The sequence below is a fragment of the Schistocerca serialis genome, chromosome 10 (assembly GCF_023864345.2).
Source record: "Schistocerca serialis cubense isolate TAMUIC-IGC-003099 chromosome 10, iqSchSeri2.2, whole genome shotgun sequence".
NCBI classification, from domain to species: domain Eukaryota; kingdom Metazoa; phylum Arthropoda; class Insecta; order Orthoptera; family Acrididae; genus Schistocerca; species Schistocerca serialis.
In genome coordinates this window covers 72250225-72394403 of record NC_064647.1, presented here as the reverse complement: position 1 = coordinate 72394403, position 144179 = coordinate 72250225, and the positions used below count along the sequence as shown (strand labels likewise).

The 144179-nt window shown below is 43.6% G+C and overlaps 1 protein-coding gene across 1 annotated transcript; it reads left to right on the top strand.

Moving 5' to 3' along the window:
• The first annotated feature begins 28948 nt into the window (after positions 1–28948).
• On the top strand, positions 28949–140450 carry LOC126424779 (uncharacterized). The gene is made up of 7 exons (XM_050087543.1): positions 28949–29016; positions 95190–95240; positions 97902–98895; positions 110700–112616; positions 122727–122813; positions 135004–135239; positions 137477–140450. Exons 2-7 carry the CDS (start codon positions 95191–95193, stop codon positions 138084–138086), a joined length of 3894 nt encoding a protein of 1297 aa, XP_049943500.1. The 5' UTR covers positions 28949–29016; position 95190; the 3' UTR covers positions 138087–140450.
• The last annotated feature ends 3729 nt before the right edge of the window (positions 140451–144179 follow it).

Sequence of the window (144179 nt, the reverse complement as noted above, 5' to 3'; positions counted from 1 at the left end):
AATGCTCTACCAACTGAGCTACCCAAGCACGTTTCACGACGCGTCCTCACACAAGGTTCGCAGAAGAGCTTCTGTGAAGTTTGGAAGGCAGGAGACGAGGTACTAGCGGAATTAAAGCTTTGAGGATGGGTCGTGAGTCGTTCTTGGGTGGCTCAGGTAATAGAGAACTTGCCTGCGAAAGGCAAAGGTCCCGAGTCCGGCACACAGTTTTAATCTGCCAGGGAGTTTCATACGTGCGCACACTCCGCTGCAGAGTGAAAATTTCATTCAGAGTTGTTGAATGTCCTCCTGAGGAACATCGTGTCAATCTAAGTCCAACTGGCGCGTTAGATAGTTAAAATTCCAAGATAGTTGGAAGTCCCTGCCCTGGATACCTCAAACATTCTCAGTTGGCGAGAAATGTGGCGACCTCATTGGCCAAGGTAGGATTTAGGAAAGCGCGTAGATAAGCAGTATAAACTCTCACCGTGTGTCGGCAGGCACTATCTTGCTGGAGTGAAAACCCAGGATGGTCTGCCATGAAAAACGACAAAATGGGAACAGAATATCGTCGACGTACCAGTGGGCTGTCGGTCACCAAACGCATGCTGCCATGAAATGAAATGGCAGTCCATATCATCACTCCTGTTTGTCAAGCTGCATGGCGGGACCGATTGAGATGGCACAGTGGTTACAAAATGGACTCACATTTGGGAGGGTGACAGTTCAAATCTCTGTCCGGCGATCCAGATTTAGGTTTTCCGTGATCTCTAATGCCCTTAATGTCAACCAGACGTTAATATCAGCCTCGCTTCTGTATAGCGGGCGACATCACCCTTATGTCGACGATATCCTACACGGCTCTTTGTTGCCCTTCGTGGTAAGCCATGCATGTCTTACATTTCAGTGAGGTAATCGTCGCTCGCACACGGTGAGAGTTTCTACTGCTTGTCTTTGTGTTTTCCAAACCATACCTTGGCCAGAGAGGTCACCGGATCTCTTACCAACTGAGAATGTTTGGAGCATTAAGGACGTGGCCATCCAACTGTGTCAGGACTTTAACGATCCGACGCTTCAGTTGGACAGAATTAGGCACAATGTCCCTCAGGGGGACATCCAACAAGTCTGCCAATCAATGCTAAGCCGAATAACCTCTTGCACAATGGTCAGAGGTGGACCAACGTGTTACTGACTTGTTCAATTTGTGAAGCTTTTTCTCTTGGATAAATAGTCCAATTTTTCTGAAATTATCATTTGCTTCTCTGTGCATGATCTTCGTCCTACTCGGATAATTCCTCCGTGGCGTGCCATTCTTTTTGTCTTAGAGTGTACATCGTGAACGCACGGTTACGTCTGGGGCCAAGCTGGAAATCAGTACGCCGTATGGCATCGAAAGCATGAGTCTATTTAAACACACAGCCACGAAGTATCAAAGTGGTCTGAAATAGTAACTCGCTTCCTGCTGTAGGCGGTCCCTGCAAATCATAAAACCTCTATTGCTACTGTTCCGTACGTCACATGGCTCACATGGCCCCTATACCTCGTTGGGCCCAGCATTCTATAGAGGCGACGTATGGAACTCTTGAGGGTGTGTCTAAGCCGGTGTCTCTCGTTCGTCATTGCATCTGGCAGCGATTGTACTTACTTGTCGTCGCGTGGCGAGGCACCAGGTTTGTCACGGGACATCGTTCTTCGGACGTTTGTGAAGGGCACAGTTTTACATTTCTGAAAATGTGCATCACATCTAAATTTTAGCAATACCTCAATGAATAATTAGGCAGCTTCTTTCAGGCAGTACTTCATTACAGATACCAGCACCATCTGCAAAAATGATATTACTATAAATATATTGTTGGTAAGGTAACAAAAACAAACATGAACAGGGTCTCGAAACACTACCTGGGATACACCCGAATTAACGTCAACATCTCTTGATGATTCTCCATCCAAGACAGCTTGCTGCATCTCCGCTAGCAAAAACTCCTCAGTCCAGTCACAAATTTCACTTGATATCCCATACGATCATAATGGTTCAAATGGCTCTGAGCACTATGAAGCTCAACTTCTGAGGTCATCAGTACCCTAGAACTTAGAACTACTTAAAACTAACTAACCTAAGGACAACACACACATTCATACCCGAGGCAGGATTCGAACCTGCGACCGTAGCGGTCTCGCGGTTCCAGACTGTAGCGCCTAGAACCGCACGGCCACTCCGCCCGGACCATACGACCATACTTTTGATAATAAGCGTAGGTGTGGTACTGAGTCAAATGCTAATCGGAAATCGAGAAATACTACACCTACCTGACTGCTTTATTTTTGGCTTTCAGTATGTCATTTCAGAAAAGTGTGAGTTAGGTTTCACATGATCGAAATCCGTGCTTGTTGGCAAGGAGAAGGTCATTCTCTTCCCGATACCTCTTTGTGTTTGAGCTCAGAACGTGTTCCATGACACAACAAATTCACGTGAAGAATATTAGTTACTAGCTTTGAGGCTGACTTCTCCTAACCTTCTTGTGGATGGATGTGACCTTATGCTTCCTTCCAATTACTGGGCACGGTTTTTTGTTAGAGGAATCTACGACAGATTACATTTAAAAGGGGGGTAATTATACTGCAATATAAAATCTGATGGTTTCTATCGGGTCCTGGGGCTTTGTTCAATTTTAAAGAGTAGATAAACTCTTTACTGACTACATACGTTAAGTATACAATTTCTCGTAGGACAGGAGCCATTGCTTTAAATTGTACGAGGGTCATTCAATAATTAAAGAGACAAATTGGTATGTGGAAAAAACCGTTAGTACGGCAAGTTTGGTACTTATATGGCTTTCAGTTGGCATCACTGGGATGAGCCCTGATCAGCTGATGTGTCAACAGTGTTTTGTTTATAACCTCAAAAATACATTTCAAGATGGCGAGTCTGCTTCAAACGTCCACATTACTTGAACAACGTTCTGTTATTCTGTTTTTACTTGCTGAAGACGAGAAACCAGTGAATATATACTGTGGAATGTCTAAAAATGGTTCAACTGGCTCTAAGCACTATGGGACTTAACATCTGAGGTCATCAGTCCCCTAGACAGAACTAGTTAAACCTAACTAACCTCAGGACATCACACACATCCATGCCCGAGGCAGGATTCGAACCTGCGACCGTAGCGGCAGCGCGGTTCCAGACTGAAACGGCTAGAACCGTTCGGCCACAGCGGCCGGCTTTTTCTTACATGGAGTTCGATTTTCTAAGTAGTGCTTTCAGTTTTGATCACATGGTTGCTTGCATGCTAGCCGTAATATCTTTCAGATGCTTTAAGATGTAATATAACTATATAACTTCCAGTACGTAACACTATACTGTACCTCATTTTGTGTAACTGACTGCATGTGTGAATTAACCTGTTTGCAAAAATATTTGCCATTTTGAACCAGTTTATCAGTCATATTCCTCCTAGCATTGGCCTTCAGAATTCTCTTGTAATCTGCATCCCCTGTACCGTAGAAGAAAGTGTACTTCCTCGCCTGTTCGATAAGTTTGTTTGCATCATTTCCACACGCTCACTGATAGCACGGATCTGCCTGCAACCGCTGCGGTCTCGGCCGCACCCGTCGGTGTGTGAACACGGCAAAAATTGCGTCTGCGGGCGCTCACAGCCGCCATCCGTGGCGGCGAATTTGTATTTTGAGACAGACGCGCTCGCGCCTTCGGCTGGCCGGTCCCCGCGGCAGCAAGACAGCCCTCTGTGTGTAATAGACACGATGCACCGACGCGCATTTCAACGACGCAGGTCACAGATCTCGCGGGCAGACCGCGTTCTGTGTGGCAAAGCCTTAAGCCGTCGGCACACGGACCGCGCATCCGAACGTTGAGCGTTGAGCGTGCCGAGTTTCTGACGTCACAGCGTGGAATAGCACGGTCGGGAGTCTTTCCGAACGTGCAGAGCAATATCTGGCATGTCAGATATTCTGAGCGTGCGTCTGAGCGTTGACCAATGAGATGGCACGTCACACGCACGCCGTCTTCCTTCAGTACAGAGTTGTGAGGCGCCATATTGGCATTCATTTCAAGCCTATATGTATATATGCCGTTCCGAGCACCAGCAAATTGAGAATCACTGCAAAACCCGTTGTTAACTGTGTTATTCAGTCTAATAAAATAATGAGAAACATCATATTTGTGGAAAAAGAATTTTTTGTAACTTGCGTATAATGAGAGTAGGCTATTTGAAGGCAGCTACACACTCAAGATCCATCCAAAACGCATTGTTCTTGGTACAATTTCTTATAATTAAATTTCAGTTAGCAACATATCTACGATTAACGGTTTTAGCAAGCGGTAAGATACAATGATTAGATACGAGAGGTGTTTATGTTCGTTTAGCGTAACAGCCGGCACGGTAGCTCAGTGTGTAACGGAGTTAATCGATCAACAACGAACTTAAACGGATGTCTTACGACGTCCGCCCCAAGCAGATGCAACGAACAAAATCCAACAAAATGAGATTAAAAAAAAAAGCGTAATGAATAGCGTCCCTGTCCCATTGTGAGTTCTTTTGTTGGGGCGGTGGTTCGCGTCCTGACACAACCAATTTTTTTTCCTAACATTCCCGTTTTTATTACGTTCTGATACTTTATTATTAGTTTAATATAAGTATAGACTATAATATTTCATGTTATGTAAATACAATTTCACCTTTTTTGGAGGGGTGACTGTTCGATTGGCTTAATCTAAAGGACAGCTTGAGCTACTTGTATAAGATGTTTTGCTCCTTCTTCTTTTACGCTTCGTAATTGACATGTTGCAAAGAGTCTGCTACTGGTTAGGAACAGTGATCAAGTAAGACTGACCTTGGGGTGTTACTAAAATGTGGGATGATGAAATAATTTTTATCTTATGCGGAGAAGTATTCCATATTTGTAACGCACTGTTTGTAATGGAACTTTTATAAGCCTGTGTCGTTATTGATTGGACATGGTACTTTACTTTTCGTGGACGATGGAAGAAATGTGCCTTTTAATAGAGCTAACGTGGGAATTTTACGCGCGCCCGTTGAGTTAACAGTGTGATTTACGAACTAGAAATATCCCTCAACTGCCGCTGGAGTGCGTTGCGGTCGCGTATACCACGTAGGGGCCCACGTACCGTATGCTCAAGTCGCATCGTTCCTGAGCGTTCAGCAGCACGTTGAGCTGGGCACGCTCAACGTTAACGTTCGACAGCGCGGTCCGTGTGCCGACGGCTTTAAGACCGGTTCCCTGTAGGCTTGCCGCACAACGCGCACTACAGCCTCGGTTTCCATGGAAACGGCATCAGCGGCGCTGCGTCGCGGTTTTCCCATCTCGAACCGCTGTAGCTGCCACGTGCCGCTCTGCAGGTCCGCGCCACCAATCACAGAACGCGCTAAGCGTGACGTCAGGTACGCAACCCCTCGCTACACGAACTTTTGCCGAAGCGCTGGTGCGGACGCAGCAGCAGCTATGAAATACGTACACTATGTGATCAAAATTATCCGAACACCCCAAAAAATACAAGTTTTTCGTTATTAGGTGCATTGTGCTGCCACCTACTGCCAGGTACTCCAAATGAGCGACCTCAGTAATCATGAGACATCTTGAGAGAGCATAATGGGTTGCTCCGGCTTAGAACGTGGTCAGGTGATCGTGTGTCACTTGTGTCATACATCTGAATGCGAGACTTACACGCTCCTAAACATCCCTAGGTCCACTTTTCCCGTTATGAAAAAAATGTTTCAAAAGGCTCTGAGCACTATGGGACTTAACATCTGAGGTCATTAGTCCCCTAGAACTTAGAAATACTTCAACCTAACTAACAACGCGCGACCGTTACGGTCGCAGGTTCGAATCCTGCCTCGGGCATGGACGTGTGTGATGTCCTTAGGTTAGTTAGGTTTAAGTAGTTCTAAGTTCTAAGGGACTGATGACCTCAGAAGTTAAGTCCCATAGTGCTCAGAGCCATTTGAACCAACCTAACTAACCTAAGGACATCGCACACATCCATGCCCAAGGCAGGATTCGAACCTGCGACCGTAGCGGTCGCGCGGTTTCAGACTGATGCTCCTAGAACCGCTCACCCACACCGGCCGGCTCCCTATATGATAGTGAAGTGGAAACGTGAAGGGAGACGTACAGCACAAAAGCGTGCAGGCGAACCTCGTCTGTTGACTGACAGAGGCCGCTGATAGTTGAAGAGGGTCATAATGTGTAATAGACAGACATCTAACCAGACCATCACACGGGAATTCCAGAGTGAATCAGGATCCACTGCAAGTACTATGACAGTTAGGCGGGAGGTGAGAAAACTTGCATTTCATGGTCGAGCGGCTGCTCATAAGCCACACATCACGCCGGTAAATGCCTAACGATGCATCGCTTGATGTAAGGTGCGTGAACAATGGACGATTGAACAGTGGAAAAACGTTGTGTGGAGAGACGAATCACGGTGCACAATGTGGCGATCCGATGGCAGGGTGTGGGTATGGCGAATGCCCGGTGAACGTCATCTGCCAGCGGGTGTAGTTCCAACAGTAAAATTCGGAGGCGGTGGTGTTATGTTGTGGTCGTGTTTTCCATGGAGGCGGCCTGCACTCCTTGTTGTTTTGTGTCGCACTATCACAGCACAGGCCTACACTGATATGTTAAGCATCTTTTTGCTTCCCACTGTCGAAAAGCAATTCGAGGATGACGGTTGCATCTTTCAACACGATCGAGAAACTGTTCATTATGCACGGCCTGTGGCGGAGTGGGTACACGACAGTAACATGCCTGTAATGGATTGGCCTGCACAGAGTCCTGACCTGGATCCTATAGAACACCTTTGGGGTGTTTTGGAACACCGAATTCGTACCCGGCCTCACCGACCGACATCGATACCTCTCCTTAGTGCAGCACTATGTGAAGAATGGGCTGCCATTCCCCAAGAAACCTTCCAGCACCTGATCAACGGATGCCTGCGGGAATGGAAGCTGTCATCAAGGCTGAGGGTGGGCCAACACAATATTGAATTCCGGCATTACTGATGGAGGGCGCCACGAACCTGTAAATCATTTTCAGGCAGGTGTCCGGATACTTTTGATCACATAGTGTACCATCCCATTTCAAGCAAACTATTTCGTGAAAAAAATTGATTTTTCAGCATCATACAGCCTGACATTTTCGCTCGACAAAGGACTGAATTTGTTTTGCTTATTCGTCGTTACTTGCTGCATCACTTTTATGTAAACCACTAGACGAAATTTTATTCAGTGTGCAGAGGTAAAAACACATTACGTCCACTTGCGTATAGTTCATTTTAGGTGGTATATTACTGCGTATGAAATTTAGTCAACATAGCGAAATCGTGTTTAAATTTGAGAACAGATCGATAGCTATCACCCTTATGGAGATATTGGATGACATATCGGCGGACGCACCGCGCGGGGCGCTCGCGATACGACCGATACTTCGCCCTGCACGTCGTATATCACGTGGCTGTATCGGCCCCAAATTTCTTAAACGGTACCAGATATAGAAAACTTTTTTTTTTCAAATGATAGCTCGTAAAGAGTCACGTATTTTTTCGCATTGTAAGTATGCAAAATCTATTCATCTATCGAGACTTGAAAATAACTATAGTTTTTCTCAATGGATCGATGAACTTTTTTAAAGCGGCATTTAATAGCATATGAAATGATTACAGTGACATGGACCACATCAATATTTACAATATACTATGTAGGTCTACAGAAGTTAACCCGAAACTAATTTGCTGGTGAGTCATAACAGGTAATTTGCTAAGTATCTACAACTATTGATTATTTCGTTTTGTAAGTAACAAACGCAACTTACTTGCTGCAATCTATTTTCTTCGTTTCGCCTTTTGCTTTACGACATATTCAGTGCAATCTACACTGTTTCAATTTTGCTTTGATATGCGATAGTTGTAGATCATAAAGCAGTTCGCATCTTCTTTTTTTATGTAAATAAGTGATTACTTACAGTTAATCGAGTTTTTGGCTGACCTCTGTGTTTCTCTCATCTGGTCACATGCTGGAGGTCGCACAAAAACTTAACTTACACTATGTGATTAAAACAGGGTGTATACGTGGACAAGGAAAAAAAATTCCCGGATTCCTCCCGAATTTCCCGGTTAAAAATACACTTTATTCCGGGTGGAAACAGTTTTTCCCTGTTAATTGACTGTATATTTTCTCTTGAAACTGTATAATTTATCAATCCTTTGAATGGTTATGGTTTTATACATGGGCGTAGAATTTCCCGGTGCTTTAGAAAACGGAACACCTTTTGGAAAGATGTTTTATGTGCAGTAACATATTCGCTCCATATTTTTGTATTACGAAAGTATAAATTCGAATTCCACCAAACACCGCATTTTACTTTCTGAAGCATTGAAATCGTGATTGTGATGCGTATTTGTAAGCCAGTCATAGCTCATGTCACGTGATCTCGCCAGCCGATGACAGCGGATATTCAGAGCTTCAGACACGTGGTGTAGTGAGCCAATAGCAACATCACTGTTAAGTAGCGCGGACACATGAACAGGAAAAGTTAATGGTTTAATTTAATATGTATAATGTTGCTACAAGAAAAACAAAGCTTTCACATATAATATTGGTCTCTAAGGCCAATACGCTGCAAGACAAGCTAATGTTTCACATATAATGTTAGTCGTTCATGCACATATTACATTTTACGATATATCACTCAAATATGCCAGTAATTTTTTTAATAACTACATAAAAGTGTGATCTTCTGGGCTATAAATTCTTCTACATGGCTCGTCATCAAAGAGCTGATTTTTAAATGAGTCCCAGATTCCCAGTGAAGTAGGCATCAACCTGATATTTAACTCTTCAATGTGGTTTCGGGATGTTAATTTCCTCGGGTACCAGTACTTTGTTATCTCATGTCTGGTTCTTTGTTATGGCATTATGGCATACGTGCTAGAAGATGAAAACGTACACTTGAAATGCAGTGAACAGTTGAAACTAGCCAATAGTTTGAAATTAAACCCTTTGTTTCAAATGTATTGACTGCCTCAGCGGAAAAGATTAATAAAAGAAAATTTCTTCAGCAAACCGATAAAAATAACTTCTTTGTTCTGCATGGCAATTAATACTTGACTGTCAGAAAGGTGGAAATAAAATGAAATCTGAAACTAATAACGTATTTTAGCATTCCGTAATTATGTGAATGTATTTTAATTCACATGATAGCTCCCGGCCAAAGAAATCAAATTTGTTTTCATTTGACTTGAGTGCAGTAGACAAACAGGAAACAGCAAAATCACTAAACATAAACACGGGTCACGTGGAGACTACTCGCTTCCCTATTATAACTCTGACTGCTCTGTGCATCAGACCCGTATCAACGATATTTCCGAACCGGGGCAATAGTAGATAGTGGCGTCCGTCGAACGTTTGAAAAAGGATGTCAAAAATTTTAAAAAAAATCGAATTTTCAAAAATACGTTCATTTTGTAGCGTACATCTTTATGAAGACTGATACATAAAACATATGTGTCCAAGAAATTGTAAGACATGTTATTTGATCTTAAGTGTGCCAAAGGTCTGCGCCACTTCTCTTCACACAGCATTCTTCTATCGCACGACACTGTATTTCGGTCTGTGGAATTGAAACGTGTATATTTTGTACTGGAAGCCATCAAACTATACGAGGTTTGTCCGGAAAATACGTATAAAAGTTAGATAACGTCTTTATGTTACAGGTTGCAGTCACCGCTAGGTGGGACTACTGCTGTGATCAATCCCATCAACGCTCAGTTCGATCAGAGCACTCTGCGTGAAGGTGGGAGTGTGCGGCAGCTTGTTGACAGTTACCCTTTTTCACCTGCCGTCAGCATGGAGCTCTCTCTGATTGAGGAACAGCCCGGCAACATCAAGTTTCTTGCAGAGCTAGGCAAGAATGGCCGTGAGATTTTTTAGTGTTTGAAACAGGTTTACGGAGACAATTCTCTGAAGGAACCAACCGTGAACAAGTGGTTAAAAAGGTTCCGGGATGGCCGAGAAGAAGTGAACGATGACCCTCGCCCAGGACGCCCGTCGACATCGAGTTCCGATGCAAATGTTGAACGAATTCGGGCTTGTGTTCTTAATGACCGTAGATTGACAGTCAGAATGATTGCTGACGAGCTGTCAATCCCCAAAACAATCGTTCACGAAATCCTGACACAAAAATTTGAAATGAAGAAATTGGGTGCGAAAATCGTACCGAAGCTCTTGACGCCAGAACAGAAAGCAAAGAGGGTTGAGTGCTGTGAGGATTGGTTGGAAGCAGAGGAACGAGGGGACTTTCTCGACCGAGTCATCACTGGAGACGAGTCCTGGTTTTAAGAATTCGATCTGGAGCTCAAATCTCAAAGCAGGGAATGGAAACTAGCAGGAGAACCGAGAACAAAAAAGTCGCGAAAATCAAGGTCCAATGGGAAGACAATGTTGATTGTTTTCTTTGATTCTAGGGGCATTGTTCACAAGGAATTTGTCCCTCCCGGCCAGAGAGTGAACGGAAATTTTTACGTTGAAGTTCTGACACGTCTCAGAGCTTTTGTGGCCCGAGTTCGACCGGAGTTCGCAAAAGGGGGCAGGTGGATACTTCATCACGACAATGCGCCTGCTCACACGTCGCTCATTGTGCGCGAGTTTTTGGCCCGAAGCTCAATCGCCGTGACAGACCACCCGCCTTATTCACCCGATTTAGCCCCGTGTGACTTCTTCATGTTCCCGAAATGCAAAATAGTGCTTCGGGGGCGGCACTTGGGAGATGTGGAAGCCATCAAGGCGGAAACGACACGGTAACTGAACAACATCACAACTGGACACTTTCAGCAATGTTATCAACAGTGGAAACGGCGTTTGCAGAAGTGTATCGCGTCTCAGGGCGATTACTTTGAAGGAGACCATATTGTGACACCTGAATATTTGTAAAATAAACTTATTATTCAACTTTTATACGTATTTTACGGACAAATGTCCTATGGTGCCTCTCCTGCTTCCAGTCGGCCGGTTTAATATCCTGCCTCTTTTCTTTTTTCTTTTTTTTTTTTAAAAAAAACACTCTTCAGACAATTTGCACTCTTTATTCCCTATTAGCTACCAACTTGCTGCTTTGTGTGACATAAAATTAAGTATATGATACATTAAACCAGTAAAGAGAAGAGACAAGCAAGACAGTACACATTTCTTCAATCCTTAGCTCCTAGAATTTTTCTCTGTCTAATCTTGCTACAGCTTTACATGGCATGCTTTTCTTCCTGCGAAAGGATCTGTTACCTCATCAAAGTTCGTCAGACATTTTGCTACATGAAAAATCGAAATGTCGCTGTCTAATATTGAAATACATACATAATTACAAATAGGTCCAAGATTGGTGTGGTTTCTCGACCTGATTACCTATATTTTGTCACCGTCTGCGAGATAAAACAAAATAGGTCTTTATAATACTGCAGCAACTGTAACACACGCCAACTAAACGAGTCTGTTTTGGCAGAAATGGTCATTTTTATAACAAGGCAGAATATAATTCACAAAGTACCAATATCAAATGCCTATTAGGCCTACTACAAGCAAAAAGCTTTACGTTAGGAAACAGTTTTACACTTTATTCATACGCTACAGTTTCTCAAGCATGAGAGCAAAAAGTAGTAGCGCGAAATTTTTATGTTGTTGTTGTTGTGGTCTTCAGTCCTGAGACTGGTTTGATGCAGCTCTCCATGCTACTCTATCCTGTGCAAGCTTTTTCATCTCCCAGTACCTACTGCAACCTACATCCTTCTGAATCTGCTTAGTGTATTCATCTCTTGGTCTCCCTCTACGATTTTTACCCTCCACGCTGCCCTCCAATACTAAATTGGTGATCCCTTGATGCCTCAGAACATGTCCTACCAACCGATCCCTTCTTCTGGTCAAGTTGTGCCACAAACTTCTCTTCTCCCCAATCCTATTCAATACTTCCTCATTAGTTATGTGATCTACCCATCTAATCTTCAGCATTCTTCTGTAGCACCACATTTCGAAAGCTTCTATTCTCTTCTTGTCCAAACTATTTATCGTCCATGTTTCACTTTCATACATGGCTACACTCCATACAAATACTTTCAGAAATGACTTCCTGACACTTAAATCAATACTGGATGTTAACAAATTTCTCTTCTTCAGAAACGCTTTCCTTGCCATTGCCAGCCTACATTTTATATCCTCTCTACTTCGACCATCATCAGTTATTTTGCTCCCCAAATAGCAAAACTCCTTTACTACTTTAAGTGCCTCATTTCCTAATCTAATTCCCTCAGCATCACCCGACTTAATTAGACTACATTCCATTATCCTTGTTTTGGTTTTGTTGATGTTCATCTTATATCCTCCTTTCAAGACACTGTCCATTCCATTCAACTGCTCTTGCAAGTCCTTTGCTGTCTCTGACAGAATTACAATGTCATCGGCGAACCTCAAAGTTTTTATTTCTTCTCCATGAATTTTAATACTTACTCCGAATTTTTCTTTTGTTTCCTTTACTGCTTGCTTAATATACAGATTGAACAACATCGGGGAGAGGCCACAACCCTATCTCACTCCTTTCCCAACCACTGCTTCCCTTTCATGTCCCTCGACTCTTATAACTGCCATCTGGTTTCTGTACAAATTGTAAATAGCCTTTCGCTCCCTGTATTTTACCCCTGTCACCTTTAGAATTTGAAAGAGAGTATTCCAGTCAACATTGTCAAAAGCTTTCTCTAAGTCTACAAATGCTAGAAACGTAGGTTTGCCTTTCCTTAATCTTTCTTCTAAGATAAGTCGTAAGGTGAGTATTGCCTCACGTGTTCCAGTGTTTCTACGGAATCCAAACTGAGAAATTTTTATATAAACTTGGAATCGTCGTATACTTCCATAATTTAAGTTTCTTCTCCTTCCTCGTTCTAACAAACATTGTTGTCATCAATAATTCTGTATCTATTCCTGCCAGTGTCAAAGCTTATTCGCCGGTTAACTTGACTAACTCTGCCAGAATCACCAGTTTAGTTATCCCGCACTTATTCTCGGGTTAGGCGTTTTCCGCGCTACTTCCAGAATAGACCTGCACGCATTCACAAATCAACTAATGATTCATTCAGAAATCAACTTAGAATGTGTTCAACATTGTTCAATGAAATCATGATCGCGTGATCCCACTCGTAACTGCTAAAACAAATCTAATGTTAACAGTTGTGACGTCTTGCTCGTCGGAGGCAGTTTGTTATTACGAAGCATTACATAGTCTTCCTAAAGCCTGTGACACATTTTGCTGTTGGCAGACGCTTGTATGAGCACTGTGTTTAGTTGCTGTATATGGCGCATTTCCTTTGCAATTTAAGTTCTATTTCAGTTTTTTCTCTCGTTCATATTTTATTGCTGTAGTATTATTCTGCAGTAGCAGGATACAGTAATATCCTTTGTCAGAGTACTGGTTCTTACCAGTCAAAATTACAAAAATTTAACTAAGAGCAAAAATAATGAAAAATTATCCGGAATTTAAAAAAATCCCAGGTTTTTCCCGGTTTTCTCCCGGATGAAAAAATTACCGGGTTTTTCCCGGATCCCCCGGTTGTCCCGGGTCGTAGACACCCTGCAAAAGTATCCGGACACCTGGCTGAAAATGACTTACAAGTTCGTGGCGCCCTCCATCGGTAATGCTGGAAGTCAGTATGGTGTTGGCCCACCTTTAAGCTTCATGACAGCTTCCACTTTCGTAGTCATACGTTCAATCAGGTGCTGGAAGGTTTCTGGGGGAATAACAGCCCGTTCTTCACTGAGTGCTGCACTGAGGAGAGGTATCGATGTCGGTCTGTGAGGCCTGGTACGAAGTCGGCGTTCCAAAACATCGCAAAGATGTTCTATAGTATTCAGGTCAGAACTCTGTGCAGGCCAGTCCATTACAGGGATGTTACTGTCGTGTAACCACTCCGCTACCGTGCTCGATCGTGTTGAAAGATGCAGTCGCCATCCATGAATTGCTCTTTAACTGTGGGAAGCAAGAAGGTGCTTCAAACATCAATGTAGGACTGTGCTGTGATAGTGCTACGCAAAACAACAAGGAGTGTGAGCCCAATGAAAAACACGACCACACCATAACACCACCGCCTCCGAATTTTACTGTTGACACTACACACGCTTGCAGATGACTTTCAACGGGCACTAGGCATACCCACACCCTGCCATCGGATCGTCACGTTGTGTACCATGATTCGTCACTCCACAAAACGTTTTTCCACTGTTCAATCGTCCAATGTTTACACTCCTTACAGCAAGCGAGGTGTCGTTTGGTATTTACCGGCGTGATGTGTGGCGTATGAGCAGCCGCTCGACGACGAAATCCAAGTTTTCTCACCTCCCGCGTAACTATCGTAGTACTTGCGGTGGATCCTGATGCAGTTTAGACGTCTGCCTATTACACATTACGACCCTCTCAACTGACGACGGTCTCTGTCAGTCAACAAACGAGGTCGCCCTGTAAGCTTTTGTGCTGTACGTGTCCCTTCACGCTTCCACTTATCATATCGGGAACAGTGGACTTAGAGATGTTTAGGTGTGTGGAAATCTCGCGTACAGACGTATGACGCAAGTAACACCCAATCACCTGACCACGTTCGAAGTCCGCGAGTTCCCATTCTGCTCCCTCACGATGCCTCATGATTACTGTGGTCGCCGACATGGATTACCTGGCAGTAGGTGGCAGCACAATGTACCTAATATGAAAAACGTATGTTTTTGGGGGTGTTGATAACATAGTGTACGAAACGAAATCACGTTTTTACGTTCGAAATTTTTTCTTCTCCTTTTTCATGTTCTTTGCGCTAATTGGTGTGGAGCGCTATTACTCGTCTGTCACTAGCTATATAGCGGTGTACTCAGCTTCGTGATGGCAATTGAGGAGCTACTCGATCGAATAGTAGCGGCTCCGGTCAAAGAAAACCATCATAACGACCGGGAGAGCGGTGTGCTGACCACACGCCCCTCCTATCCGCATCCTCAACTGAGCATCACACGGTGGTCGGATGGTCCCGATGGGCCACTTGTGGCCTGAAGACGGAGTGCTTGCTTTACTAGCTATCTACATTTTACAGAAAACTGTGATTTTAAGTTGTAACCACAGTGTGTAGACTTTATATCTCTTACTATTTGGCTTGTTTTATTACATGTTGCCAACCTACAACCTAACGAATTACATGCTGAAAAGTAACATCTGTTCATTTCTGTTCTCCTCATATCTGTAAGTGTGTGTGGATAGTCAGTGAGAGATGTAGAAAGTTGGATGTGACAGCAAGTTTTGGTTTTCATCTGACTTGAGTTATGGTTTATATATATATTTTTTTGTGGGTGGGGGGTTCATGTAAGAGTAAACACATTAATAAATAAAATGATAGAATATCGCTTCAACAGATGATTATTATCAGAACATTAGTATCCAACCCCTTTCTCCTCAATTTTACATGAACCCCTCCACAAAACATTTAAACCAAAACTCAGATCAGCTGAACGCGAAAACTTTCAACCACTATCTGAGAGCTATTACGTTCACATTCAACTTTCTTCAACTCTCCCTAACTACACACACACACACACACACACACACACACACACACACACACACACACACACACACAGAGATGTAGAGACGAGAACGGAAATGAACTTCAGCATATTCTTCCTTAGGTTGGCATAGGTTGGCAATGTGTACATAAACAAACCAAATAAGAAGAGACATAAATCGAAGGCACAGTAGCTATGACTTAAAATCAGTTTTTGGTAAAATACCCTCAGCTAGTGACAGAAGAATAACAGTGTTCCACACCAATTAGAGGAGAGAACATGAAAAACGGGGAGAAAAATGTTTGTAACGTGAGCTTGTGCTTATGTCCCGTACTCCAGCCTGCGACCAGATGAGAGGAAACGCAGATGCCAGCCATACTCACGTAGTCACTTATTCACGTACAAAAATAAGACGTGAACTGTTTTACAATCCGCAAATATCGCAAAGATTCCACTGAAAATGGCTTAAAGTAAAAGGCAAAAGCGTCTGGAGCAAATAAAATATATTACAGCAAGAAAGAAGCGCCTGTTATTTAAAAAGCGAATATTTCTGTGTGTTGCTGCGGACTATGGCCACGCAAACAAACTTGTTATTAATTATTTCGTTTTGCCTTAAGACATTTTGTTTATTTGCAGCGTTTAGAATACTTCATAATTAGATGTAGTAACTCCAGATTGCCAATTAATCTTTCCAGCATGGCTGAAATAGTCTTCACAGACAGAATATATTGCCTCTGATTTGTTGATTTCTTTTCCCGAACGATTTTAAATCCCTAATCGAATCTTTGTGTCAAACATCTTGGTATAAAGTACCAAATATAATATTCTGTGCGTCATCTTCAGTATCCTTAAAGTCTCAGATTCCGGTCCTGCAAGTAGTTACGAAGGATCAGTCATAATAACTGGTTTCATAGTTACTACTTTAGATGTTATGATCAAATTTCCGATTCGATATTTGGTTACCAAAATGCTGTATTCATTTTTTGATTAACTTGCTTTACCAACGCAAACAGCAATTAAAAATAATTTTATACGACGTTAATGCATCCTTTAATATGCCTGAGAAAGGTCACATGATATTTGAAGTCAGCGGAAAAGTTTCCACTTCACAAAAAACGTATGGCGGCATATGCAGTACTGCATTACGATAAATTTTTCATCGATGACTTCTACACAGTTCGAGAACTGCCCGTGGATTCGAAAATCATGGATAATACGTAACCGATCATTGGCTGTTGGTCAGAGAGGCCAAAACAGTAATTCAACTTTATCATTTGCTGACAGTCCCATAAGAAAATTGCGTTCAAGATGTAACTTTTCGCGGTAGCGTTCTCGCTTCCCGCGCCCGGGTTCCCGGGTTCGATTCCCGGTGGGGTCAGGGATTTTCTCTGCCTCCTGATGACTGGGTGTTGTGTGATGTCCTTAGGTTAGTTAGGTTTCAGTAGTTCTAAGTTCTAGGGGACTGATGACCATAGATGTTAAGTCCCATAGTTTTCAGAGCCATTTGCACCATTTTTTTTTTTTTTGTAACTTTTCCCTGACAAAGCTGTTTGTAATGGGGAATAGAGGTGCATACATAAATACATCACAAGTGATATGTGCTAGGGGCTATATTAAAGAAATATTCTGACAATAAATACTGCTACTGGGTTGCATTAACAAGAAATACAATTCGTCTCACTGTTTCGTGAGGTTCAGCCTTAAGACTGTGTTGATACAGTGCCCCCACGACACTCTCTTGTGTAGGCCTCTTCGTCTCTACGTTAACTACTGCATCCTGCAGCCAATCGAATCTGCTTGCCGTTGGCCAGCCTTGGTCTCTCTCTCTCTCTGCAATTTAACGACCAAACTGGTGATCCCTTTATGCCCCAGAATATGGCCTGTCAATAATTCCCTCTTTTAGACAAGTTGTGCCACAATTTTCTTTTCCTCCGCAGTTTAATTCAGTACCTATTTAGTTATACAATCTACATCCCTAATATTCAACATTATTCTTTATCACCACGTTTTGAATGCGTCCATTGTCTTCTTGACAGCACTGTTCATTGGCCAAATTTCACTTACACACAAGGCTACACTCCACACAAATACCTTCATAAACTACTCCCCAACCATTTAAATATCTATACGATGTCAAAAAATTTTCTTTTTCAGACACGCTCTTTTTGCTGTTGGCAGTCTGCATTTTATATCCCCCCTACTTCTGTCTTCTCAATTACTGTATCCCTTTAAAGTCATTGAAGTTTTACAACTGCAGTGTGATTTCTGTACAAGTTGCAGATATCTTGTGTCTCTGTGTTTTACAGCTGATACCTCCAGAGTTTCGAAGAGTGTCTTTCAGTTAAGACTGTCATAACCTTTCTCTGAACATAAAAATGCCATTAACACAAGCTTCCCTTTGTTTAGTCTGTTTAATAAGCTAAGTGGCAGTATTAGTATTGCCTCGCGTGTTCAGACATTTCGCAGGAATCTAACATTGTGCTAATGTTAGCTTGTATAATCCCTCTCCCTCCCCTCTCTAAATACGAGTACTCCTTCCACCTTCCAGCCTTCTCTTCTTTGCTTAGGTAGGGCTTGGCAAATGACCTCTTGACAGTTCTCTCTTGAACAAAGTTTTGTTCCCTCTTGATCTTATTTAATTTCAGCATATATATTTTCCAAGCGCAAAATCACAGTTGCGATTTTGGACTCTCGATCAATGCCATGTTTTAGACATTTCTGTTCCATATGGCGTACTTTATTTGCTGAATTTTTATGTTTTCCCCTGTTGACAATTAAATTCAATATATCGCGTTTTATCCAAGGATTTCTATTGTAACTTCTTCCCATTTACATTCTCTGCTGCCTTCACCACTTCCTCTCTCAAAGATATTCAACTGTACTGTAGTGAATTCCTTCCACTGTTTCAGTTAGTCGATGCCTAATGGTCCCTTTAAGATTATCGAAAAACGCTGGGTCTTAAATTATTCAGGTTCCATATCCTCAATTTGCTATCGTTTACGGTCTCTTTAATTGTAACTGCATTTCATAGCCAATAAAATATCCTCGGTAAGCGTCTGCAATGGGAAATGGATTACAATTTAAAATCGAGTTTCGAAAATTCTGCTCCAAATATGCATCCTTCTTTCATCATTCTTAAGCGAAGTGTTGGCGATGATAAAATTGTGCTCTGCACAGAATTCAATCAGGAGGCTGCCCCTTTCATCCATTCCCCAAGCTCTACCCTTTCCTACAATTTTCTCTTTCCACATCTGCAAACGAATTCCATTCTCTCATCACATTTTAAACTTTTGTCTCGCTTAACTATCTGAATAATCTCTTTTATCGTACATTGCTCCAATCAGTTCATCATCTGTGGTGTAGGTAGGCATGTAAACCTGTATCACCGTGCCGGTCGGAGTGGCCGTGCGGTTCTAGGCGCTACAGTCTGGAGTCGAGCGACCGCTACGGTCGCAGGTTCGAATCCTGCCTCGGGCATCGATGTGTGTGATGTCGTTAGGTTAGTTAGGTTTAATTAGTTCCAAGTTCTCGGCGACTGATGACCTCAGAAGTTAAGTCGCATAGTGCTGAGAGCCATTTGAACCATTTGTATCACCGTGGTGTTGTGATATTATTGGATTTCAGACATTTTGCGTATGAGAAAATGACAGCCATCGAGCTGTAGTTTTTAATGATACTAAGCATGACAACATGAGAGTAAAGAACCGAAATTGTTTATAACGTGCGCCTATACCAAGACGCACGGCCAGCGTTTAAAAGGTACTTTTAAACACTATGACTCGCTGGGCGCAGATATTTAAAATCATTGCCGCAGCGCTTGATAGCAAGAAGCTGCGAAACAGAAGAAAGAACAGTTTATCATTTGTTAGGAAAATTCTAGAGTCTTTATAGTTAGTTGTACTTCCTGTCGCCGATATGTTAACATGTACTTCATTACCTTTGATGTTTGGTTGCCGACTTGTTAAGACGTGTTATGTAGCACCGCTACAAGTTATATTTCATTTAGTGTGAAAAACCACGTTATCATCAAGAAAGAAAACGCTTTTGTAAACCTTGTGACGATAAAAAATACTTACGCGAACGCCAGGACATTTAATTTTTACAAAATATCACACATACAAAAGCAGCGATTGTTGGACTGTTCCACGTATGAGAAAAACGTAAAAGTGTAAGTTTTGTATTCATTGTAAATTTGTTAATGTTTGTTCTTTGAGAATATATTGATGCTTCACTGTACAGAAAATCTATGCTTATTCTTTTCTTTAAATTAACCACAAATAATGTTTATATTTAAATGAACTTTGTTACAAAAATAATGGTTCAAATGGCTCTGAGCACTATGGGACTTAACATCTATGGTCATCAGTCCCCTAGAACTTAGAACTACTTAAACCTAACTAATCTAAGGACATCACACACATCCATGCCCGAGGCAGGATTCGAACCTGCGACCGTAGCAGCAACGCGGCTCCGGACTGGAGCGCCTAGAACCGCACGGCCACCGCGGCCGGCGAACTGTGTTACAGCTTCGCTCTTTATCGCGGTGTCTCGATTGTATTTGGGAGACCATTAATGTGTTCAATTTCCGATCTGACAACTTTTTTTCTACAAAAATTCTCGGTTTTGCATTTTTTTCATTATTCAAATAGGTCCCTTAGGTAATTTCATTGAAGAGTCTGACAGCGTGAAAGCAATCCGGGTTAAGAGGTCATTTGAGAAACTATTTTCGCGCAATCAATCTGTACGTCTCCTGAACACAATCGAGAACCGACGCATCAGCGATCATTCATTAATTTTTCTCTCTTTCCAAGTCGTACCAAAAAACGGCCAAGGAGAACTGCCGTGAGTACGCAATCTAGTGTTAAAGGTTGCATTCTTTATCTTGTCGGCAAACATTGCCATAAATTATCATCATCAATGTTATATTTGGTTAAATGAGAAAAGCAAAAAACCTTTTAACGCTAGATGTGGCGCCCGAACGGGGACTTGACTAAAAAACTAATTTGTTCTTTTTATTTTCATGCTACCATCTGGAGAAAATTGGAAGCCAAAACCAGTGATTAAAAAAAAAAAAAAAGGACGCATATGCAGAAAATCGCAGTAAGAATCCACAACAGCAATAAATAGCAGCGCGCAAGACAACTAATGTGAGTACGATTTTTCATTACGTTTGAAGCTTTGCGTACCGAGCATTCAGTCGGCTCGTGACATTCACTCGCTACGCTTTTTTCCTTTTCCTCAAGCAATTTAATTTCCAAATTTCTGTTTCTTTTTGCTATTAGATCCGCCTCTATCTCATCATTTCGCTTACAATAGTTAGAAATAGTTAGCAAGAATTTCCATTGTTGTGCATTTTAGTAAATCACAATGGCCGCTATCTGTGCCAGTTTCAGTGCTCTATAAGTGTTTTTCATTTATTTTATCACTCCCGTTGCCATATTGCCATTTTCGTGTGTCAGAGTTTCAATTGTTCATAACGCGCAAGCAATATCTGTGAAATCAGGACGCGAAATCCTTGGCGCACCTGACAAGTGAAAATCATAAATTTTTTAAAAAAATTATCTTTTTTAGCTCGTGCAGTGTAGCTATTTTAAATTTACGATGGCTGATGAGCAGCCAAGGCAACTTAGAGCGCGCGCGGGTGTAAACAAACTTGAATCTCATTGTGAGGGAACAACAGACGACGAAGCGACACGTGAGCTGTCGGCGCCACAGACCGCGTCGCAGTCACGTGAATGCTCGCTGTCAGATATACTAAAAGTGTTTGCTGATATGAAAACCAGTTTTGAAGCAAACATGGCACAGCTTACAAACCAAAGTGACAATATTGAAGCGCAAATCAGCCTGTTAACAAACCAAAGTGACAATACTGAAACGCAGATCAGTCAGTTAGCAAATCAAAGTGACAGCAGGTTCAACAGTTTAGAATCAAGGATAGAGGGCACTCAAGTGCGAATGAACAATATAAATTCTGTTATTACCGACATCCAAGCACAAATCAAAAATTCGAATGACACCATGGAGGAAAAAATTAAAGCCACTACCACTGCTTACGCAAGCGAGCTAAACGCAAGCGTACACGCAAAAATTGATAGTGTTCTTTCGATGGTGGAATCCGCCGAGACCAATATTGGTAGCAAGTTCACAGATATGCAGGCCCAAATAGATGTGTGTAAATCAACTGCGAGTGACTCTTTGAAACATTACAGTGATGTTTCAAAGAGAGTAAGCCAATTGACAGAAGGTGTCAACCACGTTGGCGAGCGAGTTGAAGACCTTGCTCAGCAAATATCCGATGTCAATATTGACAAAAAGATCGCAGATGTCAACACCGGTATAAGCAATATACTTAATAGGGAATTTGAAGAGTGGATGCAATCCAAAGAACAGTACATTGTCAGCAAGGTACACGCTGAACTAAAGGGTACGGTTAAATCTGCTACAGCAGAAATCTTAACCGCTCCCGGTACTTCTGGTGACACTTCAACCAATGAATTAGGTGAAATCAGACGAGCATTTAGCCACGATCTTCCGGAATGGAAACGTCAGCTAAGCAATTATATAGATCAACTGAAACGACAAGTTACGGAATTGCAAGGTGACAATAAAAGTGAGTATTAGCTACCGCCAGAACACGATAATCGTCAATATCCAGAGTGTCTGGTACAATTCTCACCAACAGTAAATAATACACGTGACGAAACTTCTACGTCACGTAGTCATGCCGATCAACTAACACTCGAACTAATGCGAGACGAGAGTGTGCTAAAACACAGAGTTTTTCAGCCTTTTCTACCTGAAAAACGAAATATACATCCCACGGTATTTCTAAAATCATTCACAGGTGCTTTTCCAGAATCATGGAACGACAGGCAGCGGATACAGTTCATTTTAGGCTATGTACACGGTGAAGGATCAATTTGGGCTACAGAAATTATAGACAAATGCCACACCTATGCAGATTTTGAAAAGCATTTTTTGAATAAATTCTGGAGTTCAGGTATACAACAAAGACTCCGAAAGGAGGTTTACAACGCCGAACCTTTCAACACCAAAGGAGGAGGTTTGAGACGTTATTTTGAAAAATATCTACGTAAAATTCAGTATTGGGACACGCCCATTTCAACCAAAGATGTAATCATGATCTTAAAGTCAAAACTTCCTGTATCAATAAGAGAAAAACTAGTTAATGTGAGTGAAGAAGACCTAGAAGCCTTTCTGTCTGTTCTTGACAATTTGGATATGATCTATGAGGATGCGTGTGCGAGCGCGCGGAATAATTATAATAATGGACCGCCCGCTCCGCAGCATCACATAACAAATTGCGTCAATGGAATGTCGTACCAACATAACACGGGACAACCAAACACTCAGCCTTACGGTAATCATAACAGTTTCAACGGCCGTAATGGAAAACAATATAACAAACATCCACAACAGAATAGATACAATCCGATTTATCAAAACACACAGCAACAATACGGTAATTCACCGATAAATCACAACGGTAGTTACCAGTACCATCACAACAAGACGAATAATGGAAATCGTCACAAGGGAAAGAAATGGAACAATTATAACAGACCACAACAGTACAGTCAGCCGAGTCACTTCACTCCCTCTCAGCAAATAAATTTTTCACAGCCGAAAAATGCGACATTTTCTTACCAACCCAACCAACAGTTCAAGAACAATAGTCAGGACAATTCGTCGGATGCTTTTCCTGACACCGCCGGTCATAATAGCCAAGGAAATCCGACTATTTTTTACACACAGGCGAACCAAGCACCAAACGCGATGTCAAATAACACGCAATCAAGTGATGCACAAGTCGTATGGGATACGAACGCGAATTTTCGACCTGGTAGGTCGCAAAATACTAGTCAAGTAAAAATAACTGACATTTCAGCTCCATCCCAGTCGGAAAACCATTAGTAGCTTCTTTATGCCTCCACGGGGAAGCTGCAGACCGAAATTACAACACCCTGAAGTAACATTAGACGACAAGTTAAGACAAGCTCTCATATCTTTAACCACTCATGCCAACCTAAGAAAAAAGGCGCATGACAAACACATTAGCGAAGTCTTATCGTATCGTATAAATGAACGAGTGCTATTAAAGACCCACTTCAAACCATCTTTGATTCATCATAAGAATCGCAAGTGGCAGCACTTGTATGAAGGACCATATATTATATTAAGAAAGCCGCACATTGGTTGCTATCTACTAGCTGACCCTGTATCTGGACGAATAAATGGGTTGTTTCATCACGCAGACTTGAAGAAATACCGAGTCAACCACTGAAAATATCTGTTAAGCTGCTAAAATAAAATATACACACACTATAAGTTGTCATACTATGTGTGAAGTACCAACGTATGTAAGAGTAATGCACAGGACTAACACCCTGTCGACCTGCCACAACAAGATAAGTAATTTATATGAGCACCTTAAGTAAGACACATTTATTGTAGGAGAGCAAGATTTGCCTTAGATGTAAGTTAGTTTTAAGTTAATTGAGCCATGAACGGCCACAGCCGAAAGAGCTGACAAATAAATATTATAGTAGGGACGTGCTAAGTGCCACCTGCTACCATTAGTTTTAAGTATAGCGAAGCTCTCTCCTCTTAAATGAAATAAATTAAAATGGTCATTCAGACCAGAATGATTGCTCGTAGGTTAAAAAAAAATTTGATTAAGGTCGCTTACTCTAATGAGGTAGATGTTATGTTATGCTTAAGGAGTGTGTGACAACAAATTTTATGAGACCACCTATGAAACGCAGCAGGCAAAAAAGCAGCAGCTTAGCATATAAGAACCAAGTAAGTCAATAACGATCCAGGTAGCAGGAAAGAAGTGCGCAACTCAATTATTTTATTATAATACGGAGAAAACCGTATACGCACATAAGAATTTTACGGCACAGGGCAGCTGAAATACTTACAAAGATCATTTATAAATAAACTAATTTAGTACTAGAAATATCTATTTCAGGTCCTCGAGGTATGACGATTTTTTTTTTTTAGAAAACCAATTTTACGATACATGGAACAGAAGATAGTTAACAGACACAGTTCACTGCTAATGCATGGTTTAAGTAATTTTAGATATGTATAGAAAATTGTTTAGAGAGCTGGATCAGATGACACTGAAACTGCTGTATCGATTTAATTACACTATTTGTCATGAAAAACTAAGGTGATAATAATTTATGTTAAGCTCACCATATCATACGTCATTAACACTCTGCCTTCAAATCTCTTCACTTCATAAAAGTCTTTTGTGTTTTCCTCTAACCAGTATCCTTACCATCCTACCTTATCCAGTAGAGAAGTGAATTTTACGAGCTGGTTGCATGATTGATACATACAGGCTATACGAATGGATAGTCGTGACACATTGGTTGTCGACGGGCTATGATTATTCTCCGCAAATTGCGAGTTCAATTAAGATTTGTTATGTGCAATTGCACGACAGGGAACACCAAGCTTCCCAATTTCCCTAATGGTAGTTTGAACACGAACTGTTCATCACGTAAAAGAAGCCACATTGACTATGTCTTCAAACTAACGACGTAATAGAGAGAAAATAAAAGAGTTGAACTTGAGAAAAGAGTAACTATTGTAAAAAGAAAAGAATAACAAGATTTCGAACAAAGTGTAAACCTAAAGTGCCTTGGAAGCACAAACTACGAACAAGAGACACGCTTTTCGTCAGGCCTTGTAGTCACAGAGACTATATATTTCTTTGTAAATAATTTTTAGACATGATATATATACTAAATGTTAACTGTACTTTGTAGTAATAATGCAGTCAGTAATAAATGAACACGTATATGCTGCTGCGTGTGAACCGACAACAGACAAGTAATTAATGGACACGTATAAAAGTGGTGCGTGTGAACCTTAACATGACGACCAAATAAATGTGAACACGAATTAATAATAACGTGTGAACTGAAAAGGTGATAACTGCAAGGACACGTGTGAAATACCGCGTGTGAAGTAATATTATAAGTACTTGTACCACGAAACCACGATGTAGAAAGCCGAAGAGTGAAAGTGAATAAGTGTTGTACTTACCACAAACGGTACTGTACGCCTTTCCACGGACACATTCTTCGAAACAGTTGCGGGAGTCGCCGCATATGGCTGCTTCCGTAATCCAGAGTCGATGAAAAACTGTATAAAAACTCACACCACGGCTAGTAGACACCAAACGCTCTGCTTCTCGCAGAATACTGCAGCTAGCATTGTGGAACTGTCAGGTTATTATCACGTGATTGGGACCAACGGACGTAACACTGTGTACGCTGAGCTCTCAACAATCAAATTTTCTTTGCACAACGAGCGCGAATGCCAAATGTGTTTGAAATGCATTCAAAATAAAATATGATAAAGCAATGAATTAAGCACTCATGTACCTTGTGAAATTATAAAGCACTAATCGGAAGAGTCTTAAGCTCGATTTTGACAATTGCTACCGAATTTACTGACCAGGCCGAGTAATGACGAAAACGTGTCAAACCAAATAAAACCAGAAAAATAGATAAATATGAGAACTCAGCATTCCTAAGAGAATGAGACCTTATGTACATAAACAATTCTTATCCTTACCTAATCCAATTTTCTTTTAGACTAAGTTATTAGTAAGTAAGCACATACTAATGCAGATTTTTTTCTGTATTTTTCATGTACGAAAACATAAATGGAAGCACGGACATGTGTCAAGTGAAATAGAGACCGCCACCATACGGCTCAACATGTTGCAGAACCAATCTTCCAGTTCCTGACCCACGACATATTTCCAACGCAACATCACACCCCGACAACTACTCCAACCTCCACACTGAAAGTGATGCCCTACTTTTCCTCCACTGTGAAAGTGTAATCAATTTCCCCACTCAAGTGCAGTGCTATCATTTATACCCGAAGCTCTACCACTCCCAGTGCAACTCATACCTACCCAAGTGTAGTGAAACATTTGTTTTTTTTGCAGGCCATGAAAGCCACAAGTAAGTAAAGTGCTACGTATTTACTGCAAGAAATCTTCGACGAAACAACGACAAAAATATTCCTGTAATATTTAATTGTAAAACAAGAGTGTCAATTTTTTGTAACACATTTTTTCCACGAGTGCACACAGCACCCAGACTTCCTGCGAAGTCAAGCAATTTATTTCTTTGTTATTTTTTAATATTTATTATGCCATGTATAATGTATCTATGTATGAGTATCTTTATTTTAATTTCATTATCTTTTACCGAGAAATGAACATTTGTTATCCTTGTACAATACATTAGAAAGGGCACAGTTCAATTGTCATGTAGTTACCCTATGGAAAAATTACTATCAATTTCAGTCGTACGAATATACTTACCTGATACTCTGTATGTTAACCACTTTGCTGATGTAGTGTGTAAAATCTATTGTAAAGAATTTTTGCAAGTAATACCAACTTGTTTCACGAAAGCAATAATATCACGACTACGCGTGAGTCGCGATGATCCTGACGGAGTCATCGCTCCTCACGCGGAAAGCAATGTGATATTATTGGATTTCAGACATTTTGCATATGAGAAAAGGACAGCCATCGAGCTGTAGTTTTTAATGATACTAACCATGACAACGTGAGAGTAAAGAAACGAAATCTGTTTATAACATGCGCCTATACCAAGACGCACGGCCAGCGTTTAAAAGGTACTTTTAAACACTGACTCGCTGGGCGCAGATATTTAAAATCATTGCCGCAGCGCTTGATAGCAAGAAGCTGCGAAACAGAAGAAAGAACAATTTATCATTTGTTAGGAAAATTCTAGAGTCTATATAGTTAGTTGTACTTCTGGTCGCCGATATGTTAACATGTACTTCATTACCTTTGATGTTTGGTTGCCGACTTGTTAAGACGTGTTGTGTAGCACCGCTACAAGTTATATTTCATTTAGTGTGAAAAACCACGTTATCATCAAGAAAGAAAACGCTTTTGTAAACCTTGTGACGATAAAAAATACTTACGCGCACGCCAGGACATTTAATTTTTACAAAATATCACACATACAAAAGCAGCGATTGTTGGACTGTTCCACGTATGAGAAAAACATAAAAGTGTAAGTTTTTTATTCATTGTAAATTGGTAATGTTTATAGTTTAACGCCTTTGTTCTTTGAGAATATATTGATGCTTCACTGTACAGAAAATCTATGCTTATTCTTTTCTTTAAATTAACCACAAATAATGTTTATGTTTAAATGAACTTTGTTACAGGTTCGCTCTTTATCGCGGTGTCTCGATTGTATTTGGGAGACCATTAATGTGTTCAATTTCCGATCTGACAACTTTTTTTACAAAATTTCACTGTTTTGCATTTTTTTTATTATTCAAATAGGTCCCTTAGGTAATTTCATTGAAGAGTCTGATTGCGTGAAAGCAATCCGGGTTAAGAGGTCATTTGAGAAACTATTTTCGCGCAGTCAATCTGTACGTCTCCTGAACACAATCGAGAACCGACGCATCAGCGATCATTCATTAATTTTTCTCTCTTTCCAAGTCGTACCAAAAAACGGCCAAGGAGAACTGCCGTGAGTACGCAGTCTAGTGTTAAAGGTGGCATTCTTTACCTTGTCGGCAAACATTGCCATAAATTATCATCATCAATGTTATATTTGGTTAAATGTGAAAAGCAAAAAAACCTTTTAACGCTAGAGTGTGAATGTTAGCGTTATGTCTGTCTCGGTAATGATAATGTTATTGGCAGTTCAGAGATGGAGCTGAGTTTTGTAATACTACTTCATTGGCAGTTTCAATAGCTAACACTCACAGAGTGGTTGAAATACATGATCTTAACGTAGAAAATACCGAGGATCAACTGTCAGATATTTTCAGTTATAAATACCTGACTACCACATAACAGGTAACGTGCTATCGTTATAGTAAACTGCGTCTAGGCACTGCAATTTCCAATACTAAAAGCTGGTATGAAAAAAAAAAAGTTTCTGTTCTGGGGCGATCGGTTTTCTAAATGAGACAGTGAACAACCAAGAACGTTAATCATCAAATCTGTTTATGGTGAAATAAGGAAACACGAATAATGAAATGTGTGAAAGAGTACGTCGTAAAGAATCGCTGTGTCTTGACCCAACATTTTCTTTCTTCTTGTAGATTCACGGTACAGTTAATCAAATGCACGGCGCGTACCTCAGCGGCGGACCGCTATCTTCCGCCGCTTCCAGATGGGAACGCCAATTCCGCGAGCCGCTGCGTCACCGTGGAAAAACACTTGCCGCTGCTGTTGCCTCGCGCCACGCAGTAGCAGGAATCAGAATCGAAGAGGAAAACCGCACCGCGCATGCGCGGAGTGCCGATGACGAAGACTCGGGCGGGGCGGCCGTTGTGTGAGTTCGCAGTTAGTGTCACGCGGCAAGATCCGATATCTCCAAACGTAAGTTCGCTGGGTGGATTATGATTTTTCAAGTCATTCTACGTGCTTCTATGCCTGCATGTAACTATACCTGCATATAACTGTATACTACTCGCTAAGGGCAGTACAGATTCCAATATTCTGAGACTAGTCGGCTCAACCAGGAGTTCTCAAACTTTTTCCGTCGTGCTTTCCTTCTGAAACAGAACATTATTTTGCCCTGCCCCTCCTACTTTTCTATCCTCCTCAGCACTTCTCGTCCTTGGCACAAAAATAGTCCACTTACTGCGCTCTAATTTTTGCAACTAACAGTTACAACAATAACAATAATAATAAAAATTAGAGACTGCCCTTCAAACATATCAAACATTTTTTTTTAATTACCACACATTAGGGTTATTCAAAGGAGATGAAACTTAACGGTTACTTCTAATTTATAAATAACCACGACTGTGTGTGTTATTAGATCTGAACAAAGTCTTCATTTCACTGAATTTTTTTTACACATTTTTTAGCTTTTTCCGTCTACATTGCTTCTAATTGGTTTAAAACGGTTTATTATGTGAAATATTACGACGTACAAATGACGATAGAACAGTCAACATTTAAATGCCAATTAAAACTCTCTTGTATTCAAACTGATCATCCAAAAAGGAAATAAGAGCAAAAATGCACTCGATGAAAATTCAGGCTGTTTCTTTAATTTGCACGTTTACTGTGATGTGTATACGTGAATTTGTGAAGAAAGCAGAACCAGTTTTGGCGTATCTCTGAAACAGGAACTCGCAGATCCCTTTCCAGCCGCATTCGAGGCCTGTATTTCGTCTTAATACCATTGCGAAAAATGTTGACTCACACATGTAAGTTAATGCGAAGGGTAATAACGTGTCCACAGCCCTTCATCATTCCGAATCTGCATTTAGAAGTTTTTAAGAAACTTTGCTATAAATTTATTTCCAAATTTTTTATTACTTCAGAGTACTGTTAACTCCTCATGTTCTATTGTTTTAAGTGTGGTTAATGGTGTAGTATGATAGGATCTGACGGGTTGTGGATCAAGTCGTACTCAAATGAAGGTTCTGGAAATCTGTCCTTGAATCGTTGACGAAGGTTTTTGAGATAGTAAGCCAATTCTACTAATTTTGCCTAGATGGAAGCCCTTTCCTCTTGACGAATTCAGAGAAAATATCTCGCAGTTGCTATTCTCCATCTGTGTTTTCAAAAGTCCAAGTCTTCTCTTAAACGCAAGCACTTTATCGTTTAGAAATATATTAGTATTTTGATCTTGAAGTGATATGTTAAGATCATTCAGTTTCTCTTAAACGTCGGTTCAGCTGTTCAACAGGAAAAGACGAACATTATCCTTCAGATCCACAACGCGACGAAGAGTAATTCACGAGACAACCGACGTACTTCCGCGTGCGATATAAGCGATCATGGTCTCCTCACAAAGACGGAAAATGGCCTACTGTTTAAGGCTCGAGCTGCATCGTTCAGCACTTCATTAATTCCGTTCGTACTACTTTATAAGACAACGCATCCCTGTGTACCGTAAAATATGTGAATTTTACAGAAGCAGAAAGGGCGTACTCTTCCTTGAACCCCTTTTCAGTTCCAGTAAACGCTGCTACCGCATCGTTAGATGTAACAACACAATTTGTCCATCACAGATTGTTGTCAGCAAAAAGTAATTTACAGAAAAGAAACTATCTTCGCCTGCGGTCCCCCCTTTCAGAGATTTACAAAATAGACCGTCCTCGAGTATTTCGCGGTCGTAACACTAGCGTACTGAAACAAGAAGCTGGGAAAGATTTCCGGTATCAGTACTGTCATGAAGTCGCAGGGGGAATTTTGAATTACTTTTTCATGTCACGTTATAGCATTAATATGACGATCACGGTATCATCTGAGAGTGGTATCGATTTCAGACTCGCGCCAAACCTTTCTTTTGTGTTAGCAGAAGAGCCAACACCGTGTTACGAGTGGAGGCCGACATGCACGCGGTTTAGCTCACGCAGGCTGGCGTGAGGAGGGAAGAACTCTACTGGCGTGAGGTCTGGAACAGGACAAGGAATGAGAATTCAGAAAGCGGACATAATTAGTTTGATACTTAACTTTAATCCATTAATGATGAACGTCGCTCTTGACGGTACATGGTTCACAATATTATCTGTTCAGGATACATTCTTGAAGTAATTATAGTAACTGAATATGGCATCTTGCTAGGTCGTAGGAAATGACGTAGCTGAAGGCTATACTAGACTGTCGTCTCTGCAAATGAGAGCGTATATAGGCAGTGAACCATCGCTAGCAAAGTCGGCTGTACAACTGGGGCGAGTGCTAGGGAGTCTCTATAGACTAGACCTGCCGTGTGGCGACGCTCGGTCTGCAATCACCGATAGCGGCGACACGCGGGTCCGACGTATACTAACGGACCGCGGCCGATTTAAAGGCTACCACCTAGCAAGTGTGGTGTCTGGCGGTGACACCACACTTTCTCCGTGTGTTTCGACGGCTGTGGGAAGAAGTAATTTCTTACAAACAATGGGTGCTGATTTGCATATTGCAATTAAGTACGATATCGTAGAAACTAATACTTGGTTTTTGAGGAATCTGAAATTTCGTTTTAGTTATTGCTAATTACGCTGTAAAAATTCGAGGGTTTCACTCATACGATTTGGATGTTTTTTTTCCAGATGTCTCCTTAGTTAGACCCTCTACAAGCTATTGTTGGCTAAATAAAAAACACATTACAATCTTCCTCGTTATTCAAACTGGTGCTGCTAAACTGCAGTGCCAGATTATCAACTTGATGTTTAGCACTTTGCTTTAGAACTAACATCGCTGATAAGAACAGGGAAAGACACACAAGATTCGTGAATTTGATTAAATTCGAATCTTTTTCCTTATTAGAATCGCATACTTTCGAAGGAGAAGGCACTCGGTAAATCCCTACCGTGGGATCTCTTGTCCCCACTGCGAATCTTTCATTTATCCATGGCAATGGAGGAACTTGGATTACTTTATTTTAAATCCAATTGACTGCTTCCAATGAACATGCACTAGTACTCAGCTTCTAGCCTACGTACTACCTTTCGACTGGTTTCGGAAGCTTGGCTGAAATCGTGTGGACCGTCACAGTACTATGATTAACAATCTGCTATTGAAGTCAGCGCTGTAAAGAAGTGGCAGTCACATTGTCCAGTGGTTTATTGTCATTGGTGATTGGTAAATGCTTGGTAAGCAACTACACATCTGCGTGTTTGGTTTGATTCTCAGGTTTCCTGCTGACAGGAACTACTGATCAGTTGTTGCAACATAAATCAGCGAATTACTGATGCTGTCTCCGCCCCCGGTAGCTGAGTGGTCAGAGTGACAGACTGTCAATCCCAAGGGCCGCGGTTCGATTCCCGGCTGGCTCGGAGATTTTTCTTCGCTCTGGGACTGAGTGTTGTGTTGTCCTAATCATTTCATCCCCATCGAAGCGCACGTCGCCGAAGTGACGTGAAATCGAGAGACTTGCACCTGGCGAACGATCTACCCGACGGGAGGCCCTGGACACACGACATTTATTTACCGATGCGGCAGCTTCCTAACTTGGTTCATGGAAGGAGAATCTGACGCTAACAATATTTGTTCGGCGGATGTCCGTTGTAATATGAAATCCAAAGATTTCAATGAAAGCCAGCGCCCCCCTTCTATTACGCTCTGTCCCCCATCCCCCCTCCAAAGTGGGGGGGGGGGGGGACGCATACATCATTATTTAACGAAACTACTAGATGTAATGTTACAAATAACATTTGATAACAGTGTGCTATTTAACATTTGACTCCTCTCTAGGCCAGAGTAACTTTTAAGTGCTAGTCGAATAGCAAAAAACCTGTGTTTTTGTACGTTTTCGTGTTTACTTTGGTCAGCAACACAAAAAAGTTATAAAAAGCTGATAGTGCGCCTTCCCTCTTTGCCAGTGCAGTGATTTATGGCAATGAAATCGATTCTTCACCTCCAGTGCATGCAGAATGGTGATTTATTCTTTTATTTGGCTGCTAATACTGTCAAAACAGGTGACATCCACAAAAAAAAAAAGACTGTGGACTGCCGCGGTAGTATTCTATCCTTCTCTGATTAATATTAGCTCTCTGGCCAGTACCTAATGCATATTTTATCCTTTTTTGATATAATGTCTGCAAGAGTGTGACAGAAACTAACTCCAGAAGAGCATTAAGCATGGAACGGTAAACAAAAATGTGTTGCTTCTCTGGTCCCGCAATAATAAAATGCAGGTACCAGCCAACTAATACCAAGTAATTTGTATAAACCTCCGTGTTACTCACTTACTCTTATGGCCTTCTGCCTCCCCTTCAATTACCCATCTCATCAATGTGTACTCAAATAATTCCCACTGCATCATCAGTAAACATTATCATCTACATCACATAGTCTTGGCTCACCGCAGGAGCTGTTCCTATCTCAGTTGTCCTAGATAAATGAGTGGTCAGCGGAACAGAATGTCAGTCCTAAGGGCCCGGGTTCGATTGCCGGGTGGGTCGGACATTTTCTCCCGTCAGAGACTGGGTTTTGTGTTATCCTAATTTCGTCCCCATCAACGCCCAAGTCGCCAAAGTGGCGTCAAATCGAAAGACTTGCACCTGGCGAACGGTCTACCCGACGGGAGGCCCTAGTCACACGATATTTACATTTAGTTGTCCTAGAAGCCTAGAACACTGACTTAATCTGGCACCCATACTTCTTTCTCTGGTCCCGTGATTCTCTCATGTACTACACCAATCAAGCTTTTCAGCACCTTATACGCTCACCGCCGATATATGCTTAAACGAGGGGGTACCCAAAAAACCGGAATAACATTGCCGTGGGCGGAGCTTGTGTAGTACACATTCGTGTTGCGAGGCTTGCGTGGATCTGTCGTCCGATGTGTGATGGAGTTCGCAGCAGTTATTGCTTTGCCTCCCATGCATGCTGATGTAATGCGTCTTCACGTGTAGATTGTCTTCTTGGGTGTCTCCTCAGCACAGTTCTGCAGTGCTAGCTATGCAGCGAGCAGGTGTGGCCAGCGGGTGGTGATGCTGCGTGGCAGTTTGCGGTCCAGCGTCCGGATTTGATTGTTGTGTGACCGGCCTCCACATTCGTAAAAGGTGTGGGCGGTCGCCTGGAAGAGGTCACAAAGCAGAGATACTTCTGCAATGTCGTGAAGATAAGCGGTGGGGAAATCGTAAGGCAGGTGTAAGGCCAGCTGAAGGATGCGCTTCTGCAGTGTCTCCAGCTTCTTCAGGTTCGTGTCGGCGGTGTTCCCCCAGACGACAGCGGCGTATTGGAGTACAGGGCGGAGCAGCGCCTTGTACAGTGATGCCCAGCCACGGTGGTAGTTGGGAGTCTTGGTTCAGCACCGGGTACAGGATGCAGAGCCTGTTCCGCACTTTGGTCTTCACTTCGCAGATGTGCGGAACCCACGTGAGTCGGCGGTCGATGGTGACGCCGAGGTAATGCGCCGTTGGACGCCACGGGACAGGGCTGCCACCGACGGTGAGCGGTTGCAGACCTGCAGGAACTAGTCGCCTGGTGACGAGAAGGAACTGCGTCTTGACCCCATTGAATTGTAGACGCCACTTGACGGCCCAGGCTGCCAGGGTGTCAACGGCGAGCTGCAGACTGCGGCGCATGATGGCGGCATTGAGGCTCCTCGTATAGAGAGCCGTGTCACCCGCGTACAGGGCGAGCCGCACACGGTCGATCTTCGGCGCATCAGAAGTGTACAGCGAGTACAGGAGTGGCCCCAAGACCGAGCCCTGTGGCACACCGGCGTTGATGCGGCGGACGGAGGACAAGCCATGCGCGGCCTGCACATGGAAGGTCCTATTAGCAAGATAGGAACAGATGAGACGGACGTGCGATGTCGGGACCCCAAGTTCAAAAAGTTTGAATAAGAGGCCACGGTACCACACACTGTCAAAAGCATGCGACACGTCCAGGAACACCGCGCCGAAGAACTCGAGCTGCTCAAGGGCGACGTACGCATCTTCCACTAGCCGAAGGAGTTGGTGAACTGACGAGTGGCCCCTGCGAAAGCCGAAATGCTCTTTTGGCAGGAGGCCTTCCTCGTCAACGTGGCCATGCAGCCGCCTAATGTACACCCTTTCAAAGACCTTGGAGACGGCCGGCAGTAAACTAATAGGTCTGTAGTTCGCAGTCTGACGCAGATCCTTCCCCATCTTCGGAATCGCCACGATCTCTGCATGCTTCCAGGACTGAGGAAAACTGCAGGACCGGAGGATGACATTAAAGACGTCGGCGAGATGAGTGACAGCCACCGGCGGCAACTTCTGGAGTAGGGCGTTGGAGACTTCGTCTGGGCCCGCAGCTTTCCTGGGGTGCAGGGCACACAGGCTGGACGACACCTCCTCCGCCGTCGTCTCTTCAATGATGTCATCGTCGTCGCGTGTCTCCAGGTAGTGTGGGAGCCAGTCAGCAACTAGGTCATCGCGGACAGCGTTGGTCGGGTCTTCGATCAGCGTAAACGCAACCTCAAAGACGTCCGCGAGGGCATCAGCTTTCGCAGCTGGTTCGCAGACAGCCTGACCATGGACCAGCAGTGGAGGGATACGTTGCGTGCGGCGTAGGAAACGCTTCGTCGTCTGCCAGGCCATGCCATCGTCAAGACAGGGTGGCGACCTTGTTATTCCAGTCGCGGTTGTGATGGTTGTCAATGGCAGCCCGGATGTCCCGACGCATCCTGTTGAGGAGGCGCTTGGTGGCGGCAGTTCTTGTCCTCTGCCACTCCCGGTATACCCAGTTCTTCTCAGTGATGGCCGCAAGGATGTCCGGCGGCAGCTGTCGGGGCGGCAGCTGTCAGGAGTAGTCAGGCGGAGTGCAAGGTTGGAGCGGCGTTGCTATAGTGGCAGCGTCGATCGTGGTGGCCGCGAAGTGCAGAAGTGCTGTGTCCGCTCCAGCTTCCGCAGGGCATGGCGCGGTGGCGAGTGAGTCCGTCACGGCTGCTTGAAACCCGTCCCAGTCGATGCCAGCAAGGGTGATGCCTCTCCTGGGCTGTTGGAGGGCGTCTAGGTCGATATCAAAAACCACTGGGAGATGATCAGAAGACAGTGCCATCCTCGTCGTGGTGGTGATCTGATGAGGGATGCCCTTGATGACCGCGATGTCAATTATATCCGGGAGGCCATGGTCAGGGAAGATTGTCGGGTCGTACGGCCCCACCATAATCGCATGGTGCCATTCCACTACCTGAAGCAGGCAGTGGCCAGCGGCATTGGTGATCCTGGAGTTCCAGGAGACATGTTTACTATTGAAGTCCCCGGTGACGAACACCTGCCCCTTCAAGGAGAGCAGAGCATCGATGTCAGCAGGGTCCAGTGGACGAGACGGCAGTCGATAGGCAGCGACGAACGTGATGGCGCCCGCAGAGGTGTGAACGACGACACCAGTGGCCTCCAGCGTTGCCAGTGGTAGAAGTTGTATCACGTGGTGACGAATGCCATTACGGACGTAAACGGCTGTTCCACCACCCGCCGTCAGTCGATCGGTGCGATAGCTGGAGTAGTTGGCCGCCCTGACGTCGACCCCAGGCTTCAGGTGGGTTTCGTTGATAAGGCAGGTGTCGACGGCTTCATCTCGAAGAAATTGGCGAAGTTCGCCAGCTTGAGTGCGGACGCCGTTGGCATTCCACGCGACGATGTTAGCCCTCTAACACTGCCCATGGTGCAACTGCTGAGTGTTGACAGCGGTCGGGGCCGGAGAGGCCATCGGCACAGCAGCGGTGAGTTGCTGCGATAGGACTTCAATCAACTTTGTAGCACTGGTCAACAGGGCAGTGAGCTGTGCGACGAGGTTGGCCAGGTCAGCGGTGGAGGCAGACGGCGCAGCCCCATCGCTGGAAGGGGAAGGCGTGGCTGGTTCGCTGTGAGAGTCCACCTGGGGCTGCTCGACGGACGGTGCTCAGCGCTGGGCATCCATGGGGTGGCGACCCCCGTGCTGGCGGTTGGCGGGGCGCGGTCCGGCCAACATCTCGGGAGAGGCAGTACCTGGGTCCGCCACTAGCAGCTGTGGTGGAGGCGCAGGAGCCGCAGGTGTTGGCACGGCCCTGGATGCGGCAGGAGCAGGAGCAGCCAACGCAGCCGGGACGGCGGAGGGCGCCCCTGATGTTGCCTCTGCAAAAGAGACGCCAGGACGTCTCATTGCTGGCTTCTTTGGACGCGGCGCTGGCGTTTGGCCACGTTGGTGAGCGATGGCATGCTTCCACACCTCACACCCACAGTAGCTGGCCACATGAGCACCGCCACAGAGTGTACAGGTTGGCTTCTCGGTGGGCGGACGGGGACACGCACGTCCTGTGTGGGCGCCGTCGCACTTAACACATCTGTCTGGCATAGAGCAGTGGCGCGCGATGTGATTCATCCCCTGGCAGTGAAAGCACTGCACAGGGCCTCTCTGGGAGCGAAGATCTTCGGTCTGAACCAGAATGTCGGCGACCCGCGTCAGTTGGTAGAGTTTGCTGTTCTCCACGGTGTCGGAGCAGACGACCAGGAAGAGCGGCATATCATCGCGTGATTTAGGCGACTTCATCTTCACGACTGCCTGTATGTAGAAGCCCAGGTCAGCGAGTTCACGATGCAGGTGCTCGGCTTCCATATTGAACGGGAGGTCGCGGATTACAATCTTCAAGACCTTGTCAGGTGCAGAAGCGTGGGTATAGAATGGGATACCATGCTCAGACGCCTGCTGAGTGACCCGGCGATAATCATCAGCAGTGCGCAGTGTGACCCTGTACAAGTCCCGCCCGGCAGGCTTCACGGTGTACACGGCCGTTGTCCAGCTGCGCAACAACTTCTGCAGTTCCCCATAGGGCGGCCGAAACTGGAAGACCACCGGCAGAAGATGGGAGTCTTTCTTTGGCGCAGGATCGCGCGGTAGCTGGTCTGGTGCGTCAGCGAGCGCGTCGAATGAGTTGTCGACGGCAGTTGGAAGCGTCGTCGAGGACTGCATGTGTCTTGCAGTTCGCTGGGCCGGGACAAAACCATCGGCGTCAGGTGCAAAATCTTGCTTGGCCCTCTTCTCGGTCGGCGAGCTGCGAACAATGGACGTCGCGGCTGTTGCCCTCCTCTTCTCTTTCCCACTTCATCCGCGTGGTGGAGGGGCGGTGGAGCTCTCATCTTCAGAATCGGGGAGCGGAGCAGACAGCACTGTCTTCAAAGTTTCCGGAGCGGTGTCCATCAAATCCATAACCATAGCATCGGTCGTCTAAGTGGGTGGCCAGATGGGGCCGCCGACGGCGCAAGCGCAGTCAGACGGCGATCTGACACACCCTTCGCGTCCCTAGCAAGTGCAGGTACGTCCTTCTCGCGGCTGCACATCTCAGCGACTCGGCGTGCGATGTGTCGTGTTGCGAGGCGTGTGTAGCGCAACTCAATGCCAGTTCAGTTCCGCCTGTGTTCACCGGGCTCGTGCTGTTTATCTGCAGTGACTGTTTTTGTTAACACTGTTTTGTTCTTGTTTAGCTTTTTTATGACGACAAGTTTAAGTGAACAACGCGCAGCTGTGAAATTTTGTTTTCTACTCGGTAAAAATGCTGCTGAAACTGTTTTAATGTTGAGAACAACTTAACAAGATGACTCTACTGGAGAAACTCAAGTTTACGAGTGGTTTGCTCGATCTAAAAATGGCGCCTTGTCGATCGATGCAAACCACATTCTGGACGTCCATCAACTCCCGAATCGACCAAAACATTAAAAAATTCGAGAGCTTGTGCTCATAGATCGTCGACAGATAATTGATAAACTGTCAGAGATTAGTGGGTTATCTTGGAGCTCTGTGTTCTTAAAAAAAGACCCGATTTGTGAGAGAGACAGGAAATTGGTTCTTCCATCACGACAACGCACCTATTCACACAGCCATCACTCTCAGGTTTTGGCTGAAAGTGGTATGGTTCCGCTGATGCATCGTACTCGCCTGACCTGGCTCCCTGCGACTTCTTTTTGTTTCCGCGCATAAAAATGGGCACCGATTACACAACACTGATGAAGTCAAGAAAAAACGAGGGAGGACCTTTCAGCCATTTCTAAAAATGACAACAAAAATGTTTCGAACAGTGGAAACACCCATGGGGGAAATGTATTAGTTGTAATGGATTGTATTTTGAAGGCGATAAGGTTGTTTTGTAAACAATTTGAAAATATATAGTGTGGTGTGGGTACTGTAAGACCTTCGGTACACACACCATCAGATTATTTGACTTGTCGCTCTAACGAAGTAGGCGAGTGTCAGCAATATGTCTCGTGGTCTTATCGTAGCGTGTTTATCTTTTGCCGTTAGGTCAGACGATAGAAATGCCACTTGGACGCAGAGTAGCAGATTGACGGTGACCAATTTTAAACAGAACTTGATTAATTTCCACACACATTTATGAAAATAATAAAAATCATAGATATTACGTGACTTGATTCTGGATGCTGTTTACAATTGACAATCTGAAGTCCTTTGGTCTTGGTACGTTAATCTTATTCTCACATATCTCTGATACTTGACAAAGTGTCTATACATTTCTCTTCATGGCTATGTACAGGAATATGATAATCTTACTAGGCGCAGACTGAAACTTGACTATAGACTGGTACAGATTCATGTAGACTGGTACAAACAGGTGCAGATAAATGCAGACTGACTAATCGGTGGTCTGTACACTCGTTATAATACGTCGCGTGTTCAGGTATCACTGCGCGAGTGTGATCCACGAGGAGAAAAGGTTCTACGTCAGCAGAAATCTCATTGGCTTCGTTACATATTAATACGCGGATCAGCGGAAGCAGAATTTGGTCCGTCTCTAAGACAGCGCCATCTCATAGTGCGGAGACGGATGAGCGCTGCGCCTGCGCTGTTGTGCTTAGACCGGTATTAAACTATCAAATTTCTTTGTCAAAGATTTGATCAAAGATGTGATCAAATATTCTTTCAAATATATTTGACAAAGATCTTTGACGTAGCGCTAGAAGGGGTATTACACTGTCATCAAATTTTTCGTCTACGTTCAAGATGGCTGACAACAACTTGTTCTTAACTGCAGCAGTTGTACATACCCCAATTGCATTGTGTACACATTCGGAAAAGAAGTGGGCGGAAAAATGGAACCATACATACGTGGTTGACAGTCTTCAAAGTCCTGGGATTACAACTTGATAATAAATTCTGTTGGGAGGAGCACATCGCAGAACTGCAGAAACGCGTTAACAAATCTGTTTGTAATTGGAGTGTTAGCAGACATAGGCAACATAAAAATGAAAGAGCTTGCATACTTTCATTCCATACTGTCATATGGTATAATATTTTGGGGTAAATCTTCAAGTCAAACAAAAGTTTTCAGAGTCCAAAAGCGTATAATACGTATTATTTGTGGAGTAAATTCACGGACGTCCTGTAGAAACTTCTTCAAAGAACTGGGTCTACTAACTACTGCCTCTCAGTATATTTACTCGTTAATGAAATTTGTCGTAAATAATATATCTCTTTTTCCAACAAACAACTCAGTTCATACATACAATACCAGGAACAAAAATGATCTAAGCACTTACTTTAGTTCAAAAAGAGGTCCACTACTCAGGAACACTCATCTTCAATAATCTGCTATCAAACATAAAAAATTTAGTTACAAATAAAGATCAGTATAAAAGGAGCCCGAAAGACTTACTAGTGGCCAACTCCTACTCCACTGACGAAATTTTTAATAGAAACAAATGATGTATTGTATTTATTCATACTATTAGTATTGTTATTTCAGCTTAAAAACACTGGACTCGTATTCGGGAGGATGATGGTTCAATCTCGTCTCCGGCCATCCTGATTTAGTTTTTCCGTAATTTCCCTAAATCGCTTCAGGCAAATGCCGGGATGGTTCCTTTGAAAGGGCACGGCCGATTTCCTTCCACATCCTTCCCTCGCCCGAGCTTGCGCGCCGTCTCTAATGACCTTGTTGTCGACGGGATGTTAAACACTAGTCTCCTCCTCAGCTTAAAAAAATTGACATGTTCCACATCCACGAGAATCTTGTCAGCACGGATCTATGGAACGAAAAACTAATCTAATCTGGGTGAAGCCGTGGGTTTTACAATGACACGATAAAAGCATTCAACAAAACTTCTTACGTGAGCTTACAGTGAAGATGTCAAGTGGTACATCAATTACTTATGAATGGATGAGCATATAGTCTTGTATGTGCTCAGTGAAGTGTATCCTCATATCACAAAGCACAATATTCACTTAAGAACTGCTACATCTTCAGAAGACAGGCTCACTGTAACACTCCGAGTCCTTGACTTACTACAGGAGAGGGTTGTTAGGTTAGGTTAGGTCAGGTCTCGTCTCCAATCTTCTTATTTTATTTTTGTATTCATGGTGCCTCATGTTGTAAAGCGCCTCATCAGCTTCATACATCTCTATTAATTTTGTAGTTGTCGGCACACACCAATTGTATTTACCGGCAATGTTTATAAAAACACTACAGACGACAGAACGCTGCAGCGATGCTAGCGCTCCCTGTGGTAACATGTCACATTGCAGTGAACAGAAGACAAGCGATTTCTTTGATCAAATCTACAGTGAGGCCCTAGATTTGATCAAATATTGGACGACATTTGACAAAGTTCCTATTACACTATCAAATATCTTTGACAAAGATTTTGGACAAAGATATTTGACAAAGAAATTTAAAAGTGTAATACCGGCCCTAGCGGGGCGCGCTCTAGTGGGAAAGTTGTGTACGCGCTGACTACGCGGAACTATGTACACAACATATAGCTTTCAAAAATTGATTCTGCTTTTTTCTTTGTTATCCCCTTGTACTGTTCTTTAGTAAACGTCAGTCACGTTATATGGAAGCAGCCTACTCACGATATATAGAATTCATATGCTTTCCATTGTGTGGGCACAGTGAACTTTATTTACAGGCATCACGTTTTTATTAATCACTTTCTGGTTGCCCACTTTGTAGTTAGAGAGCCTGTGTTGAGAATGGCAACAACAATATATAGAAATTTTCCACCCACCGCCCCACAACGTCTTGCACAGACAACAAAGTCTCTCCATCCACACAGAGCACTTTTCTTATTATATTAAAACATATTGCAGTACATTAGAGGCTCGTGGTCTTGCGGCAGCGTTCACGCTTCCCGCGCACACCACATGTACCTACAGGGACATAATAGCACAGGCAGCCACCACCAGAAGCGCAGGTGCCATAATTTCGGTGGACTTCAACAAAGCCTTCGACAGGATCGACCACAAATATCTCGTAGAGACACTGTGCAGACTCGGGTTTGGGCAAAAATTCATCGCAATCATCCAGAAGATACTAAGTACTGTGAGATCGACAGTAATAATCAATAGTTGGGAAACAAAACTGATAAAACTGGACAGATCCGTGAGACAAGGCTGTCCATTGTCAATGGCTCTATTCGCTATAGCACTGGACCCGCTGCTGCGGAAACTCACAAACGACATCAGAGACTTCTCCGTAGGAGGCAAAGCAGTAGCATGTATAGCCTACGCTGACGACCTAGGCATCTTTATTGAAGACCAGGAAGATATTGGGAGAGTAGAAACCATCATGAATACATTCCAAAAAGCGTCAGGCGCCCAAACCAACCCCAGCAAAACAGTGCTACTGCCGATAGGGAATCAACGACTCAAACCAGACAGCCAGTGGTATAAAATAGCAGAAAGCCATAAAGTTCTTGGAATATATATACACTCTTGTCCACTTAGAATGGCCGCATACAACTGGAGGGACGTCCTACACACCATAAGAGGTCTCTCCAGACAGCACGCGAACCGGAAGCTAACAATCCACCAGAAAACAGAACTGATAAACACGATGATCCTGTGGAAAGCTTGGTACCTGGCGCCAATCTTAAGCATCCCGACAGAAATTGTGCGAGCACTAACGAGCGCAGTGTACTACCTGTTGTGGCGTCGAAATATATTCAAAGTGGCGCAAGCAACGTGCTCGCTGCCAACGAAAGAAGGGGGAGTAGTTGATATAAAGACCAGATGTGCAGCCCTTCTACTGAAACGAACGCTCGCCATCCAGGACAAAAACCCTGACAGCGTCACAGCCAAGATAATTGGAAGATACAAGCCCTTATCACAAGAAGCGCCGGCCGACACGAGACACATTCCCTTCAGAATGCAACACGTCAGGCTGCACTACGCCAACAAAAGTTACGTTCTGGACACCGTGGCGAACCCCAGCCACAGAACAGCCAAGAGAATATACTGGGCCCTCAGAGGGAAGCCGGCAAAAACAAAATTGAACAAAAACTCCCGCAATACAATTGGAAACAAATATGGGGGAACGTCTCGGAAAACGTGTTGCCTAAACATGCGAAGGAGACACGGTACAAAATAATTAACAGAACGGTACCAACCAACCAAAGACTGGCGGAGAAAAAACTCGTCGCAAGTGACAAGTGTGACGTATGTGGCATGACCGACACCCTCGAGTACCGATTCACGTGCGGGAATGCCATCAACATCTGGGAAGCGTGCCAGCAGATGGTGGCCCACATCAACAGAACGGCGCCGGGAAGCATCACAGTGGAAGCAACCCATTTCCACGGCCCAAGCGACTGGCGACTCTGGATCCTCGCCATGACGGCTCACGCCATCGTAGCGCGGAGGCAGACCGACCAGCTGGCCTTCCTGATGGACCTCTGGGAGGAGAACAAGACAGCCCAGCAGCACAGGCGATACCACGAGAACTTCAAAAACTTCCTGCAGTTTCCACTGCAGACAGCAATCGCCAGAGTCCTCCCCAGCCTGTGACCCTCAGCACCGCCACCAGCCAACTCACCACACCCACCACAAGAAGAACGTGTGCAGTGGTAGTGAACAAGTGCAACACAAAAGATGAAGTGCTTTCTCTTCTCGCATCAAACAGTGTAGTATAGAAGCATAAAGTGTTTCTTCTTAGTGAAATCAGTGACACAAAGTGCTCCTCACCAAACATCTGTCATACTCGCAGCCAAAACACTGTTAAAAGTATGCACAGTAGTACAGTATTAGAATTTTTTTTTAAATGATTTCCTTTACTTTGTGCCTATAAAATGCTATTGATTACTCACACTATCCTTTCTGCTTCTCTTATGTAATATGACAAAATTTTCTCTCTTCTTCAGTTTAGGTATATTCTGTAGTTATGTAAAAAAAAACGTTTCTTCCACTTCTGCTCCACCTATAATGGTGACGTTTGCCTCATACTGTCCCACATAACAGTGTAACTAGAGGAAGAGATCAAACCATAATACACAATGTGCCTGTAGCATCACAAGTGCATCACATACAGAAACATAAACTCAAAATCAATGCATCGATGCCAAATATAAACTGTTATGCCTGTCCTGTAATGTCTACCCCCCTCAAAAAAAAAAAAAAAAGAAAAAGACAACAAATGGCCATGTAAAAGGGTTTAAAGAACAAACAATAAGGGAAAAACGAAAAAGGAAAATATAAAAACGAAAACATATAAAATGGCAGTAATATTAACCATCACTAGGAATATAATAGATTAATGGAATAAAATGTCTTTTTTTAAATGTATCGTTGTTAATATATTTAAATAAATATATATGGTTACAAAAAAAAAAAAGGTTCAATACCCGGCAGGGGCAGGGAGTTTTTCTGCCTCGAGTTGAGTGGGTTTTGTGTATCTTTCATCATTATTTTATCCTCATTCACTCGAAAGTCGCCGTAGTGGCGTTAAAGAACTTGTGGAGCGGCGGCCCGGTTCACCCCGCGAGGGGTCTCCCGACCACCAACGCCATACACTCATTATCATTATTATCACCCAAACATAGTAGTACCTCATCAGCGATATATCATTGTTTTATTTTTGCCTTCACTTCTCTCTTTACTGCCAAGATTGAAAAACAAAGAGAAAAACTTAAGTTCATCATCGTTACAACTTATTTCCCTGCAAACCACTCTAGACCAAGCAAAAGCACCTGCATTCAAGTTTACTGTCGACAGTAATGACTGTGTATATTGCATATCCTCAGTCCACAAATTTACTGGAACCTCTTCCTGTACTTAACAGGCATTTGTTCCAGATATTGTTGTAAATACACACAGAAGTTACAAAGTACTCTAGCCTCTACACTTTACATGCATTTACCCATAACTCTTCTTGAATTAAACAATAACCGTTCCCTGGATCTAATGCTGTGGCTACTTCATAATTGTTTAAATATCCCTTGACCACTGGTCGCGACATTGCTTCCTCTTAGCCACGTGCTCTCCTCATAACTACTTCGTGGTCATAATTTAGTGGTCACTACTTACTGCATTTCCTTTAAGTAACATACTGTTGCACTTAGGGCTGGACAAACGATACTGGCATTCGAACGGGCTCGAGATTTCTTGAGACGCCTCAGCGTTTGATGCAGTATCGAGCTAGTTCGAACAATCCAGTGACATTTGACTAGCGCAGAGTGAATGCAAGAGAGAGGCAAGCACGTACTAGCCACAACAAAAAGCTATGGCTCTGCTTAAAATTTGGCAATTTCTTGAAACACTGGAGTAAATAGCTATAAATCCTTCCACTGCAGAAACTCCTGTTGTGTTTGAAGAAATTTACAACACGAGTTCTCATACACTACCGATCTGTAAGGATAGATAAACATTTATGTTGATTTTTAAGTAAAGGTAACAAAGAAGAAACTATTGTCCTCTAGAAAGTATTACTTGGCTGAGCTCACTAAAATATTTTATTTGTCTATGAGAGGCAGTAATGATAGGTTGTAAGTGATCAGTTAAATCCCTGGTCACATAATAGAATAACAGACAAAAACTTTACCAGCTTTTAATCAGTTTGAACACAAGACTGCAACATTCAGATGAAACAATGGAGACTGTTAATCAAGAATTAAATGCCGAACAACCGAAATGTATCGTAACAAAGTAACAGTAATTTGTATCGTGAGAATGAATCACAGCCGCAAGACCTGTCTTGGAGATAGTACATTACATCTCACTAGATGGCAGGACGAGCGAAAGCTCGAGAATTGGACAGATCATGATTGAAGTTTTTTATTTGTTAGTTGCTGTTGTTACGCGTGAGCTGCACCTTGGAAGATATTTCAGTCAGTGTTTCACAGTTATTTTTGTAACTAAAATCCACAGTGCATTATGAAAAGATCGAACATAATCTGAGATTTCCTGGACTGTTGCCTAAACGGCTCGAAAAATTCCGAGTCATGTTCAAATACAGTCGTAGATCCAATGTGACGGAACAACAGTTGCGTAGTAAAATTTGTGTGGTAAACTGTCGCTACTTCATTTGTTAATACGCAGAAGCGACAATTTTGACAGGCAACGTTACTCCTTGTGGGCTACTGCAAGTAAAGAAATACTGTCAGCGGTCCAACACCTTGTGCAGTAGCTAGGAGCAGATCTTAGTCGGTAACCACTTCTTGTATTGTTTTACCTGGAATGGAATTCGGGAAGCAGTTTACTTTAAGCAGTAGTAAATTATACAAAATTTATACCAGTGTACGCTTCGTACAATAAATACCACTTATAATTTAAGAAGCAGTCTATAAGTCACCACCTACCGTGTGACCCAATGTGCTACTAATTCCTACACACAACGAAATTGTTACTGTGTGGAAATGTCCTGACTATTCGTCTAAGGTTACTGCGTCACAGAATAAGATGATTTTACTTATTAAGTTATTAAACTCTTGCAATCATATATGCGCACGCATCTGGATCGACAGTACTAAGATTAACAGTTCTTGCACTGTAATTAAAACTTCCGGGCTAAAAGGCCGTGGTCCAATAGTAGAAATACTTCGACGTTTCGTTGCCAGCTGCGGACATCATCATCTGAGGTGAGTCTACAACTCTACAAGTTGTAGATTCATCTCAGATGATGTTGCCCGCAGCTGGCAACTAAACGTCAGGGAGAAGTATTTCTACTATTGGACCACGGCCTTTTAGCCCGGAAGTTTTAATTACTAAAGACGCCGGCCGTGAAAGCCTACACGCTATGATTAGTTCTTGCACAGTTTCTTTGTAGGCATAAAATCGTAAGTTTGGAATCGATCCTAATATTACGGTTAAAGCGTGCACGTCGATGTATACGCTACTTACTTTTTGTGATTTTACGCACGTAATATACCTTTATGATGATCACTAATAAAAATGAATTCTCGGCACATAATGAACAAGGTTGCGTGCACCACACTGTCGTTATTATCACAACGAAAACCTCACAGTAGGTATCTGCAGTTATCTAGCAAATGTAATGAATTTCAACGAATTTCCTTATCATACTCATTCTTTTGATAAATAAACCTTCAAAAATAATTAAGATGACAAAATGCGTCTACGTGCGCCGTTGATCAATTTGTATCATCGTTTTCTGACTTAAAATGACGTAAAACGACTTAACTGATAACTTGTTACTTAACGATACTGGTTTGTTAAGGAAGCCTAAATTTAATATATTATATCTGGCGTCAAATTAGTATCCAGAGATGTAACTGGTTGTTCAGTCTGCGATATAATATTCCATCGCCGCAGATTGGTTTTGTTTTTTCACGTAAAAAAATTAATGTCCTTGCTACATATCTATTTAGACTTCAAATAAATAATCCAGAATTATAGTCTTCACATCTCCTGCCTTTAAACTAAACGAACTGTTTTGAAAGTTTCTGGACTTCAGTAGTAATTATTTTCAGACAGTATCTCAAACATGATGTTAAAGTGCTAAATCTTTGAACTTTGCAAACTCAAGTATTAGCATCGAAGAAAATATCTGTCCGGTAATGTCCAATACTATTCCTTGTAATGAATCTTATTTTATTTTGTATAATTCCCTTTATTTCATCAGGAAGAAAAAAGGTCTTTTAGTGTACTTCTTGTAGTGGGGATATTTTCATTTCTCTTTATCCGCAGCTCGTGGTCTAGGGGCTAGCGTTGCTGCCTCTGGATCTCGGGTTCGATTCCCGGTCAGCTTGGGGATTTTCTCTACCCGGGGACTAGGTGTTTGTGTTGTCTTCGTCATCATTCGTGACAATGGCTACATAGGACTGTGAAAAACTTGGGACTTCGTACGCGCGCTGATGACCGCGCAGTTGTGCGCTCCACAAACAAAACATCATCATCAGTTTTCTTTGAAATTAAGAGTCGGTATTTTATTTCATTTTAACACACCTTTGCTTTATTTGAATTCTGTGTACGGTAATGAACGATTGAAAGTAATGCTAACCCGAAAGAATGCTATTCGACACTGGAAATAAAAAAATAATGCTTGCCACAACCATTTTGTCCCATACACTTAATAATAAGAACAAAATTAAATCTCTTCCAGTGTTGGCTAATAACTACCTATCTTTTCCTACTTTAAAGGCCACCTGTCACACAGAAAAAGCCTTGAAGGTGATAAGTAAAAGATTCCAGCTGATTATTAATCGACTTTTAAAGTAAGATCTTGTCGATAAGTCAACGATTTTAATATTGTACGACCAATCATCATGTCCCAAAATTCGTTAGTGCCAACAAAATACCAATCGTCGCTAGATAGGTTTCTATTCCGCAAAGCAAAAACCAGTCAGCTTTTTTACAACAATGACGCAACACACTATTCTCTCGACGAGTGCATAATTCTATAACTCTCCACGTCGATCACTCGATTCTATCAATGTGAACCAAATTCCTATCCCAAATGATTATAGCAACACTCAGTCATAAATGAATTTGCGGACTGGGAGACTAATTCGATTTTAGAGAACCAGTGAGATCAGATCCGTTTACAATCACGACTTATTGACTACAATCTGGTCTCCGTACTGTCTACACGACATAACACTCGCTTCGAATAAATATTTAACCCACTCCTCACTATCAAATAGCCAGATATCTTTCCTTACGTTAAACGTTCAACTCTTTAACCGTTTACTAAGAATTCACTAGGGGAAACAGCATCAGTCCTCCAACTATATAGAGTTAATCGGTACCACAAAGCCGGCCGGGGTGGCTGAGCGGTTCTAGGCGCTACAGTCTGGAACCGCACGGCCGCTACGGTCGCAGGTTCGAATCCTGCCTCGGACACGGATGTGTGTGATGTCTTTAGGTTAGTTAGGTTTAAGTAGTTCTAAGTTCTAGGGAACTAATGACCTCAGCTGTTAAGTCTCATAGTGCTCAGAGCCATTTTTTTTAGCCAGTACCACTAAGAGCGAGCAGCACCATATCTCTAGGAAGACAGAGTTCAGCGCCCCCTGTCAGCCCTGATTTAATTAGCTTCCCATCGGTGGTCGGCCCAGTTCTGTCGCAGACTTCGATAGCATCAGTACTTACAAGGGAACCTCTCCATCGCACCCCCCTCAGATTTAGTTATAAGTTGGCACAGTGGATAGGCCTTGAAAAACTGAACACAGATCAATCGAGAAAACAGGAAGAAGTTGTGTGGAACTATGAAAAAATAAGCAAAATATACAAAAATGAGTAGTCCATGCGAAGATAGGCAACAACAAGGATGATCTAAGCTCGGCAGCGCCGTGGTCCCGTGGTTAGCGTGAGCAACTGCGGTACGGGAGGTCCTTGGTTCAAGTCTTCCTTCGAGCGTAAATTTTTATTTTTTATTTTCAGACAATTATCAAAGTTCAGGCACTCACACATAATCAAGTTCGCTCTCCAAAATTCCAGGACATGTTCAGATTTGCTTGGACATATGCAGAATCTGACGGTCTACACACGGAAAAATTTGAAAACGTTAAAAACATATGTTTTGACAGAGCACAGGAACAAGTGTGCGACTGTGGAGCTGTTGCATTCATTTGTTGCAGTTTATGTGACAAACTCTTATGGTTTCATCACTTTTTTGGGAGTGATTATCACATCCACAAGAAAACCTAAATCGGGCAATGTAGAAGAATCTTTTTACCCATTCGCCAAGTGTACAAGTTAGGTGGGCCGACAACATATTCCTGTCATGTGACGCACATGCCCTCACCAGTGTCGTATAGAATATATCAGAATATCAGACGTGTTTTCCTGTGGGAGGAATCGGTTGACCTATGACCTTGCGATCAAATGTTTTCGGTTCCCATTGGAGAGGCACGTCCTTTCGTCTACTAGTCGCAAGGTTTTGCGATGCGGTCGCAAAACACAGTCACTAAACTTAGTACAGTGAACAGAGACGTCAATGAACGAATGAACAGATCGTAACTTTGCGAAAATAAAGAAAAATTTTTCACTTGAGGGGAGACTTGAACCAAGGACCTCTCGTTCCGCAGCTGCTCACGCTAACCACGGGAACACGGCGCTCCTCAGTTCAGATTATCCTTGCTGATGCCCATCTTGGGCATGGACTACTCAGTTTGTATATTTTGCTTACTTTTTCATAGTTCCACACAACTTCTTCCTGTTTTCTCGATTGATCTGTGTTCAGTTTTTCAAGGTCTATCCACTGTACCAACTTATAACTAAATCTGAGGGGGGTGCGATGAGGAGGTTCCCTTGTTAGTAATAGGAACACGATACGTAACCTGCGTTCTGCGAGTAGTAATAGTGTGTAATGGAGCAAGCTGTTTTTCATTTATTTATAGAAATAAAGTGTCTGTTATTCTTGCAGAGTGTTTTGTACAGATGATTGGATTCCTGTCCGGCTATTGCAACGTCTCTCCTTCCTTGCAGATTCCCACAGCAGCCAATACAACAAACTCCACTCAGCAAGTGCTACTGTTTTGCTGAGATTAGTGCCAACAGAGCTAGTAATAACTATACACATGTCACCTGGTACTGAGAATAACCAGTTCAGTTCTTCTGAGTTGAGTCTTCTCCAAAATTATTTTAACCACTGCTAATGTAACCCTTTGTAAAACCATTTAGCAACCATTTACTAGACAAGTGTAGAGCGATACCATTACTTTTAACAATTAATTCAATTTTTAGATGGCCTTCGACTCCTCTTCGCATGTCCGAATGCCATCAAAGTAATATTTGACACTCGAACCGTTCATGCTGCCTGCACACTGTAAAAGGTTTCTTTGAAGCTCACGTTTGAATTCAGCCTCGCATCAGCACTGGTACAGTATAACATATGGTTCGAAAGGATGCGTAAAAGTAACATATAATAATAACATCAAACACACATTTTATACATATTCTTTACAATACAGCCACTGCGACAATATATTGAGACGAAACAGACTACTGTGACGACACTTTCAGTAATAGGCTACAATTTCCTTTCGACCGGTCATACTGTCCATAAGAATCCCTAACATTGTTCTATATTCATTGCACAACTACCCTAATCCCAACCAAACTTCTCGTTCCTGAGACTCAAAATTTACTTCTCGACTCCTTTTTTGCTGTTGCGGGCTAGCACTACTTTCAGTTCGTAGTGCTGTGTACAACTGCTCTCCACCGTGGCGCGAATCAGCCACGTACCTTTTTAAATCGCACACACTGTACGGTCCTCATTGTTATCCCAACATTGGGTGTTCAATGACTGGTGCAATGGGATCTCAAATTTCCTTCAACTCAATTTCCCAATTTGTCTTCCCATGTTATAATTTTTCTTGTGAACACATAACACTACTCTTTCTCCTACTTGTTTTCTCAAACAGTCCTCTTCCTCCCACGCGTATTTTGGCGACACATCGGTTGGACACAGAGGTAATTATGTACATTGGTCTGGAGGGAGAAGCGGGTATGTCTCCTATGTGTATTATATTTCTGAGTGCTATGTAAATCTTTTAATGAGGCTGATCGTTTCCTTCATGAGCTATAGGAGTTTTGAATGTGGCAGTCCTATAAATGTCCGATTTAATTGAGAGAATTCGTGCCACTTTCCTCGGCACTGAATCACATGACTGTAGGTCAGTTTATTCGTGCTGTAATACCATTAAATGTTTCCAAACCGCTTTCACTCACTGTTTAAAATGTGGCGGAAGTTTTTGCTCTCTGCGTTTTAGTCATCTTCCGATTTAATGTTTGAATTCATTCCACTACCTATCTGCAAGGGACCGTGAATCTTTACGTCAGTTGGCTGTGTTGTGAGCCGATTAAAGCTTTTCGTAACTCTTGTTTGTGGAGTGCACTATGTTTCGCTTGCTTCTGTATCCTAGTAGTGAGCCAATCACGGACGATTCTAGAAGTCGGCCAAGAGGGGGTTACGGGGGGAGGGGTTTGGGGGAATGAAATATCGTTTAACAAAAGGAAAGTTGTGGTCCTCCACCGACAAACTGGGAAAATTTTGTGTTGCTTAAAGTAGTTTTGGTAACTGTTTTGGAGTTCAGGATAAAATCGTGTCTACAGAACGTGTGTGCCAGAGAAAATACGAGGGTAATTACAAAAGTAAGGTCACCTAATTTTTATAAGTACATAGACCTGTTTATTTCTGCAATGGTTTACATCAGTTTGCAGCTTGAACATTTAGCTAGTTTTCGACATAATTACCATTTCTGTCGATGTATTTTTGTAGACGCTGTGGCAGTTTTTGTATGCACATGTCATACCAGCTCGCCGCCATGATGTTATGAACCTCTTCTTTCATCTCGTCGTCGGAGCTGAATCGCTTTCCGGCCAAATGTTCTTTTAACAGGTGATAGTCACTGGGCGCCAAGTCAGGACTATAGGGTGGGTGGGTGATTATGTTCCAATGGAATTGTTGCAGGAGAGCAAAGGTTTGCCGAGCGATGTATGGGCGAGCGTTGTCATGGCAAATATATGTGCGCCCTTGCTCAACATTCCTCTTCTCCGGTTCTGAATTGCCTGTTTGAATTTCTTCAGAGTCTCACAGTACCTGTCAGCGTTAATTTTGGGGCCAGTAGACATAAAGTCGACCAACAATACCCCTTTCCGATCCCAAAAAACGGTTGTCATGACTTTACCGGCAGACTGCAAACTCTCTACACCACTTACGAACATTTTTGACATCAGTGCACGATTCAACATACACTTCCGTCAGTTAGCGATGGATTTCAATCGGCGCAGTGCCCTTTGCGTTCAAAAACCGAATAACTGCGCGCATTTCGCACTTGGCGGTGATATACAACGGGAGCTCCATTCTCAACGGCTGCCAAGCCAAGACTGAGCGCCTCAGCGCTGCGTGCGCATATTTACACACAGCGCGTGAAGCACTCTTCATAACAGTATGACCAACTGCCACACAGACAGAGTTCTGTTCTTACAAAAAAATAGGTTTACCCTCGTAATACGATTTGACCCAGATATCCGGCGATTTCGAAGTTCTTGTCTGGGGTCAGTAATTTAAATGTTGGTAGGCATAGCTGGCATATTTAGCTTTCATGATTATTGTAAGTGGTACTCGTACATTAATATACACACAATGTATACAATAAATAATAAGATGCCCATTTAAAGTTAAATGATATTTATTGGCTTAGATAGTAAGCTATTTGCCGCTCTTAATGGTTCAAATGGCTCTGAACACTATGGGGCTTAACATCTGAGGTCGTCAGTCCCCTAGAACTTAAAACTACTTAAACCTGATTGGTCTGTGGAAAAAACCGTTAGTAGGGCAAATCTGGTACTTATATGGCTTTAAGCTGGCATCACTGGGATGAGCCCTGATCAGCTGATGTATCAACAGTGTTTTGTTTATATCCTCAAAAATACATTTCAATGTGGCGAGTCTGCTTCAAACGTCCGCATTAGTTGAACAATGTTCTGTTATTCTGTTTTTACTTGCTGAAGACGAGAAACCAGTGAATATATATTGTAGAATGGGTAAAATGGTTCAACTGGCTCTAAGCACTATGGGACTTAACATCTGAGGTCATCAGTCCCCTAGACTTAGAACTAATTAAACCTAACTAATCTACGGACGTCACACACAGCCATGCCCAAGGCAGGATTCGAACCTGCGACCGTAGCAGTTACACGGTTCCGGACCGAAGCGCCTAGAACCTCTCGGCCACAGCGGCCGGCTGCCGCTCTTATTCTTTTGTTAAAATGTGTTTGAAATACATTGCAACCTATATTGCTACATAATTACAAAAAAAGATTGACTCCCATAGATCCCCCCTCCCCCTCTTGCCACCGCCCCAGATGACAATAGTTATATACCCAAAGAATGCCGCATAGCTAACAAGGGGAAGACACGGGGTTTGGATCACGGATTTTTTGCAAACTTTGTACTTTTTTTATATATTAGGACTACATAATGTGCAAGTTGTAAGGGGTACTACTTAGGCGAATTAGAGACAATCGCAAGAAAAGTTTCACGCGTCTATGATGTACCGGTGCATTGCGACCCCCGAGACTGAGCTGGTGGCGGGTATGTGATCAGCATTCGGATTCCGTAATCGGTGGATCGCTGGGTCGAGTCCCGCTCATGTTTCTTTTATCTTTTTAATTTACGAATATTTTCTCCAACACTAATATATTTTTTTAAGCATTTTACGTCTGAAAGGTAATATGCTGAAAAGACATGTGTATATATATGTGCCGGTCCCTGTGGAGAAGCAGTTCTAGGCGCTTCAGTTCAGAACCGCGCTGCTGCTACGGTCGCAGGTTCGCATCCTGCCTTGGGCATGGATGTGTGTGATGTCCTTAGGTTAGTTAGGTTTAAGTAGGTCTAAGTCTAGGGGACTGATGACCTCAGATATTAAGTCCCATAGTGCTTAGAGCTATTTGAACCATTCATATGAACTTGTATTGAACTTCCGGTGTTATATGGTTGTTCGCCAATTTTTATTATCACAACAAATGCTACGTTTATAATTATCGACAACTAAAGGACCAAACGCATAAAATTTTCCTAAAAATGCATGCTTGTTGTGATTTCCGAAATCCTTTATACCTGCAGTCGGGTAAGATACTGATAACTGCTTTGTACCTGGACGTTTCGATTTGCACACACAGGTTTTAAGAAGAGACAGCCTTGGATAGCAAACATCGATAAATAAAGTGTTAATAACTTTATTCAGTATACATTGAGTTATAGTATGCCAGAAAATGAGGGTAATGTACGATTAATCGCCGGACGTACTTTCGCCATAACAAGTTGCGGGACGATATTTTTCATACAGACACGGAAAATATAATTTAAAGAGGCATCTACTAAGTGGAATGAAACCTGCCCGGTTAGCCGTTCGGTCTCACGCACTGCTTTCCAGGAGGGAAGACGTGCCGGTCCCCGGCACGAATCCGCCTGGCGGATTAGTGTCGAGGTCCGGTGTGCCGGCCAGTCTGTGGATGGTTTCTAAGGCGGTTTTCCATGTGCCTCGGCGAATGCGGGCTGGTTTCCCTTATTCCGCGTCAGTTACACTATGTCGGCGGTTGCTGCGCAAACACTTTCTCCACATACGCTTACACCATAATTACCACGCAAACATTTGGGGTCACACTCGTCTGGTGTGAGACGTTCCCGGGGGTCCACTGGGGGGGGGGGGGGGGGGGGGCAAACCGAACAATAACCCTGTGTTCGGTGTGGAGCGGTGGTGGGGTGGGTGGACTGCCGTAGCCTGTTGTCAACCACTGATGGCTATGGCGGGGACGAAGCCTCTCCGTCGTTTCTAGGTCCCCAGTTCCATACAATGCAAGTGGAACGAATGCAGTCTTCCCGCGTTCAAGAGGACTCTTCAGAGTTTCTGAGAAAAAACAAAACTAGCTGACATTTTGAAAAATTTCTCTTTCTTCCGACAATTTGGATACAGACCACGAGTAACGCAACAGTTTTGTAAATATTGGTGTCGAATAGTGATGATGTACGACAGAATATATTTTGAGAGCATCTTCACGAGAAGCAATTTCTCGTTCGTTGCCAATAAAATATGAACAAGTCTGAAGGCGCTGGATAAAGTTTTTTAACTTGTAATGACAAAAATTAGTAAACAGTGAAATAACATTGGAAATTCAAAAAGGGTCATGCAAACACACGTGTATTCTCATCGTATTACCTTTCAAATGTAATATGTGCAAAATAATGACTGGCTTTTAAAAACATATAAATTTAAAGAAATGGAAGAGCAATGGGTCTCGTTCCGGCGATCTACCGAGTACGGAGCTTGAACGCTAACAAGATGACCGCCGGCAGTTCGTGGTCAGGGTCACAACGCAACAGTACATCATCGACGCGTAAAGCTTCGCGTGCGATTTTCTCGAAATCGTCTTAGTACTACGCCTTACTACTTGCGCATTACGTTGTCGTAATGGACTGTTTAGAATGTACAACGTCTCAAGTAAATCCGTTATCCGAACGTCGTGGCCTCCAGTTGTGTGAAATGCAACTCACTATCACATCTCAGTCTTCTTGTCCATATCTGAAACGTGTGTTCGACCGTTGTGGGTAGTAGGATGTGTTCTTTCCATCTATTTGGTGTTAATCGTGTGGCTTTTTTAATGGATGTTGTGAGGCATGTTCTTTGTTCAGTGTGATACTAAATCGAAAACTGGTCTGAAAGTTAACCAAATAATATCCATGAAATCTTCACTCTGTTACGCTCCAATCAAGTCCCTACTGTAACTTCCTGATAACACAATACTCAGCTGATTGGCTTTGTTTAGGAACGAGATGATGAGAGGTCTGTGTCCGCCCGTCTAGTGTAGGACAAGAAAACTCGTTATTTATTTTTTTTATTTCCACCTCCTCTATTAAGACTTCTCGTACATATTTCCCTTCTTGGTAACGGATAAAAGCAGACTGTAAAACCCTTTTCTCCTGAGATTCTGTTTCAGTTATATTTGCCTGTTCGGTGGTTGCTGGCCCGAGTAGCCGTTCCTGTTCTCTTTCCTGTCGCGACATCCAACACCTTTTGTTACTTCCTTTCCGTCTCCAATATTGTCTCCTCCCGAGAGAATTGTTCTACTGTTATTATTATTACTACTAGTACTATTATTATTTAAAGAAAATACCCATAGGTATCTATCACTTTCCTAGTGTATTTTTAGCACTATGCTTAAGAATAGCGTACAGTTTTTCTGTAGTGCACACTATTCGCTTGACATCTTTTTTCAGCAGGTCTAAATAATCTTCTTCCTCCAATGCCCAATCAACATTGATTATCACAGCTCTCGTCCGACATGTTAGGAAATCTCACTGATCCAAGAGTTCTAATAAAGCTTGTTTATTTTTCCACGTTCTCCCAACAAGCTTCTCTCCAGATGCGTCAGGTAATCAGTTAATTAATACTTCCATTAAATGTGCTTCAGGTACATCATTGTCACAAATTCATGATTGGGCAGCATACTGCTCCACAGATTCCAGTATCCTCCCCAAGAATCGGTTTAAACTATGGGCCCAACAACTGTAACTGCAGTTTCTTCTTTTTATTTATTTATTTGTCCATATAAATCTCTGTTTAAGTACATATATTGTACACAGGATATTGGACAGAAAACCTTTTTAGCTATTGGATTTTCAAATGTCAAATATACACTCCTGGAAATTGAAATAAGAACACCGTGAATTCATTGTCCCAGGAAGGGGAAACTTTATTGACACATTCCTGGGGTCAGATACATCACATGATCACACTGACAGAACCACAGGCACATAGACACAGGCAACAGAGCATGCACAATGTCGGCACTAGTACAGTGTATATCCACCTTTCGCAGCAATGCAGGCTGCTATTCTCCCATGGAGACGATCGAAGAGATGCTGGATGTAGTCCTGTGGAACGGCTTGCCATGCCATTTCCACCTGGCGCCTCAGTTGGACCAGCGTTCGTGCTGGACGTGCAGACCGCGTGAGACGACGCTTCATCCAGTCCCAAACATGTTCAATGGGGGACAGATCCGGAGATCTTGCTGGCCAGGGTAGTTGACTTACACCTTCTAGAGCACGTTGGGTGGCACGGGATACATGCGGACGTGCATTGTCCTGTTGGAACAGCAAGTTCCCTTGCCGGTCTAGGAATGGTAGAACGATGGGTTCGATGACGGTTTGGATGTACCGTGCACTATTCAGTGTCCCCTCGACGATCACCAGTGGTGTACGGCCAGTGTAGGAGATCGTTCCCCACACCATGATGCCAGGTGTTGGCCCTGTGTGCCTCGGTCGTATGCAGTCCTGATTGTGGCGCTCACCTGCACGGCGCCAAACACGCATACGACCATCATTGGCACCAAGGCAGAAGCGACTCTCATCGCTGAAGACGACACGTCTCCATTCGTCTCTCCATTCACGCCTGTCGCGACACCACTGGAGGCGGGCTGCACGATGTTGGGGCGTGAGCGGAAGACGGCCTAACGGTGTGCGGGACCGTAGCCCAGCTTCATGGAGACGGTTGCGAATGGTCCTCGCCGATACCCCAGGAGCAACAGTGTCCCTAATTTGCTGGGAAGTGGCGGTGCGGTCCCCTACGGCACTGCGTAGGATCCTACGGTCTTGGCGTGCATCCGTGCGTCGCTGCGGTCCGGTCCCAGGTCGACGGGCACGTGCACCTTCCGCCGACCACTGGCGACAACATCGATGTACTGTGGAGACCTCACGCCCCACGTGTTGAGCAATTCGGCGGTACGTCCACCCGGCCTCCCGCATGCCCACTATACGCCCTCGCTCAAAGTCCGTCAACTGCACATACGGTTCACGTCCACGCTGTCGCGGCATGCTACCTGTGTTAAATACTGCGATGGAGCTCCGTATGCCACGGCAAACTGGCTGACACTAACGGCGGCGGTGCACAAATGCTGCGCAGCTAGCGCCATTCGACGGCCAACACCGCGGTTCCTGGTGTGTCCGCTGTGCCGTGCGTGTGATCATTGCTTGTACAGCCCTCTTGCAGTGTCCGGAGCAAGTATGGTGGGTCTGACACACCGGTGTCAATGTGTTCTTTTTTCCATTTCCAGGAGTGTACATTTTATAAATTTTTATAACAAATTGGATCTATACAGTTAATAATTAAAAATTTTTGAAATATTGTATATTTATAACTTATTTCTACAATTAAAGATACAAATTACATTTTTTCTTGCATAAGATACTGTGAGATTGAATAGTAGCAGTTTTCCCGAACGTAGGATGTCACAGAATTTTTAAAGCTTTGTAGTTCAATAAGAGATTTTATATGTCTTGGTAATCTGTTGTAAAGTTTTGTTCCTGCATGATATACGCCTTTTTGGCATAATATGGTGTTACAATGATTAACATGTGTGTCACTGGCTGACCTGGTACTGTAATCATGGACACTTTCGTTTTGAGGAAAAAGGTTTTCTTTTCTCAGTATGCTTTTTTTGACATGCGTGACTACTTCCAGTATATAAATGCAGGGAAGGGGTAGGATCTTTAGATCTTTAAAGAAAGGTCTGCATGATTTTCTGCTGCTCACTTGTTTCATTATTCTTATAATTGCCTTTTGTTTCCTGCAACTGTTGTGGCCTGATGTACATTTCCCCACAAAATGATACTGCACTTCAGTATTGAATGTACACGAGCAAAGTATACAGCCCTAACTGTTTCTGCACTAGTACTGTTGCAGAGAATTCTTACCACATAGCTCATTTTTGCTAGTTTTGAATTTAGGGCTGTGATATGAATGTTCCATTTAAGATTTTCCGGGATAAGAATCCCAAGAAATTTAGTTCCATTGACAGCACTAATGTTTTGATTATCTATACATATTACAGGTTGTGCCGGATTTTTATTTTGATCAGTGTGGAAATCCATGAGTACCGTTTTTTGGGGATTAACTATTAGCCTGTTTCTGGTAAACCATTCAGACACTTCTTTTGTAATATCTTTGGCAGATGCAGTAAGATTTTCTTCATTATTCCCTTCAATTAATAGACTGGTGTCATCTGCAAACAGTACTGGTTCAGAATCCCTAACGTGTGATGGGAAATCATTAATGTAGATCAAAAAAAGAAAGGGACCTAAAATCAGCCCTGTGGAACACCATGACTTAGTCCACATGGTTTTGAAAGGTGTACCTGGAGTTCATTTCCTTCTGTGTACTTAATTTCAGTTACCTGAGAGCGATATTCCAAATAAGATTTAATCCACTGATTTAGCACATCTCCTACACCATACCATTCGAGCTTCCTCAGGAGTATAGAATGATCAATCACATCAAAAGCTTTTGTTAGGTCCAAGAATAAACCTGAGATGTTTCTGTGGTTGTCCACTGCATTTAAGACATGGTTTACCAGATTGAAAGTGGCAGTTTCAATTGGTCTCTGTGGTCTGAAGCCATGTATTTATTATATTATTCTTGTGAAAGTATGTAATTAGTTTTGAGAGGAACACTTTTTCAATAATTTTCGAAAACCCTGACAATAGAGAAACAGGCCTATAGTTGCCCATACATTGATGATCACCTTTCTTATATAGGGGTATTACTTTTGCCATTTTCAGTTGCTGAGGGAAGACACCACATGATAAGGATGAATTGTATATTTCCAATAAAGGTGAAAGTATTTGTCTTGCTGTTATTTTTATAATATAATCTGTAATATCATCAATACCAGTTGAATACTTACTCTTCAGTGAATTAATGGTATTTAGGAGCTCTGTTGGGCTTACTGGACTGAGGAACATGGATATATTATTTATTTCGATATATGAAAGTTCTTTCCATGTTGTATTAGGTGGATTTCAAAATTTTTCCTTCACTAATTTCCCAGCAACAGTTGCATAGTAAGAATTGAAACTGTTTGCAACTTCCCTAGGGTCAGTGACATTCTTGCCATCATGTGATATCACAATATTTTTATGAGTTGTCTTCTTCCCCGTAAGATCCTGCACTGCTTTCCACATGGACTTAGTTTTATTGGATGACTTCATAATATATTTGTCATTTTCCTTAATTTTTGCCTCCTTTATGACACGTTTCAAAACTAGCTTGTATTTTTTGAAATAATTAATAAATTCTGGACTGCTGTGAGTTTTTGACTGCAGAAAAAGTTCCTACTTCCTTTGACAAGATACTCTGACGCCTGGTGTAATCCAGTTTTTGAATCTATCTGTGCTTTTGGAAATAATCTTCCTCTGTGGAAAAGCTATGTCAAAATTATGCTTGAAAATGTTCAAAAAATGTTCCATCTTTTCGTTAGTATTAGAGGTATCATATACTTCTCTCCAAGATTGTTCACTGATTAGGTACTGGAAGTATTCAATATTTTACCCGCTATAAATCTTTTTATGGATTACATTTTCTATACTGGTCGAAATTTGATTTACAGGTATGGTCAGTAATTGCGACAGGTGGTCACTATAGCCGGTATCAAAGTTTTCTGATGTACACTTGTCCACGTTTACACATACCTGATCAAGGAGAGTGACACTAGTTTTAGTTACATGTGTTGGAGAGCTAACAGTAAGACAAAGATTGTAGGCTTTTATAATATTTAAAAACATTTCCCTGGAGGGCTATAGCTCAGAAAGTCAATATTAAAATCACCACATAGTACCACGGTTTTCCCAGTTGTCTTACGTTTGCCTAATGCAAGGTCCAATTTTTTGAGAAAAACACTTATGTTGCTAACAGGAGATCTATACCCACATAAAATAAGTGTTTTCAGACACTCAACAGCTGAGATTTCAAAGTCTCTTTCACAACCAAGTTTGCAAACAGAAGTTATACTCTTATAATCTACATTTTCTTTTACATATATACAAGTTCCTCCATGTTCTGATTCCATACTACAAAAGCAGTTTGCAAGGCTAAAATGTAATATTTTTAAGTACTGAAAATACTCATTTTGTAACCAATGCTCACAAAAACGTAACACTGAAATATCTTTCCATTCACTATTGAGGAGTATATTTATTTCAACAACTTTGTTTGTTAACGTCTAGATACCTGGCGAGCAAAACTCTACTTTCAAATCCATTTCAAATAGACTATATTATTCAAACTGTTCTAAATTCAGTAAACTCCACTAAAGTGCATGTGGTTAGTTGCGAAACGTATATTTCTCTAACCATCTTGGAAAGATGTTAAAAATAATACTGAATGTGTTTCCCCCTATGAATTAAATATGAGAAATTTTTGTACATTCCTTTAACCGTACCAAACATTAACACTTCTTTCGAGTTGCCACATTCTTCTTGATGTACCTCACCCTGGTCTATACTCTTAAAGAGTCTGCTAGATGTAACTTCTGTGCCGTCCTCTGTGGCAGAGCGGTTCTAGGTGCTTCAGTCCGGAACCGCGCTGCTGCTACGGTCGCAAGTTCGAATCCTGTCTGGGGCATGGACGTGTGTGATGTCCTTAGGTTAGTTAGGTTTAAGTAGTTCTAAGTGTAGGGGACTGATGACCTCAGATGTTAAGTCCCATAGTGCTTAGAGCCATTTGAACCATTTGTTACTGGTGTATTCCCTTGTATACGCTTTCCAAGGCCCACAAATTCACTACTGCCGTCTTGTACCTTATATTGTGGTGGGGCATAGTGAAAACTAGTTGATATCTTTTGTTGCCTTTTTGCTATTTCTGTTAATTTAACAACAGTTTAACCTATCGACCTACATGTCATTCTCTCTCTCAGCCTTTCTACATCCCTCATCTGAACGTCTGTCTGTGACTACCTTCTTGTTAAATGATGCTAAACCATGCTGGAGATAGTGACTCTCATTTTTCAATAATGCTGGCTCCTTCTCGAACACTTTGGACAGAGTTCGCAATTTGCGAAATTCATCACAGTTCTGTTACTCTTTTGCTATAAACTAGGCGACAGAAGCATCCAGAGTTGTCACTTGCGCCTCTACCGTATTTAATATTGAACCAAACCGACTATTAGACTAGAAGGAAGATGCTCTAATCATTGTTCAGCTTTGATATTTCTCTCTCATACAATTGAAGAATCAGGTTAAGTCTCCTTCCCTTTCGTTTTTTCTAATTTCTCTCTCTTCTTGTTTCTGTTTTTCCGGATTGACCATAAACTTAGTAAAAGGTATCGGCACATCCTCCCCCTCCCTTATTCTGACAAGTTTGTTATATTACTGCACCAGGTATCCACACAGAAGTAAACCAATAACCTCCTTAGCGTAGTAAATACACTTACAGGTTACAAGACAAATCCGACTCTACTATTTTTACATGAAACCAGTCATGGGTTAACTTTACACAAGTTACAGTTCTCGAGCTCAGTTATTCTAAATACTTGGCTGCTAGTCACTGCCCTGCATACTAGCAACTGAGTCACTGTCCATCCACTACACGTCGTGCGGTAGCGTTCTCGCTTCCCACGCCCGGGTTCCCGGGTTCGATTCCCGGCGGGGTCAGGGATTTTCTCTGCCTCGTGATGACGGGGTGTTGTGTGATGTCTTTAAGTTAGTTAGGTTTAAGTAGTTCTAAGTTCTAGGGGACTGATGACCATAGCTGTTAAGTCCCATAGTGCTCAGAGCCATTTGAACCATTCCATCCACTACACATGTTGTTCCCTTACCTGTCACTCATTCAGTTTCTCACTTCCGAATTTAACTACTCATGCACATGCAGTCCAGGTTTGCAGATTATTTACCTTAGTCCCTGTACTTGTGTAGTCCCTCGTGTTGTTGTGTAACCGTCATCCAAAAAATCATCAGCAGAAGATCAGTCCATCTACAACTGCAAGTTAAAATTTCTTCTTCTACATTCAGTCGTCCTGTATAGGTCGTACTTTACTGTAAAACATAAATTTAGGGCAGTATCATCTCGTATTTATACCTGTTACCTCTACTACATACACTTTCAGTCCCTGAGGTGACTGTTAATAGCAAGCAAGCTATGTAGAAAGCTTTACCTGAAGCATTGCGAGAAACTAGGAATTGATCTGAAAGTCTGCAGGTCCTGTGACAAGGGTGTCAGTATCTGTGAGTAGCTGTCAGGCAAAGAAAAATATTGCTAATAAATGTAGTTATGGTCTTCACTGGATGGGTACGACTCTATTTAACTGGCCCCTTATTCCATTTGCCAGTGCAACTAAATCTGTGTTGCGAATAACATGTGATAACATTGTGAGAACAGACTGCAATTTTACATTCATGGCTGGGCTTCAGGCCAAAGTGTGTTGTATGCCACAGTAATACGAAAAGAAAGCGTAAATAAAGAAACCTTTACTTTTCCTTCTTTGTCAGTGAAGCGATTTACTGGTTTATATCGACCCTTTATCACCACTGTGCAACATGGAAGGGTAATTTATCCTTTTACGAGGGATGGAACTTAAATGATGGCAACACTTCTGTGGAGACACCATGCAGTGGATTCTAGCATTGTCGCTGATAGCACACGTTGTTGACATATCTACCTTACGTCCAGCTAATGGACTCGCCCGTCCCACGTCGCCGGCGTGTGCACAGTCGAGGGAAACACAGTCACTTGTGTGCGAGCGGTCTAACGTAACAGTGTCACTTTGTTCTCGAAACAGGGACAACGGAGTTGGATCAAGACTGAATGTGCCAGAGTTCGTACAGCGCGACAGTGTCATCAAGGTCTTCAAGAGGCGTGCAGGGAATCGGCATTGCGTACAGAATAGTGGCACGCTGGGTAAAAGCCTTCAACGAAGGTCGGCAGACTGTGGGAAACATGCTCGGGCAGGTCGACCTAGCGTCTCTGAACAAGAAGTGCCTGCTGTTGCCGCGTTAGTGGACAGCGATCGACACCATACGATTCGTGAGCTTACCCACGAAACCGGATTAGCGCATACGACTGTGCTTCGCATCCTGAAGGAACGCCTGGGCATGCGAAAAATTGCATCTTGATGTGTTCCGCATGAACTAACGGAAATGCAGGAATGGATGCGTTACGATGCTGCTCAGACGCACTTGGAACGCTATGAGCGCGAAGGAGAGGCTTTATCGTAACACTGGATGAGACATGGGCCACATTGTGCGAGCCAAAACTGAAACGCCAATCCAACGAATGGCGTCGTTATGGGTCGCCGCAGAAGTCGAAAGTGCGTCAGAGCCCCAGTATGGTGAAACTATGGTGATTCTCGTGTACGACTGGATGGTGTTATCCTAACGCATTACGTTCCTCCCCGGCAGTAGGAAATTCAGAGAAGTGGGCAGCCGCGAACGGAAGCGAAGTGCTTCTAGCAACGCAACAAGTGCCGCAATCACGATACTGCCTCTGTTGGTAATTTGAATAGCCCAGACTTTTGCAAACATGGTACGCAGTAGCGCTTCAGACAGAATCACTGGTTGTGGTGGCGCCAGTGTAGATATATATGGCTTGCGGATACTGCGATAAGAACGCCGCCAGAATTTTATTATTAATGTGAGTCTCATTCTCAAAGGCAATGCCAGTTATTATGTTCACATTAGGCAGTTTCACTGGAAATGTGTAATACATCTGGCTTTTTCAGCCATCATATTAGGCTCCAGGAAGCTATTCCCAGGGCAGTGGAGATGCAAGAAGCATAGAGATGACGCAATGTGGGATGTGGTACCGGTGATAGATGTTAGATTCGGTACCATTCCCGTGAGAAAGACCGCCTGCATGATGCTGCTTCGCTGTGATTGGCTGCTGTGTTCGGCGGTAGGGCGACAAAACGTTAAACTTTAGTTGCTATCATTAATTAAACCTGCCATCAAAATTACCTCATTTTTTTAAATAAACATCTCTCAACAGCCAGCTATCAATCGGTCATTTAAAAATTATTATAATCAAAGTATTACTAAAACAAAAGACTGACGATATTACTGCCGATGCACTTCGGTGGCATTCGGGTCACGCCTTGCTGGCTCTCCAGTTCTGACCGTTCCAGTAGACTGCCATGTTGTCTGTTATAGCAGAATTTGTTTCATGCAATTTTATTTACTACAGTTCCGACCGTCGTTAGGTACAGACATGTTGTCTGTAATAGTAGTTTTTAATTCATGTAATTTTATTCTCCAGTTCTCACGGTTCCAGTAGGCAGACATGTTGTCTGTAGCAGGATGTATTTCATGTTATTTTAGCCAGATATAATGACTGTGGAAAGATATGTTCAATACTTTGTGATCAAGAATAGCTTCTCATGTCTACATCAATAAAAACGCGAGTGGCATCCCAAATGAGTTATAGTTTATTCGTAGCAGCAGTTCCTTGCGAAGTTAATTTCAGCCTCAAGAAAAAGAATCCACGACCTGAGTGCTGTTTTCTGCGCTGGGGACATCATCACGAAGACAGCAGGTTAGTGAAGTGTACAAGAACTTACGTATTCCACACAGGGCAGTGGAAACAACTAGGCACCTCACGTGTACTGCATGCACACTACAAATGTGATCAGTGACACGTCATCTGCAGTAATGCAGAGGAGGTAAAGAAGGATGAAAGTATTAACACTATCTCACTTTTACTCCTCTTTTTCTTGCCATAAATGGGATGATAAAACTACTTAGTTTAGGTCCTCTAATGATATTTCCGGAAATATCCTGATTATCTACATACATTTGCGCTGTGGGTTAGGGAGGGGCAGGGGGGGGGGGGGGGGAGAGCTCTAGTGATCCAGAAACATCCGGTTGCGCACTGCATGGTTAGATTTGTGGCGATCGGTTTCAGGTTATTAGATTCATATTCGTTCCGTTTAAGGCGAAATTTGGCGCAGATGTACGGCCAGCGTAGATGGATTGGAGGTTCGTGCACTTCGACCAAGATAGCATCGGCAGAGGTGAAGCGTATTGCACCCTAACAAGCTTTCAGCACTTTCTATTGGCATTTATTAATTGTGTTGAGCTGAGTGCCAAGTGCAGATCCATAACAACTTCTACAATCAGTGAATGGACATACCATAGTGCGGTAAATTTTGGTGCAGACGTTGAAGTCCTACTGAGTCCTGCCATAGCTCTCATTGCATTGACAACCATATCGCATTTCTTAGCTACATATTTTGTGTGCGCCTCTCAGGTTAGCTTATGGTCGATGAAGAGACAAAAGTATTTGATTACCATCTTCAAAAGGAAGGTTGCTGTAATCACGGATCGATTTACTATTTGCCTCGAACCCTTTGATAGACCCTGTGTATTACTCTCATTCATATATAGGATCTTCATTTATATCCAAAGATGATCTTGTGTATGTTGAAATACGAAGGCGGTTCCGAAAGTAACCTCCGATTGGTCACAGTGCGGGTTGTGGGGGGAGTAGCGACGCCATCTGTGCGTTCACGCACTCAACAGGTCAGTCGGCATCAAGCCGTGGTCGAGTGAACGTCGTACCTGCGCTAGTTTAGTTTTTGTGGCAGTTTGAAATGTGTGCTGCAATAGAAAACCCCGCCAAATGTGAAGTGCGTGCTGTCATAAGGTTTTTTACAGCCAAAGGATATTCTGCAGCAGCTATTCATCGTGAGCTTTGTACCGTGTACGGACCAAGAGTTATGAGTGAAGGAGTTGTCCGTGAATGGGTACGTTTATTTAAAAGTGGACGAGAAAACGTTCATGATGAAGAGAGGAGTGGTAGGCCATCATTGGTGACTGACGAACTCGTTCAGACAGTTGATGCAAAAGTTTGTGAAAATCGACGTTTCTCAATGTCGGAGTTGTCTACTGGTTTTCCACAGATTTCTAAGACTCTCTTGTACGAGATAGTGACAGCAAGATTGGGTTACCGTAAGTTCTGTGCACGATGGGTGCCCAAAATTCTTACCGACCACCACAAAACTCAAAGAATGGCCTCTGCATTAGACTTTCTGTCACGTTATGAGGACGAAGGAGAACCATTGTTAAACAGAATCGTGACTGGTGACGAAACCTGGATTAAGTACGTGAACCCTGAGACAAAAGAACAATCAAAGATGTGGGCACATTCAAATTCGCCTACTAAACCAAGAAAAGCCTCGCAAGATTTTTCTGCCAGAAAACTGATGGCAACGGTGTTTTGGGCTGCCAAAGGGGTGTTGTTGGTTGAATTCGTGGAACGTGGTACGACCATTAATCAAGACGTGTACTGTGAAACAATAAAAAAGTTACGACGGGCTATACAGAACAAACGCCGTGGTATGCTGACTTCCGGTATCGTTTTTTTGCACGATAACGCCCGTCCTCACTCTGCTCTTGCGTCCTTCAAGTGGGACGTTATCAACCATCCACCTTACAGCCCAGACCTGGTGCCAAGTGATTATCACCTCTTCATGCATTTGAAGAAATGGCTCGGGTCACAGCGGTTTGATGACGACGAAGAGCTCAAAGATGCGGTCACAGGCTGGCTCCAGGCACAAGCGGGTGATTTTTATGCAGAAGGAATTTCAAAGCTTGTGAAGAGATACGATAAGTGCCTCAATCGCTATGGAGACTATGTAGAAAAATAGTGCAAAGATGTAGTTGTAAGATGTATATATTAAAATATTTTTATTTAACTTGGTGTATTTTTTTAAATCAACCGGAGCTTACTTTCTGAACGGCCCTCGTATTTGCATAGAGACCAATAAACCCGCGAGTGTTTAAAAAATCTAGCTCCCGTGTCTTAAAAAGCTTCAATTGTCTGTTTACTTTGCAAATGAGTTAATGTGTTAAACACTTTACAAATGAGTTAATGTGTTAAACATTTGACTTCAAGCATGAAAACGAGACAAAGCTATTTTTGGGAGACGATAAGTTCTCTTATTCTCATACACTCTAACAAGGAGAGCTCTTCAGCGATGCACAGCTGGACGAAGAAAGAAATTCGGAATTTTGTGTAATACACAATAGCATTAAAATAGTCCCATTTCGTAGTCTGGCTGTGTGGTATACCGGGTAGGATAATAGCTTTGCATGCAAGAGGTTGTCACCACAATTCTCATTAGATGAAGTAACTTTTTTTATTTTAAAATCTTTATCGAAATTACAATGATCATTATTTTTGTTCAATAAAATGGTTTAAATGTAATCTCTATTCTTTTGTCATATGACTTTCATCACCATATGAACTTTTTCATTTGTTTCACTTTTTTCTTTAAACCGTTCTTTTTCCAATCGCAGTTGTAGTGAATATGAATTAATTATATTCTCTTATAATATTCAATTGCTTGAAAGTTCCAATCTGTCAGTTAAAAAACAAAAGACGACATGGTCTATTTATGTTGTGCAATGGTCTGAAAATGTATTTTTGTTGCCAGATGTGCGATTTTTTTTGCACTATAATCGTCATAGAAATATTTAAAACATATCCTGAATACCTAATGCACTATGGAAAAAATAACGCAGTTGAAAATTTAGATGAGAGACGGATTAGTAAGTGCACCGAAAGTCGAGCAAAATGACAAATAAATATAATGTACGCAATAATGTGGACGAAAAAACGAGGGTTATAAAACTAAAAAATTTAAATCAAAATTATTACATAAAATTAATTAAAAACACATGAAAAAAGATTTCAAGCAAGGAAAGAAGAAGAAAGGGAGCAAATGAAGAAGTAGATATTATGATTAAAATTGTGTGACAAACGAATGGAATTTAAAAAATTACATTTAAATCAATTAACTGAATAAAAATGGTCAAAGTCATTTTGATAAAGATTTAACAATGAAAAAAAGGATTACAGCCCATGATTACCCATAGCCTCCTGCATGGGAGGTTCTTATCCTAGCCACTCCACCATGCAACCAGACTCTCTAATGCACCTTTTTTAACGCTGTTGACTGACACAATATTCCCAAATTTTTTGTTTGTTACTCGCAAAGGAGGGCCCACCACATAGTTTAAAAAAATGGTTCAAATGGCTCTGAGCACTATGGGACTTAACATCTGAGGTCATCAGTCCCCTAGAACTTAGAACTACTTAAACCTAACTAACCTAAGGACATCACACACATCCATGCCGGAGGCAGGCTAGGGACGCGCAGTTACAGACTGAAGCGCCTAGAACCGCTCGGCCACAACGGCCGGCCAGATAGTTTAAAAAAGTCGATCGCACCGCTGTGGAGGTCTCGCTGTAAGAAAAAAAAACGACGCGCCATGAAGTAATTGTATATAAAACATTCTCGGTAGTCTTGCCGAACATTCTCGGTATTCTTGCCGCGTCAGTTCTGGATAAAATCTCGAGCTTTCGACGATTACCTCCATCATCATCGTCATGAGCTGACTGTCTTCACTGTTCCCCCCCCCCCCCCCTTTATTGTTATTTTCAAACCCGTACCAACAGGCAGGCTGTCAGCAGCACGTTACGCCGCTCTTCAGCCATAGAGTAGATAAATAAACAACAGAAAGAATACACAGATGTGACATAACGGTGGGTAATAAAACAGTAGACACATAAAGACAAACATGGAGCCGTTCACACTCAACGATAATCCACACTACAAACTGTTGTCATGATGCACTAATACTGATGATGGCGATGGCACAGGTGAACGATGGAGTGTGACGGTGGACACTGAACACTAAACACGACGGCACACACGAGATACTGATGGCGATGATCTCCAGCGCGCGAGTGTCCACTGAGCGTGTGCAAGTCCGGGGACCTGCCAAGAGGGGAAGAAGGGTGAGGTGGGGGAGAGAGGAGAACAAAGATGCCAATGGCTGAGGAGATGGGGGAGGAGGGGAGGGACAAGGGAGGGGAATCCCGGGGGAGGAGTGGGGAGAAATGGAGGAGGGAGGGAAGATGGAGAGAAGGGTGGGAGGGTGCCCAAAGAGGGAGGGAAGATCAAGGTTGGTAGGACGGGTAGATGGAGGGGAGGAGGGCATTATCAGGGAGAGGGAGCTGCCAGAAGCCACCATGGGAGAGGGTAAGGAGAGTGGAGAGATGGAGACCGGGTGGGACGTGGGAATACAGGCGCGGCAGCAGGCGGGGGCGGGAGAGGATGGATGAGACAAGCAGGTGAGGAGGATCGAGTTTGCGGGAGGTGTACAGGATCTGTATCATTTCAAGGAAAAGGAGGAGGTGGGGGAAGGGAATGAGATCGTACAGGTTCCACGTGGGGGAGGGGAGACGGATGCAATGGGTGAGGCGGAGAGCATGGCTTTCAAGGATTTGAAGGGATTTATAAAAGGTAGGGGGGGCGGAGATCCAAGCCAGATGGGCGTAACAAAGGATACGGCGGATGAGGGATTTATAGGTGTGGAGTACGGTGGAGGGGTCCAGACCCCACGTACGGCCGGAAAGGAGCTTGAGGAGATGGAGTCGGGAGCGTGCCTTGGCTTGGATTGTCCGGAGATGGGGGGTACAGGAGAGTCCACGATCGAGGGTGACGCCAAGGTACTTAAGGGTGGGGATGAGGGCGATATGACGGCCCATAGATGGTGAGATAGAAGTCAAGGAGGCGGAAGGAAGGGGTGGTTTTGCCTACAATGATCGCCTGGGTTTTGGAGGGATTGACCTTGAGCAACCACTGGTTGCACCAAGCGGTGAACTGGTCAAGATGGGATTGGAGTTGGGAGTGCTGCAGGGTGGGGGCAAGGGGAAGGAAGGCGGTGTCATCGGCAAACTGGAGAAGGTGGACGGGGGGTGACGGCGGCGGCATGTCCGCCGTATGTAAAAGGTACAGAAGGGGAGCCTTGGGGCACACCGGCGGAGGGAAAAAAGGTGTAGGAATCCGTGTTATTGATGGTGACGTAGGAAGGACGGTGGGAGAGAAAGGAGCCGATCAAACGGACGTAGTTAATGGGAAGGGCGAAGGATTGGAGCTTGAAGAGGAGACCGGAATGCCATACGTGGTCATAAGTACGTTCGAAGTCCAGGGAGAGGAAAATTGCGGAGCGACGGGAATTAAGCTGTTCGGAAAGGAGATGAGTGAGGTGAAGGAGAAGATCGTCGGAAGAGACGGATGGTCGAAAGCCACACTGGGTAACGGGAAGGAGGCGATGCTGGCGGAGATGCTGGTGGATGCGGCGGGTGAGGATAGATTCCAGGACCTTGCTGAAGACCGAGGTAATGCTGATAGGACGGGAGGAGGAGTTGGCGGACGGCGGTTTACCAGGTTTAAGGAACATCAGGATACGGGAGGTTTTCCACAGGTTGGGGTAGTAACCGGTGGACAGGACTACATTGTAGTGCCTGGCCAGGGTGGAGAGGAAAGAGACAGGAGCTTCACGAAGATGGGGTAGGTGACACGATCGTGACCAGGAGTGGTGTTGCGTTTCATGCGGAGTGTAGCAATGAGATCCTGTGTAGTGATTGGGGCATTGAGTTCCGTGTGTGCAATGTTGTCAAAGTACTGGAAACCAGGTGCGAGGGGAGGGACAGAGGTGTCAGTTCGATCGCGGACATCCGGGAAGAGGGAGTAATCGAACTGGGGATCATCGGGGATGTCTTCACTGGTGCTGTGGTAGCTTCTTTATAGCCTGTGGACGGCTTCTGATTGGTCGACGATTACGTACTGCTGTCGCAGACGATGTCACTGTGTGCGCTGGTGGCGCCACCGCTTCCGTTGGAACGTAAACCTTGGAAGGAACGTCTCTGCTGCTTCTCTGCATCAAGCGCTCGTTTCCGTGCACATCTCAGATGGTATCCGCTCTCCCGGTTGAAGTTCTTTTGGTTCATTCTTATTTCAACAGCCTCCTTAATAAGAGAATCCCAGTATGTGGAGGCATGGGACAGAAATTTTGTTTCATCAAACAATATTTTATGTTTTTTCATGAGGCTGTGCTCCGCAATTGCCTATTTCTCCATGACCTGTCCGCAGACATCTATCGCCACATTCCTCCACAAACCTACCAACACACTGTCAGATCCCTGATATGCAGAATCAGTGATGTATTTCGTTCCAAAGACGAACAAACAAGCTATTAAGCAGGTGGTCTTAATTTTTTGGCTCATCAGTGTATTTTCACTAAGAAAACTTGGGCGATTAAAGATTTCCATTATTAATTAACTGAAACTACACTACTGGCTATTAAAATTGCTACACCAAGAAGAAATGCAGACGATAAACGGGTATTCATTGGAGAAATATATTATACTAGAACTGACATGTGACTACATTTTCACGCAGTTTGGGTGCATAGATCCTGAGAAATCAGTACCCAGAACAACCATCTCTGGCCGAAATACGGGCTTGATACACATGGACATTGAGTCAAACAGAGCTTGGATGGCGTGTACAGGTACAGCTGCCCCATGCAGCGTCAACACGATATCACAGTTCATCGAGAGTAGTAACTGGCTTATTGTGACGAGCCAGTTGCTCGGCCACCATTGACCAGGCGTTTTCAATTGATGAGAGATCTGGAGAATGTGCTGGCCAAGGCAGCAGTAGAACGTATTCTGTATCCAGAAAGGCCCGTACAGGACCTGTAACACGCAGTCGTGCATTATCCTGCTGAAATGTAGGGTTTCGCAGGGATCGAATGAAGGGTAGAGTCACGGGTCGTAACACATCTGAAATGTAACGTCCACTGTTCAAAGTGCCGTCAATGCGAACAAGAGATGACCGAGACGTGTATCCAATGGCACCCCATACCATCACGCCGGGTGATACGCCAGTATGGCGATGACAAATACACGCTTCCAATGAGCGTTGCCATTCGTGCACCCAGGTTCGTTGTTGAGTACACTATCGCAGGCGCTCCTGTCTGTGATGCAGCGTGAAGGGTAACCGCAGCCATGGTCTCCGAGCTGATAGTCTATGCTGGTGCAAACGTCGTCCAACTGTTCGTGCAGGTGGTTGTTGTCTTGCAAACGTCCCCATCTGTTGACTCAGGGATCGAGACGTGGCTGCACGATTCGTTACAGCCATGAGGATAAGATGCCTGTCATCTCGACTGCTATTGATGCGAGGCCGTTGGAATCCAGCACGGCGTTTCGTATTACCTTCGTGTGAACCCACCGATTCCATATTCTGCTAACAGTCATTGGACCTCAACCAACGCGAGCAGCAATGTCGCGATACGATAAACCGCAATCGCGATAGGCAACATACGACCTTTATCAAAGTCGGAAACGTGACGGTACGCATTTCTCCTCCTTACACGTGGCATCACAACAACGTTTCACCAGACAACGCCGGTCAACTGCTGTTTGTGTATGAGAAATCGGTTGGAAACTTTCTTCATATCAGCACATTGTGGGTGTCGCCACCGGTGCCAGTCTTGTGTGAATGCTCTGAAAAGCTAATCATTTGCATATCACAGCATCTTCTTCCTGTCGGTTAAATTTCGCGTCTGTAGCTCTTCATATCAAGTTGAAATACATTAAAATATGCACTGTCATCTTTGTTCCCAATTTATTAATTCACTTCTCCTTTTTGTGAGGTTAATAACTGGCAACATAGCTATTTTTTCCTGTGATGTTCCTGCAATTGTCAGTCAACATATTTATGTAGACAGGAAACGACTACCCATATCACAAGAAGGTATAGGCGCAAATTAGTGGGAAAATATTTATGACAGTTTCAGATCAAGTTATTTTTTCACGCTTTCACCATAAAATACCTTCTTTATGAAACAAAAGAGCTAGTAGTGCAGGTTGCTGACTATGAAAGCATCCAGTTTCCCTAGGCCACGACTGAAGAATCTCTGAAATTCCTCAGCAACAGGTACTGAGTCTGCCTATGGGACACACGTGGCTCATTGTAGAGGGCAATTTAGAGTAGTTTGTCGAAATGTTAATTACATTCTGCTGCACATTTTTGCAGTCAAATGCTGCTTTTCGACTCTGATACGTGTGGCATCATATGGTGAGTAAACTTACAATGAAAGAAGTATTTGCTTTAGAATTAAATATACAAGTATTCATTTTACTTCATAGTAATTTAATGGCACCAAAATTATAAGAATAAAACATTGCCACCCCCAATCAAGTACACCATCTAGTAAGGATAGGCTGATGGGGTAACAGTAACTCAGGCAGAAAATGGTTCAAATGACTCTGAGCACTATCGGACTTAACTTCAGAGGTCATCACTCCCCTAGAACTTAGAACTACTTAAACCTAACTAACCTAAGGACATCACACACATCCATGCCCGAGGCAGGATTCGAACCTGCGAGCCGGCCGAAGTGGCCATGCGGTTAAAGGCGCTGCAGTCTGGAACCGCAAGACCGCTACAGTCGCAGGTTCGAATCCTGCCTCGGGCATGGATGTTTGTGATGTCCTTAGGTTAGTTAGGTTTAACTAGTTCTAAGTTCTAGGGGACTAATGACCTCAGCAGTTGAGTCCCATAGTGCTCAGAGCTATTCGAACCTGCGACTGTAGCGGTCGCACGGTTCCAGACTGTAGTGCCTAGAAACGCTCGGCCACACTGGCCGGCTACTCAGGCAGACTCTCTTCATAAGGAGCTACACGAGCAGTGGCTTTTAAAAATCTCTCTATAAAACAAAATATTATTTTAAAATGACTGATTTATTTTGAAAGATTTAGGACCATTAAAACTGAAATTATCATAAATTTTACACATACTTTTTTAATTAAGTTATGGGGTGGGTTAATCACAGCTCTTAGTGCTGGCAAACTGCAGGGAGCGGATGTGACCTTGAGATGTCCGATTTCGTGACAGGGAGTGGGTGTGACTTTGAGGTGTCCGATTTCGTGACAGGGAGTGGGTGTGACCTCGAGGTGTCCAATTTCCTGACAGGCAGTGGGTGTGACCTAGAGGCAACCAATTTCTTGACAGCCACTCTGGCAGGGTTTGTTCAAATTCCACAAGACAACTCTGCTACTGTGTCACTTTCAAGTCAGCCATGGTACCTGACTTAGAAGGCTATATTTACACTGTCATGAAATGAAAGGCTTGCTGGTTGTGGTTATGGGTAAATAGAGCTGTTTATCACACTCGTTCTGCAGAGGGTTGCTTCCTATTGTGATAATCTTAACTTTCTATTTGGATTATCGTCCCCCCCCCCCCCTCCTTTCCCGTCTTCAAGCCCAATTCCTGAAGCGTATATCAGGACCATAAAAACTGAAGTGTCTGCACAAAACCATTAAAATATGCATCTGAACTGAAAATAATGTGTATTATACACACAGTTAAACTCAAAGTGCTTTATATGTACATTATGCATGTGTTTGTCCCCAAATGGTCAAAATATGTAAATATGCATGGAAAAAGTGTACATATTTGGAGCCAGAATAGTAATTAAATAGGTTAGTACTAAGTTTCCCCGATGTTAGACAATCTGTATATTGAGCAAGCAGTAAACGAAACAAAAGAAAAATTCGGAGTAGGAATTAAAATCTATGGAGAAGAAATAAAAACTTTGAGGTTCGCCGATGACATTGTAATTTTGTCAGAGACAGAAAAGGACCTGGAAGAGCAGCTGAACGGAATGGACAGTGTCTTGAAAGGAGGATATAAGATGAACATCAACAAAAGCAGCAAAACGAGGATAATGGAATGTAGTCGAATTAAATCTGGTGTTGCTGAGGGTATAAGACTAGTAAATGAGTTTTGGTATTTGGGGAGCAAAATAACTGATGATGGTCGAAACAGAGAGGATATAAAATGTAGACTGGCAGTGGCACAATGGCAAGGAAAGCGTTTCTGAAGAAGAGAAATTTGTTAACATCGAGTATAGATTTAAGTGTCAGTAAGTCGTTTATGAAAGTATTTGTATGGAGTGTGGCCATGTTGGAAGTGAAACGTGGACGATAAATAGTTTGGACAAGAAGAGAATAGAAGCTTTCGAAATGTGGTGCTACAGAAGAATGCTGAAGATTAGGTGGGTAGATCACATAACTAATGAGGAGGTGTTGAATATAATTAGGGAGAAGACAAATTTGTGGCACACCTGGACTAGAAGAAGGGATCGGTTGGTAGGACACGTTCTGAGGCATCAAGGAATCACCAATTTAGTATTGGAGGGCAGCGTGGAGGGCAAAAATCGTAGAGGGAGACCGGGAGATGAATACAGTTAGCAGATTCAGAAGGATGTAGGATGCAGTAGGTACTGGGAGATGAAGACGCTTGCACAGGATAGAGTAGCATGGAGAGCTGCATAAAACCAGTCTCTGGACTGAAGATCACAACAACAACTAAGTTTCAGCTATGTCCAATGATCCTATTTGTATAGAATTCTCATATTTACTAATCCATATAAATATTCACAATATGTATAATCTGCCCTATGCTTATTAAGGGGATATTAGCGATCGCAGCATACATAAACAGACAGCGACAGCTTGCCGAAAAACAGCCTCCGCGCATTAAGTTCGCCAAAAACGGAATTTACACGAGAATTGGCGAGAAAGAAGACTGACGTCAGGTACAACCGACATAATCCTTAGTTGTGACTTTAGCTAAGACCAACATAAACTTTGAATAAAAAGAGATCTGCTTCACTCATGTGCTTAGTTACAAGTCTCCTTGCGGCAAAGACGTAAGTGTCACAAAAACTACAACCTCCTTTTTAACGTACAGCATCCGTCTAGTGTTCTCATTAACTTTCATACTTCATCAGCAAACCGAGGGTGCTTCAACTGTGCTGCTAACAGGTATCACGTGTCCGCTTTCACAGTTTAAACATCTGCTTACGTTCTCTTGGGTCGCTAAGATCAGTTTAGGGAACATGCAGTTTTTTTTGACACTGTCTCCAGTTTTGATTTCCTCCTTACCCTGTTCAATTATAATGGAAGTCGTCGTATGAACTTAAATATTTAGTCAGTATACTTGCACGGGCGCAGTGCTCTCAAGTGTTGTCATTAAAGATTTTGTTGAACTAAGTGAAGGGCTTTCATACTCATTGCTCTGTTCAATAATTACGTTCATGATGTACAGCCAAGCAGTAGTAGCCGAACGCGACAGACGCAGCAACAGATAAGTAAACCGCATTTGTGACATTTACGAGTTCCTAACCAGGAGCGAATTTTATTATATTGTCTGTGTGCTTTAATAGTTTAGTTTCTTGAGTTTCTGCGTGTCAATTTAAAATCTAATAGCCACAGTTTTCGCGTTTTCGTTTGCGTTAGAAAGTAAACCGATTTTGTGGTATATTACAAGTTCCTTGTCAGGGGGAAAATATTTAGTTTCACCTGAGTGCTTCGGTAGTAAGGTTCTTGAATATCTGCGTATTACTAGACACAGTTCATGCGTTTTCGTCAGGGTCTGCAGTAGATTTCCGTAGCTCGAATCGATAGTCCGTTTATCTGCATAGTTTAGTTTTCCACGGTCTTTGATATGGCCAGGTACTGCGATTGTCGTGAGCGGATGCGAGCCTAGATGGTGACACTTCGCTCTCAGTTTCAGGCTGTGATGGCTTCGGTTACACAGCTTGAGGCTGCAGTGGATGGGCAGCACTGTTGTGGAACGGCCGTGGGGATCCAACGGACGTCCAGCGCGTCAGAGTCCTCCGATCGGCCCTCACCGGTGGCCAACCCAGTTATTGCTCGCACTGAGGCTGACCCCTCACCTGCGGTCGAGTGGGAGGTCGCTCCAGGGCGAAGCCGGTGGCGAAAGACTTCCCAGGCGGCCGCACGTAAAGCCTCTCCGGTTTGTCTGGCAAACAGGTTCCACCTACTGTCTGCGGCTGACACTGTCGCTGAGCCGGATGCCTTTGCCTGTCCTGTTTCAGAGGAAACCACATAGCCTGCAAGATCCGGGCAATCGCAGAGGGTGGGACTATTGGTAGTTGGGAGCTCCAACGTTAGACGCATTATGGGGCCCCTTATGGACTTGGCTGAGAAGGAGGGAAAGAAAACCAATGTGCACTCCGTGTGCATACTGGGTGGAGTTATTCCAGATGTGCAAAGGGTCCTCCCGGATGCCATGAAGAGCACAGGGTGCAGACAACTGCAGGTGGTCGCTCACGTCGGTACCAATGATGTGTGTCGCTTTGGATCAGAAGAGATTCTCTCTGATTTCGAGCGGCTAACAGAAATGGTAAAGGCTGCCAGTCTTGCTTGCAAGATGAAAGCAGAGCCGACCATTTGCAGCATAGTCGACAGGACCGATTGCGGACCTCTGGTACAGAGCCGAGTGGAGGGTCTGAATCAGAGGCTCAGACGGTTCTGCTGAGAGGCGCCCACTTGCCTTGCTCATACTGTGGCATCAAGCAGTCAGGCCTGCAAGATGAGTGGTTTGCCAAGCGAGTGGATTCTTCCTTAGTTTATCGAGTAACATGAATTGTCGTATCTTACTATTTAGTTACAAATTACTCTCCTGTATGAATAATACGCAACGGAAACACGCATCTGACTATCAGTGATTTATAGAACTCTGACTGTACACTACGCACTGGCAATACCACATTTACTTTTTGTCTTTTATTTAACGGCTTTTATTAACACGTGGCCATCCCACTGAATACGAATGGCGCACACATTATAAATTCGGGACATTATGACAACATACAATTCAATGAAAAAGGCCACCAATCTCTTTCTTTTCACTATCTGATTTATTCCTAAACACACAAATTCTACAACCTACAACAATATCACATGAGAAATTCCGCCCAGTGGGCATGGCTTTACATTAGTGAATCTCTATATTATGGTCTCGTAATTTATTTAAGGCTACAGTGCGCTTTCTGGATAGGATGGTGGATCTTTTATTATACCTCACACTTCGACTCTCACAATCATCATCACGAAACTTTCCTCCAGATCGAGCGATACAGAAGGAACAAGCATAACCCACAAATCTTTTGAAACTACCTTGCTACTCCCCCATGCAAACCACACATACCCAAATTACAAGACATACCCCACACAACAATATGAAATACTACACAAAGAATGGTTACAACATTATCACTTTCAGCTTTCCCACTTCAATCAATATTTATCCCAGTTTCACACGACACTGCCCCACTTTGTAACTCTACTTTCCTACCGTGAACTCTGGAGATAAATGCACGTCTTCCTGTGCAATGCAAGCCAAGTGGCGTTGCTGGATAGACGGCCGACTCACCTTGATTCTCTCTCAGAGTTTAAATCTAGCGTCACACGGAATCATATCATGCATTTTAATATTAAGCACACACGCGAGTCCTCAACTGATACCATGGACGAGTACTTCTCTTTATCCTTTTGTCTCATACACAGTTTGAGACTCACACAGTACTCACCACGTGGAAGTACTCGTCTCTAATTTCAAGTCCTGCACACGCCATTTCTTAAATATTTCAACTTATGGTACACACGCTATTTCTTAAATATTTCAACTTATTGTACACACGCTAGTAATTCAGCTTAACTTAAGCACACGGAAGTATTTCAACTTATTGCTACACGTGGTTTCATTGTGACCGTTGGTCACTTCCGAAGATTCCTACAATCCCTTTAATATTACCTGCCTGACATTTAATTCTCCCCACAAAAGTTCCTGAAATAGAGAAATTATTATTTCAAACTGATCTTAAATATTCCACATGCATACCATGTCTCCACTCTTTCATCATTACGAAGCACAACTAAAACAGGTCTTAACAGCACAAGATCCAGTGGCAGAGAGTGCCGAAACATGGCCGTTCTCTAGGTCCTCTCGCACCTGTGTCGAGGTGGGGGAAGCACCTTGCTATCGTATTGGTCAGCCACATTCCAGACGCTCAAAGCTCTGGTAACTTTCATCTCTTTGGTCCCACCAAAGGTGGCCAAAGGATCGACTCAAAGATGATCATATATTCACATTCACTATCTGCGGTTAGCAGACGACCATACATTCATTCATTTCACAGATCTCACCAAACTGGATGTAGGGATTTACTTTGTGGGAGTGCACATGTGATCAATTAAATAAATAAATTGTCATTCTTTCCCACACTGGTATCCGGCTTCGCTGTATTAATTGAAATTGAGTTATTTTACAAAAAAAAATGTGTTCTTCTGACAAAAATAATGATGTATGTTGTACCTATTTTCAATGTCGGGTGGTACTGTACCCTTTCACCACCGGCTACCCATGCAGAAAAAAATGGCACGGTACTATCCTTGCAATGTGAGGGTAGTTCTGAACATTTTTTTAAGAAAACTGTATTCGAACAAACGTAGCAAGTCATCAAAGTAACCAGGAGGAGACCTTAGCCCCTGGTGACCTCAAATAGACGACCAAATGCTGTTACTTTACCAAAGTATTGACACAATTGTTCTATTATTGTACTCTCCACAATCCGGAGTAACGTCCACATACAAGTTTGCAACAATCCACATGACAAATAAAGCATTGCATCACACAAATAAAAAAATTATGTTGAGATAAAAACTTGCTTAATCCAAACTTCACTAATTCTATGACAAATAAAAAAAATTCTGATTGTACTCATGAAATTCTAAATAGCTCACCGTCCAAACACAGAACAAGTAATCTGACATTCATAAATTGCGGGGTAAAACCCTTTACACAGCAAAGTCTAAAAACACAACAAAATCAACAAAAGAAAAAAAAATTGCGTACACTAGTTACATGTAGAATTCAGGCTCCATATCAATACACGCAATAAATATTTAACAATAAGTGCTTGATTCCACCAGTAGCTCTCGTATCTTACTCTACTGCTCATTTCGTTGTTGTTGCACATTTGGACGACAGGAACTTGCATTTCGACTAGCCTTCGTTACACTTTAATGTGAAATCTCACCACTGTGATAATAAAATAAGTGGCTTCAGTCACCACACCAACAAGATCATTACTGTCCACGACATCAAAATGCATCAATTAATTCCGATATTTGTTGTGCAATGCAAACTCTTCTCCCCTGTGACAACCTTACTGATCAATGCTACAAGAGCCGCTACGTTAATATTACGCCACTGGCTAATAATTAAAGCATCATTGTACCAAATATTCTAATAAACATGCTACGTGAACTTGATACCCAGAACAAACACAAAAAAAACACCAACTATTCTAAACACAAATGTTAAAGAAATACAATTACCCTTGCTGTCCCTTCAGGAATGAAACATATATAAAAAAAAAACATTTACACAATTACAAGTACATTATTCCCTATCTTGCGAGTCACACGGAATCATTTCATTCTGTGATTTTCTTGGGGTCAAAAAAGTTGCTGACAGGTTCCCTAGAAACACTGTCTCGGTGTCAAAGCTCTCCCATGGTTACCCGGTCGAAAGTCTTTAGGTCACTCAAATCGGCATTTTGAACACGCACTGAACAGTAAACTGTATCTCACATTAAACACAAATGTCATAAGTTACTCTCAGCATACCATCCACACGAATCTGGTCGTCCAGAAATGGCCCTACAACTACTATTACCCACGGTTCTGTCCTTTCAGTTCATGGTGTAATTAAAAGTCGTAAGTTCCAACAAACAGCACTTATTCCCGCACCAATTAAAGAAATGTCTCCTACTACAGACGCAAATGTCAATGTCCCACTCTAGTTTCTTGCGTTCATACAATAATTGTTCACCAAATGACAACTGTCCTCTTCAAGAATACCAAGCGTACCACATGCAATTCACAAAGCACACTTAACAAGTCACTGCCAAAAGTTTATGGATCCCACCATTCAGTGGTCAAGACAAAACAAAACAATCGTCCTGTCTGCTAAAGACAAAATCTTTCCACCACTCACAAATTGGAAACACCAGTCCTTCACTTTCCACCCTTTGGAGATGTAACGAGCAGTCGTCTTGTTTCACGGCTCCACAGTCCAGTACTAGTTGATAGTTGCTGGTAACAAATGCCCGCCGGGCTCTGCCGCGCGTCGTCCATTCTGTCGTGGCGCCACTGCGCGCCCCATTGAGCAGAAGAAACCACCCGCTGTTGCCTCCGCGGGATACTTTCCCCAGTCGTAAGGGTGGCGGAACTTATGAATGGCCAGTGGTACGTGCGTGTCGCCCCAGGCCGTTGACCTGCAGTGGCGGGCGCGTGGAGTGTACCCCGTCTGGCAGTGGAGTGGGGAGTGGGGAGTGCCGCGGCTCTGTCGCCCGTCGCCATGGCGACGTCAGCTCGGCCCGCTAGCAGTATGGGCGTTACGACACCCAATCAGTCAGACCGTTCCGTGCATCTCGCAACATTACAGACAAAAGGATATATTTAAATACTCATTGATTACATGTATGATCTATTAGATACATTGGTAATAAAAGAATCTTTGTTCTAAAAAACATAAAACTATACACCCTAGTTTTCTACACATACATCAACATTTATCCCTTTTCTATATACAGCCCACACTTGCGCTATTGATTGTACCTGTCGTCCCTCATACAAAACATGAAAGTATAAAAAAAACAAAAGGAATAATAAACAATCTATACAACTCATAATTACAATATAAAATAGTAGACTACTCTAACATCCTATCACAGTGAAAATATCAGAAACTGTTGATTCTAAAACTACAATATGCAATGAACCTTTGTGCTTGTGACAGACTGAAATTAATACCCCTTGAAAGTGTTCTAACAAAAACATAAGAAATAATCTACACAGCTCACAATTACCTACCACAGGTTATTAAATATTAAACTACTTTAACATCCTAACACAACAAACATTTTAGAAACTGATGACTCTAAATCTACAACATACAATGCACCTTTGTGCTTGTGACAGATTGAAATTAATACCACTTGAAAGTGTTCTAACAAAAAAAATAAGAAATAATCTATACAGCTCACAATTACCTACCACATGTTATTAAATATTAAACTACTTTAACATCCTAACACAATAAACATTTTAGAAACTGGTGACTCTAAATCTACAACATACAATGCACCTTTGTGTTTGTGACAGACTGAAATTAGTATCTCTTTATACATTTTACATTTTATTATATATAACAACATTTCTAGGACATGTATGTACCATCCACATGTTAGATCCTGACCTGCCATCGAGGTTCATCCAAATCAAACAATACACAATAATGTTTTAGTTACAGATCGGTAGCATCCCCTTTACAGGAGTGTGCGCATTGATCACAGTACTCTACGACTCTCACTCACCAGACATCACATTTTCCTTGTCATTCAATCCATTAATACACTAACTGAATAGGTCTAGAAGTCAGCTAACCTTAAAACCACCACACTCACGACAACATACCATACCTTTGCTCCCTTATACTCAACCACATAACACATGAAGCAGTTTCGGAGATAGCTTTCCAGTCTCCGAATTCGTCCTTTCAGTCTGGCACCTCTCTCCATCGGCTTACCTCTGCATTCACTTTATGCTAAATATCAACTTAGAATTGCGACATTTCATCTAAGAACATAAAATAAACAAATTATTCAACCTGCAAAATAACAGTACACATTATTGGTACCGTTTTGATTAGTTATACTGGTACCAGGCTTCAACAACAAAAAAAATATTATTTTTGCCAAATCGCAAATGTTATGCTAAGAATTAGATCTACACTTATATTACATCTTACGTCAGTATTCCACAACGTTCACCATCTGGATCTCATACTCCCTTTATGTCCTTTCACATTGTGCAGTTGTCCTCACCTCTTCATTCGTATTTCGGCTCTCCGTCCGTCCATTACTCCATCATTTCCTGGTCTTCCTTCGCCATTGGCATCAATCTCTATTGCAGCATACACAGGCCTCTCTGTAACATACATCTAAGACATCTCCACATTATTCAATTCTACTCACCTTTATTTACCACTGTTTCATCACGTCGAATCTCTCTTTATTAATCACACTGCTCCACGTCGCTTCTCTCCTTATATATCACCTTTATCCACTACTATTTATCACGTCGTTTCTCTATTTACCACCTTTATCCACTCATTAATCATCACGTCGTTTCTGCTTGATCCTTATTCATATGACAAAAAATACGTACATACACCACTCTGTCGACTCCTGTTCATGACTCATTCGACCAGTCTATTCCGTCATACTTCCTGACATCCCGCCTGAAAATTCTTATGTTCGATTTGCCCCTGCACAACGTTACACACCACAAATAAATACACTGGCTATCTACCATAAATTGCCTATTTTCGATCTATCCTTAACTTTTCCATAATTTGATGTTAGAAATGTGACGAAGCCCACGAGATTGTTTTCCCTTGATCGTCTCAATTGTGACAATGATTGTCCTGTCGTGAACGCAATGACTGCCTATCCTCTCTTCGCCCATCATTTTGATTTTCCCCTCTTCTTCCATATCTGTCCCATCTTCTATTTTCCCGGTTTGCTGGTCGATATCCCCATGAATTCTGCCCCCTATTTCCTCGCCATCTTCCATTTCCGTCACTCCTCTGATCCCATGCTCTCCTGTCATTCTGATAGTTTCTACCGTTCCTATCCTCAACTCTGTCTGACCTATGAGTCATGTCGCCGTTCACAATGTTGCTCTCATTACCCAGTTCCTGTAAGAAGTGCTGAAATGACGCAGAATCGTTCAAGCCTCTGCCTGATATCACTATATCTCTGCGCAATCTCACTGGCAACTTCGTTATACAGATCCTAATGAGCTCCCCAGGTTGTTATGGCACATCCAAATACCTATTTCGTCTCAGCATTTCCTGATAGCACGCCACTGGATCTCTTATACTACCTTCGTTACAATTTGGCATCATCAATATGCTTTGCTTAACCTGGTCCTGCTTACTTTTCGGCCAGAAGTCATTTAAAAACTTGTCACAAAATATCTTGTAGCTGCTACAGTCTTTAATAACTTCCTGCATTTTTTCTCTAGCCTCGTCCCTCAAATGGTTACACACAAACTTCATTTTGAGGAGCGGTCCCCACGATTCAGGTAATGAATCTTGAAATTGAGACAGCCACAGACATGGATGTTGATAGTTATCAGGATCCGGAAAGCAAGTGAACTTTTGTACCGACACGAAGTGCCTCCTACATTCTTCTTCCGCACTTATGTTTTCCGACCTTGGGCTATACCCAGTTGGGTTTGCCACCTGTTTTATCCGACACAACCGTTCTCCTGACTCTCTGAGTTCGTCTTCCTCTTTCTGCCTATTTTCTTTTTTTGAATTTATCTCACTCTCCCTCTGCAATCTATCTGGTGGTGTGTCACCTCCGCTACTGCATGCTAATTGCAACTGTGCTAGTTCTTCCCTATGTTTCCTATTTATTTCTAATTGCGCCTCTTTAAACTGTAATAGTGATTGTGTCTCTTCCAGCTCGGCATAAGCCCCTCGCCGCGTACTGTCAGAGCCTGTCTCGCCTCTTATACTGACCTTTTCTACATCTGCAGTAATTGTATTCATTCTGACCACTACCTCCGCAACTTCATCCCTGTATTTATTTAGCGCCACTTCCTGCCGGATGACTTGAGCTTCCACGCTGTCTAGTGCCCCTTGTTTATCTGCAAGTAAGTCCTCCACTATCTCTTTGATTCGCTCATCCGGCAACACGTCCCTACGTTCTGTAATATCGCTCTCTATTGCACTTATTCGTCCCTCCAAATTATTGGCTTTTTCTTTCACGGCGTCACATACTTGCTTCAAAACACCCAGATTCTTCTCCCCCTCGTCTAACCGATTATTAACTGCGGACAGACGCTCATCGATAACTGAGAGTAGCTTCCGCATTGCCTCTTTATTTCCCTTATCCATTGCCTCCAATCTTTCCTTATTATCTTTATCCATCGCTTGCAATCTTTCCCTATTATCCCTGTCCATCGCTTCCAATCTTTCCTTATTCTCCCTATCTCTCTCCTTATTGTCTCTATCCATCCTCTGGAAAAACTGCAGTAGCACATTGTCATTTGCTACTTTCGACGCGCTCACCTCGTTCGCCTGTGAAACCGTAGCTTCGCTAAGGGTAGCTTCACTTTCACTGCATACCTGACGTAGTCCCCGCTCGCCCGCGTCGTCGGGAAAAGCCCCCGATTGTGAACAAAGCCCGCCGCATAAAGGATCACCCAGCTGCGGTCCACTGGACAATTCAACCCCTTCCGAGTGTATGTCTTTCTCGCTCGTTAACCCATGGTCAACAGCTACTTCCTGCTGCACTGCTACGTTCACCGCAGAATCGCTATTCTCCATGATGACTACACTTTTCGACTGCGACCTAGTTACTACGGACATTACGCAAAAAGAATTATACAACGATCTTCCAGCCTTGGACGATATAGCAATTAATTTCATAAAAAAATAAAAGATCCTCACCAATCCAGAAAGAAATTGCAAACAAAACAAAAAAATTTTACTTCTTAGTGCTATCAAAATACATTCCATAAAAAAAATCTTAACAGCAACCCCTAACAGCAAAATATCCTGGCAAAATATCCTGGAAAAAAAATATTCTGGCAAAATATATCCTGGCCAAATCATCCTGGCAGCAAAATATCCTGGCAAAATTTATCCTGGCAGGGTCGAAATTATGAGAGGCACCCACTTGCCTTGCTCATACTGTGGCATCAAGCAGTCAGGCCTGCAAGATGAGTGGTTTGCCAAGCGAGTGGATTCTTCCTTAGTTTATCGAGTAACATGAATTGTCGTATCTTACTATTTAGTTACAAATTACTCTCCTGTATGAATAATACGCAACGGAAACACGCATCTGACTATCAGTGATTTATAGAACTCTGACTGTACACTACGCACTGGCAATACCACATTTACTTTTTGTCTTTTATTTAACGGCTTTTATTAACACGTGGCCATCCCACTGAATACGAATGGCGCACACATTATAAATTCGGGACATTATGACAACATACAATTCAATGAAAAAGGCCACCAATCTCTTTCTTTTCACTATCTGATTTATTCCTAAACACACAAATTCTACAACCTACAACAATATCACATGAGAAATTCCGCCCAGTGGGCATGGCTTTACATTAGTGAATCTCTATATTATGGTCTCGTAATTTATTTAAGGCTACAGTGCGCTTTCTGGATAGGATGGTGGATCTTTTATTATACCTCACACTTCGACTCTCACAATCATCATCACGAAACTTTCCTCCAGATCGAGCGATACAGAAGGAACAAGCATAACCCACAAATCTTTTGAAACTACCTTGCTACTCCCCCATGCAAACCACACATACCCAAATTACAAGACATACCCCACACAACAATATGAAATACTACACAAAGAATGGTTACAACATTATCACTTTCAGCTTTCCCACTTCAATCAATATTTATCCCAGTTTCACACGACACTGCCCCACTTTGTAACTCTACTTTCCTACCGTGAACTCTGGAGATAAATGCACGTCTTCCTGTGCAATGCAAGCCAAGTGGCGTTGCTGGATAGACGGCCGACTCACCTTGATTCTCTCTCAGAGTTTAAATCTAGCGTCACACGGAATCATATCATGCAGTTTAATATTAAGCACACACGCGAGTCCTCTGATACCATGGACGAGTACTTCTCTTTATCCTTTTGTCTCATACACAGTTTGAGACTCACACAGTACTCACCACGTGGAAGTACTCGTCTCTAATTTCAAGTCCTGCACACGCCATTTCTTAAATATTTCAACTTATGGTACACACGCTATTTCTTAAATATTTCAACTTATTGTACACACGCTAGTAATTCAGCTTAACTTAAGCACACGGAAGTATTTCAACTTATTGCTACACGTGGTTTCATTGTGACCGTTGGTCACTTCCGAAGATTCCTACAATCCCTTTAATATTACCTGCCTGACATTTAATTCTCCCCACAAAAGTTCCTGAAATAGAGAAATTATTATTTCAAACTGATCTTAAATATTCCACATGCATACCATGTCTCCACTCTTTCATCATTACGAAGCACAACTAAAACAGGTCTTAACAGCACAAGATCCAGTGGCAGAGAGTGCCGAAACATGGCCGTTCTCTAGGTCCTCTCGCACCTGTGTCGAGGTGGGGGAAGCACCTTGCTATCGTATTGGTCAGCCACATTTCAGACGCTCAAAGCTCTGGTAACTTTCATCTCTTTGGTCCCACCAAAGGTGGCCAAAGGATCGACTCAAAGATGATCATATATTCACATTCACTATCTGCGGTTAGCAGACGACCATACATTCATTCATTTCACAGATCTCACCAAACTGGATGTAGGGATTTACTTTGTGGGAGTGCACATGTGATCAATTAAATAAATAAATTGTCATTCTTTCCCACACTGGTATCCGGCTTCGCTGTATTAATTGAAATTGAGTTATTTTACAAAAAAAATGTGTTCTTCTGACACAAATAATGAAGTATGTTGTACCTATTTTCAATGTCGGGTGGTACTGTACCCTTTCACTGCGACCGTGTAGGCTGCAGATTCCTCGACTTGCGCCAAAGGGTGGTTGGGTTTGTTGCTGTTAGAAGTAGTTTAACTTGTCGCGAAATTGAAGTAGATACTTCCTGTGAGTTAGTATGGGCAGAGGTCATTGTTGGCAACCGGAACAAAATAATAATTGGATCCTTTTACCGACCTCCCAGTTCAGATGATTCAGTTGCTGAAAGGTACAAAGAAAACTTGGGTCTGATTTGAAACACGTACCTGACTCATAGGATAATAGTTGGTGATGACTTTAATTTACCCTCGATATGTTGGCGAAAATACATGTTTAATTCCGGAGGTACGCATAAAATATCATTCCAAATTGTGTTAAACGCATTCTCTGAAAATTATTTCGAGCGGTTAGTTCATGAGCCCACGCGAATAGTAAACGGTTGTGAAAACACACTTGACCTCTTAGCAACAAATAATCCTGAGTTAATGACCAGCATCAAAACCGACATGGGGGTTAGTGAACACACGGTTGTCGTGGCGAGATTGAACATTGTTATCCCCAAATCCTCGAAAAATAAGCGAAAAATATACCTATTCAAAAAAGCAGATAAACATTCACTTGACGCCATCCTGAGAGACAATCTCCACTCATTCCAAATTAATAATATAAGTGTAGACCAGATGTGGCTTAAATTCAAAGAAATAGTATCGGCAGCAATTGAGAGGTTTATACCAAATAAACTAACAAACGACGCAGCTGATCCTCCTTGGTACACAAAACGGGTTGGAACACTGTCACCGAAACAACGAAACAAACCGCCAAATTTAAACAGACGCAAAATCTCCAAGATTGGCGATTCTTTACAGAAGCTCGAAACTTGGCGCGGAGTTAAATGCGAGACGCCTATAACAGTTTCCACAACGAAACTTTGTCTCGAAAGCTGGCAGAAAATCCAAAGAGGTTCTGGTCGTATGTGAAGAAACAATCAATGCCTTCTCTGCGCTATAACAATGGAGATACTATCTAAGACAGTGCTGCCAAAACAGATTTACTAAACACAGCCTTCCGAAATGCCTTCACAAAAGAAGACGAAGTAAATATTCCAGGATTCAAATCGAGAACAGCAGCCAACATGAGTAACGTAGAAGTAAATACCCTCGGAGTTCTGAAGCAACTCAAATCACTTAATAAAAGCAAGTCTTCTGGTCCAGACTGTATACCAGTTAGGTTCCTTTCAGGGTATGCTGATGCATTAGCTCCATACTTAACAATCATAAACAACCGTTCGCTCGACGAAAGATCCGTACCCAAAGACTGGAAAGTTACAAAGGTACACCAATATTCAAGAAAGGTAGTAGGAGTAATCCACTAAATTACAGGCCCATATCGTTAACGTCGATATGCAGCAGGAGTTTAGAACATACATTGTGTTCGAACATTATGAATTACCTCGAAGGAAACGGTCTACTGACACACAGTCAACATGGGTTTAGAAAACATCGTTCCTGTGAAACACCACTAGCTCTTTATTCACATGAAGTGCTGAGTGTTATTGACAAGGGATTTCAGATAGATTCGGTATTCCTGGATTTCCGGAATGCTTTTGACACTGTACCACACAAGCGGCTCGTAGTAAAATTACGTGCTTATGGAATATTGCCTGAGTTATGTGACTGGATTTGCGATTTCCTGTGAGAGAGCTCACAGTTCGTAGTAATTGACGGAAAGTCATCGAGTATAACAGAAGTGATTTCAGGCCCTTTGCTGTTCCTTATCTACACTCCTGGAAATGGAAAAAAGAACACATTGACACCGGTGTGTCAGATCCACCATACTTGCTCCGGACACTGCGAGAGGGCTGTACAAGCAATGATCACACGCACGGCACAGCGGACACACCAGGAACCGCGGTGTTGGCCGTCGAATGGCGCTAGCTGCGCAGCATTTGTGCACCGCCGCCGTCAGTGTCAGCCAGTTTGCCGTGGCATACGGAGCTCCATCGCAGTCTTTAACACTGGTAGCATGCCGCGACAGCGTGGACGTGAACCTATGTGCAGTTGACGGACTTTGAGCGAGGGCGTATAGTGGGCATGCGGGAGGCCGGGTGGACGTACCGCCGAATTGCTCAACACGTGGGGCGTGAGGTCTCCACAGTACATCGATGTTGTCGCCAGTGGTCGGCGGAAGGTGCACGTGCCCGTCGACCTGGGACCGGACCGCAGCGACGCACGGATGCACGCCAAGACCGTAGGATCCTACGCAGTGCCGTAGGGGACCGCACCGCCACTTCCCAGCAAATTAGGGACACTGTTGCTCCTGGGGTATCGGCGAGGACTATTCGCAACCGTCTCCATGAAGCTGGGCTACGGTCCCGCACACCGTTAGGCCGTCTTCCGCTCACGCCCCAACATCGTGCAGCCCGCCTCCAGTGGTGTCGCGACAGGCGTGAATGGAGGGACGAATGGAGGCGTGTCGTCTTCAGCGATGAGAGTCGCTTCTGCCTTGGTGCCAATGATGGTCGTATGCGTGTTTGGCGCCGTGCAGGTGAGCGCCACAATCAGGACTGCATACGACCGAGGCACACAGGGCCAACACCCGGCATCATGGTGTGGGGAGCGATCTCCTACACTGGCCGTACACCACTGGTGATCGTCGAGGGGACACTGAATAGTGCACGGTACATCCAAACCGTCATCGAACCCATCGTTCTACCATTCCTAGACCGGCAAGGGAACTTGCTGTTCCAACAGGACAATGCACGTCCGCATGTATCCCGTGCCACCCAACGTGCTCTAGAAGGTGTAAGTCAACTACCCTGGCCAGCAAGATCTCCGGATCTGTCCCCCATTGAGCATGTTTGGGACTGGATGAAGCGTCGTCTCACGCGGTCTGCACGTCCAGCACGAACGCTGGTCCAACTGAGGCGCCAGGTGGAAATGGCATGGCAAGCCGTTCCACAGGACTACATCCAGCATCTCTACGATCGTCTCCATGGGAGAATAGCAGCCTGCATTGCTGCGAAAGGTGGATATACACTGTACTAGTGCCGACATTGTGCATGCTCTGTTGCCTGTGTCTATGTGCCTGTGGCTCTGTCAGTGTGATCATGTGATGTACCTGACCCCAGGAATGTGTCAATAAAGTTTCCCCTTCCTGGGACAATGAATTCACGGTGTTCTTATTTCAATTTCCAGGAGTGTATATAAACGATCTGGGAGACAATCTGAGCATCCGTCTTCGGTAGTTTGCAGATGACGCTCTCGTTTATCTACTAATAAAGTCATCAGAAGATCAAAACAAACTGCGATACGATTTATAAAAAAATATCTGAATGGTCGAAAAGTGGTAGTTCACCCTAAATAACGAACACTGTGAGGTCATCCACATGAGAACTAAAAGGAACTCGTTAAACTTCGGTTACACAATAAATCAGTCTAATCTAAAAGCCGTAAATTCAACTAAATACCTATATATGACATCGAACAAGTTCGAAGAAAGGCAGCACGTTTTGTATTATCGCGAAATATGGGAGAGAGTGTCACAAGAATGATACGGGACTCGGGCGGGAAATCGTTAAAAGAAAGACGTTTTTCGTTGCGACGGAATCTTCTCACGAAATTCCAATCACCAACTTTCTCCTCCGAATGCGAAAATATTTTGTTGACACCGACCTACATAGGGCGGAACGATCACCACGATAAAATAAGGGAAATCCGAGCTCGTACGGAAAGATATAGGTGTTCATTCTTTGCGCGCTGTATGAGATTGGAATAATAGAGAATTGTGAAGGTGGTTCTATGAACCCTCTACCAGGCACGTAAATGTGATTTGCAGAGTATCCATGTTAGATGTGCAAATGACGTTCTGTGTTATATCAGCTTCTCAAAACAGCTTTTTAATTTGTCTGATTAATGTTCTGTTCTGTGTGACTGGTGATAATTTTAATGGATATCACGTATATTACGAACATGAGGTCGACATGTGTGTTACTTGTTCAGTTTCTTGTGAAAGAGAATAATCACAACGTTGTTCCAGTTTTGGGGTCGTTTAGCGTAAATACGACTCCTCCGGCAAAAATTTCGAAGTTTCTGCGGGGATATTTTCTGAGTATCTCGGTTCAAGGGACCTGCGGCTCGTCACATAGCAGGACAAAGCGAAACAGAGTAATGCGATATCTCTCAGACAGACCCTATGGTACAATGGTTTGGATGCCGTCGCTGTGGGAAAATTTCACCACAGTTCGTAGTGCCGCTCTTTCAGTGCACTCAATGAATTCATACACGAGGTAGCAGTAAACCTATCCATTACCGTTAATGCACATTTTACACTGCTGGAAAATAAACCTAAGCAAAAACAAGCAGTGCTGAATGCATGGTTGAGGACATGGAGAAAAGTGGGCGTTACTGTTGTCAAGGAGAAGTTCCATGCGGAAATGGAACAATATTCTTTCCAAACAAGGCGCACAGCACGTCCCGTCGACATTTGCACTGTTATCATGTTATTTTAATGGTCTTGCCAATGCTTTGCAATTGCTAAATATGTATGGGAATTGGATGTATGTACCAGTCTCCTTCTCCATTTTCTCTCTGTACATCTCTCCGTTCTCCTCACGTGGATCATCTTCTTCTCCCTCCTCTCTCTCTCTAATTTTCTCTTCCTCTCTCCCTGTGCATCACTTCCTCCCCCCTATGTATATCCCCTTCCTTCCTCTCTAATCTTGAGCCTTGTTTATTGCTATTTGCAAATTCAGATTACATAGTGAACTTTCCCACTTCCTCTGAAAATTGACTGGGAGGACGAAATCAGGACAGCACATTGTTGTTTAGACAGTTTCTGTTTGAAAATATACGAAATGAGAAAGAATATACATACGAGGGTGAGTAAAATGAAAACCTTAAATTTGTAATAACAAATCGAAATTTCGCACCGTTATCCTGTAAGTTGGTAAACTTGCTACAAAGAGCGTGCAGAATGGCCTGTAGGTGGCATCATAGTGCAGATGCACACATACCGTCGCAGTATCAGTATAAAGATGGCCGCCCCACTTGCGACTTGCACCAGGGAAGAACAGCGTTCTGTTATTCGGTTTTTGCGTAGTGAAGGTGTAAAACCTGTTGAAATTCATCGACGAATGAAGGTTCAGAACGGTGATGCATGTGTGTCACAGCAGCAAGTCTACGAATGGAGTAGGAAGTTCGCAAATGGTGTGACTTCATTGGAAGATGCTCCTCGTCCAGGTCAGGCACAACGAGTTGTGACTCCACAGAACATTGCACCAGTTGAAGCCATAGTGAAGGAAAACCGCCAAGTGACACGGAATGACATTGCAGCATCTTTACAGATTAGTCATGGGTCAGCACACCACATTGTGCATGATGTGCTCCAGTTTCACAAAGTGTCTGCAGGATGGGTGCCACGGCAGCTGACACCTGAAATGAGAGAACGAAGTGTTGATGCTTGTGAAGAACTTTTTCGGCGCTTTGAACGAGAAGGTGATGGCTCCCTTGCAAGAATCGTTACTGGCGACGAAACCTGGGTTCACCAACCGGAAACGAAGAGAGTGAGCAAGGAATGGCGCCATTCCTCATCACCAAAACCAAAGAAGTTTCGAACAGAACCATGAGCAGGGAAGGTTATGATGACCCTCTTTTGGGACGAAAAAGGCGTCAGTTTTGATCATTACATGCCTAGAGGGACCACTGTCATCAGTGCATCATACAAAGATCTCCTAAAAAATCATCTGCGGTCTGCAATCAAATCAAAGCGACGTGGATTTCTGTCAGCAGCTGTCCTTTTACAACATGACAATGGAAGGCCCCACACTGCCCGTACAACAGTTGCAACAATCACAGAACTGCATTTTGAGTGTCTTGCTCATCCACCATACTCACCAGACCTTGCCCCAAGTGATTTCCATATGTTTGGACCACTCAAAGACGCAATGGGAGGAAAGAAGATCCGTTCTGAGGAAGAGGTACGCCACGTGGTGCATGAGTAGTTGCGAGTACTACCAAAAGAATTTTTTTCTAAAGGAGTTTATGCACTTTGTAAGAGCTGGATGACTTGCACTGAGCGTGGGGGAGATTATGTTGAAAAGTGATACAGCTCCGTACCACTTCTGCACAATAAACAATATTTTAAAAAATATTTAAGATTTTCATTTGACTCACCCTCGTATATTGCCCACGCATGCTTGGGAGAGAGTGTGAGAACATATGATTGCTATCTGGTTATAGATTTTAATAAAAAAAAAATCATGATGCAATTAATACAGCTTGCCATTTCTGTGTTCATATTCCCATTTTTATTTTCCAGAATGCCTACGCTACAGGACATAGTAACTGCAATGGCATCTGGTCATGGAGGGTGAGTATTCTGTTTATTCTTTATGGAATTTGCAAAAGGTCTGTTGTACCTACAGCAGCTGATTGACATTGCCAGGCAGTCTTGATACACCAACACGAGGGCATTGCCTACAAGGTAAGAGGATGCTAGTTTCACCAATTGTATACTTACCCCTGTGGACAATGCTGGTACGGCGGTGTTGTGCTGTGGCACTTGGCTCAGAGAGAGCCAATTCAAACACTGGTAGCGGAAGAAATCTCCATAATAAACATTTGGCTAATAAAGTGAGGTGGCGGTGTACAGGTTCTAATCACCAGGCAATTCTTTAAAATGACAACGAGATCGTTTCTGAATCGCATATTATTAATTATTTCCTTTTCAACAATTTTAAATTTACCTTTATTCATGTTTTAATTATTACATTTTATCACTTTAATAAGTTACGCACTTGGCAAGTCTGCTGTAGACTTTACCTGTTGCACTATTTACTTATTGCATTCTGTACAATTTTATAGACTTTGTAGACTCACAGAAGCGACAGCTAACGAGCTTATGGGACAAACATATGTTGTGCTTCTGTACTGCAGTGTGTTACGAAAAGCAGCGCTATTGGTAGCATGACTCCGCCGGAACTGTGGCTTGGTTTACACCGTATTTTAAATGTGTGAGAAGCTAACCTGATTTTGTGAACATTTTACGGCTTTTTTTATATAGTAGTATATGTGAGAAAATAGGATGCCTCGTCATATTTTAAGCTCATGTTTCCACATGTATGACAGTAATAATTTTTCATTATGGAACATTTTATTGTTTTAAGATGTAATCTGTTAATTGTATTTCATTTACAATGTTTTGTTGAAGCTATAAAAATGATCATTTCTGGGCAAAAGTCTTGTGATCATTGACGAAAATAAAAGAAAAAGGAATTTATTCTTCACTTCCCGGATCACTGTTTTAATTCGCGACTATGACGCAGCTCCGGAAGTTATTCATAGTATCTTCTTGACACAGTTGCCCTCAAACATCACTTTCAATAATTAAAAATCCCAAATCGTTGAAACTTGTTTTCTAAGAAGAGGATTCAAAGCCATTTTTTGTTCAACTTCAAATATGAAACTGCCATTTTGCAGTTGTTCTTTGTGATCATAAGTGATGTTCTTAGAGTGTGTCCAGGATTAGGAAATCAATGTTTGATGTCTTATTGGTGCTGATTGGGATGAAGTGAGTTGCGGTAAACATCGTCTTTTCGTGGAATCGAACTAATATGAAACGTACAATGAATAACATAAAACAGCCAAAATTCCGTTAACCATTCTTTTAAAACTGTTGCGGTCTTGCCAACTCAAGCGCCACGCGTTTCTATGGATCCTACTGCGAGTTTGATGTGATAGAGATCGAAGTCTGAGAGATGAATGTTGCCTTAACTCATCGCAGCTGTCCATCAGGTGATTCAGCCAAACAAGCCATTTACGTGTCCGTCTTGCACGACTGTAAGGGAGATGACACAACAGAATATTTAATTTTAAATTTTGATGGCGCTGGCCATTAGGTTGCAGACTAGATAGCAGCCGTGATTTAAGAGGCCATCCATTTACCTCCAGTGAAGGGAGAGGTGGGGCAAGTGAGTGGTTCGTACATCATTTGCTGCTGAAATGAAAAACTTGTTTCTACTTTTCTAATGGTATCGGAAAACTTGTGCAATGATCGACCGATTGCACTGACAAGCAGGGTTCCTATCTAGAAAAATGGTACCATTGTAAATTTAATACTGTTATGATAAATCTGTAAACTATACTTTTTCATGTTACTTTGAGCTACGAGGGTAATCCCAAAAGTAAAGCCTCCTATTTTTTTATACGCACATAGACCTGTTTGTTTCTACAATGTTTTGCATCAGTTTACAGCTTGAACATTTAGCTATTTTTCGACATAATCACCATTTCTGCCGATGCATTTTTGTAGATGCTGTGGCAGTTTTTGTATGCCCATGTCGTACCACCTCGCCGCCATGCTGTTCAGAAAGTTGCGAACCTCTTCTTTCACTTCGTCGTCGGAGCTGAATCGCTTTCCGTCCAAACGTTCTTTTAACCTAGGGAACAGGTGATAGTCACTGGCGCCAAGTCAGGACTATAGGGTGGGTGGGTGATTATATTCCACTGAAACTGTTGTAGGAGAGCAACGGTTTGCCGAGCTATGTGTGGGCGAGCGTTGTCGGAGAATGTGTGCGCCGTTGCTCAACATTCCTCTTCTCGGGTTCTGAATTGCCCGTTTGAGTTTTTTCAGAGTCTCACAGTACCTGCCAGTGTTAACTGAGGTCCCAGCGATTCAGCTCCGATGACGAGGTGAAAGAAAAGATTCATAACTTTCTGAACAGCACGGCGGCGAGCTGGTACGACATGGGCAAACAAAACCTGCCACAGCGTCTACAAAAATACATCGACAGGAATGCTGATTAGGTCGAAAAATAACTAAATGTCCAAGCTGTAAACTGACGTAAACCATTGTAGAAATAAACAGGTCTATGTACTTATGAAAAAATAGGAGGCCTTACTTTTGGGATTACCTTCGTATATGCATACAATCATATACAGCAAGGGTGTTTTACCCTCGCCCTTGAGCACACGAAAACCATCGTCATAATCACTATCATCATCATCATCGTTATGACCTTGCTTGTTGTAGGTCTGCTGCTCTGGAATACAATAAAGGACCACACTCTACAGGAGAGGGGGACCGGTACGAGGAGCGCCTGCTGGCCCTGGTCTTCCTCCGCTGCGTGCGGTATGGGCTACACTTTCAGTTGTGTGCCAACAATGGCGATGCTGGGAAGTTCGATGACGTGGTGTTGGTATGGCGACCTGAGGGACAAAATGAGGTGAACACCCTGCTCGTCCAGCTCAAGCACAAGACCTCCTCGACGGCCATGACCGTACACAGTGGCGCGTGGCTGTCAAAGGCCACGAAATGCGACTTCGGGCTCAGGATGTACTGCACCTCCTACAGAGAAATTAGCCAGACACTGGATACGAACAGAGCCACATTCGCCCTGTTGACGAACGCCTGTCTGGGCGACAGTAGCCTCGACATACTTGAGCGCCAGTATGTGGGCACCTTCCCAGGTCTGGAGCTGCTAGAGACTGGTGGCCACCTGTACAAGCTCAAACCGAACAACGAACAGGTTTGGAAGGCAGTCCATGAGGACATCAGCTTTGTGGAGAATTTCTACCTGCTGTGCCAGCAGAGCAGTTCTAATAACATTGTAGGCGACATTTGCAAGGAGCTGGAAGAATTGCTGGGCGCCGGTGACCTATGCGAAACCTTGTGTGACAGCTTGTGCAAGAGCATCAGGGACTGGATGAACAACCAAAGCGCGTGTTTGACGAGTGCTTGGAGCACATGGCAGGCACTCGTGGACGAATACGTCAGGAAGCAGGTGACCGAGTGCAGAGTAGTTACCACCAGACTGGAGTACTGCAATGTGGAAAATGTTCGGAGCTACGTGGAGTCGTGTAACCCAGCGTGGTTGAGGCCTCCAGGAAGGCAAATGGCGGCTCTCTCTGCTACGAAGATTCACCAGGCACTGGCTAATGAAACGCACATCATGGTGGCTGTGGACCGATTCAGAGTGCTGCGACACCGGATTCTCCGCTGTTGGGGACCGTACTGCCGATGGCTGGTTAGTTTCAGAGTGATGGAAGCTAGTAAAAAATTGTTATTTTAACTTGACATTTGATGCAATCAAAGAACATATTTTATTTTACTAACGACTGTCAGCAACTATTGGTCATCATCAAAAAGATTGAAAATAGTGTGAGATGGTAATCAACTAATACTTTATCAGATGGAATACATATACAGGGTGTTACAAACTGGTACGGCCAAACATTCAGGAAACATTCCTCACACACATAAATAAAGAAAAGATGTTATCTGGACATGTGTCCGGAAACGCTTAATTTCCATGTTAGAGCTCATTTTAGTTTCGTCAGTATGTACTGTACTTCCTCGATTCACCGCCAGTTGGCCCAATTGAGGGAAGGTAATGTTGACTTCGGTGCTTGTGTTGACATGCGACTCATTGCTCTACAGTACTAGCTAGCATCAAGCACATCAGTACGTAGCATCAACAGGTTAGTGTTCATCACGAACGTGGTTTTGCAGTCAGTGCAATATTTACAAATTCGGAGTTGGCAGATGCCCATTTGATGTATGGATTAGCACGGGGCAATAGCCATGGCGGAGCACGTTTGTATCGAGACAAATTTTGCAGAACGAAGGTGTCTCGACAGGAAGACGTTCGAAGCAATTGATCGGCGTCTTAGGGAGCACGGAATATTCTAGCCTATGACTCACGACTGGGGAAGACCTAGAACGACGAGGACACCTGCAAAGGACGAGGCAATTCTTCGTGCAGTTGACGATAACCCTAATGTCAGCGCCAGAGAAGTTGCTGCTGTACAAGGTAACGTTGACCACGTCACTGTATGGAGAGTGCTACGAGAGAACCAGTTGTTTCCGTACCATGTACAGCGTGTGCAGGCACTATCAGCAGCTGATTGGCCTCCACGGGTACACTTCTGCGAATGGTTCATCCAACAATGTGTCAATCCTCATTTCAGTGCAAATGTTCTCTTTACGGATGAGGCTTCATTCCAACGTGATCAAATTGTAAATTTTCACGCCCAACATGTGTGGGATGACGAGAATCCGCACGCAATTGTGCAATCAAGTCATCAACACAGATTTTCTGTGAACGTTTGGTGATGCCTTGATTGGTCCCCATGTTCTTCCACCTAAGCTCAATGGAGCACGTTATCATGATTTCATACGGGATACTCTACCTGTGCTACAAGAACATGTGCCTTTACAAATACGACACAACATGTGGTTCATGCACGATGGAGCTCCTGCACATTTCAGTCGAAGTGTTCGCACGCTCCTCAACAACAGATTCAGTGACCGATGGATAGGTAGAGGCGGACCAATTCCATGGCCTCCACGCTTTCCTGACCTCTACCGTCTTGACTTTCATTTATGGGGCCATTTGAAAGCTCTTGTCTACGCAACACCGGTTCCAAATGTAGAGACTCTTCGTGCTCGTATTGTGGACGGCTGTGATACAATAGGCCATTCTCCAGGGCTGCATCAGGGTTTCCATGCGACGGAGGGTGGATGCATGTACCCTCGCTAACGGAGGACATTATGAACATTTCCAGTAACAAAGTGTTTGAAGTCCCGCTCGTACGTTCTGTTGCTGTGTGTTTCCATTCCATGATTAATGTAATTTGAAGAGAAGTAATAAAATGGGCTCTAACATGGAAAGTAAGCGTTTCTGGACACATGTCCACATAACATATTTTCTTTCTTTGTGTGTGAGGAATGTTTTTCGAAAGTGTGGCCGCACATATTTTTAACACCCTGTATACAGGATGTATCACCTAAAATTTGCACCACAAATATTGCGGAATTGGAAAGTGCTATTGATGTGTGGCTTTCACAGAATGTATTGCTAGTCAGGGGCTTGTATTGCTAGCCAGTAAACCTGTTTTAATGTTACTTAGAAAGTAAATTTTTTGTGCAAACATGTACGTTTTGAATGGAACAGTGCCTATTGACATTAACAAACTAAAAGTAGTGTAAATCAGAATGTCAGTGGTGTTTGTTGCAGGATTTTAGTTAGAGTCGTTTATGAGATATCGTATTTTGCGAAGTCCCCATACCAACACTTGTACGATACCTGTGGTAGCACACACTAAACGAGAGAAGTGTGTACACTAGTTATGTGGATTATGACCAGTATTGAGACAATTGACCATCAAAGGTTGTGTTCAAAACGACACTATCAGTGGCAATACATGCTTCCAGTCTGGTATGGAAAAACTTCTGCACACATGCTAGCATTTCAGCAGGCTTGTAGTAATATATCATTGCATATGATCGGGTGTAGCTGGTATGTCCTTGTAGACTACATCTTTCAGCTTTCCCCACAGAATAAAGTCTACAGGCGTCAAATCCAGGGAATGGGCCAGCCAAGGTACAGGTCCTCTGCATCCGATCCAACAGTTTGGAAAAAGCTTAGATGGCTGACCATCCGGTTTGCCATGCACTGTTGGCAAACTGGGTGCACTCCGCCCTTGTAAGGCAACCTGAGGTGCTACTTGATAGAAAAGTAGTGGCTTCAATCTTGGAAACTGACATACAGCCAGGAGAGCGGTGTGCTGACCACATGACGTAGGATGCCACCTAATGGTGTTGCGAGCGCGTGACTTGGTAACAAAAGTATGTAAATAGACACGGACAGGGAATCATCCTAGCAAATATATGGGCTGTAAATGGAGAAATCCATCGAGATAAGTTGCTTTGACCACAGGCCTCTCCATATCCGCATCCAGTGACGCCTGTAGGCTGAGCATGACTTATGAGTGTGTACGTGTCTCTCTCTCTCTCTCCCTGTATATACCAAAAAAAGTTTTGCATCACCCCAGTTCCCAGAACTCCTGAAGATAGACGTTGACTGTGGATATTGTATCACAGACACAGTTCCTATGATCGTTCAGAGATATCACTAAACCGGCCCAAAGATGTAAACAACCATGCATCAGCAGCACCTATTAGACGGAGGGAGTCCCACGGCCGATCAGTTCCAACCATTCCACCAGGAAGTAGGTACATGATTCGCGTTGTCTGTAGTTCAACCATGCCTAGACGCTCATTACCGCGGTTCGATCGCGTCCGTATTGTTACTTTGCGCCAGGAAGGGCTCTCAACAAGGGAAGTGTCCATGCATCTCAGAGTGAACCAAAGCGATTTTGCTTGGAGATGGAGTAGATGCAGAGAGACTGGAACTGTTGATTACGTGCCTAGTTCAAGCCGTCCAAGGGCTACTACTGCAGTGGATGACCGCTACCTACGGCTTATGGCTCGGAGGAAACCTGACAGCAACGCCATCATGTTGAATAATGCTTGTCGTGCTGCAACAGGACACCGTGTTACGACTTAAACTGTGCGCAATACGCTGCATGATGCGCAACTTCACTCCCGACGTCCATGGCGTGGTCCACTTTGCGACCACGACACCATGTAGTGCGGTACAGATGGGCCCAACAACATGCCGAATGGACCGCTCAGTATTGGCATCAAGTGCTCTTCACTGATGACTGTCGCATATGCCTTCAACCAGACAATCGTCGGAGACGTGTTTGGAGGCAACACGGTCAGGCTGAACGCCTTAGATACACTGCCCAGCGAGTGCAGCAAGGTGGACGTTCCCTGCTGTTATGGGGTCGCATTATGTGGGGCCGACGTACGCCGCTGGTGGTCATGGAAGGTGCCATATAAGCTGTACGATATGTGAATGACATCCTCTGACCGATATTGCGACCATATCGGCAGCATATTGGGGAGGCATTTGTCTTCATGAGCAACAATTCGCGCCCCCATCGTGCGCACATCTTGTGAATGACTTACTTCCGGATGACGGCATCGCTTAACTAGAGTGGCTAGCACGTTCTCCAGACATGAACCCTATCGAACATGCCTGGGATAGATTGAAAATGGGTGTTTATGTACGACGCGACCCACCAACCACTCTGAGGCATCTACGCCGAATCGCCGTTGAGAAGTGAGACAATCTGGACCAACAGTGCCTTGATGAACTTGTAGATAGTATGCCATGACGAATACAGGCATGCATCAGTGTAAGAGGACGTGCTATTGGTTAGTAGAGGTGCCGGTGTGTACAGCAGTCTGGACCACCACCTCTGAAGGTCTCGCTGTATGGTGGTACAACATTCAATGTGTGGTTTTCATGAACAATAAAAAGTGCGGCAATGATGTTTATGTTGATCTCTATTCCAATTTTCTGTATAGGTTCCGGAACTCTCGGAACCGAGGTGATGCAAAACTTTTTTTGATGTATATATATTGGCACCCCATAGCGTCTCGTATGTGTCCCATCGACTTACTTCAGAACTGGTGCATTTTGTTGCCAAAACATCTACATGAGTTAACTAACACGCTCCTAATACCACTGCAGCACAATTCTGTCCTTGTGACAGGAACCGATATTCTGCTGGAGATGTCACGGCCCTCGGGGAGGACATGTAGCACGAAGGAATGCAGGTGGTCCACAATAGTAACTAGTCCACAGGTCTCATAGTGGTTTGGATTACCACCATAGGTCCCCTGGAAGTCCAGAGGAACCTCTATCATAGCACAATACTGCCACTACCAGCGTCCTAGCATGACACAGCGAATGTTTCGCACAGGCATTCGCTTGAATGCCGGCATCTCTGGACATGACCACCGATTGTGTGTAGTGAGGAGCGAGATTCATCTGACCAGGAGATACGTTTCGACTGACCCACGGTCAAGTCTAAGTGACCCTGTGACCACTGAATCATAACTGATGATGTCGTTGAGTCATCATGATGACCTCGAGCATTCGGTATCTGTACCAGGTCAGACTAAAGGAAGACATCAGATAAGTTCAGAGGTAAGTTGCTAGATTTGTGACTGATAGATTTGAACAACATGCAAATGTACGGAGGTTCTTCGGGAACTCCAATGGGAATCCCTGGAAGGAAGGACATTCTTTATCAGGAACACTATTGAGAATAGATAACCGGCATTTGAAGCTAACTGGAGAACGATTCTCCCGCCTCCAACACACTTGCGTGTAAGAACCACGAAGATGAGATGCGAGTAATTAGGGCTGATACGGAAACATATACAGTCGTTTTTCTCTCCCTCTGTTTGCGAGTGAAACAGGAAGGAAAATGACTAGTAGTGGTATGGGGTACCCTCTGCCACGCGCATTATGGCAGATTCTGGAGTATCATATAGATATACACTACTGGCCATTAAAATTGCTACACCACAGAAGCGAAATTTAACCGACAGGGAAAAGATGTTGTGATATGCAAATGATAAGCTTTTCAGAGCATTCACAAAAGATTGGCGCCGGTGGCGACACCTATAACGTGCTGACATGAGGAAAGTTTCCAAACCGAGTTCTCTTAGACAAACAGCTGTTGACCGGCGTTGCCTGGTGAAACGTTGTTGTGATGCCTCGTGTACGGAGGAGAAATGCGTACCGTCACGTTTACGACTTTGATAAAGGTCGGATTGAGGCCTATCTCGATTGCGGTTTATCGTACCGCGACATTGCTGCACGCGTTGGCCGAGATCCAATGACTGTTAGCAGAGTATGGAATCGGTGGTTTCAGGAGGGCAATACGGAACGCCGTGCTGGATCCCAACGGCCTCCTATCACTAGCAGTCGATGTGACAGGCATCTTATCCGCATGGTTGTAACGGATCGTGCAGCCACGTCTCGATCCCTGAGTCAAGACAACAACCATCTACACGAACAGTTTGACGACGTTTGCAGCTTCATGGACTATCAGGTCGGAGACCAAGGCTGCGGTTACCCTTGACGCTGCATCACAGACAGGAGCGCCTGAGGTAGTGTACTGAACAACGAACCTAGGTGCACGAATGGCAAAACGTCATTTTTTCGGATGAATCCAGGTTCTGTTTACAGCATCATGATGGTCGCATCCGTGTTTGGCGTCATCGCGGTGAACGCACATTGGAAGCGTGTATTCGTCATCGCCATATTGGCGTATCCCCCCCCCCTCCCCCCCGTGATGGTATGGGGTGCCATCGGTTACACGTCTCGGTCACCTCTTGTTCGTATTGGCGGCACTTTGAACATTGGACGTGGCTCTACTCTTCATTCGATCCCTTCGAAACTCTACATTTCAGCAGGATAATGCACGACTGCATGTTGCAGATCCTGTACGGGCATTTCTGGATACAGAAAATGTTCTACTGCTGTCCTGGCCAGCACATTCTCCAGATCTCTCATCAATTGAAAACGTCTGGTCAATGGTGGCCGAGCAACTAGCTCGTCACAATAAGCCAGTTACTACTCTCGATGAACTGTGGTATCGTGTTGACGCTACATGGGCAGCTGTACCTGTACACGCCATCCAAGCTCTGTTTGACTCAATGCCCATGCGTATCAAGGCCGTTATTACGGCCAGAGGTGGTTGTTCTGGGTACTGATTTCACAGGACCTATGCACCCAAATTGCGTGAAAATGTAGTAACATGTCAGTTCTAGTGTAATGTATTTGTCCAATGAATACTCATTTATCGTCTGCATTTCTTCTTGGTGTAGCAATTTTAATTGCCAGTAGTGTAGATGCAGATAACACATAGGGGTCCTGTGCTGCGAAGCTCCGTGTTCAAAAACGTGGCTGAATGGTGGGCTTCCAAACGCTTGTGCCTGCACCAGCCTTGTACTCTGTCATCATTTCTGTCCTGGGTGGTCAAGCCTTTGCCCTCTACGTTCTGTGACGAGGCGTGGAGGTCAGTCAGCTTGGCGCCTGCTCGTGGTTCCACCACCGTTTAACCATTTTCCATAGATGCAGTTACGAACAGCCAAGTTTCGCTATTTCCGAGATACACGTTCCCAGATGCTGGGCCATAGCAACATGCTATTTGTCAGGGTCGCTTACATCTGTGGATTACCTCAACTGCCGTTTGTATCGTCGATATGATAGTTCCCCATTAGTCTCTGTTGCACTAGTATACTTTGCTCAGCCTGTCATATGACTGCAGCGTCATCATTCGGCGTTCAGTCTCGCTGTGGGCAATGGTCATAATGTTTTGACTCATACGGAGGGCGGTCAGGAACAGTCTGTAAAGCTTGTAAGGGTTCTGCAGGGTAGGTTGCGATACGAAATAACTGTCAAGAAAAAACTTGGATACGTCGCGTCGTATCCGAGTCAATTAGCACTGAAGTTAGCCAACCAGAACGCTGAGCGGAAGTTCACGCACCCCGTCAGATACGTTTAGTGTCAGTTATTCTCAGTTGGTGATAGCGCACGCGATAGCTCAGCATTTGCCTCTGGTTCGGCCCTTAGTATCGTCATGTCCAAATTTTGTATCGCTCTCTTGTTTGGTTTTAGGAAACGAAACGAAGAACACATTTGGCAACACGCTTCTCTGGCGGGTCGTTTGGCTTTGCACAAGCAACGGATTGCTAACTTAAATGCTAATTAATTCTGAAACGTCGCAATGTATCGAATTTTTCTCTTAACAATAATTTTTCAGCACACCTTACCCTGCAACACCCTCACAAGTTTCTCAGATTCTTTCTGACCATCTTGTATAGTTTGTAATTCATCGGTCCTCATAATGTTGTCACATTACAGCTCCTTAAGCAAACTCTCCAACTGTAGCACTGAATTCCTTAATGAAAATTACTACAGTCTTAAATTACTGAAGGTCTCCAAAGGCCATCTGATCTGGAGATAAACACGGGAAAGCTGAAAATTAGGCAATAAACACCTAACGACTATCTGACTACGTGGCCATGAATTTTCTGCTACAAAATTTTCTTTCCCGTTGTGTTACCTCTGCTTCTTACAGGCCTCTTTTACTGCAGTGATCAATTACATTGTTCCAGTTTTAGCTTTGTTGCGAGTTTTGCAGAACTCCACAGCTTCCCCAGATATTTTTGGATTTATTCAGTGCATCTGTTTAAAATGAACGTTTCAGCTCCATAAAACACTAGTATTTGATTATCATATTACAACCTCTTAGCTTTGTGCATTCTCCGATGCATCTTTTATCGTAAATATCTTCTGTAAGTCTAACTGCTGTTTCAGTTTTTGTGGTACTGAATTTCATAAACAATATTTTATATGCTAGTGTCTTAAATGACTTCACCAAAAAATAGAGAAGCTCTCTCTTTTTTTTGGATGCCAAACACTTACATTTCCTTTTATGACGAGGTATGGATTCTTTCCCTTTCTTTTGTTTCTTTAAGAATATATACTCGCTTTGATCTGTTGGAATGTATCAAATCAGAATGATAGGTTATTATGCAAGAGCTGATCTGACTACCATGGTAATGGCTCTTCTTAACCAGAGTCTTTGTTCCATTTTAACCTTTGATTTGTTCAAGTTTTCGATAATTTTTGAGAGAGACAGACGGAAATTAATGGAGGCACTCCACCATCTTGTCACATTCCTGTATGCTGAAAATTTTCCCTGAACCTTACGTTAGATTTTGCACAATCTAGTGTTTGTCTAATAAGTGCACTGACTTTGAGGTCTAGGCCTAACTCCTTTAGATTTTTGAAGAGGCTGTTACGGTCCACTGAGTCATAAGCTTATTTAAAGTCTACGAAGGTGAAAACTTATCCCCTAGGATACATTTTTGATTTCTGAGTAATAGATTCAAAACGAATATATTCTGGGCAGTATGTCTTTGACCTCCAACTGCTTCATATTTACCGAAATTGTTTTAGCAATACTGTTGTCTATGGCCCACGAAGCAGAGCTGTTTTCTAGTTTACTATTATTAAATACTATACAGTGAAACGATCATTGTAGTTAGCACTGAAACAGTGTAAGATATTTTTGTGTCGTTTATTGAGTCACAGAATACGACTTCCTTGAACATTTAAATCACGTTTACAAGATACTGATTTTATGGAGTGTTATAACAGCACTAGTGCTATAAACATACAGTATTACTAAAATAGGTGTTGAATGGAATATTTCTACAATAAACTGATTCGCCTAACACAGACTATTTCAGTGCTTTTGTCCCCCACAAAATCTACACTATGTGATCAAAAGTATCTGGGCACCTGACTAAAAATGACTTACAAGTTCGTGGCGACCTCCATCGGTAATGCTGGAATTCAGTTTGGTGTTGGCTCACCCTTAAACTTGATGACAGCTTCCACTCTCGTAGGCATACGTTCAATCAGGTGCTCGAAGGTTTTTTGGGAAATAGCAGCCCATCCTTCACGGAGTACTGCACTGAGGAGAGGTATCGACGTCGGTCGGTGGGGCCTGGCACGAAGTCGGCGTTCCGAAACATCCCAAAGGTATTCTATAGGATTCAGACAGGACTCTGTGCAGGCTAGTCCATTACAGGGATGTTATTGTCGTGTAACCACTCCGCCACAGGCCGTGCGTTATAAACAGGTGCTCGATCGTGTTGAAAGATGCAATCGCCATCGCCGAACTGCTCTTCAACAGTGGGAAGCAAGAAGGTGCTTAAAACATCAATGTAGGCCTGTGCTGTGATAGTGCCATGCAAAACAACAATGGGTACAAGCCCCCTCCATGGAAAACACGACCACACCATAACATCACCGCCTCCGAATTTTACTGTTGGCATTACACACGCTGGCAGATGTCGTTCACCGGGCATTCGCCATACCCACACCCTGCCATCGGATCGCCACATTGTGCACCGTGATTCGTCCCTCCACACAACGTTTTTCCACTGTTCATTTGTCCAATGTTTTACGCTCCATACACCAAGCGAAGCGTCGTTTGGCATTTACCGGTGTGATGTGTGGTATAAGAGCAGCCGCTCGACCATGAAATACAAGTTTTCTCACCTCCCGCCTGACTGACATAGTACTTGCAGTGGATCCAGATGCAGTTTGGAATTCCTGTGTGATGGTCTGTATAGATTTCTGCTTATTACACATTCCAACCCTCTTGAATTGTCGGCGGCCTCTGTCAGTCAACAGACAGGGTGGGCTATACGCGTTTGTTCTGTACGTGTCCCTTCACGTCTCCTGTGGTGTGCGTACTGTAAGGCCTTCACTACACACACCATCAGATTATTTGACTTGTCGCTCTAACGAAGTAGAGGAGTGTCAGCAATATGTCTCGTGGTTTTATCGTGGCGTGTTTATCTTCTGCCGTTAGGTCAGACGATAGAAATGCCACTTGCACGCTTAGAGTAGCAGATTGACGGTGACCAACTTTAAACAGAACTTGATTAATTTTCACACAAATTTATTAAAATAATAACAAGCATAAAAATTACTTAACTTGGTTCTGGATGCTATTTACAATTGACAATCTGAAGTTCCTTTGGTATTGGTACGTTAATCTTATTCTCACATATATATCTGATACATACATATATCTATACATTTACAGAGTTACTACAAATGATTGAAGCGATTTCACTGCTCTACAATAACTTTATTATTTGAGATATTTTCACAATGCTTTGCACACACATACAAAAACTCAAAAAGTTTTTTTAGGCATTCACAAATGTTCGATATGTGCCCCTTTAGTGATTCGGCAGACATAAAGCCGATAATCAAGTTCCTCCCACACTCGGCGCTCACTGCAGGTCGACCCGTTGATTTCCGCTTAGAGAGGCATCCAGAAGCTTTAAACTGTGCATACCATCGCCGAATGGAGTTAGCAGTTGGAGGATCTTTGTTGAACTTCGTTCTGAAGTGTCGTTGCACTGTTATGACTGACTGATGTGAGTGCATTTCAAGCACGACATACGCTTTCTCGGCTCCTGTCGCCATTTTGTCTCACTGCGCTCTGGCGGCAGAAACCTGAAGTGCGGCTTCAGCCGAACAAAACTTTATGAGTTTTTCTACGTATCTGTAGTGTGTCGTGACCATATGTCAATGAATGGAGCTACAGTGAATTTATGAAATCGCTTCAGTCATTTGTAATAGCCCTGTATGTTCATGGCTATGTACAGGAATATGGTAATCTTATTAGGCGCAGACTGAAACTTTACTATAGACTGGTACAGTCTAATGCAGACTGGTACAGACAGGGGCAGACAAATGCAGACTGACTAATCGGAGGTCTGTACACTCGTTATAATACCTCGCGCGTTCATGTATCACTGCGCGAGTGTGATCCGCAAGGAGAAAAGGTTCTACGTTAGCAGCAATCTCACTGGCTGCGTTACATATTAATACGCGGATCGGCGGAAGCAGAATTTGGTCCGTCTCTCAGACAGCGCCATCTCGTAGTGCGGAGACGGACGAGCGCTGCGCCTGCGCTGTTGTGATTAGCAGGGCTCGCTCTAGTGGGAAAGTTGTGTACGCGCTGACTACGCGGAACTATGTACACAACATCTGCACTGCACTGACATCGCATACAGTGGACCTAGGGATGTTACGGAGTGTGGATATCTCGCTTACAGATGTATGACACAAGCGACAATCACCTGACCGCGTTCAAAGTTCGTGAGTTCCGCAGAGCGCCCCATTCTGCTCTCTGACGATGTCTAATACCTACTGAGGTCTCAGATATGGAGTACGTGGCAACAGGTGGCAGCCCAATGCACCTAACATGAAAAATGTATGTTTTTGTCCGTATACTTTTGACCACATAGTGTATTAGTTCCCTGGGAGTAATGGTGGTTCTTAGTGCCAATAGATCTTATCAAGTTTAATTACTACGAAGTGAAAATGGAATCATACAGAGATAGAACAAAAATGTGTAAATTGATTCTTCTGAAGAGAAACAAGACGTTTAACGCTGTTTTATGTTGTGAATAAGTAGTGTAAATTTCAGTATGCGAAAATTCTGAAATAATTATGCAAGCTGTATTTAAAAAACGATTTTTGAATATATTTGTGTCTAACTGATCTATTTCAACTATCTTCAGGTGATTGTAGATGATGAGACTGCATATAGCTCTGCGATTCTGGATGAGCTTACGAACGAGATGCAAAGTGAACGCCGAAGTCATCGCCGCTTCGTCGTTGTGTCGTGGAGGGGCAGGCACTGCTTCAGCGACACTTGCCGCTCAGCCGACATCAGCGGCGACAGCTGGAACGACTTCCTGAACATTAGTGTCGCGTTAAACGGGGACCGCTACGGATGCCGCCTGCAGGACCTGGTGGCGGACGTCGACGCCCTCCAGTCACTGCTGGATGGCGAGCCGGCACTCTTGCTGGCTCTAGCACAGCTGTCGCAGCCTCTGAGGATGGGCCGGGAGCTGGAAACTCTGCCCGCGCACTACGTGCCCAGGAAGCTCGTGGACCAGCGGGTGTTGACGGGCGAGTTTTTCTCCACTCTGGTTAAGATTCGAGAGCGAGAGAAAGAGCACGTCAAAGGTACTGGCAGCAACACAATAATTGTGGAGGGGAAACCCGGAGTGGGCAAGTCAAAGATGCTGTCACATGTGGCGGAAAAAATAAAAGAGAAGGTCCCTTCCTGCTGGCTATTGAGAGTTAATCTATTTCAGTTTTATGCAGTTTTAGATCACAGTAGGAACGGTGTGAGTGCTGCAGAAGACATCTTGAGGTGGACAGTGTTTAACGAAGGCGTTCTAGGTGAACTGGAGTACACACTGCTCAGACACTGCCTGCTGCAGTCCACGCAAGTCGTTTGTCTCGTGGACGGCTTCGACGAGGTGTGCCCCGACTATGTCTACAAGTGTCTCGAGGTGCTCCCTCTGCTGTCTCCACGCAAGGGAAAGCTCCTGGTGACGACGAGGCCAGAACCGGTGAAGCTCTTAGAGGCTCAGATGGGAGTGTCGGCACACACGCTGGAGCCTTTCAGTGAATCGGAGCTAGAATATTTCTTCACGAGCCATTCCTCGAATGGAAACATCCCAGCTGTCAGTGGTCTCAACAAGAACTTGAGGAATCTTCTGAGGATCCCTCTGTTTGCTGAAATGTTCGTAAATCTGTCGCAGGAAATTGATGAGACGTATGACATTGTGACTCTGTACGAAGCTTTCTTCCGAAATAAATTCAGAAGGCTGTACGAGGAAAAATTAGGTGACAACCTTTCCGCTCCCGGGAAGAGGAGAGAGGTCGAGAAGGCACAGGAGAAGCACGAAGAACAGCTGATGCTCCTCGCGGCGTCAGTTCTGTTGCACAGCGCAGACGTACCAGCAATGTCACCGTCCGATAGGGGAGACTTCGTGAAAGCTGGAATCGTGTACGAGTTCTCCTACAGGAAACCAGAGTTCCTGCACAGGACGTTCGCCGAACACTTCCTCGCCAAGTGGTGCTTCCTCGGATACGGAGATCGGAGCCGTGCGGTGGCGTACCGTAAGGCCTACCTCACCGGGAGACTGGATTTCTTTCGAGAGTCCTTCGACCGCAGGGCAGTGAGGGGCCGGCCACTGCTGGAGGCGGTGCTGGAGGCCCTGTCCGGTGGCGACGAAGGCGAGATGAGGGCGCTGCTGGCCGGGGGTGCCGACTGGAGGCAGACAGACGCGTGTGGGCGCAACGCGCTGCACCTGGCGGTGGGCCGCGGGCCGCTCCATCTGCTGCAGCGACTGTGCAGACGCGCGGGGGAGGGCACACTGTCTGCAGAGGACGGCCTGCTCGGGTGGACGCCGGTGAGGTACGCCTGGGAGCGCAAATGCTGGTCTGCTGTGGAAGTGCTGCTGATGGCGGGAAGTGAATTCAGCCACCTGGGGGTCGTGAAGGCGGGGCAGCACGACCCCGTACAACTGCAGGCCGCGTTCCAGCAGGGCGGATGCCGGGCCCTGTACCAGCACATCCTGGAGGTGAAACGTCGCGTACAGAATGACACCTACATCTGTATGGTGGGAGAAGAATTAGAGGTAAATTAAGATGTACCGTGCATTACATGTAACTAACCCAGTACTGCTGGCTGGTAACCTTATTTGGAACCTCAGCCTTTGCAGACAAATGCTATTACCGACTCAGGTGTGCATGACTCGCACCCCACCCTCCTAGCCTTACTTCCGACAGTACTCTCCCCTACTTTCCAAACTCCACTGAAGTTTGGAAGCATACCAGGGATCAGCACTCTCGGAAGAAAGTATATTGCCAAAAAATGGCTTACCCCAGCTGAGGAGATTGTTTCCAAAGTGAATTTTCACTCTGCAGCGAAGTGTGTTCTGCCTTCGTTTCTCCCAGGAGCACTAGTTCCAAAAGTTATGCAGAATGTCTTCTGTGAAGCTGAGAAAGTAGGAGAGACGAAGTGTTGTTGTGAGAGTGGTTTGGAAGTCGTGCCTCGGTAGCTCAGTACATAAGAATATTTGTCTGTGCTTCTAATACCCTGAGTATGATCTTCGTGGATGCAGTCGAGAATTTGTTCCTCAGCCTCCAACGTACGTTCTTCGCGTTGTGGGCCTCTGCCTTCTGCGTGGGGTAGTAAAAAGCAGCATCTCTCAATGTATACAAATTAAGTAGGTACTATAAGTTGTATTCTGTGATTATTTATTTGATAATAAAACGGAAGCATATCAGAGCAGACAATCGGTTTCGCGTACAGACTTAAATATGAAAAAGTAAAGATAACTACTGTACGAAATTGATAAGGTTTTCGTGACCTCTTGTTGACAAACTGTCTGTTGGCTTCCGTCCACCACCAGCAATGGAGGATGAAGCTCTGACAATGCCAGCCATTTGAGCTGGCGAAACGCCAGAAAAATCATCAAACAAACATCGGCCGCAGAACCAGAGACAGAAGCCAACGGGCAGTTTGATAACAGGTGTACTGTGTTACGAATGAATTGCAAAATAATCGACCGAGCGAAGTGGCGCAGTTGTTAGCATACTGGACTCGCATTCGGGAGGACGACGGTTCAGTCCCGCATCCGGCCATCCTCATTTAGGTTTTCAGTGATTTACTTAAATCGCTTCAGGCAAATGCCGGGATGGTTTCCTTGAAAGGCCACAGCCGATTTCCTTCCCCTTTCCTAATCCTATAGCACCGTTTGCTCCTCTCAACCAAATCAACCAACCAAACAAAATAATCGACTAAAAGTAGAGATTCATGATGATATAAACCTTTGGTGCATACCAACAAATAACAATCGTGCGGGAACTCTTCGTCGTGGGAAGCGTTCTCGACAATCTCGTATAGCTGCCCTCGCAACACCTTTTAACTCGCCATAAATTAAATAAATGTTGCATGGTTCAGTGACAGTAAATCTCCCTTCCACCCTAACCACATTAGGCGGCTGTTTGACACAGATTTTTTGGGATTTTTTTGGATAGTAAGAATTAATTAGAATTTAATCAAATTTTGACATCATTTCATTCATATTTCGAACAGTTTTTGCGAATTTTCTCAATAATTTCAGTCAAAAATAACAAAGTTACGTTGTGATGTCCGCTGAAGGCTGTGAGTATAGCTCTTCAATTGCGTGCCGTATAGTCATTCCGATTTTCATCTGAAATCAAAAAGGTTTTGAGTTTACATTAATTACTTATTTTCTAAGAATATGAACCTCAATTCAGGTGAAAATAATGAAAATTAAACATTTTGCAGGCGTTGGAATAATTTACTTCGATTTTCACTATATTTTTTCTAATTATACAAATAAAAATACCCTTAAAATCATGATATCATCTCAGATTTAGTTCATATAATTCGTAATTTTGTAAAGAATCATAATATCTATTTTCATGATGATCCGTTCTACACTTTTTGAGTTAGACTGCACGCAAATGTGAAAAAAGTCATTTCGAGATAAACGCGTTTGAAAAATAAATTCGCGGAAACTAGAAATTCAAAGAAGTTAACAATAGGGTAAAATGCTTATCGATTAATCTGCGAGTCCAGCATCATATACCAATCCTTTCTCTTCGTCATAGGCTTCGTTTTGCACTTGCAGCAGTGCTTTCGAGCTTTCCGACCTTCCTTCGATTCCAGCTAACTGCGTCGATTCTGCCGGCTCACGCGCTGGTTATCCATTTGTTCGGCATAACTGAAGCTTCGTGTGCCTACTACAATTCCTGCCTCGTTCATGACCATCAGAAGGGATGAATTTCCTTCATTGAATAAGCCCGCTGCTAAATACGATGCCAATTCAACGACTTTCAGTGCGGAGTGCAAGTGTTTAGGAGGTGGAATTAAAACTTTCATTCGCAGTTTAAGTGTGGCCACCTAAACATCTCTCCAGTAATTCATCCCTTGCTAAATCTTAATATATTGGAAGAATTTCCTTTTGGACCCGATGTGCACTCGGTTCTATGCTCAGAAAATCTAAACGCGTGCGAATTTCGCTTTGAAATTTTGACAGGTGTTCTTGGATAGTTAACCTAAAGATTTACGCAATTAAAAAAACTCGTATATTTTGAACCTACTAATGTGGTTTCCCACTTAACAATGCTGAAATAACGTCAACACTGGTAACATGACGACTGCCCAGGATTGAAGCATTGCAGTGACTCAACCACGCAGGCCGTCGTTGCCTACGTGTTTGCGACTCACGCTCGCGATTTCAACATGCGCAGCGGAAAATCTCCACCTACATCATACTCCGCGAGCCACTTAATGGTGTGTGGCAGAGGGTGCTTTCGGTACCACTATCTGATCCCTCCAACACTGTATCACTCGCTAATAGTGCGGGGGAATGAAGAATGATTGTCGATAAGCCTCTGTATTGGCTCTAATTTCTCGAACTACCTCCTCGTGGTCAATATGCGAGATGTATGTAAGGGGAAGTAATATGTTGTCTTACTCCTCCTGCAAAGTGCTGTCACGATATTTCAATAGTAAATCTCTCCGTGATGCACAACGCCTCTCTTGTAACGTCTGCCACTGGAGTTTGTTTCGATCTCCGTAACGCTCTCTCGCCAGCTAAACGATCCCTTGACGAAACGCGCCGCTCTTCGTTGGATCTTCTCTATGTCGTCTATCAGTCCTACCTGATAAGTATCACAGACAAATGAACAATACTCAGGAATCGGGAGAACAAGCGCCTTATGAGCCACTCCTTTCGCGGATGAGTTACATTTCCTTAAGATTCTTTCTATGAGTTTGAGTCTGGTATCTGCTTTTCCCACTATATGTTTTATATGGTCGTACCACTTAATGTCGCTCTGGAGAGTTACTCCTACATATTTTACGGCAAACGCTGTCCTCAGCTGTTCATCATCAATAGTGTAGCTGTACAATAGTGGATTTCTTTTCCTATGTATGCGGAATATGTTACATTTATTTACGTTCAGGGTCAACTGACAGAGCCTGCGCCATTCATCAATTCTTTGCAGCTCGTTCTGCAAATTCTAACTAACTTCTGGCGTTGCTACTTTGGCATAGACAACTGCATCATCTACGAATAGCCTTAAAGAGCAGCCGACGCTTTCTACTAGATCATTTATATATATTGTAAACAGCAACGGTCTTATCACACTTCCCTGTGGTACTCCGGATATTACCTTTACATCTGTCGATTTAGTTCCGTTAAGAGTAACGTGTTGAGTTCTATCTGCAAGAAAGTCTTGAATCCAGTCGCAGGTCTGCTCCGATACTTCGTAAGCTCGTATTCTTTTCATTAAACAGCAATGCGGGACGGTGTCAAATGCCTTACTGAAATCAAGGAACACGGCCTCAACCTAAGCGTCGTTGTCCACTGCGCTGTGGATCTCATGGAGGAACAGAGCGAGCTTAGTTTCGCAGGGTCTCTGTTTGCGGAATCCATTTTCATTTTTATAGGGGAAATGTTCAGTTTGCAAAAACATCATAATTCTAAATAGACGACAGAGGGATAGAGAAACAATTAAAATCGCTCAAAAGAGGAAAGGCCGCTGGACCTGATGGGATACCAGTTCGATTTTACACAGATTACGCGAAGGAACTTGCCCCCCTTCTTGCAGCGGTGTACCGTAGGTCTCTAGAAGAGCGTAGCGTTCCAAAGGATTGGAAAAGGGCACAGGTCATCCCCGTTTTCAAGAAGGGACGTCGAACAGATGTGCAGAACTATAGACCTATATCTCTAACGTCGATCAGTTGTAGAATTCTGGAACACGTATTATGTTGGAGTATAATGACTTTTCTGGAGACTGGAAATCTACTCTGTAGGAATCACCATGGGATTCGAAAAAGACGGTCGTGTGAAACCCAGCTCGCGCTATTGCTCCACGAGACTCAGAGAGCCATAGACACGGGTTCACAGGTAGATGCCGTGTTTCTTGACTTCCGCAAGGCGTTCGATACAGTTCCCCACGCATTCGGGAGGACGACGGTTCAATCCCGTCTCCGGCCATCCTGATTTAGGTTTTCCGTGATTTCCCTAAATCGTTTCAGGTAAATGCCGGGATGGTTCCTTTGAAAGGGCACGGCCGATTTCCTTCCCAATCCTTCCCGAACCCGAGCATGCGCTCCGTCTCTAATGACCTCGTTGTCGACGGGACGTTAAACACTAACCACCACCACCACCACAGTTCCCCACAGTCGTTTAATGAACAAAGTAAGAGCATATGGACTATCAGACCAATTGTGTGATTGGATTGAAGAGTTCCTAGATAACAGAACGCAGCATGTCATTCTCAATGGAGAGAAGTCTTCCGAAGTAAGAGTGATTTCAGGTGTGCCGCAGGGGAGTGTCATAGGACCGTTGCTATTCACAATATACATAAATGACCATGTGGATGACATCGGAAGTTCACTGAGGCTTTTTGCAGATGATGCTGTGGTGTATCGAGAGGTTGTAACAATGGAAAATTGTACTGAAATGCAGGAGGATCTGCAGCGAATAGACGCATGGTGCAGGGAGTGGCAATTGAGTCTCAATGTAGACAAGTGTAATGTGCTGCGAATACATAGAAAGATAGTTCCCTTATCATTTAACTACAAAATAGCAGGTCAGCAACTGGAAGCAGTTAATTCCATAAATTATCTGGGAGCACGCATTAGGAGTGATTTAAAATGGAATGATCATATAAAGTTGATGGTCGGCAAAGCGGATGCCAGACTGAGATTCATTGGAAGAATCCTAAGGAAATGCAATCCGAAAACAAAGGAAGTAGGTTACAGTACGCTTGTTCGCCCACTGCTTGAATACTGATCAACAGTGTGGGATCCGTACCAGATAGTATTGATAGAAGAGATAGAGAAGATCCAACGGAGAGCAGCGCGCTTCGTTACAGGATCATTTAATAATCGCGAAAGCGTTACGGAGATGATAGATAAACTCCAGTGGAAGACTCTGCAGGAGAGACGCTCAGTAGCTCGGTACGGGCTTTTGTTAAAGTTTCGAGAACATACCTTCACCGAAGAGTCAAGCAGTATATTGCTCCCTCCTACGTATATCTCGCGAAGAGACCATGAGGATAAAATCAGAGAGATTAGAGCCCACACAGAAGCATACCGACAATCCTTCTTTCCACGAACAATACGAGACTGGAATAGAAGGGAGAACCGATAGAGGTACTCAGGGTACCCTCCGCCACACACCGTCAGGTGGCTTGCGGAGTATGGATATAGATGTAGATGTAGATTCTTGAGCATGAACCATGTTACCTAATTTTACAACAGACTGACGTCAGCGATATAAGTCTATAATCATGTGGATCTGTCTTACGGCCTTTCTTAAAAACGGGAATGACCTGCGTTTTTTTTCCTGTCGTTACGAACCTTTCGTGGCTCAAGCGATCTACGATAAATTACTGCTAGAAGGTGAGCAATTTATTTCGCACGAACCGATGCGTACATAAGTGCGGCTGTGTTGGAGGAGGGGGTGGAGCAGGCAATCTCGTAAAGGTTTGATCCTGTTTAATGAACTCTCCCAGTCTGTTGTGCATAAAGAAAAAATGAAATGATCGTAAGGCATTGTTGGCCGGGAGGCCCCAACCGGGGAAGTTCAGCCACGAAGTGCAAGTCTTATTTCAGTCGACGCGACATTGGGCAACTTGTGTGCCGGTGATGAGGATGAAACGATGGTGAGGAGTGGAGAAAAATCTCCAACCAATCCCGGGAATCGAACCCACGCCCGCTGCATGGGAGGCAGGCACGTTACCACGCAGCTAAGCAGGCGGACCGCGGTGCGTCATGTTTCCACAAGTCACGTCTAATCCGGGTGCGCTGTCCAATGTCAACATGTCCAAAAACAGTGACCTGGGACCACCGCAGGAAAGGGACAATCATGTTACTAGACTTTTAAATTAATTACTTGTGATCTACTGCCATGAGTTTTTGGCAGCTTATACCGTTTACACCCCGCATATTGGATGTGTCTCCCATGGTTCATCAGGCGCTATTTCTCTCTTGATGCGACAGGAATTTGAAGTTTAGTTTTTGCAAGGTATAGCCGGAGTGAGCCCAGACAAATGCTGCTCATCAAGTGTCTCACGCGATGGCCAGCGTCGACGGGGAGCGTAGGTTTGTTTCCTGTTACAAATGGAATGACTTTAAAATGAAATTTTACGTGACCTAGAGTAGTCTACTGCTTTATTCGTGCATATTACGATGGTCACTCCAAAAGAAATGCACACTATTTTTTTTAAAGCCATCTATTACTCTACATGTTTGAAAGTTTTACAGTGTGTAGATACATCCTTTAGGAACAATATTTTCATTTCTCCACATAATTTCCATCCCTCTCAACGGCCTTACGCCATCTTGGAACCAGCGTTTGTATACCCGCACGGTAAAATTCTAGACCAACCTGTTGGAGCCACTGTTTGGCAGTGTGCACAAGGGAGTCATCATCTTCAAATCTTGTTCCATGAAGAGAGTCTTTCAGTTTCCCAAAGAGATGATAGTCACATGGAGCCAGGTCAGGACTGTAAGGCGGGTGTTTCAGTGTTGTCCATCCGAGTTTTGTGATCACTTCCATGGTTTTTTGACTGACATGTGGCCGTGCATTGTCGTGCAACAGCAAAACATCCTGCTTTTGCCGATGTGGTCGAACACGACTCAGTCGAACTTGACGTTTCTTCAGTGTCGTCACATATGCATCAGAATTTATGGTGGTTCCACTTGGCACGATATCCACAAGCAAGAGTCCTTCAGAATCGAAAAACACCGTAGCCGTAACTTTTCCAGCAGAAGGTGTAGTTTTGAATTTTTTTTTTTTTTTTTTTTTTTGGGCGAATTTGCATGATGCCACTCCATTGATTGCCTCTTCGTCTCTGGTGAAAAATGATAGAGCCATGTTTCATCACCTGTCACAATTCTTCCAAGAAATTCATCTCCACCATTCTCGTACTGTTCTAAAAGTTCGCTGCATGCCGTTTTTCTTGTTTCTTTGTGAGCCACTATCAACATCCTGGGAACCCACCTGGCACAAATCTTTTATAACGCCAACACTTTCAGTATTCTGCAAACATTTCCTTCCCCTATCCAGATGTAGCGTGACAATTCGTTCACTGTGATGCGTCTGTCAGCAGTCACCAATTCGTTAACTCTCTGCACATTGTTTGGAGTGTGTGCAGTACGAGGCCTGCCACTGCGAGGACAATCCTAAATATTGCCGTGCCCGCTTTCATCACGTAACCGGCTTGCCCACCGACTAACTGTACTGCGATCGACAGAAGCATCTCCATACACCTTTCTCGACCTCTTGTGGATGTTTCCCACTGTCTCGTTTTGACAGCACAGGAATTCTATGCCAGCACATTGCTTCTGACGAACGTCAAGTGTAGCAGCCATCTTGAAGACATGCCGTGACGGCGCCACTCACGGGAGCAGGTTGAACTAAGTTTGAAAACAAGCGGGAATGACGTATCTACACACTGTGAAACTTTCACACATGCAGAATGAAAACTGTATTTTTAGGAAAATAGTGCGCATTTCTTTTGGAGTGACTCTCGTAACAGCAACAGTTAAACACGAAGATTAACCAGTACTACAGCAGCGACTAAGAAGTGCTGCTGCACGCAGTAGCAAACGCAGTGGGCCATAGCGGTGCTGGGGTACTGGCTATTCTTCGTGTTTTACTGCCCCCGTTAATACACATCGATAAAAGGAATATCACACTAGACTAATTTTCTACCGCTCTGCCGATTGGGCACATAAAACTTTATTTGTAATGGCAAATAAACTTACGCTTTCCATTGACGTTTGGCGTCGCTTACAAAAGTGATGAGCAGCATTTGTCTGTGCTGACTCCAGCTACACATTGGAAAAAAAGAAATTTGCAAATAACTAGCGAAATGCCACAGAAAACGCGACTGACGACTCCTAAGAACGGCAACATGTATACATGTCATTAACTATCAGATACGGTATGCCATTCCTGTGTAGCTCATAGTCTAACTCCCTTTTTAATTTATATAATAATGTGGCAATTTACTTCAGTTCTTACCTTGACTAGTGAAATATAGTATGGACCTTGCAGTTTTAGGTTTTTGTATGCAGTTTCATTTCAGTATTGTTGGCGACATTCGAGGGATATTCGGAATATAATCGCCTTCGATGAGAGAAAATTGTACATTCATCAGAAAAAATATTTAGCGACTTTTTTCATTTTCTACAAACATATTTCGCTTTTCCACGTTACCGCCTTTTATTTACAACAAGAGAAGCACCCTGTGACGAACGGCTGCAGTCGAATAAAAGTACCTCTAAAATTCTAAGACGAATCAGTTCTGCGACCTATCAAGATCATTTAACTTTCAAACTCAGTTTATATGTGCAGTCAATGCTTGGAAGTTGTTGCTTTTGTGGTCTTCACTGCAGAGACTGGTTTGATGCAGCTCTCCATGCTACTCTATCCTGTGCAAGGTTCTTCATCTCCCAGTACCTACTGCAACCTACATCCTTCTGAATCAGTTTAGTGTATTCATCTTTTGGTCTCCCTCTACGATATTTGCCATCCACGCTGCCCTCCAGTACTAAATTGGTGATCCCTTGATGCCTCAGAATATGCCCTACCAACCGATCCCTTCTTCTAGTCAAGTTGTGCCACAAATTTCTCTTAATGGTCGTAAAGACTACAGAAGGACATGTAGCTGGCCTGCCTGGCTAGCCACACAGTCTAACACGCTGCTTCCCGAGCGGAAAGGCGTACCGGTCCCTGGCACAAATCCGACCGGCGGATTAGTGTCGAGGTCCGGTGTGCCGGCCAGTCTGTGCATGGTTTTTAGGCAGTTTTCCATCTGCCTCGGCGAATGCGGGCTGGTTCCCCTTACTCCGCCTCAGTTACACTATGTCAGTGATTGCTGCACAAACACTGTCTCCACGTACGCGTACACCATGATTACTCTACCACGCAAATATCTTGGGTACACTCGTCTGGTATGAGACGTTTCCATGAGGGATCCACTGGGGGTCGAACCGCACAATAACCCTGGGTTCGGTGTGGGGCGGCGGTGGGGTGGGTGGACTGCTGTGGCCTGTTGTGGGGTTGTAACCCACTGAGAGCTACGGCGAGACGAAGCCTCTCCGTCGTTTGTAGGTCCCTGGTTCAATACAAAATACACACTACAGTGTAATGGATAACTATTATATCCATCAGATTCACAAGAGTCATAAATGAGTTATTACTTGGCAAAAAGCCCAGCATTTGCTCGAAACATTGTATGTTACCACTTGCTTATAGACTCATGTTTCCCAAAACAGAAGGTGATGTGTTTCTGTAGGTGCTTCCTTTATTCATTATCGAAGTGCAAATGTGGAATTTGAGTGAAGTGATTAAAATACAGAGCTATGGAACAGTACACACACGTTGACAGGGTTAACATGTGAATATGTTACATCATTTTCGATGTATCTGCGCTGCTGTAGCTAATGTAAAAAATCACACTGGTCACTTTACCATCCAGAACTCTACGATGTTTACCGTACAAACGCGGCCGACACTAATAGTTCAGGAGTGCTTTGTGACAAGATTGGGACGAAAGAGTATTTTCAATGTGACACAAAATGTAGTCATATCGAAAAACTCAATAACTTCTTAGTGATTATTGTTTTGTTTTATCACAAGTAAGATCATTAAAAATAGAATCCCTACTGACATAGTCTCACGTTTCAGTTTGCTGTAAACCTGATGTATCAAGATATCCCAAGACAGTGTCTCAGTCTCATCGCCGAAAAGGCCTGGGAGCAAGGACACGTATGGGTAAGTATGATGATTTTTTTTAATAACAACTGATGCTTTATCTATGAGGGAGGTGTCACATTAAGGTCTGTGAAATTTTTCTGAATGAAAATATTTGGAGGTGTTCTGATTGCGTTATTGCACTATGATATTGTAATTCGATTGTTCAGTGGTTCACGCCTATTGCAAATTTAAGTATTTGGTTTGAGTAGAACTATAAGATTTCCTTTCGAAAATACGCTGAAGAAACTGGTGCACCTGCATAGTATCATCTACGGCCCCAGCGAGCGCACAGAAGTCCCACAACACGACGTGCCATGGACTTGACTAATGTCTGAAATAGTCCTGGAGGGAATTGACACCATGAATCCTGCAGGGCTGTTCGTAAAGCCGTAAGAGTACAAGGGGTGGAGATTTCTTCTGAACAACACGTTCCAAGGCACCCCAGAAATGGTCAATAATGTTCATGTCTGGGGAGTCTGGTGGCCAGCGGAAGTGTTCAAACTCAGAAGAGTGTTTCTAAAGCCATTCTGTAGCAATTCTGGAGGTGTGGGGTGTCGCATTGTCCAGCTGAAATTGCCCAAGTCCGTCGGAACGCACAATGGACTTGAGTGGATGCTGGTGATCAAACAGGATGCTTACGTACATGTCATATGTTAGAGGCGTATCTAGACGTATCAGAGGTCCCATATCAATACAACTGCACACACCTCACACCAATACAGAGCCTCCACGAGCTTGTACAGTCTCCTGCTGACATCCAGGGTCCATGGATTCATGAGGTTGTCTCCATATCCGTACACGTCCATCCGCTTGATACAATTTGAAACGAGACTTGTCCGACCAGGCAACATGTTTCCAGTCATCAACAGTCCAATGTTGGTGTCGAGGGGCCCAGGCAAGGCGTACAGCTTTGTGTCGTGCAGTCATCAAGAGTACACGAGTGGGCCTTCGGCTCCGAAAGTCCATATCGATGATGTTTCGTTGAGTGGTTCGCACACTGACACTTGTTGATGGCCCAGGATTGAAATCTGCAGCAGTTTGCGGAAGGGCTGCACTTCTGTCTCACTGAACGATTCTCCTCTGTCGTCGTTGGTCCCGTTCTTGCAGGATCTTTTTCCGACCGAGCGATGTCGGAGATTTGGTGTTTTACCGGATTCCTGATTTCAAGGTCCATTTGTGAAATGGTCGTACGGGAAAATCCCCACTTTATCGCCACCTCGGAGATGCTGTGTCTCATCCCTGGTGCGCTGACTATAACACCACGTTCAAACTCACTTAAATCTTGATATCTTGCCATTGTAGCGGCAGTAACCGATCTAACATCTGCGCCAGACGCTTGTTGTCTTATATAGGGACTGCCGACTGCAGCACCATATACTGCCTGTTTACAAATCTCCATATTTGATTACGCATGACTATACCAATTTCTTTGGCGCTTCACTGTAACTCTTTCGGCAACAACGAGGAGGAGTCAAAAAGTAAAGGGACTTTTGCAGTTTGCCACCGAAGGGCTTGGTAACACTGCTAGTATCCAGGGCTGAAGTATGTCGTCTGGAACAGTTCTACACAACATGTCAGTCTTATTCTCGCGCTAGTTGTGTATTGTAGCAGACCGTGGAACATGGCAGCTCCATTGTCAATCTGCACCAAGGAGGATATAAGGGCAGTCTTGCGCTCTTTGTTTGCCGAAGACGTTAAACCTGTGAAAATTATTCGTCGAATGCGAGTGTAGTGTGGTGACAGCTATTTATAGCGTAGCAAGATCTACGAATGAACAGAGCGCTTGAAACAAGGAATGGCGAGGAAAGATCGGGCAGGTCATCGACGTCAACAACTGTGGGCAATTTGGAAGTCGTTGAGGGAGTGGTGATGGAACACGCAGTGGACGGAATCGCCAGTACTTTACATATCAGCCATGGTTCAGCACATTCCATCTTATACGACAGGCTAAACTTTGGGAAAGTATGTGCAAGATGGGTACCGAATAACTTCCAGCGTAGAGTAAGACGCAAAGGATGGTCATTTCTCGTAAAAATTTGACTCGTTATCATCGCGGAAAACTGCGAAAAGTTGTTACCCTGCAGCAAGAAAACGCTCGGCCACATTCTTCCAAACGGAGGGCTGGAACAGTAAAGAAGTTGGGATTCGAATTGCTGGAACACCCGCCATACAGTCGAGGCCTGGCTCCAACCGGTTTCTATGTTTGGACCAGTGAAGGAAGCGCTCAGGGGAAGAAGATTCGCAAACCGATGTAGACGTCGTTGATGCGGTGCAAAATTGTTTACAGGCACAACCAGAAAGCTTTTTTCCGACGGAATCAAAAAACTTGTGAAACGTTGGATAAAGTGTGTTGAAGTCCAGGGAGGTTGTGTAGAAAAATAATGTGTGTTTCAATTTTCTGTCATCAGAATAAATATTTTTCTTCTCAAATGGCTCTGAGCGCTATGGGACTTAACATCTGACGTCATCAGTCCCCTAGAACTTGGGAACTACTTAAACCTAACTAACCCAAGGACATCACACACATCCATGCCCTAGGCAGGATTCGAACCTGCGACCGTAGCAGTCGCGCAGTTCGGGACTTCGCGACTAGAGCCACTCGGCCACCCCGGCCGGCTTCTTTTTCTCAAAAATCTCTTTACTTTCTGACTTCCCCTTGTATTTATGTTTTTTTTTTAAGGAATTTGACACTTAAAATGTTCAAGTGTTACCGAAGATCCAAATTTCAGTTTTTTAGCTTTACCTTCAACAATATCAGCAACAAAACAAATTATTCTGTGCTCACTTATACTGCCAAAGATAATAAGAATTATAAACATCCAAACCGAAACAGTTGAAGAAATAAATGAAGTGTTAATATGTGAGATGGAGGATTCGTAAATGAAGCCCACAACGTAAAATTAGGATTGAAAACGTACATGAAATATTTTATGCCTTGTGTGGTATCCTAAAGAGCAAATGTATATATAGAAAAACAAAAACGGGCATCTATAAATCACTTATACTCAACATATGCATGTGAAAATTGGGACTGAAGAATATTAATCAGGAATATAGTAGGCAAAAGTTTGGGGCAGTGAAGGGCCATGTCAGCTGAGGAGGGCGCATTCGAAAAAAATGTGTAAGTATCTGATGAAATGTGCAAACTCGTATTCAGTCACGTATCCCGATACGACAGAAGTCACTTCTTCGACACGACTGAAGCCATCCACTGAAAAAATGTACTATCTTAGCCAGTAAGTGAAACCCTTCTTAGCTCACAATGAATGACTCCAGAGTGTTGAAGAAGAAGCACATATGATCATGAGTACTCGCTGATTGCCTAGAAATACCTACTGCTTTACTGTGGATCTAACAATCAATCTTGACGCAGCAAGTCCTTAACTGAATTAATACGATTACTGAAAGACAATCACATAATTAGCCAATGGAATTTCTCTTTAGCTCATCTACGCTACATGTGAAACGTACCTTAAGTGGCCCATAGACTGGCGACCATACTGCGCAATATTTCATATTGCACAATAATAATGACCGTCTTAAGATGATATTGAAGGTTGTCTAATATGGTGTACAATATACTGACAAATGGACTGTAATTAGCTTTTACTGACCAAACTATTTACAAGTGGTAAAGTCTCTGGCTAATATTGCGCGCTGCGCAACAGAATTATAGGATTATTTTTTTCGAAATCCCCTCATTCCGCAGTTATTCCCAATTGCGATGCAAAGGGTTGAAAATGAGATGAGCGTATGGCATTTATTGGCCGGGGTATCCCCTTCGGGGTTCGGCCGCCGTATTGCAAGTCTTTGTAGTTGACACCACTTCGGCGACTTGCGTGTCAGTGATGATGAAAATGATGGTGAAGGACACACAACACCCAGCCCCTTGCTGGGAATCGAACCCGGGCCCCCTAGCGCTGTAGGCGGTAACACTACCGCTGCGCTACGGAGGCGGGGTTGAAATTTGGCTAAAAGGTGACAACCAGCATTTGCCTTGTGGCGTTTCAAACAGCAACGTGTCGACGCATGTGAAGAAAAGGCCAACGCTCAGAACTTCATGTGAGGTGGGTTAATGGTGTCACATTGGCACCAAATTCCACTACAACTCTTCCCAACACCGCCGTCGACGTGTCACACGATAGGAAGGTCGTCGCAACCCCTCTTACCCACATTTCACCCCTTCTCTTGACGCCTCTGCTGTGGAGGTCAGAACCGCGACGCCAGCGTTGAAGTCACGTGGTTTGTTTACGGGTGCCCGAGGGAAACGTTTCACACACACAGCCGCTCAGGATCCACACGAAAGGGCTACGGGGGGGGGGGGGGGGGTTCATAAATGGAACCACCATTTTCCCTGGGGCGTTGATATCCACACAGTTCAGAATGCGATGAGCAACAGGACGAAGTTCTTCACAGCCTTCGACACTACTGACAACCCTCGACGTTTCAAGCCTTCCCTGAGCACACTGGGGGTTGCACCTCTAATGAACGTGATGGCATTCATTCGGAATGCAGCGCGATCGGCAATTTTACTCTCGTGTAGAGGTTCGCACCACTAGGGACCCGACGGTTCAATCCCGCGTCCGGCCATCCTGATTTAGGTTTTCCGTGATTTCCCTAAATCGCTCCAGGCAAATGCCGGGATGGTTCCTTTCAAAGGGCACGGCCGACTTCCTTCCCCGTCCTTCCCTAATCCGATGAGACCGATGACTTCACTGTCTGGTCTCCTTCCCCAAAACAACCCAACCAACCACTAGGGACCCCTCAGTACCATTCGATGGAATCTGAACGTGACTCGAAGCAGCAGAAGGTGCTTATGATTTTTAAACCTCCTGTTTCGCATCCTCCTGTAGCTTGGTGATGAGGGGGTGCAATATTGACACACATGTGAACAGAGCGGCAAAGGGTTCCTCTAAGAGTCTTCGGTTCAGGAAATCCACCTACCTATCTTTACCGAGAATGTTACACGTGAAACTGTACTGAAACAACCTGTGAAGTATTCAGAATGAGATTTTCACTTTGCAGCGGAGTGTGCGCTGATATGATACTTCCTGGAAGAATAAAACTGTGGACTGGACCGAGACTCGAACTCGCAGGAAGGTAGGAGACGAGGTACTGGCAGAAGTAAAGCTGTGAGGATGGGGTGTGAGTTGTGCTTGGGTAGCTCAGATGGTAGAGCACTTGCCCGCGAAAGGCAAAGCCCCGAGTTCGAGTCTTGGTCCAGCACACAATTTTAACCTGCCAGGAAGTTTCAACCTGTCAAGTATTCCTAGGCGTCTACAGGCAGGCATGTGAATGAGAAGGTGTGTCGAGGGGTTGTCTGCCTGCAGGCAACTCGAACAACTTGGCAGGAGCGAATATTGCAGTCGTGCTGCACTGAAGTAGTATGATTATTTTCGATGGGGAATCAGCCCCATAATGTCCTTTGAGATGGCTTCATACATGTGCGGTTGTCACTACCACACAAAGTGAGTGTCCTTGTGCCATGTTGAGTCATCATCAGATTATGTATCTCATCTGCATCTAGAAATTTGAAGTAAATCGGCACATCAAAAAAAGTTTTGCGTCACCCCCATTCCCAGAACTCCTGAAGATAGACATTGACTATGGATATTGTATCACAACACAGTCCTGTTGACTATTCGGAGATGTCACTAAACCTGCCCAGAGATGTAAACAACCTTGCATGAGCAGCGCCTATTAGATGGAGGTGGTCTGATAGCCGATCAGTTCCAGTCATTCCACCAGGAAGCAGGTACACGGCTCGTATTGTCGGCAGTTCAACCATGCCTATATGGTCAATACCGAAGTTCAATCGCGTCCGTATTGTTACTTTGTGCCAGGAAAGGCTCTCAAGGGAAGTGTCGAGGCATCTCAGACTGAACCAAAGCGATGTTGTTCAGACATGGAGGAGATGCGCAGAGACAGGAACTGTTGATGACATGCCTCGCTCGTGGCGCCCAAGCGTTACTACTGCAGTGGATGATCGCTACCTACGGATTATAGCTCAGAGGAACCCTGACAGCAATGCTACCAAGTTGAATAATGCTATTCGCGCAGCCACAGGACATCGTGTTACGACTCAAACTTTGCGCAATAGGCTGCATGATGCGCAACTGCACTCCCGACATCCATGGCGAGGTCCATCTTTTCAACCACGACACCACGTAGTGCTGCGTAGTGCCGAATGGACCGCTCAGGATTGGCATCACGTTATCTTCACTGATGACTGTCGCATATGCCTTTTAACCAGACTACCGTCGGAGATGTGTTTGGAGGGAATCTGGTCAGGCAGAACGCCTTAAACACACTGTCCAGTGAGTGCAGAAAGGTGGAGGTTTCCTGCTGTTTTGGGGTGGCATTATGTGGGGCCGATGAACGCCGCTGGTGGTCATGGAATGTGCCGTAACGGCTGTACAATACGTGAATGCCGTCCTCCGACAGATAGTGCAACCATATCGGCAGCATATTGGTGAGGCATTCGTCTTCATGAGCAACAATTCGCGCCCCCATCGTGCATATCTTTTGAATAACTTCCTTCAGGATAACGACATCGCTCGAGTAAAGTGGCCGGCATGTTCTCCAGACATGAACCCTATCGAACATGCCTGGCAAAGATTGAAAAGGGCTGTTTATGGATGACGTGACCCACCAACCACTCTGAGGGATCTACGCCGAATCGCCGTTGAGGAGTGGGACAATCTGGACCAAAAGTGCTTTGATGAACTTGTGGATAGTATGCCACAACGAATACAGGCATGCAATGATGTTTATGTGGGTCTCTATTCCAATTTTCTGTACAGGTTCCGGAACTCTCGGAACCGAGGTGATCCAAAACCTTTTTTGATGTGTGTATATGCAGAGTGAGTCAGGAGAAAAGGTACATGCTTTGAGGGGTGTACAAGTGATGATTCTGAACAAAAAAACTCCTAATAAACATATGCCCTTTTCGTAATCGTTTCCGAGTAAACCAATGAAAACTACTAGGAAAGTTAAACGTGTAGCGGCGTCCTTACTATGTCAGTACGACTTCACTTGCGCATGGTGCAGTTGTTTACCTCAAGTCTCAATCCGACAGTGCTTGTCGTAGTGCAAGGAACTACAGTGTTGTTACGTGAACAACGAATACAGTTTTGTGTGGTGAAAATGCCACGGATCTTCACACATGCAGAGTATGCTGACATGGTGTTTGTCTATGGTTTGTCCAATGGGAACTAAAGAGGTGCTGTGTGAGAATACCAACAACGATTTCCGAATCGCAGAGGGCCAGGTAGCAGGGGGTTTAGCTGGGTGTTTCACGGATTGCGTGAGCGTGGTACGCTTCCCAGCGTAAATGTTGTCTCTGAACGTCCCGTACAACAAACTCTTAATGTAGCTGAGAACACTCTTCATTAGTGGAACGCAACCCTACTACTAGCTCTAGAAGAATTGCTGCCCAGCTTGGTATTCCACAGAAACGAGTGATACGCACAGTACACGAGCACAGTCTGTATCCCTTTCATCGGCAGAGTGTACAACATCTGCATGAAGATGATGCTACCGCCCGGCAAGAATTCTGTCAATGGATCATTGCCAACGATCGATTAATTCCACGTATTCAGTTCACTGATGCGTCAGTATTTACCCGCAACGGAATCAACAACACGCGCAACTATCATGTGTGGGCAAATTAAAATTTGCACGCTACTGTGGAAACGAAATTTCAACGACGTTTCTCAGTCAACGTGTGATGCCGTATTATTGATGACCAACTCATGGGTCCAGTTGTTTTAGATAACTGTCTTACTGGGACACGGTATCTTGAGTTTCTTCAAAATGTGTTATCTGAATACGTGGAGGATATTCCTGTGGCAACACGAGCCCATGTGTACTTTCAGCATGACGGAGCTCCTACACATTCCGTACTGCCAGTGACACAGTATCTCAACACAACGTATCCTGGTCGTTGGATCTGTCACCGGGGAGTCATTGCTTGGCCACCGAGGTCACCCGATCTTACCCCATTGGATTACTGTTTGTGGGGGTGGCTGAAGAGTGACGTCTACAAGCGCAGAGTGGACACAAGAGAGGAACTTCTAGCTCGTATTTTACGTGCTTGTGCCCAGGTAAAGGGATGCGAAACTGAGCTCCGATCGTCGACGCAACACCTGTCTACAAGAGCAGCATCATGCACTGATTTTGACGATGGACTGTTTGAACATCTTCTGTGAGGAAATGTACACAATTAAACAAACCATAACATAAAAATATCTTAATTTTCCGTCACCTGCACCTTTCCTGCTCCTAGTTGTTTACATTGGTTTACCCAGAGACGGTTAAGAAAAGGCCATATATTTATTAGAAGTTTTTTATTCAGAATGACCAGTAGTATCACCCGTCAAAGCACGTACCTTACCTCCTGACTCAACCTGTATACTTATGGAGAGAGAGAGAGGGGGGGGGGGGGGAGAAAATATGTAGCCTATGTGCGCTCACATGTTCACTAGAGAGAGTATCGTTACGAAATTTGAAGTAAATCGGCCAAAAACTTTTTAGAGATTTTTGGTAACCATCTTTCCCCTTTATAGATTACAGATGTATATATTTATAGTCATAAATCTTATGTTGAAAATGATCTTCCTCTTGTCTTGAAGATAAAGTACGAAAAATATCATGAAGGTCGGAATAAAACTGTAGTTTTTTTGAATTACAAATAAATAATCAAACGAACACTCTTTTTTATATAACGGATAGTTACAATTGAACTTTCCATATCTAACACGTTATAACATGAAAACTAATTACCCTACAAACACCAAAGTTGGTGGCATTAATGTTAAGGAAGAGAAATAATGCAGAATCAATTCAATTGAAACGCTTTTAATACGCTGCTACGGTACATCATGCCATTACATACCAGTATCATGACTGCTACAAAAGCTGTTCAATATGGCGCCGATCAGTGTCCAGAAGAGTCTGAAAGCGCAGGATTGCATTTTGCACGGTAGAACGAAGCATGTCCGTGGGTATGGTGGCTACCTCTCTTGATATGCTGCACTTCAGACCAGCACATGTGTGAATATTCCCTGGTAAACCCTGTCCTACTGATAAGCCCCACAACCAGAAGTCAGAGAGAGTGAGATCAAGTGATGGTGCCGATCAAGCATTTGGAAACGACGGGCTGATAATTCGATCGTTTCCAACTGTGTTTCGGAAAAGCAGGTGAACTTCACGAGCGAAGTGCGGTGGGGTCACATGCTGCATGAAAACTGTTGAGTTCAAGGCGTCTCTCTAGTGCAGAGCGGGTATGACATGCTGGAGAAGCATATTGCAGTAACGCTGGCCAGTCACACTGCACGTCTTTCATCCTGTAGCGCCAGTCTCTTCAAAAAAGAATGGGCCAATGATGAACGTAGTTGAGAAGCCACACCATGTGCTGACACGTTCACCATACAGAGGAACTTCATGCACAATGAATTGTGGTGAAGATTCCCACCCTCGGCAATTCTGTGTGTTCGCCTCATCCGTCAGAGAAAAATTAGCTTCGTCTGTCCATAAGATGGTCCAGGGCGAGCCCTCGTCAACTTCAATCCTTACGCGAAAGTGGAGAGCGACCTCGGCATGCTGTCGTGCGTCCTGAGGTGCAAGCTGCTGTACGATATGGATCTTGTATGGACACCATTTGAGAATGATTCGAAGCGCCTTCCGTACAGTGGACCACGGGATGTTCAACTGTCGTGGCACAGCACGTGTACTGCCTGACGATCAGGAGTTTTGAGCTGCCTTGTCTGCCATAGCAACAGCGCTTTCATCAACAACCTGTAGTGCAAGCGGTCGTTGGCCTCTTCCCACAGCGACGCCCTGTTCTCCAGTTGATTCAAACTTCTTCAAAATGCTCCACACAGCACGTGGATGAAGAACACCCTTCCGTAATCCTTTCAGCCAGCAATATTCCCGAAGTGCAGCTGCAGCATTGCTGTTGTTTTGATAATAGAGCTTCACCAATAATGCCCTGCTCCTTTTGTCCAAGGCCATGTTGACATGTCAAGTGCACTGCGGCTGGTCAGGTGTGTGAGACTGTGAACCACAATGACTGCTCATGACACCTGGTGGCCACAGCTGGAACTGGACGGTGGCGCTGTGATGCATGGAAATTGTGAACTTAATTTTCCGGAGATTAATGCTACCAAGTTTGGTACTTGTACGGTAATTAGTTTCTGTCCTATAACGTGTTAGATAGGGTAAGTTTAACTATAACCAGTCAGTATATAGATTATGCAAACTTATTATTTTTTTTGGGCTATAGTACCGAAGTGTGCCCATACGTTACTTTGTAGGGGGGGGGGGATAACCAGGTGATACGGAGTACTTTTAATCCACTCTTAAGAAAAACAAAACGATACAGAGTTATTCAAGTTGGTCACAAATTGTAAATCATGAAGGTATCGACAGAAAATCAAATTTATAAACTTTGGCGGCCGATGGATGGATATGTGATGTTGCAGAGCAGTTTCACCTCACAGCTGGCAAGGATAGTAAACAACAGTCGTGTCGATACCAGGGCATAAAGTTTTTCCAAATTTCGTTCCGTATATTCATATGCACAGTGATTATGCCCCACAGACAGATACATGAGCAATACACACAGATGTCTGCGTTTGAGAGAAGATGTGTAGTTGAGTTCAAAGAAGCCAATTGGAGTAATAGGTAATTTGCTCGACATTTGAATGGGCCTGATGTCACTATTCGACGACGTTTGCAGGAATGAGTGAACTATGGTCGAATATAATACCAGGAAGAAAGTGGTCGACCTAGAAAGATGACAGAATGTGTCGACCAAGCAATCGTCAAGAGGTACTCATAGCCCTGTGTTCACCATTCTCATCCATCGTACGTGCAACAGATGCTTCAGTACCCACAGAGACCATTAATACGCAGCTCACAGAAAGGGGACTAAGCTTACGGCGTCTCTTGCATCAACTACCATTGACCTCTCTACACCCACAAGTGAACAAGCCCGTTTTCAGTGGTGTCGGGCACATTTGGCCCGGAATCTCATTGATTGGAGTAAAATTCAGTAATGAATCCTTCTTCGAATAGAACCCCAATGACCAGCGCAGACGTGTCTGGAGACGCTCCAGACGCCGGCCGCTGTGGACGAGCGGTTCTAGGTGCTTCAGTCTGGAACCGCACTGCTGCTACTGTCACAGATTCGAATCCTGCCTCAGGCATGGATATGTGTGATGACCTTAGATTAGTTAGGTTTAAGTAGTTCTACTGATGACCTCAGATGTTAAGTCCCATAGTGCTTAGAGCCATTTGAACGCCCCAGACAGTGGTGGGATACCAACCTGACTGTCACCCAACAACCAGGAGTGATGATCTGGGATGCCATTTCGTTTCATAGCGGGACCTTTTTGGTTGACAACTGAGCTGCCTTTAAAGCACAGCGGTATGTCGATATGTCGACGATGTTCTATGGCCAGGCTTGTTGTCCTCCATAGCAAGCCATCCTGGGCTTACATTTCAGCAAGATAATGACTAACCACACACAGCGAGTGTTTATGCTGCCTGTGTTCGTGCCTTTCAACCCCTATCATGGCCAACAAGGTCGCCACATCTCTCCCCAATTGAGAAGATTAGCGTTACTGGAAGGAACCAACTCGGGATTTTGAGTGTCTAAAGCGCCAGTTGGACAGGCTTGGGACAGTGCCCGTCAGGAGGGCATACAACAACTCTGTCAACCAAAGCCACGACGAGCAGCTGCTTGCATAAGGGTCAGAGGTGGACCAACGATTTACTGACTTGCCCAATTTGTGAAGATCTTTCTCTTGAATATATCACCCAATTTCCCTGAAATTGCAATCACTTGTTTGGATGTATATACACATCACAACTACCCATTTCCATCCCATTCGGAAAGTTCCTATATGGTACTTTTTTTTGTCTTTGGAAGGTGAACGGTAACTTGTAAATAGCCGTAAAAAAGTTCCAGTTCCGACTATGTTAAAAACCCCCGTAATACCGACATGTAAATCGTTTCCTCGAAAGAAAAGCAGCTGACTACACTATAATACTTCTCCTTTACCCGAGAATTAGGGGTTGGTCACGATCCCCCTTGCCCCCAGGCATAGGTGCCTAGTACTGCAGACAGCACAAAACAGTTACTGCCCTTACTACATTATCACTTTGTTGCGATTATATTCTAAAGACAGATGTTATTTTTCAGGTGCCCATTTTCATTGACCCTGAAAACTTCAGAACAGTAGGAGTTTTGAGGTACCTTCGCGAGAAGAGAGGAAATGGCAGCTACAGCAGCAGCAGCCCCTGTCGTGCCACTGACGTTGCAGATGGGTGCACCACACCCCTGCCAGAGGATCAGGTGGGGTCTCCAGCAGGCTCCAGTGGCTGTGGGCAAACAGCGAAGTGGCATGAGTCCTGGCTGGATAGCGACGAGGGCACCAGGTACTCGTTACTACATTACTATGACAATTTTAAGGCACAAGTAATGTATCTCATTTCAAAGAGATGTAAAAAAGCTACAGTTCTAAACTGTTTCACTTGTTCATTTACTTAAAAGCTATTTTTTGTACTTCTGCCGTTACATACAAATATTCGGTTGACGTCAAAGTTTGATAAGCGGTTCTCCATTGTAAATTTGCCCTTAGAATATATGAACAACTACTTTTTGATTTGAATTTTTGAATTTCTTTGTATCGTTTTTGGCTAGTTTTCATCCATCACTCATAATATTTCTTCTTCTTCTTCTTCTTCTTGTGGCGGGGTTCTACAGCTCTCGCCACATGTCACATCTCTGTCGCTAAATGCCTTGATCTTGCCGTTCTTCGTCATTCCTTTCTATTCCTCTTCTCTACCATCGCTTCTTGAATATGCATGCATATCCAATGGAGGAATGTGCCATTCTTCACAGCACAGACACCGCAATAGTGTGTTTATCCACCGATACCAGGCAGCAACTTTCAATTAAAATGTCCTCCCCTGTATGGGAGTTACATAATGTGTATATGAATATATGTTGCGACAGAAACGACAACGTGGAAGTTTGGTTCTGACCATGAGTCGTACACAGATAGTTAAAGCAGTTATGGCGACCACACACATAAAACGAGAAATTCGGGCTCGAGTCCTGGTCTGGCATAAATTTTCATTGTCATCATTCCCATATACAGCTGATGGTCTTCATAACGGCTGTAGTCGCTACAGCACCTGTTCCTTCGATCATGCATGCAAGTCTGAAGGAACTATGCATCGTACTTTTGAACGCCACGGGCACTGCAATGTCGTATTTTAACTTTGGTGTACCGCCCCCCCCCCCCCCCGCACCCATCCCCCCCCCACCCTCCCCCCGAGATGTTTTCGTACCACAGATATGCCTGATGTAAACCAGTTCTTTCGTTCAACAAATAAAAGTACCACAGACTGACTGCTCTCAAAAGAATGAACAGGTAAACAACAGTTAATCTAACGGGTGGCCAACAGAAAGACTACAGAATAGTTTCACTTGAAAAGAAAGAACGAATAACTTAGTCAATATGTATAACTACAACAGAATGTACCCCCTGTTTTCATTCGGTTTCTGGTTTCTCTCAAAAGAAATGAATGGCCACAAAACAACAGCTAGCTAAATCAATTATTTCCTTTTAGTTGTCTCCGCAGACTGGTTTCACTCAAAAGGATGAATGAAGCATTCAATCGATACATCAAACTACAACCAAATACGAGTAAGTCGAATGTTTTCTAACAAACCACTGAATCGATTGTTTTACTTCGTTGTTCTCATCAAGCTTCTTATAATACCTTGTTAACTTAGTTGTTTTGAGACGTCACTTTCATTACTCAATGGTGTCAAATCGTTGAGCCTTGTGTTATAATATGAAGGTTCGAATCCGTCTTCTGATATATTTCAATTTTCCACTGTTCTTTGCGATTATAAGGGGCAAGTACGTCATTTCACAGCAGTGATATTAGGGGAACAATGTTTGATGCCTTATGGAGCCAACTTTGGGATGAAATGAGGAACGGAAGAAATCGACTTTCGCTGGATACCAACTCATCTGAATGTCATTTAAAACTTCTTTTAAAAGTCTTTTGGTTATGCTAATTCATGTACGATTCGTTTGTCTGGGAACCACTCGGAGTTTGTCCTGATGGAGAGAGAAGTTTGAAAAGTGAATGTGTTTAGCACAAGCAGTCCATTCAAAATAATTAAGTCTTCGTCTTGCAAGATTGTAAGGAACCCCACACCAAACTATTGGTATTAATTTTAAATTTTTGACGGAGCTGCCCACCCTGTTGGAGCCCAGACAGCACCTCTAGTTTAAAAGGCTGTCAGTTCTCCTCCAGTGAAGAAAGAGATTTTGGAAGGGAGTGGCGAGTGCATCCCATGCTGCTCAACTGAGAAACTTGTTTCTAAAGGTACTGGAAAACTGATGCAGCGATAGACAGAAGATGTTGGCAGGCAGGGTACGGTGTCTGTGTTGCGAAATTGTGCCATTGTATATTTTATAATGGCGTTCTAATATATTAGAAAGGTGTTGTGTAGATACTTTTTGACTTACTTTCGTACTAAATAAGTACATTCATATTCAGAAACGGTGCTGCTACCCTCGCACTTGAGTACCCGAAAACCAACATCACCACCACCACTGTCATCATCATCATCATCATCCTGCTTGTTGTAGGTCTGCTGCTATGGAGTACAAGAAGGGAGCACTCACTGCAGAATTTGGAGGATCGTACGAGAAGCGTGTGCTGGCCCTGGTCCTCCTCCGCTGCCTGAGGCGTGGGCTTCTCTTCCAGTTGTCTCCCAACAATCGCGATGCAGGCGTGTTCGGCGATGTGGTGCTGGTGTGGCGACGCGAGGAACATTCTGAGGCGCACGCCCTGCTCGTCCAGGTCAGACGCATAACCGCTAGGAGGATGACCATCGCCAGGCGCATGTGGCTGACCCAGACTTCCGGCAGTTACTTCAGTCTCAGCAAGTACTGCACCTCCTACAGAAAAATTAACAAGTCACTGGTGAAGGGCAGAGTCACATGCGTCTTGCTGACGAACATCTGCCTCGATGACAGTAGCCTCAGCTTGTTTCAGCGCCAGGATGTGGGCAGTGTCCCAGGTCTGGAGCTGCTAGAGGCTGGTGGTGACCTGTATAGGCTCAACCCTAAAAACGAACGGGTGTGGAAGGCAGTCCATGAGGACATAAGCTTTGTGGAGAATTTCTACCTATTGTGTAATCAGAGGGATTATGTGAAAATATTGGGCGACATTTACAGAGAGCTGGAACATTTGTAGGGCGCAGGTAACCTGTGAGGATCCATCTGGTAAGATATGTGTGATGACCTCATGTCTTGGATGTACAAATAGTGTGTGTGTTTGACGAGTGGCTGGAGCAATTGTTGGACACTTGTAGTTGAATACACCAGGAAAGAGACTGAGTGAAGAATGGTGACCACCAGACGTGAGTATTGCAGTGTGGCTGTTGTTTCGGGTTAAACAGAGTTCTGTAACTCAGCAAAGATGAAGCCTCCAGAAATGGGAATGGTGGTTCTCTCTGCTACTAAGACTCACCAAAGACTGGCTCACAAAACGCACACCTTGGTAGCTATGGACAGGTTCTTCGCTGCTGGGTATGAAAGAGTTAATTTTTTGAATTGTACAAATTTTTTTATGTGATCTCAGAAAATATTTTGCATCATTAAGTACAATTAGGCACCATTGGCCACCATCAAAACAATTGAAATCAGCATCAGATGCTAACGCAGAAATGCTTTGTTGTAGCAAATGCATATACTGCTGAGCCAAAACATAATTACCATGTGCTTAATAGCGTGTTCCTCCACTATTGGAACGCAACACAGCTGCGAATGTGCTTGACATGCGTTCGATAATTGTTTGGTAGTTTTCCAGACTATGTGGCTGAAGGAAAGTTTCAGAGAGAACATCGGGAAACACTGGACTGTAACAGGTGAAAGGAATGCGATTGAAGTTGGATGCATAGCTTTCAGAGATGAAATAGTAAAGGCAGCACACGATCACATAGGTAAAAAAGCAAGACCTAGTAGAAGTCCCTGAATAACTGAGTTTAAATGATGAAAGGAGAAAATATAAAAATGCAGCAAGAGAATACAAATGTATAAAATATGAATTGACAGAAAGTGCAGAACAGGTAAGCAGGAATGGTATGCAGAACTAGGGGACGGATGAGACCTCTGAAGAAAATAGAAGCGACTGTGTGAATATCAAGAGTTTTGCAGGTACTAAGCAAAGGAGACAATGAAAGGCGGACGGAACATATAGAATGTCTATACAAGGGAAACTTCAAAAATGGTTCAAATGGCTCTGAGCACTATGGGACTTAACATCTGTGGTCGTCAGACCCCTAGAACTTAGAACTACTTAAACCTAACTAACCTAAGGACATCACACACATCCATACCCGAGGCAGGATTCGAATCTGCGACCGTAGCGGTCACGCGCTTCCAGACTGAAGCGCCTACAACCGCTCGGCCACTGAGGCCGGCGCGAGAGCTAACCACGACAAAATTATTGCATCTGGTGTGCAAGATAAATGATACTGGGGAAATACACTCACTCACACTTAAGGAAAAACGTAATAATTGCAATTCCAAATAAGGCAGTCGCTCTAAGTTGTGAATTATATCGAACCATTAGTTTAATAAGTCATCAATGCAAAATACTGACACAAGTTATTTACACAAGAGTGGAAGAACTGGTAAAAGGCAACAATGTGGAAAATCAGTTTGGGTTTCAGAGAAATACAGGAACACAGATGCCTGATCGTACCACTTATCCAAGAAGATAGATTGAAGAAAGAAAAACCTATGTTTATAGCATTTATAGATTTAGAGAAAGCTTTTGACAATGTTAAGTGCCCTATAATCTTTGAAATTTTGAAGAGAGTAGGAATAAAATACAGGGAGTGAAATGGTATCTATAACTTGTACAGAAATCCGTCCGCATCTATAAGAGGTGAGGTGCATGGAAGGCAAGGAGTGATTCAGAAGATAGTGAGACAGGATCGTAGGTATCTCCAATATTATTCAATCTGCACATCGAGCAAGCAGTGAAGCAAACGAAGGAGATATACAGGAAGAGAATTAGAGTTCAGGGAGAAGGAATGAAATCTCTGCCGTTTGACGATGACACCGGAATTCTGCCAGAGACAGAAATGGGCTTGGAGGAGCATTTCAACGGAATAAACAGTGTCTTGAAAGTATATAAGATGAACATGAATTAAAGCAAAACAAGGGTAAAGGATTGTGATCGAATGGTGAGGGAATGAGATTTCGAAATGAGACGCTAGAAATAGTAGAAGAATTTTTGCGCTATGGGTCGTAACATAACTGATGGTGGCCGAAATAGAGAGGATACAAAATTTTGACTGGCAATAGCAAGAGAAGTATTATAAAAAAAGGGGAGTTTATTAACATCTAATATCAGCTTAAACCTTTCACACCTGTATTTCTTCTGGACGAAGAAAAAATTTCTTTATGCTGTAACGCTCTTAGGTGATCTTTCAGTCATTTTAGATGCAAGATTTATACAAAATTATGTACCCACTTCCAAAAAGTACTTTGTCACTTCTTCTTTTTATGTACTAAAATAACTAATTTTGAAATATTCACTGCTGTAACAAATAAACTGATCATTCAAGAATTACCATGCAAAATAACAATAATAATATTCATTTACACTGTAGAACACAAGTAACAAAACACGTCTGTCTATTCTGGCGGCCACAAGCTGCTGTGCACTACTACGGTGCGTTGTTGAGATTTTTACAGTGAAGACCAATAGTTGGCAGTACTTGTACATGATGAAAAGACTGAACATTCACGAAAGTGTTCATGAGGTTTCCACGTAGGAAAGAAATTATTCTGTTGCAACGAAGAGACAGTAAAATTTAATCTACACAATTGCATCAGTGAGTCTGAAAGGGATAAGTGTTAGGAAGTCTTTTTTTAGGGTATTTGTCTGGACTGTAGCCTTGTGCAGAAGTGAAACTTGTTAGATAAGCAGTTCAGAGGAGAACGGAGTGAGAGCTTTTGAAATGTGGTGCTACAGGAGAAAGATCACAACGACAACAACGTGGCACCAAATATCTAGTCACGAATTGCCATAAATTAAGAGCCAGTGCTCTGTGGGTGTGGAGCTGGCGTCCAATAGCACCCCATATGTGTTCCACCGACTTCAGAGTGAACGAATTTGGTGGCCAAAATGTCAACATTCATTATCTCATGTCACAAGGCAAAAATCGCGCTGCAGTGGTTAGAGAAGCATAATTGTGAATGTTGAGGTTTAGGATGGAAGATTCCATCGCTTTCATCGATGGAATGAATCCTCGTTCGTCACTATTCTTCTCATATACTTTCCTTACTGTGTTTCATTTGTAAAACGCCACCAGTCAGCAATCAGTCTCGTAGTGGCTTGTAAGTGCAAGTGTAGAAAACTACATTGTCTGTTGCTCGTTGGTCCTTTTAGTATTGCGAAATTACGGTTCCGTAAACTAACCTTGGCGACACCCATCAGCTGTCATTCTCCAATGGTAGCTTTGAATTCCTTGACGAAAGTTATTATATTTTTAAATTAGTGGGAGGTTCGAAAGCCAGTTCACCTGAACGAATACAGTAAAGCTGAAAACGTAGCTTAGCTCATTTTAAATAGTGGCAACAATAAACATGTAACGACTGAAGACAGTTTTGTCACTATTATTATTCACGTTTAGACCTTACTGAATTGTCTTTTGCCCTTTCCTTGCCACCATATTACAGTCACTTCTTCAGCATGAGCAAGTAGTTTAAGTCGTCTTTGGTTTTACTTCCTGGATAACTGCTCATTCCTGAATATTCTACCCCAAATTCTTGTTTTCGCGGTTGTGCTACCTCTGGTTGTTACAGGTCTCCTTTTACTGCTGTGATTCATTTCATCAGTCGGTGCACAATAGCACACGTTATCAATATGTTCCAAAAAGCCACCAGCAAAAACGAGATTTTGCAGAGCGTCATATGTCAGGTTCTGTTGGGCACAGAAATAATGAGTTAAGTAATTTAGATAGCCCTTGGTCTCATGATCATTTGTCTACCTATTGGAAGAATGGGTTTACTGTATCTGTCCTGTAGTACAAGGTCAAAATTTACACATTACACACATCATCCAGTCAAGGCAATTTGAGTAAATCAGTTGCTTCTTTTGCATTAGGTGGAGTCTAGGGTGGACCTTATGTGGCTTATGAAAGGTTACAGAACTCCTCCCTTGGGATCAAAGACGATTTGTCTGTTAAATCACCCATAGTGACCTCAGAGAATCTTGGTCCTCGCAGATCAGAGATAGAAAAGATTATTATGGTTTTAGTAAACTGCAGGAGCATCCAAGGAAAGGTCCCAGAATTAGTATCGCTTACTGAAGGTTATAATGCACAGATAGTATTGGGAACAGAAAGATGGTTTAAACTAGACGTCAATGACAACGAAATTCTAAGTTTGGATTGGAATATTTATCGTAAGGATAGGTTAGTCGCCAATGGTGGCGGCGTGTTTATTGCAGTAAAAATATTCGAAAAAATCTAGCGAAATTATCACGGATACGGAATGCGATGTAATCTGGCTGAAACTGAGTATCAAAGAACGGTCAAAAATGGTGATCGGATGCTTTTATAGACCACCAGTGTCAGGTAGTATAGTTGTAGAGCGCTTCAGACAGAACTTGCAGAATAGCATTAGTAATTTTCCTGATCAGGACGTTGTAATAGGGGGGGGGGGGGGGGACTTCAACTTGCCCGGTATAGATTGGGAGTGTTATACCTTCAAAACTGGTGGCAGAGACAGGGATTCGTTTGGCACTGTTCTGGATGTCTTGTCTGAAAATTACCTGGAGCAGACAGAGAACCAACTCGTGAGGGTGACGTCTTAGACGTCCTGGCAACAAACAGACCTGAACGTATCGAATCAGTTAAGACAGAGGAAGGTATCAGTGTTCGTAAGGCTGTGGCAATATCTATGACGGATAGGATACAAATTTCAGAATATCTCAGCAGTCAGCATCAAATATTCTGTGATGAGGACGAAGATGTGGAGAACAAACGGAAAATGATTCAAAGGTGTCCTTCAATATGCTCTAGACAAGTATATCCCGGTAAGGTTTTAAGGGATGGAGAAAATTCATCATGGTTTAATAGCCGTGTTAGAAAAGCGCTACGTACACAAAGAGAACTTCATCTCAAATTCAAGAGAAGTAAAAACCTAGCTGACAAACAAAAGCTGAACGAAGCGAAAATGAGCGTAAGGAGAGCAATGAGAGAAGCGTTCAATGATTTTGAAAGTAAGACGTCAACCGACCTGAGTAAAAGTGGTCAAACTCATCTATTCATTCTCTCAGCGACCACATTTGCAACGAAACGGAAGATAACAGAGAGAAGGCCGAAATACTGAATTCGGTCTTCCGAAGTTGTTTCACCGCGAAAAATCGTAACACTGTCCCTCATTTCAATCGTCGTACGAACGTCGAAATGGCAGATATTGAGATAACCGATGCGGAAATGAAAAGTAGCTACAATCGCTTAGTAGTGGAAAGGCGTCAGGACCAGATGAGATGCCTATAAGATTCTATAAGATCATGCGAAAGAACTCGCTCCCCTTCTAGCAGTAATTTATCGTAGACAGCTTGAGCAACGAAATGGTACCTGACGACTGGAAAAAAGCGCAGGTGATTTCCGTTTTTAAGAAAGACCGTAAGGCAGATCCACACAACTATAGACCTATATCGTTGACGTCAATCTGTTGTAGAATTATGGAACGTGTTTTATGCTCAAGTATTATGACGTTCTTGGAAAATGAATATCTCCTCTATAAAAATCAGAAAGGATTTCGCAAACAGAGATCCTGCGAAGCTCAGCTCGCTCTGTTCCTACATGAGATCCACAACGCAGTGGGCAACAGTGCTCAGGTTGATGTGTTCCTTGTTTTCAGTAAGCCATTTGACACCGACCCGCATTGCTGTTTAATGAAAAAAAAAAAAAAAACACGAGCTTACGGGGTATCGGTGAAGACTTCCAATTGGATTTATAAAGGAACTTATATTTTTTCTCTTATTGATAAGACCCACGAAATATGCAGTGGCAGTACCTAATTAGTGATCAATCTTATCAGTCACAATATCACGCCTATAAACTCAGGGCCGAATCATGATCGGAATGTGCAACAGAGGAACAACACGTCGGGAGTGAATATTATAGAGATGACAAACGAAACACCTACACACACTAATAATGGGGCGTTAAACTAAACGTGGCCTTATTATGCTCCCCAGTGTTGATTACGGATAGTCGTGGGGGCGATCCAAGGTAAGACAGGTACTGATCTCCGATAC

Coding starts and splice junctions, on each gene's coding strand:
- LOC126424779 (XM_050087543.1), top strand. CDS start 95,191: ATGCCTACGCTACAGGACATAGTAACTGCAATGGCATCTGGTCATGGA. Junction 122,814..135,003: donor GGGAGCAAGGACACGTATGG/GTAAGTATGATG, acceptor GTTATTTTTCAG/GTGCCCATTTTCATTGACCC. Junction 135,240..137,476: donor GATAGCGACGAGGGCACCAG/GTACTCGTTACT, acceptor TGCTTGTTGTAG/GTCTGCTGCTATGGAGTACA.